This window comes from Scyliorhinus torazame, chromosome 13 (genome assembly GCF_047496885.1).
Source record: "Scyliorhinus torazame isolate Kashiwa2021f chromosome 13, sScyTor2.1, whole genome shotgun sequence".
In the NCBI taxonomy this organism is placed as follows: Eukaryota; Metazoa; Chordata; class Chondrichthyes; order Carcharhiniformes; family Scyliorhinidae; genus Scyliorhinus; species Scyliorhinus torazame.
Window position 1 is genome coordinate 151111960 of NC_092719.1, and position 135283 is coordinate 151247242.

A 135283-nucleotide genomic window follows, 5' to 3' on the forward strand; every position below is an offset into this window, starting at 1 on the left:
CCTCTGCGTCTTCTATGAGAGGGTAAATTTCCGGGCTTACCCTTGAGTGCAGGACCTGTAGATTCTGGTCTTCTGTGATCCGGCCGGGGGCCGTTCGGAGGTAGCCTTCAAAACAAGCCTGCCAGTGTTTAAAAACTGCTGCTGAGTTCACTGCGTGGGGGCTGATCCGCAGGCATTCCGGGGCGATTCTGAGCTCCATAGTCCTTTAAGCACGCTTAATAAATTGTTGCGCACAATGACTTACGAGAGAGACGAATAGAGATGAAGTCGATGAGGCTTTATTAAGCATGACTTGTTCCCCGCAGTTCAGGAACAGACTGGAGTGGCGGGGAGAAGCCCGGGTTCTTATACTCCGCCTTCAGGGCGGAGCTAGGGGTCAACAGCCAACCAGGACCCGGGATCTGTCAGCCAATAGCATCACGGCTTCACAGTCCCACATGACCCCTAATGCATACTACCACACTCCCATCAGCGAGTTCAACATGGTGACCACAGAGGCCCCCATGTCCCGCCTCTCCGGGAGGCCCAGAATCCGCAGATTCTTCCGCCTCGACCGATTCTCCATCTCCTCGAACCGCTCCTGCCATTTCTTGTGGAGCGCCTCGTGCACCTCCACCTTTACCGCCAAGCCTAAGATCTCGTACTCATTGTCAGAGATCTTTTGTCGAGCCTCAAGGATCGCCACTCCCTGGGCCGTCTGTGTCTCCAGCAGCTTATCAATAGACGCCTTCATCGGCTCTAGCAGGTCCGTTTTAATCTCCCTGAAGCAGCGCTGGATACCCTCTTGCTGCTCCTCTGCCCACTGCATCCACGCTGCCTGGTCTCCGCCCGCCGCCATTTTGTCCTTCTTCCCTCGCACCTTCTTCGGATCCACCACCACCTTTTTTGTCGCCCCGCTCCTAGTTGAAGCCATATACTGACGGGGAGCTGTTGTAGACTCCTTCCCACACCGGGAAACGTCGAAAAAGTGCCGTTGGGGGCCCTGAAAAGAGTCCAAAAGTCCATTTTTGTGGGAGCCGCCGTATGTGCGACTTAGCTCTGCATAGCCGCAACCGGAAGTCCCTGCTATACTTACTTGGTGGACGCACCCCTACCCTGCGGGGTTTCCCTTTGTTAGGGGGCCATCCAAAATGTCTGCAGTCACCTTTCTCACCATGAGGCTGGGCCCCATGCACTCCGGAGTTTCCCTTTGTCCAGGGAGTACCCAACATGGCCGCCAACTGTGTGTATGCCATGTAGGTGCGTCCCCGCACTCCGAGGTTTCCTTTTGCCCAGGGACCTTCCAAAATGGCTGCAGTGCCATTTTGTTTCCTCAACCTGTTCCTCACGCGCCCAAGCCCGTACGAAGCCCAACTAATTTTTCCTGCTCTGTTCCTTTTGTGTTCTTTCCTCCCCGCCCCACTTTCCTGCGTCACCCTTAGCCCATCCCCCCCTCTGCTTTCCTCTTCCCCGTCCCTGTGTCCCATCCTGACCAGGTGTTCCCTCCCTGCCGGGAGGTGCACCACATTCCCCCATGCTGTCTGTCTTCCCATGCTAGCTATTTCTACGAGTGTGCTCGGCCCCTCCCAGGGCTGGTCTAGCCCCTTCCTTACATTTGGGCGATGTAATCTGTCAGGTCTTTGCCCTCAATGCCTTCCGGCAGGCCCACGATCCGAATCGGGACCGATTTTCTTGGTCCCCGACTTTCCACCTTATGTTCCACTGGACCACCACCAACTTTTTCACTTCGCCTCCCGGGCGACAATTTTGTTGCTCTGGTCTGTCAGGATCCTGGTCGAGGATCCTCTTTGGAGTTGTCACTTTCTTCCCTAGCTCAGCGATTGCCTTTTGCATGGTGGACATCGCCTCTGCCACCACCACCTTGACCGCCATATGGTTTTTATTGCTGATCGCCTCCCTCATGGCGGTCAGCTCCTTCATAAGGGAACTCTTCCATCCATGTCCAGGTGGTGGTGGTGTGATGGTGGGGGGGTGGGGAGGCTGATGCTCGGGTTGTTAGCTACCCTCTCTCCTGGGTGGCTGGGGCCCGTTCGTCTTGGGGGTCCTCCGTCTTGTCCGCCTGCTGCTTGTGGCCCTTTCTGCTGCTTTTGCCATCTCTTTGGCCCCTTGAGCTTCCGTTTGCTGGCATCTTTTCTTGGTTGCCCTCCTTTTGCTGTTGAGGGATTTTTTTCTTTGAAATTTGGGCAAAATTCGATTAAAAGTGCTTTTTGTTGTCCTGGTTTGGAGGAGATTCACCTGATGTGTCCACTTAGCACATCACCGTCACCGGATGTCCGGTTTCATGTTTTTAAAAGCATAAGTGAACCACGCCATCGGGAACTCAGCCCATCGGAGGTGGAAAATCGCGGAGCCCCTGGAGAACATTGGCTCAGGCCCACTAATGATATGCAAATGATGTTTACTGCACGTGTGTTCCGGACTGCATTGACACCGCTGTTGAGGCACCGGAGAATGTGATTTGGCGTCAAATCGGAACCCGCTGTGATTTTGGCATCGGAATCTATTTTCCGCCCAATCACATTTCCCGATTTCGGCGTCAGCCAACAGAGAATCTCACCCATGAAATTTGGGAGAAACAACATGCAGAGATGATATCATCTGCCACCTGTCCACTCCACCAACTTGCCGATGTCCTTTTGAACTGTCTTCCTCACAGTTTACAATGCTTCCAGGTTTTGTATGATTTGTAAACTTTAAAATTGTCCCCTGCACACCAAGATCTAGATTATATATATATATATGGAAAAGCAGGTGTCCCTGGGGAATTCCATTTCAAACCTTTCTACAATCCACAAAATAACCATTACTCACTGTTTCCTACTACTCAACCAATTTTCCACATTTCTACTGTCCCTTTTATTCCTTGAGCTGTAATGTTTCTCGCAAATCTGTGATGTGGCACTGCATTGAATATCTTTTGGAAGTCTATGTACACCACATCAACAGCATTATCCTAATCAACCCTCTCTGTTGTCTGTTCAAAAATACCGCGAGATAGTTAAACACTATTTTCCCTTAAGAAATTCATGCAGGCTCTTCCTAATCCACATGCTTCCAAGTAATTATTAATTCTATCCCGTATAGTTGTTTCTGGAAGCTTCCCCACCACCAAAGTTAAACTGACTGTTTTGTAATTGCTGGGCTTATCCTTACTATCTTTTTTGAATGCAATTAATGTACCCAATTCTCCAGTCCTCTGGTATCTCCCCTGAGTCTAAAGATTAGATAATGTCCCTACAATTTCCACTCTTGCTTCCTTCAATATTCTTGGATGCATCTCATCCAGTGCGTCTTCTTATCAGTTTTGAGCCCTTCTAGTGAGTTTCCTCCTCAGTCACCATGGCCTGGGTAGCATCTGCTTCCTTGATAAACACGGATGATTCATTCAACAATGCAGCAGCTGTGTGCAAGTCCCTTTTTTTGGTCACTAGTCTGGTCTTATTCTTGCTTTTACCGACCCCCCCCCCCCCCTTGCACCTTTTAAAAAAACTATTTCTGGCTCTTTGAAGATCGCAGGTCAAGTTGATAATTCAGGCAGTAAAAGTGCATCCGACATTTAGCCTCATAAATCGGGCATTGAAAAAAATACAAATCACTGCATGGTAACTCCCCTTTTGTGCACAATTCTGGACACCAGCAAACTGTAGGAAAGGTGCCAATGGAAAGGGCAGCACGGTAGCATTGTGGATAGCACAATTGCTTCACAGCTCCAGGGTCCCTAGTTCGATTCCCGGCTTGGGTCACTGTCTGTGCGGAGTCTGCACATCCTCCCCGTGTGGGCGTGGGTTTCCTCCGGTTTCCTCCCACAGTCCAAAGATGTGCAGGTTAGGTGGATTGGCCATGATAAATTGCCCTTAGTGTCCAAAATTGCCCTTAGTGTTGGGTGGGGTTACTGGGTTATGGGGATATGGTGGAGGTGTTGACCTTGGGTAGGGTGCTCTTTCCAAGAGCCGGTGCAGACTCGATGGGCCGAATGGCCTCCTTCGATACTGTAAATTCTATGATAATTCTATGAGAGGAGGTTTACCAGGAACTTTATTTGCGTGGAGAATTTGGAGAAATTATTATTGTTTTCCTTAAAAGCTGGGATGGAGCAAGTAGAGAAATCAATTTAATCTGGTTGGTAACCAGAGAGATTCAAATAATTGATATACAGGGGAAGAGATTTTTAAAACAGAAATCTCACACATAATTGTTACTAAGTGAAAGGGTGATTGAATGAAAGCCCGCAGGATATTTCGAAAGGTCATGCAATTGAAAGTTTTTTTGAGTCCTGGAGAAAAATATAAGTGAGGGACGAAATGTTATATGGCTCGTTCAAAGAGACGATGCCGCGGGACAGCCCCGCATATGCTACAGAGTTCTCTTGATTGCAAAAATGACAATTAATAGTACAGTCCGCTTCACATTTAAAAAATACGGAGAAAATCTATTCAATAATATGGCAACGAAAAGACCATTATCTTAAAATAAAATGATAAACGGCGATGCCCGCGGTACACCCTTTAGCACAAACAGCGTGTATTTTCTACGATCTCTGGTAATTAGTTCTTGAAGTTTGAGGATGAAAGTGTAAAAAAAAAAACATTTATGATGTATTATTTTTTGGGCCAGGTAAGGCCCCTCTTCTGGTTTCAGTGGTGTCCGGGGAAACTTTGTGATGTTGCACTTGTGATGGCGCCGCGCTCGGCTGGCTTGGTCCTGGAACGCCGGCCCAGGTATCGAACGCTGCCAATGGATACATTGTAACCCAGGCTGCTTCCGAGAGTTTCACCCGCAGCCCACCATTTACCCCAGAGCTGGGATGAGCAAGTACAACAGCTTTATTCTGGAAAAGACCTCGACACGGGGCTTCTCTCCCTTCCTTTCCCCTAACCCCCCTCTCTAGTGAAACCGAAAGGTTAGAACGAGGAGAGAGTTGGCCACCTTCAAAACGCAGAGTTGTTTGTGGTGGGGTTGCTTATAATTGATGGCCAAATCCAGGATTAGTACGACATGCCCCTTTCGTTGTCTGCAGCCAGGCCTTTTGGCTAAGATCAAGCCCGAGATGGGGTGCAATGCCTTTTGTGAGGTTATCGGCTTCGGTAGCAAAAATAGGAAGGCGGATTATGATTTGAATGGGTGTACATTGAGAGAGGTGGATACTCAGCGAGACCTTGGTGTTCTTGTGCATCAGTTGCTGAAAGTAAGTGTACAGCAGGCAGTAAAGAAGGCAAATTGTATTTTATAGGGCATTGGTGTATTGTGCAGTTTTGGTGTTCTTATCTGAGGAATGATGTTCTTGCTATGGAGGGAATACAGCAAAGGTTTACTGGGCTGATTCTTGGGATTCCTGGGATTGCCATATGAGGAGAAACTAAGTTTGTTATGATTATATTCAGGAGTTTAGAAGAGTGAGAAGAGATCTCATAGAACCTTATCAAATTTTAACAGGATTTCAGAAGGTAGATTCAGAAAGAATGTTCCTGATGGTGGAAGAGTCCAGAACAAGGGGTCATAGTTTGAAGATAAGGGGTAAACCTTTTAGGACTGAGGTGAGGAGAAATATCTTCACTCGGAGAGTGGTGACTCTGTGGAATTCACTACCACAAAAGTAGTTGAGGTCAAAACGTTGTGATTTTTCAAGAAGGAATTAGATACAGTTCTTGGGGCTAAAGCGATCAAGGGATATGGGGGGGCGGAAGGTGGGATCAGGGTATTGAACTTGATGATCAGCCATGATAATGAATGGTGAAGCAGGCTTGAAGGGCAGAATGGCCTCCTGCTTCTATTTTCAATGTTTCTTTGTCAGCTTGCATCTTGTATGTCTCTTGTGAAGACCATGAATTGGATTCAGTTTGAATTGGTTTTTGGAGCAAGCAATAAGATGGATTAAGGGTTTTCCCTGTCCATTCTGCGCATTGGCTTTGTAACTTTAAGGATGGGATGTTTTAAAAATCTGAAATAAATGCTCATTAATAGGAGCCTTTATTTACAGTTTTATGTACGGCCCATCAGGTCCTGTGATGTACCCCTGAACAGTGTAGAAATGTAAAAGTTCTTTTGACTGAGTGGTTAGCTGAATAATGCAGAATAGGAAGACCCTCGAAGCTCTAATACTTGTCCACGCTGAACCGGCTGATGCCTCTGCATCTATAAGTTTGGGAAATATAAGTTGGGGATACTTCCACGGTAGCATTGTGGATAGCTCAATTGCTTCACAGCTCAAGGGTCCCAGGTTCGATTCCGGCTTGGGTCACTGTCTGTGTGGAGTCTGCACATCCTCACCGTGTGCGTGGGTTTCCTCTGGGTGCTCCGGTTTCCTCCCACAGTCCAAAGATATGCAGATTAGGTGGATTGGCCATGATAAATTGCCCTGAGTGTCCAAAATTGCCCTTAGTGTTGGGTGGGGTTACTGGGTTATGGGGATAGAGTGGAGGTGTTGACCTTGGGTAGGGTGCTCTTTCCAAGAGCTGGTGCAGACTTGATGGGCCGAATGGCCTCCTGTACTGCAAATTCTATGATAATCACTATCCACCAGTATCACGGGAGTAAATATGTGACAAATCTTAAGAAATAGTAGCAGGGTAGGCCACCTCTCTAATTAGGTCATGGCTGATCTGATTGTGGCCTCTTTCCTGCCTGTCCCCCATAATCCTTGAGTACTTGCTATTAAAAATCAGTCTAACTCAGCCTTGAATATATTCGATGACCCACTGGGACATGGTGGCACAGTGGTTAGCACTGCTCCTCACAGTGGCAGGGACCCGGGTTCGATTCCAGCATTGGGTCACTGTATGGAGTTCTCACCTTCTCCCCGTCTCTGCGTGGGTTTTCTCCCGGTGCTCCGGTTTCCTCCCACAGTCCAGAGATGTACGGGTTAGGTGGATTGTCCATGATCAAAGCGCAAGGTTACGGGGATAGGGCGGGCGAGCAGGCCTTGGTAGAGTGCTGTTTTGGAGGGTAAATGAATGGCCTCCTTCTGTACTGTGGAAATTCTGTGCATTCTAAAGTTACTTCCAAATACTAACTACCCTCTGAGAGAAGAAATTTCTTCTCAGCTCTGTCTTAATTGGGAGACCACATATTTTAAAACAATGTCCTCTAGTTTACTATTCCCCACGAGGGAGAGCATTGTCTACCCTGTCAAGCTCCCTGAGAATCTTACATGTTTCAATAAGATCACTTGTCATTCTTTTAAAATCTAAAGAGTATTGGCCCAACCTGCTCTACCTTTCATGGTATGACAACTGCTTCATCCCAGGAATCAGCCCAATGAACCTTCTCCGAACTTCCACTGTGAATATATCCTTCCTCAAGTAATGAAAGTGAAACTGTGCAGAGTATTTTGGGTATGGTCACATCAATGCCCTGTACAGTTGTAGCAAGACTTCCCTACTTATATACTCTATCCCCCTTGCAATAAAGGCCAACATTCCTTTGCCTTCCTAGTTACTTGCTGTACTTCATGCTAACCTTTTGTGGTTCATGTACAAGGGCACCCAGATCCCTGTGCATCGCAACATTCTGCAGTCTCTCCATTTAAATAATATCCCATCAAAGTGGACAATCTCACATTTAAATTGATCTGTCAATGTTTTGCCCAATCACTTAACCTATTAATAGCCCTTTACAAATTCTGTGTCCTCCGCACAACTTGCTTTTCTATCGATCTTTGTACCACCACCAGATTTGTCTACAATACACTTGATCCCTTCATCCAAGTCATTAATATAGATTTTAAATAATTAAGGCTCCAGTACTGATCGCTGTGGCATTCCACTGGTTACAGTTTGCCAATCTGCAAACGATCTACTTAACCGGAGTACATTTCATGTTTTTTTTTCCAAAAGATATACTTTATTCATAAAATCTCTAATAAACATGACAGAACATTTCGAATTGCTGTGACTGTACATTTCCATCAAAGTTACATATTCACTTGACTTTCTTGCATTCAATTGGGATGACATTCCACACATTTCCCTGTTTACAATTCTTTCGTAAGTATTTACATCGTCATGTTTCTTTCAATACTTTTGTACATTGGAGTGTTAATGCCCCAAACCGAGGGGTTTTTCACTGTTACCATCCCCTCGGTGTACATTTGCTGGTAAGACCTTACACAGTGGCCTTTCCCCATTGTGCCTTGGCGGCAGCTGCCCCAAGCTTGAGTGCGTCCCTCAGCACGTAGACCTGGACCTTGGAATGTGCCAGTCTGCAACACTTGGTTGAGGACAATTCTTTGCACTGGAAGATCAGCAAGCTTTGGGCAGACCAAAGAGCGTCTTTCATCGAGTTGATGACCTTCCAGCAGCAGTTGATGTTTGTCTCGGTGTGTGTCCCTGGAAACAGTCCGTAGAGCACAGAGTCCTGTGTCACAGAGTTGCTCGGGATGAACCTTGACAAATACCACTGCATCTCTCCAGACCTTCTTTGCAAAGGCACATTCCACAAGGAGGTGGGCAACCGTCTCATCTGCCTTGCAGCCACTCCGAGGGCAGCGTGCGACGGTGCTGAGACTTCGGGTGTACATGAAGGATCTGAGGGGAAGGGCCCTTCTCACCACCAGCCAAGCTAGGTCTTAGTGCTTGTTTGACAGTTCTGGTGATGAGGTGTTCTGCCAGATGACTCTGACGGTCTGCTCAGGGAACCATCCAACATCCTCCACAGTCTCCTTTTCCCTGAGGGCCTCGAGGACATTATGTGCTGATCACTGCTTCATTGCCTTGTGGTCAAAGATGTTTTTCTGAAAAAAAAAATTCCACGAGGACAGCTGATACAGCACGGTCCAACTACTTGGAGTGTTCCGCGGCAATGAGGCCAGGCCCATCCTTCGTAACATCGGGGACAGGTAGAACCTCAGTATGTAGTGACACTTGGTGTTTGCATACCGGGGGTCCACGCACAGCTTGATGCAGCTGTACACAAAGGTGGCCATCAGGATGAGGGAGACGTTGGGTACGTTTCTCCCTCCCTTATCCAGAGATTTGTACATGGTGCCCCTTCGGACACGGTCCATCTTGGATCTCCAGATGAATTTGAAGATGGCACGGGGGACTGCTGCGGCGTAGGGTCGGGTAATGGGCCAGACCTGCACTACGTGCAGTAACACCGAGAGTACCTCACACCTGATGACCAGGGTCTTTGCCTGCAATGGAGAGTAAGCGTTGCTCCCACATGCCCAGTTTCTGTCTTACCTTGGCTATGCGCTCCTCCCAGTTTTTGGTGCACGCCCCAGCCGCTCCGAACCATATCCCCAGCACCTTCAGGTAATGTGACCTGACGGTGAAGGGGACAAAGGACCGGTCGGCCCAGTTACCAAAGACCATGGCCTCGCTCTTGCTGCGGTTTACCTTGGCTCCCGAGGCCAGTTCAAACTGGTCGCAGGCGTTCAAGAGCCTGCGTACCGACACGGGATCTGAGCAGAAGACGGCGACGTCGTCCATGTATAGGGAGGCCTTAACTTGCACGCCTCCGCTGCCTGGGATCGTCACTCCTCTTATACCCGGATCCTTCCTGATGGACTCGGCAAAAGGTTCTATGCAGCACACAAACAGGGCAGAGGAGAGGCGGCAGCCCTGCTAACCCCAGATTTGATCTGGAACTTTTCTGATTCCCACCCATTGATTGAGACTGCGCTATAGATGTTTGTGTAGAGCAGTTTGATCCAATTGCGAATTCCCTCCCCAAACCCCATTTTGGAGAGCACATCCATCATGTAGGTGTGCGATATTCTGTCAAAAGCCTTCTCCTGGTCAAGGCTGATGAGGCAGGTGTCCACCCTCCTGTCCTGCACGTAGGCGATTGTATGCCTGAGTAGCGCGAGGCTATCAGAGATCTTCCTGCCGGGTACAGCACAGGTCTGGTCAGGGTGGATCACCGACTCCAGAGCAGACTTTTTTTTTTTTAAACAATTTTTATTAAAGGTTTTCATAAAATATCAATAACAAAATGAGAAAGAAAAAAGAACCCAACAGGGTTAAGTACAAAACACAATCTAAAAAAGTAACCCCCCAAACCCCTCCCCCCCCCCGTACCTAAATAATAAATTAACATTAAGACAACAGGTGTATACACCCCCTCAGACCCTTCCAGTGTAAATAACAGAAACAAAACTAAAGTAAACCCCCTCCACCCCCCGAGCTGCTGCTGCCATTGACCAATGTCTATCGTTCTGCCAGAAAGTCTAAGAACGGTTGCCACCCCTAAAGAACCCTTGTACCGACCCTCTCAAGGCGAATTTCACCCTCTCCAATTTAATGAACCCTGCCATATCGCTGATCCAGGATTCCATGCTTGGGGGCCTCGTATCTTTCCACTGAAGGAGAATCCTTCGCCAGGCTACCAGGGACGCAAAGGCCAGAATTCCGGCCTCTTTCGCCTCCTGCACCCCCGGCTCCTCTGCCACCCCAAATATTGCGAGCCCCCAGCTCGGTTTGACCCTGGATCCTACCACCCTCGACACCGTCCCAGCTACGCCCTTCCAAAATTCCTCCAGCGCTGGGCATGCCCAGAACATATGGGTGTGATTTGCTGGGCTCCCTGAGCACCTAACGCACCTGTCCTCACCCCCAAAGAACCTGCTCATCCTTGTCCCGGTCATGTGTGCCCTGTGCAGCACCTTAAATTGTATGAGGCTGAGCCTCGCGCATGAGGAGGAAGAGTTCACCCTCCCTAGGGCATCTGCCCACGTCCCCTCTTCGATCTCCTCTCCCAACTCCTCCTCCCACTTACCTTTCAACTCCACCACCGAGGCCTCCTCCTCCTCCTGCATCACCTGGTAAGTTTCCGAGATCTTCCCCACTCCCACCCACCCCCCCGAGAGCACCCTGTCCTGTACTGTGTGTGGCAGTAGCCGCGGGAATTCCACCACCTGCCGTCTGGCAAACGCCCTTACCTATAAGTACCTGAAGGTGTTCCCCGGGGGGAGCCCGTACTTCTCCTCCAGCTCACCCAAGCTCACGAACTTCCCGTCCACAAACAGGTCCCCCAACTTTCGTATACCTGCCCTGTGCCACCCCGAAAACACTCCACCTGTTCTTCCTGGGGCGAACCGGTGGTTCCCCCGTAATGGGGTCCACGCCGAGGCCCTAACTTCCCCCCTATGCCGCCTCCACTGCCCCCAAACTTTGAGGGCCGCCACCACCACCGGGCTCGTGGTATACCTCCTTGGAGGGAGCAGCAGCGGCGCCGTTGCTAGCGCCCCCAGACTCGTACCCACACAGGACGCCGTCTCCAGCCTCTTCCATTCCGCCCCCTCCCCCTCCATCACCCACTTGCGCACCATTGTCTCATTGGCGGCCCAGTAGTACCCACAGAGGTTGGGCAGCGCCAGCACCCCCCTATCTCTACTCCGCTCCAGGAACACCCTTCTCACCCTCTGGGTCCCTCGCGCCCACACAAACCCCATTATACTCCTGTTAACCCGCCTGAAAAAAGCCTTCGGGATAAACACGGGGAGGCACTGGAACAGGAACACAAACCTTGGGAGCACCGTCATTTTGATTGACTGCACCCTACCCGCCAGGGACAGCGGCAACGCGTCCCACCTCTTGAACTCCTCCTCCATTTGCTCCACCAGCCTTGTAAAGTTAAGCCAATGCAGGGCCCCCCAGCTCCTGGCCACCTGGACCCCCACTCCAGAGCAGACTTGGCCCGATTGGCGATGACCTTGGCTAGAATTTTATAATCCACATTCAACAGTGAAATGGGTCACCAATTTCGAATTTCTTCCCTTTCCCCCTTCTGCTTGTAGATGAGGGTGATGATACCTTTCCTCATGGATTCTGACATGCTGCCGTCCAGAAGCATACTCTCGTACACTTCCAGCAGGTCTGGGCCCATCCAGTCCCACAGAGTCGAATACAACTCAACCGGTAAGCCGTCGCTTCCGGGAGTTTTACTCGTCTCAAAGGACTTGACGGCCTTTGTCAGCTCATCCAGAGTTAGTGGTTTGTCCAGCTTTTCCAGCTCGCTGTCGCCTATGACCTCCGTGATAGTCGACAGGAAGGTCTGGGAAACAGTGCTATCTGTTGGCTTCAGGTCATACAGTCCGGCATAAAAGGATTGGCTGATCCTCAGGATGTCAGACTGCGATGACTTTTCAGAGCCATCTTCTTCCTTCAGGCTGCTGATCACAGAGGTCTCTCTGTGCAACCTTTAGAATAAGAAGAGCGAGCACGTTTCATCCTGCTCCACGGAGCGGACTCTGGAACGGAAGATAACCTTGGAGGCCTCCGAGGTATAGAGCGAGGCTTGCTGGCTCTTCACCTCTTGGAGATCCTCCTTGACATCAACCCCCATCGACTGCAGCTGGAGCAAATTCTGCATACATTTCTGGAGCCTGGACATGGCCCCTCGTCTCTCTCTTTGAACACCTTTGAGGATGAAAAACCTTTTGATATTCCCGTTGATTGCTTCCCACCAGAGATATAGAGACTTAAAGAGGGGTTTCACGGTTCTCCAACCTTTGTCATCACTTTTAAGTTCCTCGAGGTTCTCTGGAGTCAACAGTTTCACATTCAGCCTCCATGTCCCCCTGCCCGCCTCCTGGTTTTCCTGCAGGTGGCAGTCGGCCAGTAGGAGGCAGTGGTCAGAGAAGAACACCGGCTTAACGTTGGTGGACCTGACCGTGAAAGCACGGGACACAAAGAAGAAGTCTATCCTGGAGCAGACGGACCCGTCTGGCCGTGACCATGTATATCTACGCTGCGCTCCATCTGCAGGGTTGCTGAAGACGTCGAGCAGCTTGGCGTCTTTTACCGTTTCCATCAGGAGTCTGGACGTAGCGTCTAGTTTGCTGTCGGCTCTGCCGGATCGTCCAGCCGCATCGATGATGCAGTTGAAGTCACCGACCAGAATGACCGGCTTAGAGGTGGCCAACAGCAGTGGGAGTTGCTGAAGGACTGCCAGCCGCTCACTCTTTATGGCCGGGGCGTACACGTTAATAAATCTGAGAGGGGCGTTTTTGTATTTGACATCTGCTATGAGGAGGCGCCTGCCCACCACCTCCTTAACATCGGAGATGGTGAAGTTGCCTCCCCGCAGCAGAATACCCAGGCCGGAGGAACGACAGTCGTTTCCTCCTGACCAGATGGATGGCCCGTGGGACCACCAGCTCGACCAGCGCCTGTAGTTGCTGAGGTGCGGAATTCCACACTCCTGCAGGAACAGTAGGTCGGCTTTCACGTTTGCCAAGTAGCTGAGTGTGGCTACACTCCGCAAAGTGTCTTTAATGCTTCGCACATTAATCAATGCAATTTTAAACCCCATTTTAAAAAGATTTACCAGTCTCAGAGTCCAGAGTCTATACAGTTGGTTGTTCCAGCTGTTGAATGTTCCCCAGCATACCGGTGGTGCTCACAAACTGTTGCACAATTGCAAGGCTGAGAAAGCGGCCCTGATCCGTACTGGGCCCGTGAACTCGACTTGGATGCACTGTGGGGGGGGGGGGTAGTCTCCGTTGTTGCAGTCAGTGGGTGTTGGGGTTGCAGGCCGGTTTTCACCTGGGTTGTTGCTGCTCCTTAATTTCTCGAGCTGGTCTGTGACCTTGTTTTTAATGTCCTGTGCCTGGGGGCGTTGGTCACATTGCTATTCCCATCGACCAGAGGTTGATGATCTCGGCGTGTATCGTTGTCTTTGCTGTCTGTGGTCTGGGGGATCTGTACATCCCATTCCACATTGGTGCTTGGCCTCTTAATTTGAGGCTGATCATTAGCTTGTTCTTCTCCATCAGAGGAGGTGTCGGCGCTAAGGCCGCTGGCTGGAAGCTGCCGCTTTTTGCCATTCACCATCATGGATTTCTTTGGTTTATTTTTCGTTTGTCCCTGTTCACCGTTTCCCAGCCCCCTTCATTATTCGTTCCATCCTCTTACATTGAGTCTTTCTCGTCACATGAAATTGGGGTTGTGTTGTCAGGGTGTGCTGGGGCCTCCACTTTTTGTTGAGGGGCCTTCTGTTGAGTTCCAGCATTCTGTACTGTGGTGTCTTTGTCGATGGAGGGTGCATGAACCTCCTCTGTGGTCGCCTTTTTGACTCCGCCGCTGATGATTTGTGCGTATATTGCCCGGCGTTTTGGGCAGACCCTGTAAAGATGACCGGCCTCCCCAAACAGGTTGCAGCATTTGTCTTCCTTGCAGTCCTTTGTCATGTGACCCTCCTGCCTGCAGTTTTTGCAGAAGGCGACATTGCAGTTGGCGGCAACATGCCCCGTTTGGCCACAGGTGCGACACACTCGTGGCTGCCCCGCATAATAGAGGTAGCCGCGACTTCCTCCAATGGCGAAACTGAAGGGAGGATGCAGGATGGTTCCGTTGCCATCCGTTCTCAGGGTCAATTTGACTTGGTGCTCACTTGTCCAGATGCCAAAGGTGTCCTTCAGTTGCACGCTGTTACTTTTTAGCTCGACGTACCTGGCGAGGAACGGGAGCACATCAGACACTGGGATGTGGGGGTTGTACATGTGCAGTGTAACAACCTGGTTTCGCTGCGATGGTAGCGTGAACAGAGGCTCCGCAGTCAGGATAGACAGGGGGCTCTGGTTGCCTTTTTCTTTAAACACGTTCAAAAGTTTGATGCGAGCTGCAACACTCTTGAAGGTGACGTCAAAATATCGAATGTTGGGGAAGTCTTGCAAGCAGAACACATCTGTTGCTTGAAACCCGCAGCACTCGAGTAGCATCCGCTTCACGAAGAAATTCCGATCCACAGGCGTGTCTCCTTCCGACTTCTTCACTGTAACTCAAGACAGTGTTTCGCACTCCCTGGCCTGGTGCTCGGGATGCAGCTGTAGCCATAGCTCAAACGTTGAGTCTAAACTGTGTCGGCGTTAGCCCTAAACCAGAGGCTTAGACCAGCATGAAGATCCACCAACAGCAGCAGAGCTCAAAACGTTTCCTCTTCGATGTCTTCAATCCCTCCGTGTTCTTCAATCCATGATCGACATTGAAATCCTCAGCTTCCCTTGATCAAGTGCACTCAAGACACTTGATCTTCGCCAAAAGGGGCTGTTTAGCACAGGGCTAAATCGCTGGCTTTGAAAGCAGACCAAGGCAGGCCAGCAGCACGGTTCAATTCCCGTAACAGCCTCCCCGAACAGGCGCCGGAATGTGGCGACTAGGGGCTTTTCACAGCAACTTCATTGAAGTCTATTTGTGACAATAAGCGATTTTCATTTCATTTTTCATTTCATTTCATTTCATTTTCAAAAGGTCGAGAAGGATTACATTTCATGTTAGCCAACCCTCTACTGACGCTAATATATTGTTTCCAACACCATGAGCTGCTATCTGGTGATGTAACCTTTTATGTGGCACTTTATCAAATGCATTGGGAAATCCAGATACGGTACATCTGCACGTTCTCCTTTATACATTCCACATTATCCATTCTCAAAGAATTCTTTTAAATTTGCCAAACATGATTATTGTGTTACGTCCACTGGTATAACACTGCCTGCAACTGGATGCAGCTTAGATCTGAAAGATACTCCAGACCTTGAAGTTAGTTCAATCAGGTTTGTTGAACTAATAGCACAGTTAGCACGTTCTCTGTGTGTTCGACTCTCTGCTAACTTAAGTGTGGTTACTCTGTCTGACTGAACCAGACTAGCTCTTAGCCACGTGGTAGAGGTGTGAGATTGTAACAACACCCTTGACTGACTCTCTAGATGTTCATCAGTGGAACGAGGCGGAGTGTGAGTGCCTCGTGTCTTTTATAGTCAGATCCCACCCCTGAGTGTCCTGCCTGCTTATTGGTCATGTCCTGTTCTCTGTGTCCATTAGCTGCGTGTCTGTGCCTGCCTGTATATCATTATGTGTGTGTCTGCATATCATGACATCTCCCCTTTTTTAAAATATTTGGGTGACATATGTGAACATATTTACAAGAACAGGCCAATTTTAACATATATGCATGTCGTGGGTGTGAACATATGTACATGTGAAAACAGCTGTCCAATGCGAGAACACAGAACAGAACTAATGTTCATAAGTCCAGTCTCTGTGGCTTGCGTCTGATCCTGGTCGACCGCCGGAGTGGTGGTGGTGGGGACGACAGCGCCTTGATGGGCGGGATTGAAGCCTGACTGGTGGCCTCGTGATTCGAGGTATCAGGAGGTGGCAAAACAACAGAAGGAAATGGAGAAGAATGTCGTTGGGGCAGGCAACTTTGCGCAGTGCCCGTTTGTTTCGTCGCACAACAGCCAGCCGCACAACATACGAGCGGGGGGCAGCCTGTCGAACAATGACAGCTGGAGCTGACCAGACTCCCATCAGGAATCTTGACCCGAACAATGTCTGATGGGGATAACACGGGCAAATCGGTGGCATACTTTTGCTGGTCTCTGAGTTGCTGCACCTTCTGCAGCACCGGGAGGTAATCCAGGTTGGGCACGTGTATGGCTGGAAGTGTCGTTCGCAGATCCCTGTTCATCAGGAGTTGAGCCGGCGACATGCCAGTAGACAGTGGGGTCGCCCTGTACGCAAGCAGCGCAAGGTGAATGTCAGACGCAGAATCCGCGGCCTTGCAGATGAGCTGCATCACTATGTGCACCCCTTTCTCAACCTTACCGTTTGACTACGGATAGTGCGGGCTGGAAGTGACGTGTTTGAACTGATACGACTGGGCAAACAGAGACCATTCATGGCTGCTGAAGCACGGGCCATTGTCACTCATGACAGTGAGTGGGATACCATGCCTGGAGAACGTCTCCTTACAGGCCTTGATGATGGTCCGAGATGTGAGGTCTGAGAACTTCACGACTTCAGGGTAATTGGAAAAATAATCAATCATTAACACGTAATCACGACCATTTGCATGAAAGAGGTCGATGCCAACCTTGGGACCACGGAGAGGTTTCGATTTCATGCTGCTGAAGTGTCTCCTTACTCTGTGCTGGCTGGAAGTGTTGACAGATCGCACAGTTAAGGACCATGTTCGCGATGTCCTGGCTAATCCCGGGCCAGTTGACAGCCTGCCTGGCTCTGCGTCTGCACATTTCCACACCCAGGTGGCCCTCATGGATTTAACGGAGCACCAAGCCCTGGAGACTGTGTGGAATTACAACCCGGTCCAGTTTGAGGAGGATACCATCAACCACCGTCAGGTCGTCCTTTACATTGAAAAATTGAGGGCACTGCCCTTTTTGTCACCCATTGGCTCGGTGTTGCATAACACGCTGCAAGAGGGGTACTTTGGCTGTCTCCTCACAGATACGAATCACCTTCTCATCAGATGCCGGGAGGGTGCTAGCACACCGCTGCACCTGTGACTCCAACTGTGACTCAATTTGCCGGGTGACGTTCAGTGGTTCACGAGGCACGGTGATGGAGCGGGACAGTGTATCGGCAATGATGAGCTCCTTGCCAGGCATGTAGACCAGGTCAAAGTCGTACTTTCTGAGTTTGAGGAGGATGCGCTGCAACCGAGGCGTCATGTCATTTAAGGTCCTTGTGGATAATGTGGACCAAGGGCCTGTGATCCGTCTCGACTGTGAATATCGGTAGGCCGTAGATATAGTCATGAAACTTGAGAATGCCAGTGAGGAGGCCGAGGCATTCCTTCTCTATTTGTACATACCTTTGCTCGGTGGGCGTCATTGCCCTTGATGCGTAGGCAACCGGTGGCCAGGATGAGATGTCATTGTGTTGCAGCAGGACCACACCGATGCCATCCTGGCTCGCATCTGTCGAGATTTTTGTTTCCCTGCCTGGGTCGAAAAATGCCAATACAGGTGCAGTGATGAGCTTGGCTTTCAGCTCCAACCACTCTGCCTGATGGGCCACCTTCCACTCGAAGGCAGTGGACTTCTTCACTAGGTTTAGTAGGGCCGTGGTGTGTGAGGCCATGTTTGGGATAAACTTGCCCAGAAAATTGACCATGCCCAGGAAGCGCAATATGGCCTTGTCTTCCGGGACCTTCATGGCTGCGATGGCCTTGATCTTGTCTGTGTCGGGGCACACGCCCTGCTGAGTGATCTGCTCTCCTAGGAACTGAGTGTTGACATGCCAAAGCAACATTTGGCCTTGTTCAGCTTCAGGCCATTGGCGTGGACACGGCGGAATACCTGCTGGCGACGGGAAACATGCTCCTCAGGGGTCGTGGAACATATGATGACGTCGTCCACGTACACACAAACCCCTTCCATGCCCTCCATCATCTGCTCCATGATGCGATGAAATATCTCCGATGCCAAACGGCATACGGTTATAGCAGTACCTGCCAAACGGTGTGTTGAAGGTGCAGAGCTGGATTCATCCAGCTGGATTTGCCAGAATCCATGTGACGCACCTAACTTCGTCAGGTCAGGTCATGGTCAGGTCTCCAGAGGTTTTTTTAAACACACACCAGCGAGATGACCCAGTCAGTCGGTTCGGTTACCCTGGAAATGATCCCCTGCTGCTGCAGCTCCTTGAGCTGTTCCTTCAGGCGCTCCTTCAGCGGAGTCGGGACCCGGCTTGGTGCATGGACCACTGGCTTGGCATCAGGTCGCAGTAGGATCTTGTATCGATATGGCAAAGTGCCCATCCCGTCAAACACATCTGGATACTGAGCGAGGATGTCGTCAATGCCAGCTTGAAGATCCACATTGGAGAATGTTGTTGAATAAACCCGCTGCACCAGGTTTAGCTTTTTGCAGGCATGCGTGCCCAGTAGGGATGTCCTGTCCGGCTTGACAATTCCAAACCTTAGCTGTGCATGGGTGCTCCAGTTGGAGACGTGTAGATGGCAGGACTCCAGTGCCGTGATGGCATTACCCTGAAAGTCCAGGAGCTGGCAGGTTGCTGGAAGGACCTTGGGGGGGCTTCTTGATGCGTTTGAAGTCTGCCTGTGAGAGGAGGTTAGCAGAAGCACCTGTGTCCAACTTGAACTGGATGGAGCAGCAGTTGACCTGCATCACCGCACGCCATTCGTCCTCCGAATCCACAGCGAGGATGGACTGAATGCGAGATGAGTTAGGTGTGGCATGTTCACGTGTGGTAATGATGCCCATTCGCTAGGCGGACTCCAGGCACTCGTTCTCTGGATCCGTTGTACTGCCAGGATCAGAATCCTGCAATCGTCGTTGCACATTCTGGATGCGCCGTCGTTGGAATTGGGAGCGCTGGCCTCTGACTAGTGGTGCAGAGCTGCACAAGGCTGCATAGTGTCCAGGCTTCCCGCAGTTTAAACATCGCCTGCCTCTTGCAGGGGCAGTGTCCATTTAAGTGGGTGTTGCCGCAGTTCGGGCACGTCATGACATCGGCGTTGTGACGCGGTGTATGTCGTCGCACATGCGCAATGCAGTCGGCAGACGTCTGCACCTGCGCAGTGTGGGTGTCGGCCGCTTCGTTATCCCGTTCGCATCGCGCATGCGTGGGGCTCCGGGAAAAGCGCACGAGATGGCCGCTGTCTTCAATGTTGAGGTCTTCATCCGGGAGATGCCCTGCTCACTCTCTGTCTCATGGGAGGCAAGTTTCTCATTTTCAGCCGATTTGTATTGGGAATACCAATTTTTTTTTTGGGTGCTCATGCACTGTACATGTTTCAATCGCGACTGGCAGGGTCATATGCTTGAGTTTTAAGAGCTGCTCTCTCAGAGGATCAGAGTGCACTCCAAACACAATTTTGTCTCTGATCATGGAGTCAGCAATATCAACAAAGTTGCAGGACAGCGCTAGCAGGCGGAGGTTAGTTAAGAAGGCGTTGAAAGATTCATCTTTACCTTGAAGACGTTGTTTGAATATGTAGCGCTCGAAGATTTCATTGGTGTCCACTTCACAGTGACTATCAAACTTGTCCAGGATGGTCTGAAACTGTGTCTTTTCCTGGCCTTCGGTGAAGTTAAACGAGTTGAAGAGTTGGGTGGCTTGATCACCCGCTGTTGAGAGGAGAAGCGCGATCTTTCTTGCATCAGACGCACCCTCGAGGTCTGAGGCTGCGATGTACAGCAGAATCTTTTGCTTGAATGACCGCCAGTTGGCACTGAGATTGCCGGAGGTCCACAGCTGGTGAGAAGCCTGAATCTTCTCCATGGTGCCGGGATACATTTGCTGATCTTCACGGAAATTAGTAGTCTCCTGGAATCATGTCGTGTCTAACACTGGCTGCAACTGGTTGCAGCTTAGATCAAAAAGATATTCCAGACCTAGAAGTTAGTTCAATCAGGTTTATTGAACTAATAGTACAGTTAGCACAGTTCTCTGTGAGTTCGGCTCTCTGCTAACTTAAGTGTGGTTACTCTGTCTGACTGAACCAGACTAGCTCTTAGCCACGTGGTGGAGGTGTGAGATTGTAACTACACCCTTGACTGACTCTCTAGATGTTCATCAGTGGAAAGAGGTAGAGTGTGAGTGCCTCGTGTCTTTTATAGTCAGATCCCACCCCTGAGTGTCCTGCCTGCTTATTGGTCATGTCCTGTTCTCTGTGTCCATTAGCTGCTTCTCTGTGCCTGCCTGTATATCATTATGCGTGTGTCTGCATATCATGACGATGATCAGGTAGTCAACATGGTTTTATTATGATTTTCTATATGTCCTCCTATTACTTCCTTAATAATGGATTCCAGCATCTTGGCAATGACAGATGTTAGGCTATCTGGTTTACAGTTCCTGCTTTCTGTCTTCCTCTTTTCTTGAATAGAAGTGTTACATTTGCAGTTTTCTGATCAGCTTGGACCTTCCCAGAATCTGGAACATTTTGGAAGATTTCAACCAGATTCAGGCCACTATATCTGTATCCACTTCTTTTAAAACCATAGAGTGCAGGCCACCAGGCCAGCGATTTGTCAGCTTTCATTCCCATTAATTTTCCTCGTTTTTCTCCTGTGATAGTAATTGTTTGAAGTTTGAAGACAGGCTGCAGGGTTGCTGGGAGAGGGGAGTGCATATTTAAAAGAGACCAGTTCCTGGAGCAGGCCACAGGCTGCAGGGTTGCTGGGAGAGGTGAGTGCATATTTAAAAGAGACTTCAGTTCCTGGAGCAGGCCACAGGCTGCAGGGTTGCTGGGAGATGTGAGTGCATATTTAAAAGAGACTTCAGTTCCTGGAGCAGGCCACAGGCTGCAGGGTTTCTGGGAGAGGTGAGTGCATATTTAAATGAGACTTCAGTTCCTGGAGCAGGCCACAGGCTGCAGGGTTGCTGGGAGAGGTGAGTGCATATTTAAAAGAGCTTAGTTTACAGGTCGAGTGGCAGTTGGAGACTTCAGTTCCTGGAGCGGGCCTATTGGCTCATTGGAAATCAGGCAGGGTACAAAAGGTGTGGCAGGAGTGCCTTTAGTCACAGAGTGCTGATTGGAACAGAGTGCATCTGAGTTTAGGTGAGTGACTGAGTTTGGGTGAGTGGCGGGAGAGGGCTGTGTTTTTGTTGGTGTTCGGGTTTATCCTTGAGGTTCTATAAAAACATTTTTTTTAAAAATTATTTAAATTAATTAACTAGTTGAATATGGCTGGACAGGTGATGTGCTGTTGCTGTATGATGATGGAACTGGTGGATCCCATTGAGACCGTCAGTGACCACATCTGCAGCAAGTGTTGGCTGCTCGAGGAACTTCGGCTCAGAATTGATGAGCTGGAGACCGAGCTGCACACACTGCGGCACATCAGGGAGGGGGAAAATTACCTGGACGCTTTGTTTCAGGAGGCAGTCACACCCGGTAGAATAAGTAATGTTAATTTGGTCAGTAGTCAGGGACAGAGTGGTGTGACTGCAAGGGAGGCAGGTAGGGGGATCCCGAGTTTAGGAGTTGAGGAGCCTCAGCCCTTGACCTTGTCCAACAGGTATGAGGTACTTGCTCCCTGTGTGGATGAGGAAGAGGGTTGTAAGGAGGATGCGTTGACTGACCACTGCACCGTGGTACAGGAAGCCATTCAAGAGGGGGGAGCAAAAGACAAGTGGTAGTTGTAGGGGATTCTATAATTAGGGGGATTGATGGCATCCTTTGTAAGCCAGATAGTGAGTCCCGCATGGTATGTTGCCTGCCCGGTGCCAGGGTGAGGGACATCTCTGATCGGCTTGAAAGGATTTTGGAGAGGGAGGGGGAGGATCCAGTTGTTGTGGTCCACGTTGGGACTAACAACATAGGTAAGACTAGGAAAGAGGACCTGTTTGGGGATTATCAAACACTAGGGACTAAATTAAAGAACAGGTCCTCCAGGGTTAAATCCTCTGGATTACTACCCGAGCCACGTGCCAATTGGCATAGGGTTGAGAAAATTAGGGAAGTTAACACGTGGCTAAAGGAGTGGTGCGGGAAAGAGGGATTCCATTTCATGGGGCATTGGCATCAGTACTGGGCAGGAGGGACCTGTACCGTTGGGACGGTCTTCACCTGAACCATTCTGGGACCAGTGTTCTAGCGAATAGGATAAATAGGTTGGCCACAAGGACTTTAAACTAGCAAGTTGGGGGGAAGGGAAGGGTAAAGCTATGGACAGCATAATGGTTAATGGAGAGCAAGGCAGCAGGTTACGTGACAGGTTATTATGTAGAGATATGGGTTCAAAGACAAGGAAAATTAGGAGAAAGGGTAAGAGGAAAAATAATTTGCGAAAAGTTACTGATCAAGGTGTTAGGATTCATAACAAAGACATAAAAAACAGCATAAGTGTACTTTACCTGAATGCTCGTAGTATACGGAATAAGGTGAATGAGTTTATGGCGCAAATCATCGTGAATGACTATGATTTAGTGACCATTACTGAAACATGGTTAAAAGATGGTCACGACTGGGAGTTAAATATCCAAGGGTATCAGACTATACGAAAGGATAGAATGGGCGGTAAGGGCGGTGGTGTAGCTTTGTTGTTTAAGGATGGCATCCGGGCAATAGTAAGGGATGATATTGGTGCTATGGAGGACAAGGTTGAATCAGTTTGGGTGGAAATCAGGAATAGTAAGGCGAAAAGGTCACTGATAGGAGTAGTCTGTAGGCCACCAAATAGTAACAGGATGGTAGGGCAGGCAATAAGCAAAGAAATAACGGATGCATGTAGAAATGGTACAGCGGTTATCATGGGAGATTTTAATCTGCATGTCGATTGGTTTAACCAGGTTGGTAAAGGCAGCCTTGAGGAGGAGTTTATAGAATGTGCCCGGGATAATTTCCTGGAACAGTATGTAATGGAATCTACAAGGGAACAAGCGGTCCTAGATCTGGTCCTGTGTAATGAGGCAGGATTGATTAATGATCTCATAGTTCGGGATCCTCTTGGAAGGAGCGACCACAATATGGTGGAATTTAAAATACAGTTGGAGGATGACAAGGTAAAATCAAACACTAGTGTATTTTGCTTAAACAAAGGCGATTACAATGGGATGAGAGAAGAACTAGCTAAGGTAGACTGGGAGCAAAGACTTCATGGTGAAGCAGTTGAGGAACAGTGGAGAACCTTCCGAGCGATCTTTCACAGTGTTCAGGTAAGGTTCATACCGACAAAATAGAAAACGGTAGAAAGGGGAAAAATCGACCGTGGATATCTAAGGAGGTGAGGGAGAGTCTCAAATTGAAGGAAAAAACATACAAAGTGGCAAAAATTAGTGGGAGACTAGAGGACTGGGAAGTCTTTAGGGGACAACAGAAAGCTACTAAAAGAGCTATAAAGAAGAGTAAGGTAGACTATGAAAGTAAACTTGCTCAGAACATAAAAGCAGATAGTAAAAGCTTCTACAAATATATAAGACAAAAAAGAGCGCTAAGGTAAATATTGGTCCTTTGGAAGATGAGAAGGGAGATTTAATAATAGGAGACGGGGAAATGGCTGAGGAGCTGAACAGGTTTTTTGGGTCGGTCTTCACAGTGGAAGACACAAATAACATGCAAGTGACTGATGGAAATAAAGATATGATAGGTGAGGACCTTGAGATGATTGTAATCACTAAGGAGGCAGTATTGGGCAAGCTAATGGGGCTAAAGGTAGACAAGTCTGCTGGCCCTGATGGGATGCATCCCAGAGTGTTAAAAGAGATGGCTAGGGAAATTGTAAACACACTAGTGATAATTTATCAAAATTCACTAGACTCTGGGGTGGTCCCAGAGGATTGGAAAGTAGCAAACGTGACACCACTGTTTAAAAAAAAAAAAAGGTCGGCAGAAAGCGGGTAATTATAGGCCGGTAAGCTTAACTTCGGTTGTCTGGAAAATGCTGGAATCTATCATTAAGGAGGCAATAGCGGGGCACCTGGAGGGAAATTGTCCCATTGGGCAGACGCAGCATGGGTTCATAAAGGGTAGGTCGTGTCTGACTAATCTGATAGAATTTTTTCAGGACGTTACCAGTGCAGTAAATAACGGGGAGCCAATGGATGTGGTATATCTGGATTTCCAGAAAGCTTTTGACAAGGTGCCACACAAAAGGTTGCTGCATAAACTAAAGATGCATGGCATTGAGGGTAAAGTGGTAGCATGGGTAGAGGATTGGTTAACTAACAGAAAGCAGAGAGTGGGGATAAATGGGTGTTTATCTGGTTGGCAACCTGTAACTAGTGGGGTCCCTCAAGGATCAGTGTTGGGCCCGCAGTTGTTCACAATTTACATAGATGATTTGGAGTTGGGGACCAAGTGCAATGTGTCAAAGTTTGCAGACGACACTAAGATGAGTGGTAAAGCAAAAAGTGCAGAGGATACCGGAAGTCTGCAGAAGGATTTGGATAGGTTAGGTGAATGGGCAAGGGTCTGGCAGATGGAATTCAATGTTGCCAAGTGTGAGGCTATACATTTTGGGCGGAATAACAGCAGAATGGATTATTATTTAAACGGTAAGATGTTAAAACATGCTGCTGTGCAGAGGGACCTGGGTGTGTTGGTGCACGAGTCGCAAAATGTTGGTGTGCAGGTGCAACAGGTGATTAAGAAGGCTAATCGAGTTTTGTCTTTCATTGCTAGAGGGATGGAGTTCAAGACTAGGGAGGTTATGCTGCAATTGTATAAGGTGTTGGTGAGGCCACATCTGGAGTATTGTGTTCAGTTTTGGTCTCCTTACCTGAGAAAGGACATATTGGCACTGGAGGGAGTGCAGAGGAGATTCACTAAGTTGATCCCAGTGTTGAGGGGATTAGATTATGACGAGAGGTTGAGTAGACTGGGACTGTACTCATTGGAGTTTAGAAGGATGCGGGGGGATCTTATTGAAACATATAAAATTATGAAGGGAATAGATAGGATAGATGCGAGCAGGTTGTTTCCACTGGTCGGGGAAAGCAGAACTAGGGGGCATAGCCTCAAAATAAGGGGAAGTAGATTTAGGACCGAGTTTAGGAGGAACTTCTTCACCCAAAGGGTTGTGAATCTCTGGAATTCCTTGTCCAGCGAAGCAATTGAAGTTCCTTCTTTAAACGTTTTTAAGAAAAAGATAGATACCTTTCTAAAGAATAAAGGGATTCGGGGATATGGTGTACGGGCCGGAGAGTGGAGCTGAGTCCACAAAGATCAGCCATGATCTCGTTGAATGGCGGAGCAGGCTCGAGGGGCCAGATGGCCTACTCCTGTTCCTAGTTCTTATGCTCTTAGGTTCCTTCCTCCCTTTGGCCTCTCGATTTTCTATTATTGGGATGCTATGAAGACAGGTGCAAGATACTTGTTCAAAGTCTCTGCCATTGCCTTGCTTCCCATTACTAATTCCCAAGCCTCATCCTGGAAAAGACCAACACTTACTTTTGCTACTTTTTTCCTTTTTATATGCATGTAAAAATGTTAATATCAGTTCTTGCCATTCTTTCATCGTTAACTGAGCAAATGGACTATAACTTTAACCTCTTATTTGTTCTGAGCTCCAACACTATAATACGTGCATTTTCCTTTTCCTATTTCCCAGTTGCGTTATAATCAAGAATTGCACATGAGGTACAGTGACCAGTACTCATTACACTGTCTCCTGACTTTAATTCTTTCCTAGAATTGAAAAGTGGAACAACTTGTTCAGCATTTCCTTACTCCTACAGTCTTTAGATATTAAAAACCCAAACTTGGCATGCCTCAGCTTCTCATTTTCTATTTTCACGCTTGATGCTGCCCTGCTCTATGGGTGTTCACCCGTTATCGTGATTTCTTAAGTGGTGTGTTTTGCAGTTTTTCTTTTCTTTTTATCAAAACCTATGATTCAGATAATAAACCCTGAAAGAAAAGCTTGAGTAGTTTATAACTCGTCTGAAACCCAAAATTAATTTTCTGGTTTGTAAGCTCTCCATGCTATTGCGGTTTTATTAACTTGTGAGTTTATTTCTTTTCATTTCAGTGCACTACATGTTGTGATGAAGGGGTAATGATTCTAATGCAGTTGTTAGAAATTTATTGAGATCTTATTCGGGTCATCTTCAGGAAGTTGTATGAAGTTAATTATTATGTCTGTAACATAATTAGGAGATTCAGATTGCATTGTAACCTGCAAAAGAAAGTCTTTCTGAGGCGAGTCAAAAATCAATGCAACAATATTGTTGGTCTGTTCCCATGTTGACTATAAAAGCAGTGTTGCCTATCGGTTGTACAATCTGTTCTTAAAATTCAATTTCACATATTTTGCACGTATGAAAGTAGTCATTATTAACAAAACTAAATTTGAAGGTTAAATTTGGTGGGATGCTGGAAGTACTGAAGTTAATCTGAAATATTGATGTCAGAATTTGATAGTTCAAGATAAAGCAGGATTTTTATTTCACTAGGGAAGCCAATCAGAGAGACATGAAGCATTTTAATGAAGTGAAATATTCCGAAGTTAAGCACTGGATACTAATTTTGCTCAGGAAGTGAAGTGAAATAACTATTTTTCTTTTAGCTTATCGAAATCGGAAAGTGAAACTGAAGAGGGACCTGAATGGATCAAAAAGAAGGAAGTAAATTTCATAATTAAAAATGAATTTGGATACTCGGGCAGGTAAGAGGTGAAAACTTTATCTTATCAGATGGAAGCTTAAATGCAGACCTGAGAATTCAAAAGGAAAAAAATGTGTTTTATTTTTAAAATTATGATTTGATGTTTGTTAATGGCAAAGGAATTTACAAAAATAAGGTTAGGCTCTGAAATGTTCAGAAAAAGTCACCATTATCATTAGGCTGGATTCTCCGCTGGTAGTGGAGTTTCCAATACAGCAGAGAATCCAGCGTTGGGGAAAAATGGGATCGGCGCCCCATTTCCAATGCTCCCGTCCCCTTTTGGCACAGGATTGTGATTTGTGCCCCACGCCAGCCGGGCACCATACCAGGCCGGGCACCATATTCTCCGGGCCCTTGTGATTCTCTGGACCGGGAATCACGTGGGCGAGAATTGGTGCTGGCGCTGACAAGTAGTACCTGGCGCGGTGGACCAAGGGAGTTGCCTCCAGAGTTCATCGGAAGCCAACCTCAGCCCCCCCCTACAATGCAAGACCTGCCACGCACCCCCACCAGAGACCCCCGAATTAAAGAGACTCCCACCAGAGAGCCCTTAATAAAGAGAGCCCCTAAATAAAGAGATCCCCCAGAGACCCCCTAAATAAAGAAATGCCCAAGACTCCCTAAATAAGGAGACACCCCGGAATAAAGAGACACCCCCTAAATAAAGAGACCAATCCCAGAGACCCCCCAGAAGAGAGACCCCCAACTGGAAGCTAGAGTGCAGAACAAACCGAGACAGTGGAAAAAAAATCACTGTTTTAAATCTGATCTGGTCAACACACTCTTGGCTTAAGCACAGGACGCAGCATCTGTCAACCCCTGGAAAGAGAAAACCAGTCATCTAGGTTTAAACCCCCTCAGACCTTTGATCTGCAAGCCATTCATTCATTTCTCTTTGATATTGATCTTACTAGTCTGTGATTTCCAGCTTTCACATAACCCCAGCTGTCAGCATCTCCTTTCACTGTTGAGTAACTTTGCTCCTTTCATAGTTGAGTAACTTTGAAGTGGTCAGCTGTGAAACTAACCTTAATGTTTATAGATGTCAGTCTTTGATTGACAGCTCCTTGACCACTTCAAGCAGAGTTAAGTGCTTTGTGTTAGTTTCACAATTGACCACTTCAAAGTCACTCAACTGTGAAGGGAGATGAATTGGGTACCCCTATAGGGGGGGGGTCCGGGCGTGATCCAGAATATCTGGGGGGGGGGGGAGCCATGGGACCTCATATCTAGCCGCCCACCCTAAATGGCGGTCTGATAATGGGATTCCCTTGGGAATCCCTCGAAATCGTTGCCATGCAAAAATTTCTGTTTAAAAAGTCCCTGCAAATGTTCAAAGATGTCCAGTTATTATATGATTTTGCACAGCATTATGCGAACTGCATCTGCACAGAACTCGCTTCATAGTATTCGCCTCAAGGAATTTGCCGGCATGATAGCACAGTGGTTAGCACTGTTGCTTCACAGCGGCAGGGTCCCAGGTTCGATTCCCGGCTTGGGTCACTGTGCGGAGACTGTACGTTGTCCACGTGTCTGCGTGGGTTTCCTCCGGTTGCTTCGGTTTCCTCCCACACGTCCTGAAAGACGTGCTTTTGGGTGAATTGGACATTCTGAATTCTCCCTCAGTGCACCCAAATAGCCACCTGAGTGTGGCGACTGGGGAATTTTCACAGTAACTTCACTGCAGTGTTAATGTAAGCCTACTGTGACAATAAAGATTATTATTCCTCTCCCAGTGGGAGAGCAGCTCAGGTGCAATTCAGCTCTGGCGGGCGAACATAGTCTCCCAAATGGAGAATCCTGTCCATTATCTTTGTTAGATACCTTCAAGGCAAATTAGGCAAGTGCCTTGAAGAAAACTCATTGTTGGATACAAATGCAAGAAACAAAGACGAGATGGATTTTTCATCTTGTAATTTATGTGCTTCTATCCATGGTTGCCTGATCTTGGCCCAGTGTCTTGGAGGGTCTTAAGAGCATCACCTGCAAAGAGCAAGAAACTAATAGCTTACTAACTGAGCCAAGCAAAATGACAATGCGTGAAGAGCCTGATTGTCTGAAACAGTATATTCTTTCCTGCAGCAGTATCAATGAACAAGCTTGGAGATGTATTTGCTAATAATTGAACAATACATTTCGGACAGATGTAGTCTCCAGGATTGTTCTCGAATTTAAATCTTGTATAAGTCATGCTGATTTTAAATTGATTATTATGTCTCGTTGATTAAGCATAAATTTGAATGAGCCGGATGTTTTGTAATCCCTTTTTATTATTTCCATGTCTTATTTTAAGGATACGATTACATTGTAATCTAAAACAGGTGACTCAGTTTGTTACCAGGGAAGGAAATTATATCAATGAGTCATAGATGCAGTAAGTTGCAGTGTTACTGTTTAGATATAGACATCTTGTGAAGTTCAAAAGCATGTTTCCAGTAAAACACATTTTTTACATCAAAGTTGAGTAAACCTGTACTGTTTAAAGTTTGGATTGCTTGAGGTATTCAGGACACTTGCTAATTTATATAGGAACATTTGGATTGTCTGCTGAAAAGCCATAATGAAAATCTGCTCAAAGTTTAAATTTTTCTTTTGTAGGTCTGCCATCTGTTCACTTATGATGTTATTGCTGCTTCAGTTTGCAATGCAGCCTGCTGGAGTTTCTGGACTGGAAGACAGTGATCAAACTGATGCAGATGCTGTCAAAGTACTGCCTTTACATAATAACATCAGATTGCCTGATGAGCACATTCCTTATTTTCTATACAACAACATGCACATAGCTGCTAGTTGCAAGAAAGATCCTGTCTGTCCATTTAAGGTAAGTTTTATTATATGCACAAAAGCAAATTTCTTGAACTTTGTGAAAAGGAATAAGTTGGTATATTTTATAAATATCTAAAATGTTCTGTTAAGCAACAATACATCTGTGGTACAGATAGATATAGTGTGGGTTACTATTCATAAACATTCACAAATTGGCTGACCCAGTCACACCCGGTGCCAAGACCAGTTTTTCAAACATTTATGTTTAAAAACTCCCTGCAAATGTTCAAAGATGTCCAATTATTATATGATTTTGCACAGCATTATGCTAATTGCATCTGCACAAAATTCGCTTCATAGTATCTGCTTCACAGAATTCGCCGGCACGGTAGCACAGTGGTTAGCACTGCTGCTTCACAGCGGCAGGGTCCCAGGTTCGATTCCTGACTTGGGCCACTGTCTGTGCGGAGTCTGCACATTCTCCCTGTGTCTGCGTGGGTCACTCCGGGTGCTCTGGTTTCCTCCCACAAGTCGCAAAAGATGTGCTATTAGGTAATTTGGACGTTCTGAAATTCTCCCTCCGCATATCGGAACAGGCAGCAGAATGTGGCGACTAGGAGTTTTTCCACAGTCAACTTCACTGCAGTGTTAATGTTTATTATTATGTTTAAAGATTATTATTATTATTAGTCTGATCCAGCCCTTGTTCCAGGGACCAGTAGTATTGTAGACCCATGAAAATATGGGTCTCTGATGCTGCCGTCAAAATGCTGATTATCGTTGTGTAAATGCAAGAACTCATGGTTCCATTTGTTGTTTGAGCCTCTGGAGCTCAGCGTGGCTGGAGAGACTGGTTCTTAACTGAGTATAAACAGCGGGAGCGTGGCACATGCAGGTTGCACTTTCAAAGCTAGCGCTGTTAAAAAGCAGAAAATAAAAATGTTTGCTAATCCTGTTCGTTGAGCTCCTGCCCGAACTGCAAAGGGCAGCATCTACTGCTGAAAAGGAAACATATTTTATTGGTATACAACAATAGAAATGATATTTTTGTTAATGAACAAATATAGAAAATACTGAAATCTGATAACTGACACAAATCCAATGAGCTCAGAATCCCCTCATGGACAGAGAATGCCACTTTGAAAACCCAAGATCTAGGCTCCAATTTGAAGAATGGCTTTATGGGTGAAGGACCAGAGAGCTTCTGAATCTCGTGAAAAATTATTCCCCACATTGGCATGATCAGCGCTTTCAGAAGATAAGTCCAATCATAGACACTACTAATTTACTTAATAAGGCAAAGTTTTGCAAAATATTTCCTTGACTCTGAAGTCAAGGCAGAAAACTCAATAGATTAGCCCGCAGATAATATATTTTGTAGCCTTGTTTAGCTGGAACTGTTAGTTATGGAGGAAGGTGGAGTTGACCATTAAGAAATAGTTTGGTCCTCAAAAAACGAATCCTCTGCTCATCAGTAGCTTATAAAATAGAAAATTACAATCTGTCCTTCCCTTTAATCCAAGGAATACCTTTTCAAATTAATATATCAAACATTAAAGCAGTTCATGCGTGACAGAAATTAAATTTCAGAAGTAAAAACTTTAACATATTTGCCCACACAGCAAACCTTGTCTGAATTCATAATCCTTTTAATCAGTGACTGGAATATTAAGGATTAACCTTTTGATATTTCGAGCAGCTGGAAATCACTGCATTGCTGAATGATAAAAGCTTGTTTAAATAGCCACTTCTTAGAGGTGAACTTATGCATTTACTACTCAATAGAGATACCTACTCAATAAAGATATCATGACTGAGTTTGATTGTGCTTTTACCTAGATTCACTATAAGTGTCATTGTATTGTCATCAGGAATAGAAGCCTTGGCTGAACAAAAGGACATTTAGGCCAATTGTATTGCCCATTTTGCTGTTTGAACAGAGATCCTACAAACACAAAATGGTGATCAAATCTAGGATCGGTTGTCTGCATAATGTTCATTACTGTAACCAGTTGAACCATTGGGGATCCCTGCAATATAACTCTCACTAGAATTTGACTTGCTGTTCAGAATACTATCGTGAAATATAATTGAATTTGTACTCCTGAAACAAAACATTGGCTCCTGGAACTTGGAAGAACAGAATTTGAAAATACCTCATTAGTAAAATGGAATATTCCCTGAAATAATATTAAATTTGATAATGACAAATAAAAATAGTTGAATAAAACTTGTTGTTTCAATGAAAGTCGCCATAGTCCCAGAGGACCACAGGCTGCTCTCCCCTTTGAGAGTGAGAGACCTGACTGGTGGTGCTTTAACCCGAGGGTCACCACACCTTAGGTGAGAGACAAGGCTGAGAAAGTGGGGCCTTCATAGTAACCTCAAACAGTACAGAAATTGAACCTACGTTGTTGGTGTCGCTCTGCATCATGAACCAGCCATCCAACCAATTTATAATAATCTTTATTAGTGTCACAAGTAGGCTTACATGACACTGCAATGAAGTTAATGTGAAAATCCCCTCATTGCCACACTCCGCACAGACAGTCTGCACGTTCTCCCCGTATCTGCGTGGGTTTCCTCCGGTGCTTCGGTTTCCTCCTGTTAGATGAATTGGACATTCTGAATTCTCCCTCCGCATACCTGAACAGATTTTAATAGTATTCCTGACAATGAACACATTCAAATTTGCATCAACTATTGCCGTCTCTTTATCCGATATTGCACTTTGATAATTCTCAAATGAACCTTGTATAAGAATTCTGAGATTTAAAAAAGTACCCAATTCTTTTTTTATTCCAATTAAGGGGCAATTTAGGATGGCCAGTCCACCTACCCTGCACATCTTTGGGGTGGGGGCGAGAGCCACACAAACACGGGGAGAATGTGCAAACTCCACACGCACAGTGACCCGTGGCCAGGATCGAAACCAGATCCTCGGCGTTGTGAGGCAGCAGTGCTAACCACTGCGCCACCGTGCCGCCCTTAGAATTCTGAGATATGGCGTGGATATTTGATCATGCTTGAAGGAACTCTGGGGGATGTTTCAGGACTTTTTGCTGCAAGTGGCCAAAGCAGAATGTTTTCTATTTCTAATGACCAAATTGGAATAGAATTTGACATTGGAATGCTTGGATTGCACTGAATATTTTAAAAGTAAAGCGTAATATCAATTTATAATAGCGCCTGCAAGATACTGAAGGGGTCACAGTTTTATGTTCAATGTACAAATGGATCTTCCACACACCATGGCATTCTTTTTAAAATAAGGGGCGAAATTCTCCGGTATCGGCGCGATGTCCGCCGACTGGCGCCCAAAACGGCGCAAATCAGTCGGGCATTGCGCCGCCCCAAAGGTGCGGAATGCTCCGCATCTTTGGGGGCCGAGCCCCAACCTTAAGGGGCTAGGCCCACGCCGGACGAATTTCCGTCCCGCCAGCTGGCGGAAAAGGCCTTTGGTGCCCCGCCAGCTGGCGCGGAAATGACATCTCCGGGCGGCGCATGCGCGGGAGCGTTAGCGGCCGCTGACGGCATTCCCGCGCATGCGCAGTGGAGGGAGTCTCTTCCGCCTCCGCCATGGTGGAGACCGTGGCGAAGGCGGAAGGAAAAGAGTGCCCCCACGGCACAGGCCCGCCCGCGGATCGGTGGGCCCCAATCGTGGGCCAGGCCACCGTGGGGGCACCCCCTGGGGCCAGATCGCCCCGCACCCCCCCAGGACCCCGGAGCCCGCCCGCGCCGCCTTGTCCCGCCGGTAAGGTAGGTGGTTTATTCTACGCCGGCGGGACAGGCATTTTAGCGGCGGGACTTCGGCCCATCCGGGCCGGAGAATCGCGGTGGGGGGCCCGCCAACTGGTGCGGCGTGATTCCCGCCCCCGCCAAAAATCCGGTGCTGGAGAATTCGGCAACCGGCGGGGGCGGGATTCACGCCAGCCCCCGGCGATTCTCTGACCCGGCGGGGGGGTCGGAGAATTTCGCCCAAGATTCTTTGGAATCAGAAAATGCAATGTTTGTTGAACGTTTTATTCAGGGCTTTGTAATTTGTACATTGAAAACAGTTGTTCAGTCCTAAAGCACATGCTTTTTAAAAACAAAATTATAAGCGCAGGACTTTTTTGGGGGCAAACTGTCTGGAGTAAAGCAGATGGGCAACCCGCATTCATGTCTCCAGAAATGTTGCATGGACCAGTCATTATTTGTTCTGTGAAAATAGCTGGGGTTAATTATCCATCTGATTATCTCGCCAAGTTGAGAAATAGTTAGGCTGTGCTTAAGTGTTTTCGCAACAGCTATATGGGTCACTTAATGAGTTTGGAATTGTGACGTCAACCTATGTTCCACTACAGTAGTGACTTAACAGTCATTTATATCACGACTGGACAATAAATCATATGAATTACTTCAACTTTAGTGCTATTCAGCAGTAATTAAAATTCGAAGTAAAGAAGAAATTTTGATGAGGAATAATAGTAATAATTTAACATAAAATCATCTTTTCCTGTTCATTATGTTGCTGCTTTGACCATTTTGCATTTTTCATATTGTGACGAATTGATGGACAGTACTTCGGATGAAATGATGGATAAGATATTGTTAACCAGAGAAAGTTGAGTTAATTGTACATTTGCATTTGTGGTAGAAACACTTGAGAAAGCTGCAATCCTGCTGGGGATACGAAAACAAATGCAAGCCAGAATACAGATTCAGCTACCCTATGTGCACTGATGCTACTTCAGGCTGGTAAGACCCATTGCAAAGGAAGGGATACATCTCACTTTTGGTCGGAAAATTTTGTATTTTGTGTTATTTTGTCTGTGCAGTTAAATGTGGAATACAATTTTCCCTATCACTGCTGCAGGAGGTTCTCAAAAATATACTTTAATTTTCCAGCAGCGTCCTGGCCTTATTTTTAAGACCCTGGACTGGAAAATGTTCAGTGTAATCATTTGCAATAATCTTTCGTCATGCTTTTCACTAAAGGATTACCAGCCACTAATAAAAAGAATAATAGTTTGCACTAAATGGAGTATTGAAAGTCAGTATGTTTCAAGAAGCTATAAATTGTAGCTTTTTGAAAAATAAACACTCTCTGTCATAAATACAGAATTGGAACCTCAGATTTTTGCCTGAAGATATGGTAATTGTTTCATAAACATTTAATTGTGATTAATTTCTTAGAAAATCTGCTGTTTTCCGTGCCAGTACCTACGAAGATATACCACAAATGTATCCATGTGAAACAATGATTGTAATTGAAGTGATTTTCATGTTAAAGGAGCTTCAATTGCATTGCATAACAAAACCCCAAGTCTTTTTAAAAAAAATATATTTTTTTTTATTCTACATTTTCACATTTTCCTTCAAAGATTTACACCCCACCCACAAACAGTAAACGGTAACAAATACAAAATCAATCCCCTTAACAATACCAATGATCCCATCCTCCCACCACCCCAAACAACGGCCCACCTGTCAATATATGCATCCAATAAACCAAACCCTCCCACGGTGGAAACAAAGGAGAAAAAGAAAAAGGAGTCCGGGACCGCCCATGGTCACCATGGACCTATAGAGTCCAATCCCCCCTCTCCCCCTACACTCACCGCCATCCAGCCTCTGAAAGAGTACCGTACATGATACCCAAGAGTTGTACCCCCCCCCCCCTTCCAAGTCTCCAGCGCCTCCCGTCCACTGCCTCTTGTAAAACACCTCCTCCCAACCTCGGTTCCTTCCCCCCCAACTTTCCACCCCGGCTAGACCACTTGGACCCTGTTCTGCCAGGCTCCGATGGCCGCAGCCCCTCCCCCCCACCTCACTCCCGTTCACTGGCCGGCTTAAACCGGCCAGCGTGGAGGCCCCCGCCCGGGTCCCTTTCCCCCTTGACCAGCCCTAGGAAAGCCCAGAGATCCCCTTTTAGCACACACACCCCGCATATCCACCTACACCCCAAAGAGCCCTCATTTCAAGTGAAAGTCCCATCCCTTCCCTTGTCCAAATATATACACCATTGGCTCCTTTAGTCCCTACACCCGCACGCAGTGAAACAAAAAAGAAGAAAATACAGTCATGAGGTTACATCAGCACATGGCCATTTCTCAATTTGTCAGTTCTGCCACAGTCCTTCTGCCTTCGCAAACTCCTCTGCTGCTTCCGCCGTTCCAAAAAACAAATACCTGAGCTTATAAGTCACCCTCAGCTTCGCTGGATATACAATGCCGCACTGCACCTTGCTAATGTACAGTGCCCTCTTCACCCGGTTGAAGGCAGCCCGCCTCCTCGCCAGCTCCACCGTAAAGTCCTGGTATACACGTATACCAGCTCCAGCCCACTGCACCACCCGCTTCTGCTTGGCCCAGCTCAGGACCTTCTCCTTCACACTGTACCTACGGAAGCACAGAGTCACTGCCCTTGGCGGCTCACTCGCCTTTGGTACAGGCCTCCACGACCGATGAGCCCGATCCAGTTCATATTGGGAGGGATCCTCCCCCTCCCCCAATAATTTTGCCAGCATCGCGGCAAAATACTCAGTCGGCTTCAGTCCTTCAACTCCTTCGGGCAGCCCCACAATCCTCAAATTCTGTCGCCTGGATCTGTTTTCCAGGTCTTCCATTTTTCCTCGCAGATCCTTGTTAATGTACATCACCTTCCGCATCTCCTTCCCCATCGAGGCAAGTTGATCACCGTGCTGCAATAACGTCTCCTCCCCTTTCTTCAGCGCCTCCCCTTGCTCTCGCACCTCCGCCACTGCGCTCGCCACCGCCGTCATCACCGGGGAAATCGCCTCCTCCACCAGCGCACTCAAAACCTCCCTCATCTCCTTCCTCAACGTCTCCATGCATTTTGCAAACTGCCTTTCGAATTCCGCAGCCATCACCGTAGTTATTTCTTCAGCCGTAAGCAATGCGGTCTCCCCTGGTGCTCCAGCCTCCATTTTCTTTACTGACCCCGCGGTGACCTTTCCACTCCCTGACGGACTTTCAGCCGCTTTTTTCACGGCCGTTTGTTTGCTGGTCTGCGACATTCCCCTCCTCTGTGCTGTCTCCTGACTTTTACTGCCTTCGCTGGCCCTAGGACAGGGAGTTAACCCCCGACAATGCCATTCCCGAACGGGAGCCTCTTTTTTAATCTCCAAAGCATTGATGTAAATGTTGTGGCATAATTGTTGACTTTAATTTTCAGCACCAACATGGCTCCAACCTGCCTGCTTGTGGTTTAAGCAGGAGACCAATTAGCTGTGAATTGGTGGGTCAGTTGTTGAAGCCTTTTAAAGATGCTGCATGTCTCCATTTTCTAGCACGATTTTCATTTTTTACTCGTATCAGTCAGGTTTCCCAGGCTGGCAGGTAAAATGAGGTAAGGATCCAAACGCCATGCGCCTTTGCCGCGGGGCTTGAGGAATAGAAGGCACAACAAGCTATCCTATTAAACTCATCACCTCCAGGATCACCTCCTGAATGTTCCCATCTCTCCTCCCCTGTCATATTATCTTCCCCAATCACTCCATGATTTGTCAGCTTTGCCCCGCGAGAGGGCAGCACGGTGGTGCAGTGGGTTAGCCCTGCTGCCTCACGGCGCCGAGGACCCAGGTTCGATCCCGGCTCTGGGTCACTGTCCGTGTGGCGTTTGCACATTCTCCCCGTGTTTGCGTGTGTTTCACCCCCACAACCTAAAGATGTGCAGGCTAGGCCATGCTAAATTGCCCCTTAATTGGAAAAAAATTAATTGGGTACTCTAAATTTTAAAAAACAGGTTTGCCGCGCGATCATCAAACCGGGCCCCCTTCCAAATAACAGTCTACCGACCACAATACATGATCTACGTATTCCTCTGTGATCAACCACCTGCATCCAACAATCTCCATCCACCTTCTGTGATTACCGAATCCTTCCTCAATCATGTTCCATCTATCACACTCCCTATGATCTCTTCCATGCCGCACCACAAAGTCTACTTGCTCCTTTGCCGCAGCTTTGCACATTTGCCATCCAAGCCAGTCAGTCACGCTAGGTTTCAGGTGGGATGGGAGGGAGGGGAGAGGGACAAAAATCTCCTGAAGTTAAAATTATGCAACTTCAGGTAAACTCACAATTTTTTTTTATTTTAATCTTTTTATTGGTATTTCAAAATTATGTGCATTGCTGTTTGTTTTCATTTACTCTATAGTACAGAAACGTTTGTCCTTTTCTTCCCTTAAATTTTTCTATATACAGTCTGTCGCCATCTGCCTCGGCGTGTCGTCCTCCCTGCCCCCCGCCCAAAATTGTCCCTCCATCTTCAACCTCATAATTTCTGACTGTAAAACTGCGTTGTGTGTAAGGCCTTCTAAATTCCTCTGAACACTGCAACTGCAAAATTGCAGATATTGCACCCTGTTCAAAAAAAGGGTGCAAGGATAATGGCAGCAACTACAGGTTAGTCAGTTTAACCTCGGTGATGTGGTAGAAATGATAATCTGGGGGAAAAATAAATAGCCACCTGTATAAAAGTGGATTAATTAGGAAAAGCCAACATGGATATGTTAAAGGTAGGTCATATTCATCTTATTTGATAGAGTTTTTCTGTGAATTATGTGATGAATATAAGAAATGGTCATGTTTTATAGTTTGTATTTGGGCAGTAATATTATTAAAACCTAGGTTGAAATATTTACAAACAGTGAGGTGGAATCACTGTTGCCTGCCACAGGTAATGGAGTTCCTGATGCAGTGGAGAATTGCGTGTGCTGCAAAAATCCGATGGTCCGGTCCCAGTGAGCGACATTCCCCGCACCGGTGAAAAATGCTATTGGGTCATTTGAACCCATTTGCATCCGATTAACGGGCTGGACACCCGATTCTCCTCATCTCCGTAATGCTCTAAACTTCTTGGCCAGGATACACGCGGGCATGGATTGTTGCAAGTATTTTTATGTGTGGCCCTGACGTGGTGGATCTCGCGGTGGGTCAGGGGGTAAGTATGTAATGTAGGCGACCCTAAAGTTCATTGGGGGCCCCCTCAACTCAAATCCTGCCCACCCACCATCAGAGACCCTCCCCATATCAGACACTCCTCATATCTGACATGGGGGGGTCTCTAATATGAGAGGGATCTCTCTGATATTGGGGTATCTGTTGGGGCGTTCTGATGTGGGAGGTCTGATGGGGGGGTCTGGGTGTGGTGGTGTGAGCAGGACTTGTGTTCTGGGGGGGGATGAGGCGGTATCCTCATGTATGCATGCTGAGGAGGTGGGGGCGGGGGCGAACCAGCAATTCCTGTGGTGGTTGGAGGGCAGAGAATGCCTACTTGTCAGCTGGGGGGGATAGGATGTGCGTTGTGGTAGGAGGGGGAAGGGGGCCAGCTGCCAGACCTCGGTATCGGACAGTCCGCTCAAAATGGCAGCCTGATAGCGGGATTTGGAATGGAATCCCGGGACCTCCCCACCATGCATAATACTTACATGGCAAGGGAGAGTGAATCACTGCTGGGCATCGTTCCTAATGGCAGCGCAGACGAGCAAATCTACTTCGACGGGAGAACATTGTCTCCCAAATTTAGAATCATGCCCAGTATGTCTGCTGGAGCTTTGATTAAAAGTGAGTTAATCGGTGATTTTTGCAGGTGATGTGTTTTGCTAATGGATATTAAAAGCCATTTTACCTGTTTGCAGGTAGGAGGGGGCTGTTAATGCTGTAACAGTTTGAGTCTGGCTAAGCAAATCAAGGCACACAGTATAACAAGTGACAAAAGAATGCTGTTGGCTTTGAGTGCAGCTGGTGAAGCCAATGGGGTGGGGGAGGTGGCAGGTCTGTCTGGGTAAAGAAGTTGGTTCCAGAGCTCTAACCTGAACAGAAGGTTTTCAGCTTGGTCCCAAAAAATGGTTACTCTCTCCAAGGAGTCTGCAAATAAAATCTTGTTGTTAATGATACATACGTGGTATTTGAAATATGTGGGTTGCTTAATTGGAATGTAGAGGCAGGTTTTAGGAAGCAAGTCAACATGTTGCAATTGTTAACTATAAAGCTATTTCTTTGTTGCTAATGTGCTTAATTCTGTGTTCAAATTAAGTTTGTTTTAACAGAAAGCTGCCTGCTGGTGAGTGTTGCCACTCCTGTGGTGCAGTAACATTTCCTCACTGTTTTACCAAATGCAAATAGTTGGGTTCTATTCCAGATCTTAACCAATAGTGGGATCTGGTCCGGACCCATCACTAGTAACAGAGATGGTTGATGAGGGTAATGTGTTTGATCATAGATGTGGTGCATGTGAACTTTTAAAGTGCCACATAATGTGCTTGTCAGCAAAGTTGAAGCCCATGAAATAAAAGGGGTAAGGGCAGCATGGATACAAAGTTGACTTGAGTGATGGGAAACAGTGAGTAATGGGGAACAACTGTTTTTAGGACTGGAGGAAGGTATACAGTGGGCTTCCCCCAGGGATTGCTGTTAGGCCCATTGTTTTTCTAAATCTATATTAATGTCCTGGACCTGGGTGTGTGGGGCTCCATTTCAACATTTGAAAGTGACAAAGTATTGTGAACTGTGAGCAGGATAATGATAGACTTCAAGAGGACATATACAAGCGGGTGAAATGGACGGACATGTGATAGATGAAATTTGATGCAATTTAATGCAGAAAAATGTGAAGTGATTTTGGCAGGAAGAATGAGCAAAGACAACGTGAAAAGACTATGTAAGGAGAGGATAAAATTCTGAAGGTGATGCAATAGCAGAGGGACCTAGGGATATATGTGCATAAATCATTGTAGGTGAAAGGACAGGTTGCGAAAGTGGAGAATAACGTTTTGGGATCGTGAACTTTATAAATAGAGGCATGGAGTGCAAAAGTAAGAAAGTTATGATGTATCTTAATTGAACACTCGTTGAGCCTCAACTAGAGTTTTGTGTCCAATTCTGGGCACATCTTAGGAAAGATGTGAAGGGATTGTTGAAAGTGCAGAAAGGATTTACAAGAATGGTTCTGGTGATGAGAGATTTTAGCTGTGAAAATATATTGGCAAGGCTGGAGTTGTTCTCTTCAGAGATGGTTGAGAGGCAATTCATAGAATCATAGAATTTACAGTGCAGAAGGAGGCCATTTGGCCCATCGAGTCAGCACCGGCTCTTGGAAAGAGCACCCCACCCAAGCCCATACCCCCACCCTATCCCCATAACCCAGTAACCCCACCCAACACCCAATTCGAATGAATTGTTCAAAATCATGAGGGGATGGACATCGGAGATAGGGGAAATTGTTCCCATTGGCAGAAGGGGTGAGAACCAGAGGACATGGATTTAAGGTGATTGGCCTAAGAAGTAAATGTGGCATGAGGAAAACTTCTTATATGCCTTGAATATCATAATCTGGAATGTGCTGTCTGAGGGTATGGTGAAGGTAGATTCATTTGTGGTTTTCAAAAAGGAATTGGATAATTATGTAAAGAGAAGTAAAGCAGAGCTGCAGTGGAGAGGGACTGGCTGAGTAGCTTTTACAGAGAGCTGTGTTATGACACCCTGGGCTAGTGCGTGGTCAATTCCAGCCCCACCTGACCTGGAGTTGCAACACAATTGAAGTAACCAACAATTCTTAGAAAAATACCCTAAGTTTTTCGTCCTTGGCTGCCCATTAATTACAGTCACCAGGTTTGTAAATATAAACACACTTACATTATTTATTTAAAATAAATTTAGAGTACCCAATTCTCTCTTTTTTACCAATTAAGGGGTAATTAACATGAACAATCCACCTAGCCTGCACATCTTTGGGTTGTGGCGGTGAGACCCACGCAGACATGGGGAAAATGTGCAAACTCCACACGGACAGTGACCGGGGTGGGGATCGAACCCGGGTCCTCAGCGCCATGAGGCAGCAGTACTAACCATTGCGCCATGGTGCTGCCCTACTTTTTTTATTTATAACAAGAATAGGGCGGCACGGTAGCACAGTGGTTTGCACTGATACCTCACAGTGCCAGGGACCCGGGTTCGATTCCGATCTCGGGTGACTGTCTCTGTGGAGTTTTCACATTCTCTCCATGTCTGGGTGGTTTCCTCCTGGTGCTCCGGTTTCCTCTCACAGTCCAAAGATGTGCAGGTTAGGTGGACTGGTCATGCTAAATTACCCCTAAGTGTCCAAAGATTAGGAGAGGTTACAGGGATAGGGCAGGGATTGGATCTGTGTAGGATGGTCTTTCAAACGGTTGGTGCAGACTCGATGGACTGAATGGCCTCCTTCTGCACTACGGATTCTATGAAATATGCAGCAAATACAGCTGGTTAACTACACAAACACACACAAAACACAACTACAGAGAGGAGAGAGGTGAAAATAATAAGTAAAAGGAAAAAGAATCTTTGTTTCAGATGGTTGTCTTTAAGCGGACCTTCCTTCAAAGTAAACTTTTAGATCCAGGTCTCTGATTGCAGCCTGTAATTATTTTATTATAAATCCATTCATTCAAGTTATCTGTAGGTTCAGAAATACATAACTCACAGCCTTTCTGGAGAGAGGCAAGAGAGATCCTTGTCCCTGTGTGTCCAGGATTCAAAGTCTGTTTTCCTTAGGTCTCTGTAAATCATCCCATTCAGGCAGGATCCAATCATCACCTGTTACTGGGCAGAATACAGCCTTTTGGCCAATTCATTGACCACCAGCTAATCAATCAAACTGAATCCCCACCATCTCTCAGGTGCTGAAAAGTATGGAATTTGCTGTCCATAGTAGCACCATATATTATGTTGCAACTTCTTGAATTCCTCCTGCTTGACTTTAAAAAACACATCCATTAAGCATTCATGGATCAAAAATGATAACAGCAAAATTAGGAAAGGGGAAATAAGGGAATCAGTAGGAAGGACCTTTACAGCTGACATGGACCCAACATGCCTAATAGTCTCTTCTTGTGCTGTAACCATTCTATAACTCCTCCCCTCTGCTCCAAAATTTTGGAGTCATAATTCCTACAACCATGTGAGTGTGCTTTTTGGTGTCAGAGTGGTCCACACTTGATGCAAGAGACAAAGTCATCAGGTCAACTTGGCAAACATATTATTGGACCACCCGTGTGTAATGCAAGCAAGTGATACATTTATATTTACCCTTCAGGAGACTCATTGAGACGAGGAGTTGATCAATTGAGGTTGTCACCAGACAAAGAACTCAAATTCTTGAAATTGTTTCTTTGTCACTCATATTGTCTCAGTTGATCATAGAATTTACAGTGCAGAAGGAGGCCATTCGGCCCATCGAGCCTGCACAGGCCCATGAAAAGATCACCCTATCTAAGCCCACACCTCCACCCTATCCCCCTACCCCAGTAACCCCACCTAAACGTTTTGGACACTAATGGCAATTTAGCATGGCCAATCCACCTAACCTGCACCTCTTTGTACTGTGGGAGGAAACCGGAGCACCCGGAGAAACCCACGCATATACGGGGAGAACGTGCAGACTCCATACAGACCCAAGCCGGGAATCGAACCTGAGACCCTGGAGCTGTGAAGCAACAGTGCTAACCAATGTGCTACCCTGCCACATAGTGATGTCACATGACTTGTCATGATAGCATGGGAAGAAAGGGCCCCAATTTGTATTTGTGCTTTGTAAGGTAATGTTCCTTATCTTGTTCAGATGAGCTCATCCTTCTTCCTTAGTAATTTTCCATTCTTCCTGGGCCTTAATTATGTTAAATTATTGTAATCATGCTTAGTTAGCTTAATTAGATTTCATTATGCTCAACGCTTGTGCCAAGCCATTTACCCTGTAAGGGTGCTCTATCCTGCAATTCTCAATGTGCAAAATGCACCATGATGTTTTATGAAATACTCTATTTTAACTCCTTGAGTGTTTTTGTGTCCTTTTACGTCAGTGTGGCAAACATGATCTATCCATTCATCTTAAAATTCTCTATTTTGAAACTCATTCTTTTAGAGGGAAATACACCGCCTGGAGTACAGATCAAACAGTCAACACATCAGTCAGTATAGAATGGCACAGCCTCTTTATCTCCATTTACACTGTTCCTTGATTGATTATCTTCCTATTCAGCTAAAGAGTAACCTCAAGATTTGGGGAACTTACTGCTTGACTGGTAAATGGATGAATGGTTCACAAAGTGGACTCCCAAGGTTTCATTCTATGTTTTGTCACAGGGCCAACACAATAGAAGCAGCACAGGATATTTTCTGGAAGCAAGCTGACTTTGGATATGTAAAAGAAATGCTCCGTGAATTGCAAACACTGTGTGAACCAGCCAAACCAGTAAGTTTTGAAAACTACTTTTTATTTGCTTATTTTACAGTTAAACTCAGGATTTTTTATTCACTGCTGTTTTCCAAACTTTAACTAATTATATTCCTATGGGGTTTTATTTCAGGGCGATTCATCTTTAATGTGCTCAAAATATACTCGCTATTGCAGAGCTACAAATCTTTACATTGATTTGAGAAACCCAAGAAGAAGCACAGATAGGTCTCTGATTTCAAATGAATTATTTGTGGTAAATAGCAGATGTTTTGGATGAGACTTAATTCACTAGGATATCAATGTGGTAAAATAAATGAATGCTGGACATGGAAATACTATAAAATAATAAATATTCTTCCTAAAAGAGCTGGGTAATCTCTTAGACAACAGTTCTACTGTAGCTATAATGAGCAGTCAGTAGATCTGAGTTATCTCCCATCCCAATGAGTTGAAGGAGGTTTGTAGTTTCACAGATCTATCTATCACCATCTTTATGATAAGAAGTCTTATAACACCAGGTTAAAGTCCAACAGGTTTGTTTCAAATCACTAGCTTTCGGAGCACTGCTTTCACCTGAGGAAGGAGCTGTGCTCCGAAAGCTAGTGATTTGAAACAAACCCGTTGGACTTTAACTTGGTGTTGTAAGACTCCTTCCTGTGCTCACCCCAGTCCAATGCCGGCATCTCCACATCATGGCTACCAACTTTATGATGTCTGCTGTGTGAGTGTCCACTCTTATAGGCAGGACACTGAATTACCATATTTAACCAAGGTTTCGACAGTACAATGGAAGCCTTGTTTAAATTAAACTGCTGGCATCTGGGTTTCCCAGGAAATTGGCCTTTTACAACACTCCTTGTAGGCTAGCAGAAGCAGGAGTGCTACCCCCCTCCCCCCCACAATCCCGCAAGGAAGCCTTTGCCCTCCCTCTGCCAATAACAGCCTGACACGCTGCTGCTGCTAGTTTACCCGTCTGGCAGTTGACCACACTATCAATCTGGTCTGCTGATGGGCAGGAAATAGAATTTTACAAAGGACGTTGAGATCCTGCTGTCAGCTTTGGCTGTATCCTCAGCTCCATGGTCTCGCTGGGTTTCTCGAACACTTTTTTAGATCCCACTAAAGGTATATTTATTTTTAGTCAGATCTCAAATTGTAAGTGCCCCTTCAGAACATAATATTATTTTGGAATACCAATTTTGGAGCTTTCATACAGAGTCACTCTAAAGGGATACTAAAAGTTCAATTCTTGGTGTTCTACATTGAATCTGTAGCAAAGGTAGGATAATAATGTAGAGGCCTGAAAATTAATAATCTTTAGAAACTGTAAAGAAAAAGTGTGGATCTTGCCTCAACAGATACAAGGAAGATTTCATTCAGGATGGTGAAATTGGAGGCCACTGTAAATTGGACAAAAAGGCACTGTTGGCTGAAGGAGAACATAAGAGTCCTCTCCAGTCCTGGTAAGTTTAAGTACTTTCTCAGTATTATGGTATTTAGACACTTCTTGTGAATGAATGATATTTCATGTTTCAGAATGTTTGAAAAAGATGCAACTTGTTTTTTGTCATCCTTTGTTTACCACAAAGGATTTAAGTTAGGGCGATGTCGGGCAGCACGGTGGCGCAAGTGGTTAGCACGTTTGCCTCACGGCACCGAGGTCCCAGGTTTGATCCCGGCTCTGGGTCACTGAGCCTGTGGAGATTGCACATTCTCTGCGTGTTTGCGTGGGTTTCGCCCCCACAACCCAAAAGATGTGCAGGGTAGGTGGATTGGCCACCCTAAATTGCCCCTTAATTGGAAAAAATGAATTGGATACTCTAAATTTATTTTTAAAAAGTTAGGGAGATGTCCATCTGTCCTCTGCACATAGTTGTTAGTCACACAAGTAACTGTAACAGTTTAACTTAGTTTTAAATGAAGTTGGATATTGAAACATACAAGGTTTGATACTCAACTGTCCATCCCTGGGGAATATCACTAATTACATCTTTGCAACTTTCTTTGCAAATTTTCTTGCATCTTTTCTTGGGTGGATTTCCTGTTTTTTTTTTTACTGAGTCGCTTTATTCACATTGATATTTCAAATGTAAAACTTATGGCAGCACTCAGCTACATGAACTCTCAGTGCATCCTCAAATGGGACGTTCTCTGATTGACCTGTCTCAAGTGTGTTGTTCATGTTATTGTCTTGATTGGTGTTGCCCAAGACATGGCTCAGTCTATGACTACCATGGCTGAGAGCTTTGACATCACGTCCTAATCAATGAGGGACGTGGTCCAGGCGCAGGTGGACATTACGAGGCACTGCAGATCATGGCCCAGTCGCTGAGGGATGTGTCCCTAGACGCAGATGGACATTGCCGAGGCACCACAGCATGTGGCCCAGTCACAAGAGAAGCATCACTGAGGGCATCAACACCATGGTGTAGACAATGGGGAGCCAGATAACATAAATGCCTCTGGAACTCACACCAGTTATCCCTGCATCCCATTGCAACTCTTCAGGGCCCTACAGGCACCATCATGGGAGTGCTGGAGGCCAACCTGATGTGTGCCAATTCTTCCAAGTCCCCTCCCACCCGACACAGGCACATCACAAGGGCAGCGGGCAGAACCGGGTAGCATGGCGATGCCAGTGACACCGATAATTCGGCTTGGACCCTCCGGCTCCAGGCCCCCCAGAGTGATGACGCACAGGTGGCAACATGGGCCTCGTCATGGTGGGTCTCTGCCTTGGTCTCTGTAAAGTAACACCGAAGTTATAAAAATTATTACTTTAAAATGTGCGATGAATTGTTGAATATTTGTGTTAAATCAAGGTGAGAAATCTCAGTGCTGAGGAATGGAATTGTCTTCCATTTCAGGCATCTCATATTTTCATCAAGTACTTCCAGCGGAGGGCAGCACGGTGGTACAGTGGTTATCACTGCTGCCTCACGGCGCCGAGGTCCCAGGTTCGATCCCGGCTCTGGGTCACTGTGTGTGGAGTTTGCACATTCTCCCAATGTTTGCGTGGGTTTTGCCCCCATAACCCAAAGATGTGCAGGGCAGGTTGATTGGTCACACTAAATTACCGCTTAATTGGAAAAAATGAATTGGTTACTCTAAATTGTTTTTTTTTTAAAAAAAGTACTTCCAGCCAAACTGCGGCGTGGGAGAAGTACAGAATTAAGCTACCGCAACACTGCCATTTTTGCACCACTAAACATCTTTTTTTTCTCACAGGATTATAGACATGACATCCTGGGCATTTCAAAATCTTGGCTAGTCTGCTTTAGATGTTTTGGGGTCATAAATTCTCCCTGTGCTCTCAAGATTTAAAAAATCTGGTTGTGTAACTTTGCACATGCTGTTGAGAATTTGATTCACAAACAGATGGAACTGAATTTTCAGCAATCTGCCTCAGGCCAGCAGCCCCAATATGAACAAGACTATAAGTTCTCTTTATTGATTCTGTCCCAACAACGAGGCATATTTCCAATTTCACCAGAGCTTCTTCTCCTGGTCCATTGTGAAACGCATCACTGAATTGGCCACCCTTATGCTCTTCTGAAATCTAAGGAGTTACCTTTTGTTATTTTTTGAGTATAATTGAATTAGCAACATGTTTGAAATCATGATTGAAGTAAATTAGTTGAAAGTATTGTGTTCAACAGTGACGTACGGAACTTGGTGCACGCAGAAAATAATTCCTTACATGTATTCTCACCAGAATACAAATCAAAATGGGGGGAGTTGAGATTTTTTTAATATAGCAAGTTGTTATGATCTAAAATGCAGCGCTTGAGGGCTGCCAACACAGAGAAGGTGTTGGGGTGCTGTGGAGACCTGGGGTAATATAGAGTCTGGGTCATGTAGAGGGTCCAGTTTGGGGGGGCTGGCGGACGACATCTTTGCCTTTTGATCAGGCAAAGCACTCTTCAAATCCGGTGGTTTTCTCCACTTTAAAACTATGGAGGCACCTCCAGGAGCATTTGAAGCTGGGGTCAGCATCAAAGTGGGTCCCTATTTGTATGAACCGCTTGTCCGAACCGGCGAAGTTGGATGCCACATTTGGGGGGTGGAAGGAGAGGGGGCTGGAGAGAGTGAGGGATTTATTTTTGGAGGGGCTGTTTGCCAGCCTGGAGGAGCTGAATGAGAAGGTCGGGCTCTTGAGTTTGGACGCGTTTTAGTAACTCCAGGTTCAGAATTTGTTCGACAGACGTTTCCGACATTTCCGTTGGGGCCGCCATTTACCTCATTGGTTAGGATTCTTTCTTGTTCGGGGTTGGAAGAGGGTTGTACGGCCGGCATCTATGGATGGATTTTGGGGGACGAATCGGTCTTGGTACAGGGGGTGAAGGCTAAATGGGAGGAGTTGGGGCACATGCTGGACGAGGCTGAAATGATAAAAGTTTAGTAAAAGTAAAATGCAGTACTTGAATGGTTGGTGCAAGCAACTCCAATAGTAACTTTCAAAAGGGTATTCGAGAGGGTCACGTGATGAGAGTGTGGGAGCACTTGCATTTTCGCGAACTCCGACTTTGCTCCTCTTTTAACCTGTTTTTTTATCCACGTATGCATTTCTTTTCTGGTTTAGCACACTGGGCTAAATCGCTGGCTTTTAAAGCAGACCAAGGCAGGCCATCAGCACGGTTCAATTCCCATACCAGCCTCCCCAAACAGGCGCCGGAATGTGGCGACTAGGGGCTTTTCACAGTAACTTCATTGAAGCCTACTTGTGACAATAAGCGATTTTCATTTCATTTCATTTATGTTTTTTTCTTGGTTGACATCATTTTTGCTATATCGCGAGTTTTGTTGGTCAGTGTTTCGGCACTATTGAGTCGAGACAAAATGTTTAAATCCTCGTTGATTCGTGGTAGTTGTAAGGAGATGGGGTAGGGCCTTGTCTTCATTTAAATAAATAAATTTAGAGTACCCAATTCTTATTTTTCCAATTAAGGGGCTATTTAGCATGGCCAATCCACCTACCCTGTGCATCTTATTGGATTGTGGGGGTGAGACCCACGCAGACAGGTGGAGAATAGGCAAACGCCACACGTACAATGACCCGAGGCTGGGATCGAACCCGGGTCCTTGACACCGTGAGGCAGCAGCGCCAACCACTGCGCCACCATGCCCTCGCCCCCCCCCCCCCCCCCCCCCCGATTGCTCACCGTTTTTGATCCTGCTTTATCCTTGATTTCTACTTTCTGTGTGTGCCGATGGAGAGGTCTTTATCCTCATTACTAACTCACATCTCAGTTGTTTACCTCGACTTTGCTCCTTGATAATCATGTGTTGCCTTGATATTGTCAATATATTTGTTTGCAAGGAAGTGAATAATTTAGGTGTGCTACCCCGCACCATTAGTTATCTTTTTTGATAGTTTATATAATGTTATGCTGAATGTTGAGTTCAGGATTTGTGCACAATTTCTTTATCCTAATGTATGCTTGGTGGGGAGATGAACAGAGCTGGGGTGAGGATGAGAGGTAGAGGGAAAGAGTCGTTAGGATTAGTTCTGTCCTCACTGTGTTCGAGGAAGGTCCCCCCAGTGTGCGTTAGTCTCTTATTTTTGTTTAGCGCCTTTCCTTTTCCAGGCCGAGGCAGACGGTGCGTTTTCCTGTTGAGGACTGGAACATTTGTGACTCTCCTTTTGAGGTGAGTCAATCATGTCTCCTGATGTGCATCTCCTTCTTTGACTGCTGAGTGTGATGGTAACCTTTGAGGTTTAGTTCTCCTGAGTTGTTATTTGGTGGAGGTCAGCTCCGCGATAAGTATTGTGTTGCCCATCGGATGGATGTATTCTTTATTTTTCTATGGGAGACCCTTGGTTGAGATTTGTAGTTTGGTGGTGCCCAGTCCTCCCCTTGTCATCTTGTAATTATATCATTGTCTGGCCTGGGGCTGGAGAAGAGTTTAATTTGCGCTGTGAGGGTTAGTCAATTTCCCCTTTCGTTCTGGGGTTCTCGAGATTTTTTTTTTCCTTCTGCCATTTTGTTTTGTGGCTATGGGTATGATGTAGGCTGGTGGTGTTGCCCATATCCTATTATGGTGCAGACGAGTCCTGTATACGTGAAGGGAATAAGTTGAGCATTTGGCCGCTGATTTATCTGGTCTTCTTTATTCCATTCTTGCAGTGGATGCTGTTGTGTGCTGCACCGTACATTGATACCGATGGCTGTCTTTTTTGTTTGTTTGGTTTGATGCAATTTCTGTAAAAATGTAAAGCTCCAATAAAAAACTCTTTAAAAAAAGGAATTGGAGATATAGTTTAAAGAAAAATCTGGACTTCCGGCATCGCCGCACATTTCGGCGGCTCCCACTAGAACGGACTTTTGGGCTCTCCAGAGGAGCCCCAATGGAAATTTTTCGACCACTTCCCGTGTGGGAAGGTGAGAGTAAGGTCCCCCTTCCATAGTGTATGGAGGGGACCAGATGTGGAGCGGGGAAAAAAGCGGCTTTGGAGCAGCGAAAGAAACGAGGGAGAAAAAACAAGATGGCGGATGGCGGAGATCGAGCAGCATGGGGGCCGGAGCAGCAGGAGTTTCTCAGGCGCTGCGTGGAGGAGCTTAAGAAAGAGGAGCTTGAGAAAGAGGTGCTGGCGCCACTGCTGACGGCAATCGAGGGGCTGAAGGAGACCCAGAAAGCCCAAGAGGTAGAGATCCAAGAGGTGCGGGAAAAAACCACCGAGAACGAGGACGGGATCTTGGGCCTGGCGGTGAAGATGGAGGCGCACGAGGCGCTGCACAACAGGTGGGCCGAAAGATTCGAGGACCTGGAGAACAGGTCGAGGAGGAAGAATCTTCGGATTCTGGGTCTCCCTGAAGGGGTGGAGGGGGCCGATGCCGGGGCGTATGTGAGCACGATGCTCCATTCGTTGATGGGTGCGGAGGCCTCTCCGAGCCCCCTGGAGCTAGATGGGGCTCACCGGGTCCTGCGAGGAGACCCAAGGCCAACGAGCCGCCAACGGCGATAGTGGTGAGGTTTCATCGTTTCATGGACAAAGAGTGTGTCCTGAGATGAGCCAAGAAGGAGTGGAGCAGTAGATGGGAGAATGCGGTGATCCGAATCTACCAGGACTGGAGCGTGGAGGTGGCAAAGAAGAGAGCTGGTTTTAATCGGGCCAAGGCGGTGCTGCATAGGAAGAGGGTGAGATTCGGAATGCTGCAGCCAGCGTGACTGTGGGTCACATTTCATGATCGACACCACTACTTTGAAACGCCAGAAGCGGCTTGGACCTTTATCCAACGGAAAAATTGGACTCAAACTGAGGGTTTGTGGTTGTTGGGGGGATGTCGATTGTATACAGGGTTTTAACTATGCGTAAGGAATGTTCCACGGGTGGGGCGATGGATGGGGATGGGGGAAGAGATTTGATGGGGAGACTGTGGGGAATGTGGGTGCCGGTGCTGGAGGGAGAGGAGGCCCGGGGATGGGGGAATTGGGATAAGGCCGCAACAGGAGCTGCGCCACAGGGGGCGGGGCTGGCTCAGGAAAGCGCGGGCCTTTTCCCGCGTTAGGGAAGGGCGGAAGGGGGGGATGGAGGAACACAAGGAGGAGGGTTTTTTTTCACACCGGGAAGGGGGGGGGGGGCAACGGGAAGGCGGGGGAAGGCGGGGTCAGCAGGTGTCAGCTGACTTACGGAAGTGTTATGGGGGGAGCAAAAGAACTAGATTTGGATCTAGCGGGGGGAGAGGGGTTGCTGCTGCATTGGCCGAGGGGGAACTGAAAACGGAAGAGGTGGTCAGGGTGGGGGTTCCCCGTCTGGGGGACTGGAGGGTGCGGGAGGCGCGGGCACGGGACTGGCCTAAATCAGGAGATGGCTAGTCGGCAGGGGGGGTGGGTGGGAAGCCCCCCAATCCGGCTGATAACATAGAATGTGAGGGGCCTGAATGGGCCGGTTAAGAGAGCCCGAGTGTTCGCGCACTTAAAGGGACTGAAGGCTGACATGGTCATGCTTCAGGAGACACATTTGAAGGTGGCAGACCAGGTCAGGTTAAGAAAGGGATGGGTAGGACAGGTATTCCATTCGGGGCTGAATGCGAAGAATAGAGGGGTGGCAATACTGGTGGGGAAGCGGGTGTCGTTTGAGGCCAAGAACATAGTAGTGGACAATGGAGGTCGATACGTGATGGTGAGCGGTTGGTTGCAGGGGACGTGGGTGGTATTGGAAATGTATACGCCCTGAACTGGGACGATGCTGGATTTATGAAGCGTATGTTGGGGCGCATTCCAGACCTGGAGGTAGGAAGCTTGATAATGGGGGGGGGGGGGGGGATTTTAACACGGTGTTGGACCCAGCATTAGATCGTTCCAGATCTCGGACCGGAAAGAGGCCGGCTGCGGCCAAGGTGCTTAGTGGGTGTATGGACCAGATGGGGGGAGTGGATCCGTGGAGATTTGCCAGGCCTCTGACCAGAGAATTTTCTTTTTTCTCCCACGTACACAAAGCCTACTCTCGGATAGATTTTTTTGTTCTGAGCAGGGTGCTGATCCCGAAAGTGGAGGGAACGGAGTATTCGGCCATAGCCATCTCAGACCACGCCCCGCACTGGGTGGAACTTGAGTTGGGAGAGGAGAGGGACCAACGCCCGCTGTGGCGTTTGGATGTGGGATTACTGGCAGATGAGGAGGTGTGCGGGATGGTGCGGGGGTGCATTGAAAGGTATTTGGAGGCCAACGACAACGGGGAGGTGCAGGTGGGGGTAGTATGAGAGGCGCTGAAGGCGGTGGTCAGGGGAGAGTTAATCTCCATCAGGGCTCACAGGGAGAAGAGAGAGGGCAGGGAAAGGGAGAGGTTAGTGGGGGAGATTTTAAGGGTGAACAGGAGATATGCAGAGGCCCCTGAAGAGGGACTACTCTGGGAGAGGCAAAGTCTCCAGACGGAGTTCGACCTGTTGACCACAGGGAAGGCAGAGGCACAGTGGAGGAAAGCACAGGGAGCGACGTATGAGTATGGGGAGAAGGCGAGCCGGATGCCGGCACATCAGCTCCGTAAGAGGATGGCAGCAAGGGAGATAGGTGGAGTCAAGGATGGAAGGGGAACTACGGTGCGGAGTGTGGTGAAAGTAAATGAGGCATTTAAGGCCTTCTATGAGGAGCTGTACAGATCCCAGCCCCCAGCGGGGGAAGAGGGGATGCGACGATTTTTGGACCAACTGAGGTTCCCGAGGGTGGAGGAGCATGAGGTGGCTGGTTTGGGGGCGCCAATTGGGTTGGACGAGCTGATTAAAGGACTGGGGAGCATGCAGGCGGGGAAGGCCCCGGGACCAGATGGGTTCCCGGTTGAGTTCTGTAGGAAGTACGTAGACCTGTTAGCCCAGTTGCTGGTGAGGAATTTCAATGAGGCAAGGGAGGGGAGGACCCTGCCCCCGACAATGTCTGAGGCGATGATCTCTTTGATCCTGAAGCGGGATAAGGACCCACTGCAATGTGGGTCTTATAGGCCGATTCCGCTCCTTAACATGGATGCTAAGTTGCCATCAAAAGTGCTGGCTACGAGGATCGAGGACTGTGTCCCAGGGGTGATTCCCGAGGACCAGACGGGATTTTAAAGGGTAGGCAGCTAAACACCAATGTGCGGAGGCTCCTAAACGTGATAATGATGCCATCGGTGGAGGGAGAGGCGGAGATAGTGGCAGCTATGGACGCGGAGAAGGCCTTTGACCGAGTAGAGTGGGAGTATCTCTGGGAAGTGTTGCGGAGATTTGGGTTTGGGGAGGGTTTATCAGTTGGGTTAAGCTCCTATATAGAGCCCCGCTGGCGAGTGTGGTTACGAATCGGCGGAGGTCGGAGTATTTTCGGCTGTATCGAGGGACTGTTGTTTGCATTAGCAATTGAACCTTTGGCCATGGCATTAAGGGAGTCCAGAAAATGGAGGGGGGTGGTCCGAGGGGGAGAGGAGCATCGAGTGTCGTTGTATGCAGACGACCTGTTGCTGTATGTGGCGGATCCAGTGGAGGGGATGGTGGAGGTCATGCAGACCCTAAGGGAGTTTGTGGACTTCTCGGGCTATAAGCTCAATGTAGGGAAAAGTGAGCTCTTTGTGGTACATCCAGGGGACCAGGGAAAGGGGGATAGACGACCTACTGTTGAGGAGGGCGGAAAGGAGCTTTCGGTACATGGGGATCCAAGTAGCTAGGAGTTGGGGGGCCCTGCATAAACTTAATTTGATGCGGCTGGTGGAGCAGATGGAGGAGGACTTCAAACGATGGGACATGTTGCCACTCTCGCTAGCGGGCAGAGTACAGTCGATTAAAATGATGGTCCTCCCGAGGTTTCTTTGTGTTCCAGTGCCTTCCAATTATGGTCACCAAGGCCTTTTTTAAGAGGGTAGGCAGGAGCATCATGGGTTTTGTGTGGGCAAACAAGACCCCGAGGGTAAGGAGGGGGTTTCTGGAGCGTAGTAGAGACAGAGGAGGGCTGGCGTTGCTGAATCTGGGTGGCTACTATTGGGCAGCCAACGTGGCAATGATCCGTAAGTGGGTGATGGAGGGAGAGGGGGCGTCATGGAAGAGGTTGGAGATGGCGTCCTGCAAAGGAACGAGCCTGGGGGCGCTGGTGACGGCACCGCTGCCGCTCTCGCCGACAAGGTACACCACGAGTCCGGTGGTGGCGGCAACGCTAAAGATCTGGGGGCAGTGGAGACGACACAAGGGTGCAATGGGAGCCTCGGTGTGGTCCCCGATCAGAGATAACCATTGGTTTGTCCCAGGAAGGATGCACGGGGGCTTTCAGAGCTGGCATCGGGCAGGGATTAGAAGAATGGGGGACCTGTTTATCGATGGGACGTTTGCGAGCTTCGGGGCGCTGGAGGAGAAGTTTGGGCTACCCCCGGGAAAAGCTTTCAGGTACATGCAAGTGAGGGCGTTTGTGAGGCGGCAGGTGAGGGAAATCCCGTTGCTCCCGGCACAGGGGATTCAGGACAGGGTGATTTCGGGTGTATGGGCCGGAGAGGGCAAGGTGTCGGCGATATATCAGGAGATGAAAGAAGAGGAGGCTCTGATAGAGGAGCTGAAGGGCAAATGGGAGGAGGAGTTGGGGGAGGAGATTGAAGAGGGTCTGTGGGCTGATGCCCTGAGTAGGGTTAATTCCTCTTCCTCGTGTGCCAGGCTTAGCCTGATACAGTTTAAGGTGATTCACAGAGCGCATATGACAGGGGCGAGGCTGAGTAGGTTCTTTGGGGTGGAGGACAGATGTGGGAGGTGCTCAGGAAGCCCGGCTGTTCACGCCCATATGTTCTGGTCGTGCCCGGCACTGGATGGGTTCTGGAGGGGTGCTGCGAGGGCTATGCCTGAGGTGGTGAAAGTCCAAGTCAAGCCAAGTTGGGGGCTAGCACTATTTGGAGTGGCGGACGAGCCGGGAGTGCAGGAGGCGAAAGAGGCCGGTATCTTGGCCTTTGCGTCCCTGGTAGCCCGGCGGAGGATCTTGCTAATGTGGAAAGATGCGAAGCCCCCCAGTGTGGAAGCCTGGATAAACGACATGGCAGGGTTCATCAAACTGGAGAGGATAAAGTTTGCCTTGAGAGGGTCTGCGCAGGGGTTCTTCAGGCGGTGGCAACCGTTCCTAGACTATCTCGCGGAGCGTTAGATGGAGGTCGGTCAGCAGCAGCAGCAACCCAGAGGAGGGGGGGGGGGGGGCGGGAGGAGGGGACGTTTCTTTCGGGGTGGAGGGGGGGTAGAAGGGTGGGCGGGGAAAGGGTTTTTTCCTAGGGGCATTTGAGAAAGGAAATACATAAACATATGGGAAAGTCGATATGTGCGGGAGGAACCCATTGTACAAAGTTCTGTATTATGTTGAATTGATATGTTTATGTCTTGCTACACGACTTTTCTTTTCTTTTTTTGTTACGGGGGTGGGGGTGGGGGGGGTTGAATGGTTGAAAATTTTTGTTGAAAAATTCTGAATAAACATATTTTAAAAAAAAAGAAAAATCTGGAGTATGGGGAGCAGGGAGTTTCAGAGAGCCAGCACAGCAGGATGGACTAGCAATGGTCTCCTGTGCTGTATGGTTCAATGATTTGTTAATAAATCTACGGGTTACTGATATTTTGAGATATATTCCTTCAAAGTTAAACCTTTAGTACAGTTTATCGGTTTATATGTATCTTTGTGCACTACTCTAGATCAGAGATTGATGGATTTTTTGAACGTTTTCCCACCAAGAGGGGCGGCAGGGTAGCACAGTGGTTAGCACTGTTGATTCACAGCACCAGAGACCTGGGTTTGATTCCCGACTTGGGTCACTGTCTGTGCGGAGTCTGCACGTTCTCCCCGTGTGTGCATGGGTTTCTTCCGGGTGCTCCGGTTTCCTCCCACAGTCCAAAGATGTGCAGGTTAGGTGGATTAGCCATGCTAAATTACCCTTAGTGTCCAAAATGGTTAAGTGGGGTTATTGGGTTACGGGGATAGGGTGGAGGTGTGGGCTTTAGTAGGGTGCTCTTTCCAAGTGCCGCTGCAGACTCGATGGGCCAGATGGCTTCCTTCTGCACTGTAAATTCTATGAAGAGACTTCCAGTTTTGATTGTGCTATCAGAAGACAATGTAGAGAGAAGAAAAGTTATCCTTGGTTGGTTTCTTGCAACTCCCAGTCGCTCCTAGTGGAGACGCAGAGGAGTAGGAATGGAAAAATAAGTTCCACAGTAAAACTTTCCTTCACAAACTGTCAATCCTAACCGAAATAATAGGTATCAGTTTGAAATTCAGTGCGACAGCCTATAGTATTTAAAAATGTAGACAAATGATATGAACGGCAAAGTGGGATTCTCATATTCCTTGATTAAAATAATGTTTACAAGCTAGTTTTGTATTTTCGTTCAATTGCCTTCATTATAATGATAGAATAAAATTTGTCAACACTGGGAAATAAACCATCGATTTATAGCATGGTACATTTCAACATATACAGTGAATACAAAAGATGCAGTGGTTGCATCTTTTGTATTAACTAGGAAACTCTTTCACATTTTAAACTGATGCAAATTGAACCATGATTAAATTACAAAATAGTTGCTATCCTTAGGCTGCACTGATTCAGTATTTTTGTACCATTTATGATCTATTCTTTGCACAGGTTTGCAGAACTACAATCATATTCTCAGCTGAACTTTCAACCGATAGAAGATGGAAATTGTGACCTTATTATTGAAAAGCCAACCTACTTCATGAAGCTAGATGCAGGTTATGTCAAATACATTTTCCATTAAATGTTTCTTGCATAATGTTGCGCCTTTGTATCTAAAGTAAGCTGCCATTTTATTCATCTTGCCTATTGATCAAATGATCTGCTTTTAAAAAACTTAATTTTATGTTTTTGTTTTAAATCGTGTCAATTAAAAGTAAATGTGAAAATATTCTGAAGATGACCGTATATGCTGTGGGATCTTTGTGCTATTGCTCCTTCTTGCCAGCTGCAAAGGGAAATGAGTACAAACAGCTTTTATTTGTGTATAAAAGCAAAATACTGCAGGTTCTGGAAACCTGAAATAAAAACAGTGTGTGCTGGAAAAACATAGTGGGTCTGGCAGCATTTGTGGAGAGAGAAACAGGGTTAATGTTTTGAGTTGAATCTGACTCCTTCGGAAGTGAATGGAGGTAGAAATGTGATGGCTTTTATGCTGTTGAAAGGGGGTCGAAGGAGGTAGAAAAAAAGGGAATGTCTGGATGAGGTTAGAGGGTGGAACGGATTAAATGACAAAGATGTCATAGAACAAAAGGCAAAGAGAATGGTAATCGTTGTCATAAAGAAACAAAGCATTGGTCCAGAGTGAATGTTAATGGCAGGATAAAGAACAGTTCTTTCTGAAAGCAAAAACAAGATACAGAATGAAGGTGTGAGTTCATGGTTTTAAATTGTTGAACGCAATGTTGAGTTTGGAAGCCTGTAAAGTATCTAATTGGAATATGAGGTGATGTTTCTCAAGCATGTGGTGAGCCTCACTGGAACGACGCAGTTGGCCAAAGACAGAAATGTGAGTGTGGATTAAAATGGCAAGAAACTGGAAAGATTTTTTAAAAATTCATTTTACGGGATGTGGGTGTCGCTGGTTAGGCCAGCATTTATTGCCCATCCCTAGTTGCCCTTCAGAATGTGATGGTAAGTGGCCTTCTTGAGCGGCTGCAGTCCCTGAGGTGTAGGTACACCCACAGTGCTGTTGGAGAACTTGGGAAATTGGGTCCAGAAATGGGATCGAAGATGTAGCAGGCAATTTAGGGGTTAAACAGACTGAGGGAATAACTGCTAGCACGGAGTCAGAGGGATATGCCCACACCTGGCCTTTGCCGCATTCAGACTTAAGCTCATCGGCGGGAATACACAGGATTCCAATGTTCAGCAAGGGTGATTTACTTGTGATCCATTGTTCTTCGGGACACCCTGTCTGACCAGCCATTAGCTCATTACAGAATCTGATGGCCCTTTTATCTGTTAATGGGAGGTTAGCTGCATACCAAAACAAATCTCTGTTTTTTTGTATAAATGGGAGTGCAAAATCAAATAGCCAAGATAGCGCTGATGGGTTCAAGTCTGAACATCCCAAGAGAGAACATATGTTTGAGGGGTTGGGTGGTGCTCAGAGAGGGAGAGAGAGGGAATCCTGTTTTGAACAAAGGAGGAGAAGGATTTGTAAAGCTACTGAGGGAGGTCATGAAAAAACTGCCCGAGAGACAGGCTTTCGAAAAGGCTTCTAAAGGAACTTGACTAAAAGCAAAAAAAATGCTTCATAAATACAAATATCATCTTTACCTGCCTTTGTAAGTGGAATGAGAGCTGTATGTTCATTTAAAGTGATGTTTAATGGGAACTCATTTGTTATGATTAAGAAAATACCTGTAATCTGTTATTGTTACGGTTGAAGTTGAAAACTTTAAATATTGTTTTTATTTTGTTTAAATAAAATTAAAAAATAATAACCACACCCTATTCCTTATGATATCACTCCTGGAATGAATCGATCTTTCCGCATCACCATAAAAACTTTAAAATGTTTTGGTTCCAGTCCAGTCTCTTAGCCACTGTTGAGAGCTGACCAGGCATCCGTAACAATAATCATTAACAGACCTATGAATTCCTAATCACAGCCTTGCAGCTCAGTTCTGTGTTTACAAAGCTTACATGTTCATAGCCTTTGTTTTAAACATTTCAGAAATAATGATGAGTTCAGGTTTTGCCAATCAAAGGAGATAAGGGCTGAAATTCCCTGGCCATTCACGGCGGTGTGATTCTCCGGCCCCACTGGCAGCGTACCCCGCCCACTTTTCCCCATTGGCGTGGAGCGACTTCTCATTGACAGCAACGAAAACAGAAAATCCCGCTGCCTCCCGCCATTAAGAAACACGCGGCTTGGAGGCCAGATAATCCCGCACAAGATGTTGGTGAATAATGTATGTGCTCTACCAAGAGACCAACAGTTTGATGGTATCATAGTAAATTACCCCAACTGAACATTCACCAGCTACATGAGGCAAACAAATTTTGCCTCATTTATTAATGAAGCATATTCTTTATTTTCAGGTGTCAATATGTACCACCATTTCTGTGACTTTGTTAATCTCTATATTTCCCAACATATCAACAACTCTTTTGATACTGATTTGAACATAGTAATGTGGGATACGGTGAGTACACTATTGATTTTCTACAGATTGTGGAGCCCTAATAATGGGACCTTTATTTGTCATCCTCTAATTTTTGTGGGCAAATTAGAGAAACTAATGGAGAAAATTAATGAGGATCATTTTTCCTTCAAGAAAGCTTTGATTTCTACACAGTACGTGTGACATCCCAGTTAGGTTTACATTTCTTTATTGGTCTACAGTTGTTGGCCTACCTGCATTTTGTATTTTGCTATATTTGTTTTAGAATGAATCATATCTAACTAGTTTGGGAAGTGATGAATTACTTTTGATGCAGCGTACCTGACTTTTGACTTAACATTCTTTCCAAAGATTCTGAATGTTATTAGATTTGGCTTTGCAATCTGTGTCAACAGGCAGGAAGGTGTTTCCTGCAACTGATTGCTACTACTTTACATAAAAATTCATTTAAAAGCTTCAAAAAGAAAATTCTTCATAAGGCTGAAGATGTGGTAAAGTCAAGAGAAATTGTGAATCAATTCAGTGGGGCAGTGAACGAATTAGTAGCCAAGGTTCCCTACCTGGTAAGTTCGAGATCCAACAAGGGATACTGGTGGGGAACATAGAAGGATGGCAAAGTAGCGACTGATCCCTGAGTTAGTCATCTTGTTGTGACCAGTTAAAAAGCAGCAGATATCTGCATTTTCATTTGCCTGTAATTGAGGCAGCAAAACATAAAGGACAGGAAAAGAAAACTCCAATTTGGAATGTTTATCCTCATGTTTAAATCCCTTATTGGCTCCGACCCTCCTTGCGTCTGTAAGTCCTCCAGCTCTACTGCATTCATAAGAGTATTCTTTCCACTCTGGCGTCTTGTGCTTCCTCCACTTTTCCCCATCAGTGGTGGCCTTCAACTGTCCAGGCTCACACTCTGGGATTCCCACCTGCTACCATTCCACCTCCCACTTTCCATTCTTTAGTCAGCCCTTCTAATATCTGCTTCCTTTTCCCAGTGTCCATTCTTGTCCTTTACGTTTCTGTGCAATGTGTTGGGATATTTTCTTCAATAAAAGCACTATATAAATTCAACCTCTTGTTTGACAAGACAGCTTGATCTAACAGATGCAAAAGTGCAAAAGGTGTTAGATGATGTATTTGACTGTAGGAATACTACACCTGGATCTCAAGTGCTGTTTCCCGTTTTGATTTTATTATAGGAAAGGACGTAGAATTATTGGATGAGAATGCAGAGGAGGTCAGTGAGGTAGAATATTCCTGAACCTTTGAGGGCTGCAAAATGAGGAGAGGTAATCTAACCGGGGAATGGGCACCTAGCAGAGATCCTCAAGATTTTATGGATATGGAGAGTCTGAATCCAAGAGTTCTCTGAACCATAAAATTGAAAAATTAGCTACATGGTCCAAAGTCAAGGTTATCAAAGGATAATAGGAAATTTAAGCAACAATTCGTAATAGAGCAATGATAGATTTGTGAAACAAATTAATACTAAGGGTGATAGAACAAACTTGCATGGTAGGTTTTATGAAAGAAGTAGATGAATTCCTGTTCGGAAATATCATACGTGGCTATTAGATCCAGAATTATGGTGAGGAACCTGATGGGAGGTTTGGAAGAACATGCTTAATGGACCATCATTTCATAAAATATTCTTGTGCATTATAAATTGAAGCAGTAGTGTGTTTGGTAGAATCTGCCGGTGCCTTTACTGAAGAGGAATTGAAGGAGCAAGTAGAGTTAGGGAATAAGTTTACTACTGTTACCACTGAACTTTTTCTCCATTGCTCTCAAAGCTCCTTGTTTGAATCCCTTCAGTAAATTTCTTTCTGACAACTCTCTAAAACCAGGTCCTCACCCTGCCATGGCACAGGAACAGCCCTAACCAAAGTCATAAATGTTATACTTCCTCTCTGTGGTCCTGGTGCACTATCACTGTTTGTGTTTCTCAGTTTTTCTGCAACCTTTGAGGTCGACTAAAGTCCTCTATCAATGCCTGTCTTCCATTGTCTAACTCAGTGGGACTGCACTTGTTTCCACTCTCGTCTAGGTGTCCAGAACATCTTCAGCAGTGGATTTTTAATCTATCCTGTCATTGCTACTTCTACTGTCCCTTAGGATCCAACCTGGTCCCCTTCTCATCTACATGCTACCATGATACCATCATCACAAAGGCAGGTATGCAGGTGCGTCACCCCATCTTGTGTCGACTCCATTGCTTTTGTGTTGCCATACTGCTCGTCTGGCAACCAGTCTTGAATGCAATGCGATTGAACATTGGGACGACCATTTTAAAAAAATAATTTAGAGTACCCAATTCATTTTTCCAATTAAGGGGAAATTTAGCGTGGCCAATCCACCTAGCCTGCCCATCTTTTGGGTAGTGAGGGCGATACCCACGCAAACACGGAGAATGTGCAAACTCCACACGGACAGTGACCCAGAGCCGAGATCAAACCTGGGACTTCAGCACGTGAGGCTGCAGTGCGACTCACTGCGCCACTGTGCTGCCTGTGAAGACAATCATGTTTGACCCCTGCCACAAACTCCATGGGCATGCCATCAACTCCGATCTCTTCCCTGGCCCATATTTCAGGTTGAATCAGACTGGCCAGATTTTGTACTTCCTATTGAACTCTGAGTGAGCTCCCGACCCCTAAACTCTCCATCACAAAGGTTTCTTACTTTCACCCTAGTGATGGTGCCTGCATCAGCACACATGTCTTCAGCAATTCCAACCTCAACATGCTGCCCTGCTGGTCTGCCAACCTCCATAAATTTCAGTTCATCCAAATTTCTGTTTCTCATTTACTTTCCTGCTCACCTGTCATCCCCATGCTGGTTGATTTACATTAGCTTGTAGTCCTCCAAAATCTCAAAAGTTAAAATGATCATCCTCTTATTTGAATCATGGGCTTGCCTACTCCTCTCTCTCATGTAATGCCCTCTTGCTCCTGACCTGAGAGTTCTGTGTGTTCCTCCAATATTTGCTTCTGGTGCATCGTCATTCCTTTCCCTCTTATCATTGGTCTTTAACTGTCTGGGCCCTGTGTTCTGGAATTCCCTCCTGAAATTCTCTGTTTCTCTAAATTCTTATACCCCTTTGTGACTCTGACCATACCATTCTCTTTCTTCACCTTTCCTTTGTTATTCAGCTCCTTTTTATTACCCTTTCATAGGTTGAAACCTATCTGTTTCAATGTAGCCAGGCCCAGAAAATAATTCTCTCCACCCCCAAGCATGACTAAAGGACCTTTGATTGAATCATTTTTCTGATCTGCATTTTGTCCCATACCATCTCTAGGCGAAGGGTCAATGTTCATAAATATGCTTGATGACGCTCAACCTTCCCTGTCTGTCGCTTGAGACACCTTGACCTTTTTCTCCATTCAGACATTCTGTCTGACTTGAGGGGAATCAAATGTTCTCCAACTGGACATTAAGAGGACCAATACCATTATTTCTGAATCCTACCATAAACATGTTCTCTTATCTTCCATAATGAAGTCCTAAAGCAGCTATTATGCCCGCTATTATTTTTTAAATATCTGTTCAGTTTTACGTTGTCAGAGTCCTAATTTGAAAAAATTATATATGAAGGAACAAAAGGCAAAATCGATTGGACATAATCTGATTATACAGTCTAATTTAAATTATTTTGGAATGTGGAGCAAGAAGTTAATGTTCAATTATTTTACACACTGTAAACTTAATTGCATTCATGATAAGAGCCCTACATCTCTGCAGTTTATTTATGACACATTTATTACTGGTAATCTGAATCTAAATGTGAATTATTTATTACTGCATCTGAACTCTAGTAACCTTTAAGATTGCCACCCAAAGCAATTAAAAGTAAATTTGCTGCTTTATAGTAGCTATCTTGTGCAGTAGGGATGGTGATCATAATTTTCCCTGCTGTCCAAGTTACTGCATTTTCTCAAAATTTATTTTAATAAAGTAAAAATTGGATTAATGAACATATTCTGATGTAATCAATATCAACACTACATATAGTACTTGCTAAGCTATGTTCAGAAGTCCAATTTGAAGAGGATTAAGTTATTTGCCAGAAGCAAATGTTTTGCTGTGGTTGCCATTATGTAGGCAACGTAGGTCCAAGTGCATTGGGCAGTGAAGAGCCATTATTGGTAGAAGTTAAGAGAAAGAAATGGCATGTGTGTTCTTTCCAATCTTTTGTACATTCATTGATGAGCATTGTAATGGATGGAAAATCATGGGCAGGGTGTCAATAGATGCTCCTGGTGAGTGAGGCTCCCAGACAGAAACATGCAATCAAAATTGGTCTATGATGGTATCAGAAACAAATCCAGTAATTGTGCCAGCTGCTTTCATGATCAAATAGCTGGTGGGACATAGGTTAATTAACTAAACAGAAAACCAGTAACTGTGCAAAGAGTGTTCATGGCCCAGGTTTTCTGGTCTCCGAATAGTCAGAGGCCGGATGTATGGCCCAAAATGCACATCGGGATCCTGTGGATGCCCAGGCGTGCTGATCTCCGTGGGAATTGCCTGGGAAGTTCAAACTTCCAATAGGCAATTCCCTTGCTCCCTGGGACACTCCTCAAAAGTCTCAGACACCGAGTTGGAGTTAAAGACTTTGGACATTTTAGATTTACTTACCTGAAATCTACCCAGGAAATGATAGTCAGAAAAACTCTAACTTCTAGCTAGCTATAGAACTGGCTGACCAATCACTCACTCTGAGCCCCCCCTAACCTGACCGAACTACACACCTTCCAGTGTATCCATCTGGCCCCCCTTTCCATCTTCTCGCCCTATTCACCTGCCGACCTCAGCCATCTTTGCCATATCCACTTCAACTTAACCCAACCTAACACCCTATCTATTTATTCAGTCACTCATTCACCCACTCATCCATTCACACCAGACGGCAGATGGTTGCACTTTTTGTCTATCCCCTTGCCAGCCCATAGAGAGAAGGATAAATAAAGGCTATGTCACAGAAAAGTGAATGACAGCATATTTTGATGGTGCATGTATGAGCTTCATAAATTTACGACCTGGACAATATATTTATTGCCAGTATGAGTTGTGAGCAACAAGATATTGGAGCCAAGTGCAGCAAAATGTTATAATGCAATTGATTTGTAACTTGATTATGAGAAAGAATTAAGGTGTTTTGTTCTTCTGTACTTTTTGAATTATTTTGTATAAATTGTTAAAAAGTAAATGTGAACAGTCTGAAATGAGAAGTATGCAGTTGTGATTAGATGTGTCCATACAGTTAAATTATATTTCCAAAATCACATCACACCACAGTACAATTTAATGTAATGATTTGTTTCTGTCAAAAGCAATTTTCATTATATGTTGTGCATTTTGCTGTTACTATTCTGAATTCCACTGACAGAAGATAGGAAAATAAGAGATTTCTTTAATATTTCAGTATTTTGGGCACAGGGGCTACTCCTGCTCTCTATATTTTCCCATGTGAAGTGTTTCTTCATTTTCCTTGCATGCAACTAAGATAATTTGGATGATGACTGTATGGATTATGTTAGTGATGATAGATTTTGCCCCAGGATAAATACAGCAGGTGTAAGAGAGAGACAAAGGTGAATTAGTGCAGTACTTGAGAGCAGACTAGAGTGGTCTTTCCATTCTCGATCACAAATATTGTGGTTGTAGGATTGTCATCAACGTTAGACTCTGACCCATTTGATGACAATCATTGCCCTTCTTACATTTTATTTTCAGATTGGTTCCATTATTTCAGCAGACATGTGAAAGTTTGAAACTTGAGAACAGGTAGGAAGTGATGAACTCAGTAGATAGCGTTTCATAATTGCGTACATATACTCCTTCTGAGAGCAATAACCTGCTCACTGATTGATTGATTTTATTGTCACATGTGCCGAAATAGAGTGAAAAGTATTTTTCTGTGGCCAAGGGAACGTACACAGTACGTACATAGTAGACAAAAAGAATAATCAACATAGTACATTGACAAATAGTGCATCGACAAATAGTGATTGGTTACAGTGCAGGGCAAGGGCCAAACAAAACAATTACATGAGCAAGTGCAGCATAGGGTATCGTGAATAGTGTCTGACAGAGAACAGATCAGTCCGAGGGAGAGTCGTTGAGGAGTCTAGTAGCTATGGGGAAGAAGCTGTTCCTATGCCTGGGTGTGCCAGTCTTCAGACTTCTGTATCTTCTGCCTGATGGAAGGGTCTGGAAGAGGGCAAAGCCTTGGTGTTAGGGGTCTCTGACAATGCTGTCTGCCTTCCTGAGGCAGTGGGAGGTGTAGACAGAATCAAAGGGAGGGTGGCAGACTTTTGTGAAGCGTTTAGCTGAGTTCACCACACTCTGCAGTTTCTTGCGATCTTGGGCTGAGCAGTTGCCATACCAAGCTATGATGCAGCCAGATAGGATGCTCTCTATGACATCTGTCGAGGTTTGTGAGAGTTGATGCAGACATGCCGAATTTCTTCAGCTTCCATAGGAAGCAGGAACTTTGTTGGGCTTTCTTTTTTTTTAAAAAATAATTTTTATTAAAGGTTTTCATAAAATATCAATAACAAAATGAGAAAGAAAAAAGAACCCAACAGGGTTAAGTACAAAACACAATCTAAAAAAGCAACCCCCCAAACCCCCCCCCCCCCCGCCCCCGTACATCAATAATAAATTAACATTAACAGCCCGACTTAACACAACAGGTGCATACACCCCCTCAGACCCTCCAGTGTAAATAACATAAACAAAAATAAAGTAAACCCCCCCCCCACCCGAGCTGCTGCTGCCATTGACCAATGTCTATCGTTCTGCCAGAAATTCTAAGAACGGTTGCCACCGCCTAAAGAACCCTTGTACCGACCCTCTCAAGGCGAATTTCACCCTCTCCAATTTAATGAACCCTGCCATATCGCTGATCCAGGATTCCACGCTTGGGGGCCTCGTATCTTTCCACTGAAGGAGAATCTTTCGCCGGGCTACCAGGGACGCAAAGGCTAGAATTCCGGCCTCTTTCGCCTCCTGCACTCCCGGCTCCTCTGCCACCCCAAATATTGCGAGCCCCCAGCCCGGTCTGACCCTGGATCCTACCACCCTCGACACCGTCCTCGCTACGCCCTTCCAAAATTCCTCCAGTGCTGGGCATGCCCAGAACATATGGGTGTGATTTGCTGGGCTCCCTGAGCACCTAACACACCTGTCCTCACCCCCAAAGAACCGGCTCATCCTTGTCCCGGTCATGTGTGCCCTGTGCAGCTCCTTAAACTGTATGAGGCTGAGCCTCGCGCACGAATGAAAGAATTCACCCTCCCTAGGGCATCTGCCCACGTCCCCTCCTCGATCTCCTCCCCCAACTCCTCCTCCCACTTACCTTTCAACTCCACCACCTAGGCCTCCTCCTCCTCCTGCATCACCTGGTAAGTTTCCGAGATCTTCCCCACTCCCACCCATCCCCCCGAGAGCACCCTGTCCTGTACTGTGTGTGGCAGTAGCAGCGGGAATTCCATCACCTGCCGTCTGGCAAACGCCCTTACCTGTAAGTACCTGAAGGTGTTTCCCGGGGGGAGCCCGTACTTCTCCGCCATCTCACCCAAGCTCGCGAACTTCCCGTCCACAAACAGGTCCCCCAACTTTCATACCCCTGCCCTGTGCCACCCCGAAAACCCTCCACCTGTTCTTCCTGGGGCAAACCGGTGGTTCCCCAGTAATGGGGTTGACGCCGAGGCCCAAACTCCCCCCCTATGCCGCCCCCACTGCCCCCAAATTTTGAGGGCCGCCACCACCACCGGGCTCGTGGTATACCTCCTTGGAGGGAGCGGCAGCGGCGCCGTTGCCAGCGCCCCCAGACTTGTACCCACACAGGACACCGTCTCCAGCCTCTTCCATGCAGCCCCCTCCCCTTCCATCACCCACTTGCGCACCATTGTCGCATTGGCGGCCCAGTAGAACCCACAGAGGTTGGGCAGCGCCAGCCCCCCCCCCCCCCATCTCTACTCTGCTCCAGGAACACCCTTCTCACCCTTGGAGTCCCTCGCGTGCACACAAACCCCATTATACTCCTGTTAACCCGCCTGAAAAAAGCCTTCTGGATAAATACGGGGAGGCACTGGAACAGGAACAAAAACCTTTGGAGCACCGTCATTTTGATTGACTGCACCCTACCCGCCAAGGACAGCGGCAACGCGTCCCACCTCTTGAACTCCTCCTCCATTTGCTCCACCAGCTTTGTAAAGTTAAGCCTATGCAGGGCCCCACAGCTCCTGGCCACCTGGACCCCCAAATATCTGAAGCTCCTCTCCGCCCTTTTTATTGGGAGCTCGCCAATCCCCCTCTCCTGGTCCCCTAGCTGAACTACGAACAGCTCGCTCTTCCCCATATTGAGCTTGTACCCCGAAAAGTCCCTGAATTCCCTAAGGATCCTCATTACCTCTGGCATTCCTCCCACCGGGTCGGCCACATACAGCAGCAGGTCGTCCGCATAAACCGACACCCTATGCTCCTCCCCACCCCGCACCAACCCCCACCAGTTCCTCGACTCTCTCAGTGCCATAGCCAGGAGTTCAATCGCCAGTGCGAAGAGCAGGGGGGACAGAGGACACCCCTGTCTCGTCCCTCGGTGCAACCGAAAGTACTCGGACCTCGTCCTATTTGTGGCCACACTCGCCATCGGGACCTCATACAACAGCCTAACCCACCTGACAAACCCCTCCCCAAACCCGAACCTCTTCAGCACCTCCCACAGGTACCCCCACTCTACCCTATCGAAGGCTTTCTCAGCGTCCATCACCACCACTATCTCCGCCTCCCCCTCCCTCGCCGGCATCATGATAACGTTCAAAAGCCTCCGCACATTCGCGTTCAACTGTCTCCCCTTCACAAACCCCGTCTGGTCTTCATGGATGATCTGCGGCACACAATCCTCAATCCTCGTGGCTAAGACCTTCGCCAGCACCTTGGCATCTACATTTAGCAAGGAAATCGGTCTGTTAGACCCACATTGCAGGGGGATCCTTGTCCCGCTTCAGGATCAAGGAGATCAGTGCCCGGGACATCGTCGGGGTTAAAGCCCCCCCCCCTCACTTGCCTCATTAAAGGTCCTAACTAACAGCGGGCCCAACAGGTCCATATATTTTTTTATAGACTCGACCGGGAACCCGTCCGGCCCCGGTGCCTTCCCCGCCTGCATGCTTCGTATCCCTCTGATCAGCTCCGCCAGCCCAATTGGGGCCCCCAGTCCCACCACCAGTCCCTCTTCCACCTTTGGAAACCTCAATTGGTCCAGGAAACAGCCCATCCCTCCCTCCTCCCGTGAGGGCTCGGATCGGTACAATTCCTCGTAGAAGTCCCTGAAGACCCCATTGATGCCAACCCCACTCCGCACCACGCTCCCTCCCCTGTCCTTAACTCCCTCGATCTCCCTAGCTGCGTCCCGCTTCCGAAGCTGATGCGCCAGCATCCGGCTTGCCTTTTCCCCATACTCGTAGACCGCTTCCTGGGCCTTCCTCCACTGCACCTCCGCCTTCCTGGTGGTCACCAGGTTGAATTCGGCCTGGAGGCTGCGCCTCTTCCTCAACAATCCTTCCTCAGGCTCTTCCGCATACCTCCTGTCTACCCTCACCATCTCCCCCACCAGCCTCTCCCTCTCCCCCCGCTCCTTGTGGGCCCTAATGGAGATCAGCTCTCCCCTCACCACCGCCTTCAGTGCCTCCCATACCATCCCCACTCGGACCTCCCCGTTGTCGTTGGTCTCCAAGTACCTCTCTATACTTCCTCGGACCCGCTCGCTCACCTCCTCGTCTGCCAACAGCCCCACCTCCAAGCGCCACAGCGGGCGCTGGTCCCTCTCTTCCCCCATTTCCAAGTCCACCCAATGCGGGGCGTGGTCCGAAATGGCTATTGCCGAATACTCGGTATCCTCTACTCTCGCTATCAGCGCCCTACTCATGCTAAAAAAGTCGATCCGGGAATAAGCCTTATGAACATGCGAGAAGAATGAAAATTCCCTAGCCCCCGGCCTTGCAAATCTCCAAGGGTCCACCCCTCCCATCTGGTCCATAAACCCCCTCAGCACCTTAGCCGCCGCCGGCTTCCTACCCGTCCTAGACCTGGAGCGATCCAGTGCCGGATCCAACACCGTGTTAAAGTCCCCCCCCCCCGATTATCAGGCCTCCCACTTCCAAGTCCGGGATCCGACCCAACATATGCAGCATAAAACACGCATCGTCCCAGTTCGGGGCATACACATTGACCAGCACCACCCTCTCCCCTTGCAGCTTACCATTACGTACCTGCCACCATTGTCTGTCACAATGCTCGACGCCTCGAACGACACCCTCTTTCCCACCAGGATCGCCACCCCCTGATTTTTGGCATCCAGCCCCGAATGAAACACCTGACCTACCCACCCCTTCCTCAATCTTACCTGGTCTGCCACCTTCAGGTGTGTCTCCTGGAGCATGACCACATCCGCCTTCAGGTGCGCGAACACCCGGGCCCACTTGACCGGCCGGTTCAGTCCGCTTACATTCGAGGTTATCAGCCGGATCAGGGGGCTACCCTTCCCCCTCCCCCGCCGACTAGCCATAACCCCTCCTTGGCCAGCCACGCGCCCGCAGCCCACGCCCGGCCCGTTCCCCACGGCGGCAGACCCCCATCACAACCCCCTATACTCGCTCCAGCTCCCCCTTGACCATAGCAGCTGCAACCCAGTCTCCTCCCCCCCCCCCCCCCCCCCCAAGCTAGGACCCCTCCTAGCTGCTTTACTCCCCCCATTGCACTCCTGCATGTCAGCTGACTCCTGCTGACCCCGGCTACTCCCGCCTCTCCTTCGACTCCTCCCATTGTGGGACATACCCTCCTCCTCCATTACCCATCCACAGGCTCTCCGCCTCCCCCTTCCAAAGCGGGAAACAACCCTCGCTTCCCCGCCCTGGCCCGGCCCCTTCCAGCCTTCAACACGGGAAAAAGCTCGCGCTTTCCACCTGCTCGGCCCCGCCACCTCTGACGTCGCTCCTTTTACAGGCCCAGTCCCCTCACCCCCGACTCGGGCCTCCCCCTCCCCCGCGGGGCCCCATCCCCCCTCCCGGCCATCCACCCCTATCGGCCATCCACCCCTACTCCATTTACTTACCCCCCTCCAAGAGCCCACCCGACAGACCCAACCAAAACAGTGCCCAACCCACCCTAACCGAACCAAAAAGAAATAAGAGCAAAGAACCCCCCCTCAAAATGTAACACCCCAACAGCAGTCCCCGAACACCCATCCCGACCCTCAGTTTGTGTCCAGCTTCTCGGCCTGGACAAAGGCCCACGCCTCGTCCGGAGACTCAAAATAATGGTGCCGGTCCTTGTAGGTGACCCACAGTCGCACCGGCTGCAGCATGCCAAACTTCACCCCCTTCCTGTGCAGCACCGCCTTCGCCCGATTGTACCCGGCCCTCTTCTTCGCCACCTCCGCACTCCAGTCCTGGTATATTCGAACCTCCGCATTCTCCCACCTGCTGCTCCTCTCTTTCTTGGCCCACCTGAGCACGCGCTCCGGATCAGCGAACCGATGAAACCGCACCAGCACCGCCCGCGGCGGCTCGTTAGCCTTGAGCCTCCTCGCCAGCACTCTATGGGCCCCTTCCAGCTCCAGGGGCCCCTGGAAGGACCCTGCTCCCATTAGCGAGTTTAGCATGGTGACCACATAGGCCCCCACGTCCGACCCCTCCAGCCCCTCCGGGAGGCCCACTCACGGGAACACAAGATCACCCAGGAACTTTCTGAATGGTTGAACTTGAAGCCCTTGGGAAGCTGGCATTCTTAAATGGTGGCACCATCCACAAAATTATTTTTCTTAAGTGGGGCTACCAGAACAAAAAACTTTGATGCTTTGTGTGTGTGGGGAGAGGGAAATATAATTTTCTGTTAGATGTTCCAGATGGTAAAATGACATGTATCCTGAGGCTTCATTCGATTGCAGAATTAAGTTTCGGCAAGCACAGAAATGAAGTAGCAAAGTCTGCTTCAATTTTAGCATAAAAAAACAAATGTACATGAAAGGTCGCACACAGAGTTATATCAGTAACAGCTCTACCAGGCTCAAGCTTTCACATACTCAATTTCCATTTTATAGCAACTTATTGTCTAAAAGACAGTACACATGAGCAAAACACATGCCACTGGCCGACAGATGGTTTTATTGTGATTTTGCTCCCAAATCAAACTTCCCAGCAGTTAGACAACATGCTCACTGACATTTAGTTCTGCCAGGGCCACTCAGCTCCTGATCTCATACAGCCTTGGTCCGAATATGGACAAAAGAGCTGAACTAGAGGTGAGGTGGGAGTGACTGCCCTTGGCATCAAGCACCGAGTCTGGCATTAAGGAGCCCCAGCAAAACTGGAGTCAATGGAAATCGGGAAAAACTCTCCATTGGTTGGAGTCGTACCTAGCACATAGGAAGATGGTTGTGGTTGTTGGAAGGCAATCACCTCAGTCCTGGGACATTACTGCAGGAGTTTCTTCGGGTAGTGTCCTCAGCCCAACCATCTTCAGCTGTTTCATCAATGGCCTTTCCTCCATTATAAGATTAGAAGTGGGGGTGTTCGCAGATGATTGTGCAATGTTTAGTACCATTCATGACTCCTCAGATACTGAAGCAGTTTGTGTCCATTAGCAACAAAGGTTGGATAATATTCAGGCTTGGGCTGAGGAAGTGGCAAATAACTTTCAGGCCACTTATGTGCCAGGCAATGACGATCTCCATTGCTGAAACTCCACTATCAACATCCTGGGGTTACCATTGACCAAAAGCTGAACTGGACCAGTGATATAAATACTGTGACCACAAGAGCAGATCAGAGGGTGGGAATTCTGCAGAGAGTAAGTAACTCACCCCCTCACTTCCCATGGCCTGTCAGGAGTGTATTCAAATAGTCTCCACTTGCCTGGGTGAATGCAGCTTCAATGACATCCAAGAAGCTTGATTGACACCATCTTAAACATTCACTCCTTCCACCACTGACGCACAAAGGCAGCTATAGTATATCACTGTAGGATACAATGCAGCAACTCAGCTCCCGTGAAAAGCAAATTACTGCGGATGCTGGAATCTGAAACGAAAGAGAAAATGCTGGAAAATCTCAGCAGGTCTGGCAGCATCTGTAGGGAGAGAAGAGAGCTAACGTTTTGAGTCCGATGACTCTGTCAAAGCTAACAGACAGAGAAAGTGGGAAATATTTATACTGTAGAGTGAGAATGAAAGATGAGTCAGAGCCACAGAAACCCAGGGAAACCGGGTGCTAATGGCCACAGAAACCAAAGGGAAAGAGTGCTAATGGCAGTCCCCAGAGAGGACAAAAGATGTGAACGGTCAAACAGCAGGGAAACTAACATCAGAGGATGAACTGTACATGTGGGGGGAGGGGAGGGGGAACCAAAGAGGAGAAAGGTGAAGGAAAGGTGGATAAGATTGGGGGGGATTTAAATATATATTAAGAAAGAAAGAAATGGTAAAAGTCAGTTAAAATGAAATGGGATTAAAACAAAACGGGTCGAGGTGGGGTAGAGCTGATCATCTGAAGTTGTTGAATTCGATGTTCAGGCCGGAAGGCTGCAGCGTGCCTAACAGATGAGATGTTGTTCCTCCAGTTTGCGTTGAGCTTCACTGGAACATTGCAGCAGGCCAAGAACATCTTGGTGATTGATCCACATTTTTGGAACAGCTTGGTTGGCTGTCAGCTGAATGCCCTGTTAAAACTGGATGTAGGCGGGGTTGGAGTCAGGTTTCTCCCACCCACCCTCAATGCATTAAACCCCCCCCCCTCCCCCAAAGTTACAGGTTGATAATTAACAATCTTACACACACAGGCTGAAAAGATAACTTATGTTCAAGAGAGGCACTACGTAAATGAAAACCTTGCATTTACATAGTGCCCTTCCATTGGCTTTAAAGCACTTGGATACATCCTGTGAGAATCTACATTTGTTTTGTTTTTTACATTTTTATTGCCATTTTCAAAATGATATACATTGCCGTTCATTTTCATTTATTGTACAGTCATAAAGGTTTCTTCTTAGGTTTCTCTATTTACAGTCTGTCGCCGTTTGGCTCAGCATACAATCCTCCCTACCCCGCCTCCAGCTCCCCTCTCCCTGACCACCCCTCCCCCCCCATCCCTTCCCCCCTTCTTCACTGCTGTCCCCCATTCTTTCTTGCTGAGTTTGCTATCTCACCTTGCTTTCCACTTTCTGTTTTGTCCTGGCTATTTCTGCCTGGCTACCGGCTATTTATTTATTTATGTGTTGGCCACAAACAGGTCTCGGAATAGTCGGGTGATTGGCTCCCACATTCTGTGGAAGCCCTCTTCCGATCCACAGTGAATTTGATTTTCTCCATTTGGAGAAATTCCAATACGTTGGACAGCCAGTCTGCAGCTTTAGGTGGTGCTGCTGATCGCCAACTGAGCAGGATTCTACGGTGCGCAATCAGGGAGTCAAAGGCGTCCGCTCTCCATGAAGAGATCTGGCTGGTCTGATACCCCAAAGACCGCCACTTTCGGGCATTGCTCCGCCCTCATCCCCACCACTTTGGATATTGCCTCGAAGAAGGCTGTCCAGTACCCAGCAAGTCTGGGGCAAGACCAGAAGATGTGGGTGTGGTAGGTCGGGCCTCCTTGGCACCGTTCAAATCTATCCTCCACCTCCGGGAAGAATCTGCTCATTCGGGTTCTGGTCAAGTGGGCTCTATGTACCACTTTTAGCTGTGTTATGTTGAGCTTCACGCATGTGGAGGTAGAGTCGACCCTGTGCAGTGCTTTGCTCCAGAATCCCCACCCTATTTCAAACCCCAAGTCTTCCTCCCATTTCCTCCTTGTCTTGTCCAGTTCGGTGTCGGCCCTCTCTAGCAGTCGTTCGTACATGTCACTACAGTTGCCTCTGCCTAGGATGTCTGCGTCCAGCAGGTCTTCTAATCGTGTCTGTCGTGGTGGTCGCGGGTATGTCCTTGTCTCCTTCCGTAGGAAGTATTTAAGCTGCCGGTATCTGAGTTTGTTGCCTTTCGTTAGTTGGAAACTCTGTCAGTTCTTCCAGTGTTGTGACCCTACCGTCAGTGTATAGGTCTCTGACTGTCAATGCCCCCTGTCCAGTCTCCACCTTTTGAAAGTAAAGTCGGTGAGTGCTGATGTGAACCTGTGGTTATTGCAGATGGGGATTTTGTCAGATGTTTCGGTCAGTCCGAATTGCTGCAGTAGTTGGTTCCATGTCTGGAGGGTGGCTATCACCACTGGGCTGTTGGAGTGTTTCTTGGGCAGGGATGGGAGTGCTGCCATGCCGAGGGCCCGGAGAGAGGTCCCCTTGAAGGAGGCCTCCTCCGCGTGCACCCACTCGGTTTCTGGCTCCTTTGTCCATCCCATCTCTCCGCTGAAGCTGCCCAGTGGTAGAATTGTAGGTTTGGAAGGGCAAGCCCTCCCCTGGATTTTGTTTTCTGTAGGACCTTCTTTGTGATCCTAGCATTCTTTCCGCCCCCCCCCCCCTCATACAAGCACCATGATTAATTTGTCCAGTGAGTTTAAAAAGGCCTTGGGGATATAGCATCTTAGTAGGAAGGATCTTAGTAGGAAGAGATATCTGGGCAGTACGTTCATTTTGATCATCTGCCTTATCCCTGCCAGGGAGAGTGGGAGTGTGTTCCACCTCTGCAGGAGAATCTACATTTGCAACACACATTTTTTTGAGAGAATACAAAATTATGTCTTTACAACATTCACCACTAAAGGTAGTCGATCTCAAATAATGTATATGTACTTCATTGTAAAAATTCCATCTTTGGGAAAGTAGCCATTAATCACAGCCTGTCTGTGATATAATATTTCTGTGTTTTGCAAAACACATTGTATAATAATATTCAATGTTGAATCCACTCTTATGGGTTTGCTTATCTTTTCTCTGACATCTGTTTTTTGGTGATGCTGATATCCTGTACTTCAAAATAAATTGAGCAGCGGTTTCACTTCTTTCATGTCATCAGTAACCTGAATGTTTCATTAAAATGATAATTTTCAGGCTTGTCTGATTCTTCAGAGTGTGTTAAATGTTCTGAAAAACAATTCCACATTTGTTACAGTTAATTTTATTTTGTCTACTACTGCTATCTCAGTTTAGTGTCTCTCTCTGTCAGTACGATTCTTAACTCTTTTAAAAGCTGCATTTCAGATTATTTCAAAATTGCTTATTTATGGTCAAACTTTTGAGCAATGAAATGAAACTGCACCACTTACAAAAAGATTGCTGATTCTTGATCACAAGTGTCTCAAATAGTAGGAAGTCTCTTTATTCCTGTCACAAAGTGATGTGCTTTGCTTCCGTTATTAGTCACATGATGTTGAGAAAATGACTGGATTGTACAAGTTAGGCCATATCATTTTTTACTTTGGAAAGATTTTCTCGAACACACTTTCGATGCAGGTTGCTTATCTGTCTCTGTATTCTGCACTTGAAAAATAAATTGAATGCTGATTTTCTTTCTTTGATGTAGTCTGGGGCCTTATCACATTATTAAAATGTGTTAGAACCAGTCTCTGTAAGTTGATTTGGAAAGCTGTGTATTTTGAAATGCCTTTCCACTTTCATTCGTATTGGTGACTTTTATATGTCCCTTTCTATTGGCTTCTACATGACTTATCTAAACAGATTTTATTCTCAGTCTTGAAGCTAAATTTTGAATGACTTCAAAATAACTAAATTACAAATAACTGTTTTGACAACCTCATGGATTCAGTTGCAGTTACTAGTACTGCCGGTAGTATTGGCACTTACCAGGGCAGCAGGGTGGCACAGTGGTTAGCACTGGTGCTTCACAGCGTCGAGGACCCGGGTTTGATCCCGGCTCTGGGTCACTGTTCGTGTGGTGTTTGCACATTCTTCCCGGGTCTACGTGGGTCCCATCACCACAACCCAAAGATGTGCAGGGTAGGTGGCTTGGCCACGCTAAATTGTCCCTTAATTGAAAAAAAAAAGAATTGGGTACTTTAAATTTATAGAAAAAAAAAGTATTGTCACTTACAGATGTTTGGATGTATATGTATTTCTGATACCGGGGTAACATGTTTGCATTTTTATATGTTGGCATTTTTAATCTCCTTTTTGATCCAGCCTTTGTTCTGTCTTGCAGAGTTCCTATGGATATGGCGATTTATTTAGTGATACCTGGAAAGCATTTGCTGATCACAATATTATACATTTAAAGACATTTGACTTTAAAAGGGTATTGAACATATTTGATATTTGGTATCTATAATTTGTACATAAGAAGTGTTCTGCTTATGCAACATTGTCTCATTCTTTTTGTATGTGAAAATTTAGGTATGCTTCAAGGAAGTAGTCTTTTCATTACTCCCACGTATGCGCTATGGATTGTTTTACAATACCCCTTTGGTAAGTGTGTTTCATGTGTCGGAAAAACTATTTATTTGTGTAAGAAAAACTATTTATTTGAGTATCAAAACAATGCTTATTTAACATATTTCCTTTCTAATGAAATGACTGCACAAATCTTACCGCTGAGTTTTTACCCCCTTTTTGAATGCTCTCATGCTTTGCAGGACACAAACTCACTTGAATTCTGTAAGGATGATTTTCACTTATGTTCAGTGTTATAAAATGTTTTGTGAGAAGAATGCACTTCTTTTAAGTGGGTATAAACAAACACAATGGAGAGGACCAACATTCCAGTCAGTGTTCACCTAAACACCATTGTGGATCAGATGCTGTACACAGACTATAACAGGCCTAATAATATGTTTATTCTGAAAAGATGTTAGCATTAAAATTGGAGTTTTTTGTTTGTGATGTCAGAATGAACAACCAAACTTGCAACAGTTTTCAAAAAGATCAAAAGGCCAAACTGTTTGATTGTGAAGTCCATAGAATCCCTAGTGCAGAGAAAGGCCATTTGGCCTATCAAGTCTGCACCAACCACCGAAAGAGCATTCTACCTCGGCCCACTCCCCCGCCCATAACCCTGTGCATTGATCATGGCCAATCCACCTAACCTGCACATGTTTGGATACTAAGGGGTGATTTAGTGTCGCCAATCCACCAAACCTGCACATCTTTGGACTGTGGGAGGAAACTGGAGCACCCGGAGGAAACCCTCGCAGACATGGGGAGAATGCTAAAACTCCACACAGGCAGTCACCCAAGACCGGAATTGAACCCGGGTCCCTGGCGCTGTGAGGCAGTGGTGCTAAGCACTGTGCTGCCCATGTCTGGGATTGGGATTTTGTTATTGTTCTGTTCTGTTACTGAGACCATTTTGTATGTAAGTTAACTGGGAAGTTTGTTTTCTTGACTATGAATCCAGGTAGCAAATATCTTTCATATTTTTGTATTTAGGCTAGTTACCCTGATTTTATATATTGGAGAGGAAAGGGTACATACTAAGAAACAGAGTGTGCTCTTTATAATAACGATTGGCATTTGTCTTTTTATTGTGGTAACATATACTATTTTAACAAGTGATAGGGCCTAGACCATCTGGAATTATTTCAGCAGGTTTCTAGCATGAAATCTGATGAGTAAAATATAAAACCAAAATATTGAGGATGCCGGAAATTTGAAAAGAAACAGAAAACAATGGAAATGCTCAGTAGGTTTTGCAACATTTGTGGGGCGAGGAACAGAGTTAACCTTTCAAGGTTGATGACCTGTTATCAGAACTGAAATATGTGTTGAGAACATTTTCTATGTCTTTATTTAACATTTATCAATTAAGCGATTGGCCACATATAACACTGTACTAATGCTTTATTTGTTTGTATATAACAGGTGCCTGACTGCTTTAGTGCAGGAATGTTCAGAGCATTTTCGCAGCATGTCCTTTTTAGATTAAATATTGCACAAGAAAGTCCACAGGTAAGTGTCCCATTGTAAAGTGCTCCATAATCCCATCTATTTGGCAACTTCCACCAGCAACCTTGGAATAGGCATAAACTACTCACTGCAATGTAATAATTCTCAACTTTGTGACAGATGCCCATTTAGCAAGTATGACCCATTCTGCTATGATCAGATCAATGGCTGCCCTTGCAGACTTATTTATTATGCTTCAGTTGAAATCCAGTCTTTAAAACTATGCTTCCACATCCTAAAACCTCCAGCTTCATTGTCTGTATGTCTCCAGAGACTGATCTCAGCTAGGATGCTGGTGAGAGTGATCAGCCTCTCTCCCCTTTGGCTAAGAATGATCTTGGCTATGATGTCCCCTCCATAGTAAAGTAACTTGATGATATTCTGATCCATTGAGGAACAAGGTGGATTGTTAATGTGCTCTCAATACCTCACACTGACTGCAGAGCACTTGAGAGTGGCGATTGAAATATCCCCAGATGTTTGCGACATACACATAAGTAGGCTGATGTGCATCGTAATGGCTCAATAAACAAGATCTATACAGGGCTAATACCACTTTCTTCTTCTCGAGCAGCTTCAAAATTAGTTAAGGATTAAGCTCTAACTCAGCAATTCAAATATGAAGGCCTGTCTATTACTTAGGATGCCATGCACATCTGCAGGAAAATTGTTTCTTCAAATAATCTGTCACAGCTCCTGAGTACATGGAAATATCAGTAACTTTGAATTTAGCCATCCTATGCAAGGTAAACTCTCTGTTTTGTCAGCTATAACATGGCCTATCCATCTCAGTGAAAATAGAAATACTCTTTTGGAATGATTAAATAGATTTGAATTGTTCTTGGATAATTTTGATTGTGGAATGCCAAATGATAACTTAGCAGATAAGTTTTAATATTTGTAAATCTTGCTATATGCTTAATAAATCTATTTTTCTTTTATAAAGTTTGGGAGAATTCGTGTTACACTTCTGGTTCGCAGTACTCAATATCGCAGAATTTTAAATCAGGATGAGGTGGGTACTAAAGGAAAGCAATTATTTTTTGTTATCTAAGATAGCAGTGAGTATTGAATTTTGCTACAGTTATCTGTTAATAATTGGTCATACAGATTCGAAGATAGAAAATATAACCCCACTATTTAAAAAAGGAGGGGGAGGGAAAATGAGGAACTGCAGACCTGTTAGCCTGACATCAGCAACAGGAGATTCAGCTGCTAGACTCTATTATAAAGGATGTGATAACTGGACACTTAGAAAATAATGGTAGGTTTGGGCAGAGTCAACATGGATTTATGAATGTGAAATCAGGTTTGACAAACCTGCCAGAGTTTTTTGAGGCTGTAACTAGCAAAATAGATAATAATTACTTATTGTCACAAGTAGGCTTCAATGAAGTTACTGTGAAAGGCCCCTAGTTGCCACATTCCGGCGCGTGTTCGGGGAGGCCGGTACGGGAATTGAACCCGCACTGTTGGCATTGTTCTGCATTACAAGCCAGCTGTTTAGCCCACTGTGCTAAACCAGCCCCTGGTTTAGATAAGGGGGAGCCAGTGAATGAGCTGTATTTGGATTTTCAGAAGATCTCTGATAAGGCAGTGAGTAAAATTAGAGCACATGGGATGGGAGAGAATATACTGTCAGGGGTTGTATGAAATAGTGGGATCCAGAGAACAGGATTTATTACCGTCATTCTTACTCTGCCACCACTCTGCCTCGTCGAGAAGACATTGGGACTCAAAGGGTAATGTAGTTGTCGCCATTCGGAGAATTGTCTGAAGAAAGAGTAGGAATAAACAGGCAGTGACTAATGGGCTACCACAGGTTTCAGTGCATGAACATCAGCTATTCACAATCTGAATCAATGATTTGGATGTGGGGACCAAATGTAATATTTCCAAATTTGCTGATGGCACAAAACTAGGTGGGAATGTGAGCTGTGAGGAAGCTGCAAAGAGAATTCAAGGGGAATTTTACAAGCTCAGTGAGGGGGCAAGCAGATGGGATATGGAATATAATGAGGAAAAAATTTGAAATTATCCATTTTGTTTATGGGGAGAGATTGGGAAGTGTTGATGTCCAAAGGGGCCTGGGTGTCCTTGTTCATAAGCCACTGAAAGCAAACATCCAGGTGCAGCAAGCAATTCAGAAGGAAAATAGTATGTTGACCTCTTTTGTAGGAGGATTTGATCCCAATAGTAAATATTGCTGGAAACTGTGCGATGTCAAGAGAGCAAAAATGTAGGCTTGACAGTAATGTTGTTCACAGTTAAATAATCTGCAGAACCCCCTGGGGGCTGTGCTTACCTGTGCACCCCCAGCAGGTTCTGTTTGGCAGTTCCTAGTTTTTAAAAAAACTTGTTGTAAACCCCACTGATGTGACGCCACTCCACCGGGGGGGGTGGGGGGGAGAGAATGGAATTCCCTACGTGGGGGATGATACAGTTGAGAGGCCCGTTAAGTATATGTTAATGTATTATGTGGTTTCCGCCATGCAATGACGGGATCCCATTCCATCACTGGTAGGGACGAGAATAATTGAGCACGTTAAAGCTGTTTTGGGTCTCCCAAAAACGAGGGATGGAAAATCCCCGCCCCACCCCGCCGATTATATTAAAAAATCTTGCATCTGTGTGCATTTCCTGTCAACCGTCCCATTATCAACTCCAGTATCCACATTAATAATGGAAGTTGCCCATGTGTACTCCCGCCATTTGTCAATGGGATTTCTCTTTGAAGCCACCTCACGCCGCTGGGAAACCCGTGGGTGGGGGTGTACTGCTGGCAAGAAAAGAGAATCCCAATGACCGGAGAATTCCAGCCCTTATGTAAAACTTGGATTTCCTGTGTGACCTGTATCTGGATTCTATTTCCTGTCACACTTTGTTGGTGACATCTCTGCCATAAAACTGCATATCCTCTGCCTCACCATGAGTAATATTATGGGAGATGTGCTTCAAATATAATGATAGCTGTGTTTAATTTTTTGATGACAGTACGCTTTATTAAATATTCTAATGCCCATGAACTATAAAAGCTTTTAGTTAACTAGTTTTTGAGTTGTATTAAAAGCTCAATAAAATTAAACTGCTGAATGCATTGCAAATATTTTAATTTTGTCCTCAGCTGGTGAAGGCACTGAAGACAGTAACTGTATTTGATGTCAGAGTAGTGGATTACAAGTAAGTGTTAAACATCACAGAAGTGGAGGTTGGGACTGGGGTATAAGTACTAACATTTCTTTATTTTAAAAAATAAATTTAGAGTTCACAATTCTTTTTTTCCAATTAAGGGGCAATTTAGCATGGGCAATCCACCTACCCTGCACAAGTTTGGGCTGTGAGGGTGAGACCCACGCAGACACGGGGAGAATGTGCAAACTCCACACGGACAGTGACCCGGGGCCGGGATCGAACCCGGGTCCTCGGCGCTGTGAGGCAGCAGTGCTAACCACTGCGCTACCATGCCACCCTCTAACATTTCTTTCTCATTGGTAACATCGGTAAGGGGAGAATGTTTTTCCTTATAACTAGCAATGCATTAAAATTACATTTTCAGCATTTGCACTTTTCAAGGTCAAGCTTTCCTGCAACTCTGTTAACACAGCATTACCTGCAAAGAAAACAGTTACATCATATCAAAAAGTGGTAATTTCAGACAAGTGTTATTTATATGTTGTGTGAAGATTTTGGAGGGAGAATTACTTAGTGCCCAGTAAGTGCCTGAAGATAGGGATTAACATTTTTCTCTTTTTAACGTATTCATAGGAATACACAGCTTTATTATTGTGGTTTATGGAAGCTTGGATCATTAGAAAAAATCAACTAAATGGCCAGTCAGGAAAGAGCTCGTACAGATGCTGCTGAACTGAACCAGTACAGATAGCTTGCTAGGCCTGAGAGAGCATAGATGGCGATAGTAGATCTACAAAGTATGAGTACACAGAAAAATGCCCTTTGCAGAGTGGAGGGCTAAATCCATCAATGCCCTGATTGAAGCAAACCTGGGAAGCCATGACACAGGAGGTCAGTGCAAAAAATCTGATGTTTGATGGTCACCAATACTAAGACCAGCTTATTTTAAAATTTCAACTTTATTTAACTAACTGTGCTTAAATGCATTGAACTCATTTTTGGATCATCTAATTCTGAGGTCTGGGCCCCACGCCAAAATCACGTTTGGCACAGGGGCGGAGAATCGAAGTTCCCTATGGAATCGGGCCCAGCGCGGCTCCGGCGATTCTCCTTGCTCTGAATAACCGCGCATCAGCGAACTACGGCGTGTGGCTGGGGGACCATTGCCAGAGGCTCGCCCAGCGATACTCCGCACCCAACCGGCCAGGTTCCCGACGGTGTGGAACTAATATGGTATGGCTGGTTGGGATGCTCGCGTGGCGGCTGTGGACTCAGTCCGCGGCAGCCCTGGTTTGGGGGGGGGGAGGGGATCGAACACTGTGGGAGAAGACCTTATGGGCGGCTGGGGCAACGATCGGGCTGGACGGATCATCCGGCGCTCGGCCGATCAGGGGGGCCTGGCTTGTTTGTGTTGGTCCGAGTCCGCCATGGTGCTCGGCACGGACACTGGAGGCCGCCACTGTGCACATGCGTGGACTCGGGACCGGAGGTGCAGGGGCCCGTATCCACAGCCAAAGCTGCGTGAAGCACTCCGGGTCCCTGCTAGCCCCGTGAAGGTAAGTGAATCGGGGTGTTTTTCCCCCCAGGAATCTCAGGAGTGCAACGCCTGCGTTTTTATGCCGGCGTGGGGACACAGCCCCATTTTTGGAGAATCCAGCCCCTGAACTATAGTTTTTCTTAATTCTTTCTTGAGATCTAGATGTTGCTGGTAAGCCGGCATTTTTTGTCCATCCTTCATTGCCCTTGAACAGTGTGCCCCTTTCAAAAGGCAGTACAAAATCAACCACATTGCTGCAGGTCTGCAGTCACATGTAGGTCAGACCAGGCAATGATGGCAGATTTCCTTCCCTAAAAGACAGAAATGAACATGATGGTTTTTTTTACAACAAGCGATCATAGCTTCATGGTCACAATTACTAAGACTAGATTTTAATTTCAGATTTATTTAGTAGGGGAACAACTGAATGCATTAATTAATTGAATTCAAATTCCACCACTGCTATGTCCCCAGGGTATTAGCCTGGGCCCCTGGATTACTGGTCCAGTGACATTGCAGCTGCGCCACCATCTCCTCAATAGTCTAGTAACATATAAACTACGCTCCCATACCCAATGACATTGCAGGATCAGAAATACACCATATAGCATATCAATTCCTTTAATGCTGATTCCCATGGACATCATACAGCATATCAATTCCTTTAATGCTGATTCCCATCTGTCCATGGAAAAAGGCTGACTACCTTTATCAGAAGACAAAAAGTGCAGAATGGAGTGACTCAGCAGGCCATCATCCAGAAAACGATATCTCTAGTTGGAGGTGAGTATAAGAAATAGAAACTGGTGGAGCCTATTCAGCCTTTCAAGCTAATCATGGCTGATCTATCTACATATCTCTTGATTCCTTTAGTATCCAAAAAGTCTGTTTTCTGTGACTGGGATGATACTCAATGATTGAGTATCCACAACTCTCTGGTCGAGAATTCCAAAGGTTCACAACCTTTGAGTGAAGAAGTTTCTCATCTCAGTTCTGGCTTACCATCTTTTCTGAGACAAGTGATCCCTAGTTCTAGACTCCCAGCCAGGAGAAACATCTTCCCTGCATCTACCTTGTCAAGCGCCTTAAAGAATATTATTTGTTTGTTTCCAATCACCACTTTAGCGGGGCTGGTTTAGCACACTGGGCTAAATCGCTGGCTTTTAAAGCAGACCAAGGCAGGCCAGCAGCACGGTCCAATTCCCGTACCAGCCTCCCCGAACAGGCGCCGGAATGTGGCGACTAGGGGCTTTTCACAGTAACTTCATTGAAGCCTACTTGTGACAATAAGCGATTTTCATTTTCATTTCAATTTCATTTCATTTCATTTATTCTTTGAATCTCTCTCCTCATGGGATGAACCCTTCATTTCCGGAATCAGTCTAGTCAACCTTAATTGAACTCCCTGTAAGGCAGCGATGGGCAACCTAGGCTAGTGAGTGGACTACGTTAATGTCCCTCCTTCATCTCGGTGGGGCACAAGATTGAAATTGGACATGCATGTTCACTCACGATGACCCTGTGAATAAAATTAAGTACACTTAATATATGACAAGTATTTCATAAGTTATAGAAAATGCTTAACCCTGTATATGTTATTGGTACTAACATCAATTTCAGTTGGCAAAAACAAAAGAAAACTTTTGATGCAGAGTGAGCATATGGTTCTCACATTTAAAGTTGTGTGCAATCAGCCCTTGCCCTTGCTTTAAGTGGGTATCACTTCAGTCATACTGAAAAGAACTACGCAGACGGATATTAGCAGAAAGTGGCAACGCTACATGTGGGCAACAGTCAACAAAATGTCTTGTGGGCTGCATCAGAACCCAGATGGTCTGCATGTGGCCCCAGGGCTGCAGGTTGCCCACCACTTCTCTCAAGCCAAATATATCCTTCCTTGGGTAAGGAGACAAAAGCTGTACTTCAGGTGTGTAGTAAGACTTCTTTATTCTTATAGGCTAATTCTTTGTAATAAAGGCTAACATATCATTCACTTTCTTACTTGCTTGCTGTACCTGCAGGTTACCTTCTTAGAACCATAGAATTCCTATAGTGCAGAAGGAAGCAATTCGGCCCATCGAGTCTGCACGAACTTTGAGAGAGTGCCCTATCCCCGTAACCCATAACCCCTCCTAACCTGCACATCGTTGGACATCTTCTGTGATTCATGTACAAGGGCATCCATATTCCTCTGAATCTCGATATTTCTCAGTTTCTCGCTGTATGAAAAAAACTCTGATTTTCTAATTTTCCCATCGAAGTTGTCAACCTTCACATTTATCCACATTATATTCCATCTACCACAGTGTTGCTCACTCATTTAATCTATCTAAATCCTGCCTTTATGTCCTCACAGCTTACTTTCTGACCTAGTTTGGTTCTGTCAGCAAACCTGGATGCATTGTATTCATTTAAACCATGGATATAGATTTAAAATATTAAAAAAAATAAATTTAGAGTCCGTAATTATTTTATTGTCCAATAAAGGGGCAATTTCACGTGGCCAATCCACCTCACCTGCACATCTTTGGGTTCTGGGGGTGAAACCCAAGCAGACACAGGGAGAATGTGCAAACTCCACACGGACAGTGACCCAGGGCTGGGATTCAAACCCGTGTCCTCAGTGCCGTAGTCCCAGTGCTAACCACTGCGCCACATGCTGCCCTCAGATTTTAAATAGTTGATGCCTAATCAATTGATCCTTACAGTACTTTACTAGTTAAAACCTGCCACCCCCAAAATGATCTGCTTTATTCCTACTACTTTCAGTCAAACCTCATTCCAAGCTGATATTTTGCCCCCAAACATATGAGCCTTAATTTTGTGTGTTAACCTCTAGTGTTGCACCATACCGAATTTTTTTTTTTTTTTTGCATATCCAAATCCACTACATTAACTGGTTTCTTTTATCCGCCTCTACTAGTTTCACCCTCAAAATACATTGATTTGTTTTACCTTAATGTTTTATACACCTGTGTTGATTTTCCTCACATCATATTGCAATTTTTGAAGTACCCTGTTTTCATGGCCCTAATAATAGTTTCTAACATTTTATTTACTGATGTCAGGTTTACTAACCCATAGTTCCCTGTTTTCTTTCTCCTTTCTTGAATCGTGGGGCTAGGTTTGCTACCTTCCACCCATGGAGACTGTTCTAGAATCAAGATAATGCCAGAAGATCAAAATCAATGCATCCACTATCTCTATTGCCACCTCTTTTAAAACCAGGGGTGTAGGCCATCAAGTCCAGGGCACTAGTCAGATTTTAGTCCCATTAATTACTCCAGTTCCAATTCCGATTCTCTTCCCACACCTAGTGATGCACTAAGGCAGACTTTTATCCGTTTCCAAAGCTAATAATTCCCGACACATGTCGCTAGTCTGTTGCCAGGGACTTACAGCTTGCGAGGCCCCACTCCACATCAAGCATGCTGGCCAGGAGTCTCTCCTGCTCTTACCGCCAGCCACTGGCGTGTTGGAAGGACTCAAACACTCAACCTGTTTGACCACGGTATGAATGGACCTTTCTTGGCCATCAAGTCCAGGGACTCATTCCCAGAGCTTCTGGCTCTGGTAGGGATCCGATAGGGACGCTGCCACTGTGTCACAAGGCCAATTCCTCTGGTATTATTTATTTAAAAAAAATAAATTTAAGAGTACCCAATTCATTTTTTTTTCTAATTAAGGGGCAATTTAGCGCGACCAATCCACCTACGCTGCAGATCTTTGGGTTGTGGGAGTGAAACCCACGCAGACACGGGACTCCAGCACTATTTCTTTACTAATGCTGATGATCTCAAGTTTCTATTTGTTTACTAAATCCTTGGCTTCCCATTACTTCAGAAATTTGTTTTTATATCTTTCTACTGCCAGGACAGAATTTGTATGACTTCTCTGTTACTTCCAAATCCCTTTTACAGTTTTTTCTGTCTCTGCCTCTGAGGCTCTTCCTTTTTAAATATCTATGGAAGCTTGTTCAATCTCTTTTTACGTCTTTAGTCATATCCTATTTCCTCTTTTCTTTATCAATTTATTTGTCACCCTTTGTTGAATTTTAATATTCCCCAATACTCTTTTTGGCAACAGTGTAAGACCCCTCTTTGAATATAATACTAGCCTTGGTTGGACGACTTTTCCTGTGGGTCTCTACTCCATAAATGAAAAAATAACCCTAGCAAATTATGAATTACCTTAAAGCTATTTGAAATTGTCTATCTGCCATCATGTCTTTTAATCTGCTTTTCCAGCTAGCTTAGCCAACTCACTCCTCATGCATACGTAGTGTGCTTTGTTTAGATTTAAGACCCTAGTTTCAAATTTAACTAAATCACTCTCAAATCCAATGTGAAATTCATTGTATTGCAGTCACTCTTCCCGGAGGAATCTTTACCACAAAGTTGTTAATTAAGCTAGTCTGATTACACAGAGCTAGATCCAAGCTGGCCCGTTCCCTTGTTGGTTCCTTGTCTACTGAATAAGAAAATTATCTTGAATACATTCCACCAACACGTCCTCCACACATTTCTGCACACTTGGTTTGCCCAGCCGCTATGAGGATAAAGGGTCCCGATGATTACTGTATTACCCTTATTAGATGCGCCTGATTTAGTCTCTGCCTGACACTGCAACTACTGTTGAGGAGCCTGTAAACTACTCTCATTTGTGCTTTCTGCCCCTTGCTGTTTGTTAGCTCAACTCAATCTGATTCTTCATCTTGATTTTCTGAGCTAAGATCTTTTTCTTCTCCTGTCTTTAACTCATCCCTTATTATCAGGGTTACCCCCTCCTTCTTCGTTTCCATTTTGCCTATTTCTCTAAAGGCCAGATATCCAGGAAAATGTAATTCCCAATAATGGTCATTCTTCAACCACACTTCCTTAATAGCTATTAGATTAAACCCTCTGATTTCTGTCTGTCCTCTTAATTAATCTATTTTGGTGTGAGTGTTTTGTACCTTCAAATATTGTGCCTTTAGCTTTCATTATTTTCTATGTTCCCTGATGTTGCCTTCGTCGTTAAATCCCCGTTATCTTTGCTAAACCCTCTGTCCTTGAGTGTTGATTTTTACCCAAATTGTTACTCTGCTCTATCACTTGGTTTAAGTGGAGTCCATCTCAATGGAACTGTTCCCACTTTCCCCAGTACTTATGCTTGTGTCCCATGAATTGAAACCCCTGCCTTCCACAGCACTTTTCAGCCACGTATTTAATCTTTTAATGTGTTTATTCCTATGCCAGTTTGCACATAGCTCAAGTAACCAAGAATTGATTGTCAGTGTTGCTCTGCATTGTAATTTCAACCCTAACCGCCTCATGCCCCCTCAGCAGAAAGGCATTTAGTTCTACCTATGTCATTGATTTCAACGCGTACCATGCCAACTGGGTGATTCTCTTCCCACTCCCAAGTCTTCTCCTGCCATGCGATGGTGCCCTTAACCCTGGCACAGGACTGGCAACACAATCTTTTGGAACTCCTGGTCACAACTGCAAACGATATATAACCCCTATCAATATTGTCCCCGATTGCTACATTTTGTTCATTCACCCACCTTTGACGTTGTGCACCATGGACCCTGCAGACTGCCCATACCAATCAGACACCAAACGTACCAATTCGATAAGGGTACCTAGGCTCCTCCAACACTGCATCTGGGGCCCACTTATCTGCCTGACTGCAGTCACACCACCTAACACCCTGACCACGTAACCTAGGTGGTATGACTGTCTCATGGATCATAGTGTGCAGATAACTCTTACCCCTCTCTGATGCCCCTCATGTAAAAAAATTATTTGCTCAAGGAACGGTAGCACAGTGGTTAGTACTGTCGCTTCACAGCTCCAGGGACCCGGGTTCAATTCCCGGCCTCCTTCTGCATTGTAACTTCTATGATTCTATGAGTGTCACTGGCAAGTGCAGAATTTGTTGCCCACCCCAAATTACCGTGGGAAGGTGGTGGAATTGGGAAGGTGGTGGTGAGCTGCTTTCTTCAATTGTTGAAGTCCATGTGGTGTAGGAATATGTAGTGCTGTTAGGGAGGGAGTTTTAGGATTTTGACACAGTGGCACCGAAGGGACGCCAATATATTTCCAAGTCAGGATTGGGGTATGGCTTGCAGGGAAACTTGCAGGTGGCGATGCTTCCATGCCACCATTGTCCTTGTAGGTGGTAGCGGTCACACATTTGTAGGTGCTGTCAAAGGAAGCTTGCCCAGTTGCTGCAGTGTATATTGTAGAAAGTAGACACTGCTGCCACTGTGCACCGGTGGTGGAGGAAGTGAATATTTACAGAGGATTTACAGCATTGAATCAGGTCATTTGGTCCAGAGTCTATGCCAATGTTTATGCTCCACTCAAGCCTCCTTCCATCTTTTTAAATCTAAATCTACCCTCTTAATGAATCTATACTATTCATTCAGCTGCTCCCTGTGATGCAGTGTTCTACATTATCACCATTCTTTGGTAAAGAAGTTCCTTCTGAATTACCAATTGAATTTCTTGGTAACTATCGTATATTGATGGTCTCTAGTTATGATCTGCACAAAAGGAAATATTCTCTCTGCAACTGCTCTATCCAAACTTTTCAGAATTCTAAAGACTTTGAACAAGTCACCATTCAGCTGCCTTTTTTTAAGAGAAAAGAAATTGGTTCTGTCAATCCTTTTTCTGATATCTATACCTATGCATTTCTGGGACCATCCTTGTGAATCTTCTCTGCACCCTACCCAATGCCTCAAAATCCTTTTTATAATATGGTGATTAGAACAGCTCCGACCATACTCTTTAAGTGTGGTCCAATATGGGTAAGATGGTGGATGGGGTGCTGATCAAGCAGCCTGCTTTGTCTTGTTGTTGAGCTTCTTGAGTGTTGGTGGAGCTGCACTCATCTGTCAAATGAAGAGTATTTCATCGCACTCCTGACTTGTGCCTTGTAGATGTTGGGCATGCTCTAGGGAGTCAGAATTCCTAGCCAGTCCATCTGACCACTTATTGCAGAAGTGGTTGTCTGGAATCTCGATGCACTTCATAAATTTATACAAGTTGAATTGCTGCACATCATCGTCACTGTTTTATTTATTTTATTATTTAATCAACTGAGCTTTGTTTTAGTTTTTAAACTACTCATTGATAACATAGAACATACAATGCAATAGGAGGCCATTCGGCCCATCGAGTCTGCACCGACCCACATAAGCCCTCCCTTCCACCCTATCCCCCTAACCCAATAACTCCTAACCTTTTTGGACACTAAGGGCAATTTAGTGTGGCCAATCCACCGAACCTGCACGTCTTTGGACTGTGGGAGGAAACCAGAGCACCCGAGGAAATCCACGCATACACAGGGAGAATGTGCAAACTTTGCACAGCCAGTGACCCAGCAGGGAATCGAACCTGGGACCCTGGTGCTGTGAGGCCACAGTGCTAACCAGTGCTACCGTGCTGCCCAGTTTGTTAAATTTGTGAAATTAAATATTTTACTTCCACCTGTGTCCCACCTCATGCTGTGATGTCATAGTGATTTTATGCACAAGCCGTTCACACAATTTTGTCTTTCTCGCTGCTGTTCTCGACCTCGTCTTTCTCACTGCTGCGCTCTGTTCTCGAGCTCACTGCTGCACTCCGTTCTCGATCTTGCTGCTGCACTCTGTTCTCGGTCTCGCTGCTGCGCTCTGTTCTCGATCTCGCTGTTGCGCTCTGTTCTCGATCTCGCTGTTGTGCTCTGTTCTCGATTTCGCTGTTGCGTTCTGTTATCGATCTCGCTGCTGCGTTCTGTTATCGATCTCGCTGCTGCGTTCTGTTATCGATCTCGCTGCTGCGTTCTGCTATCGATCTCGCTACTGTGTTCTGTTATCGATCTCGCTGCTGCGTTCTGTTATCGATCTCGCTGCTGCGTTCTATTATCGATCTCGCTGCTGCGTTCTGTTATCGATCTCGCTGCTGCGCAGTTCTTGATCTCACTGCTGCGTTCTGTTATCGATCTCGCTGCTGCGTTCTGTTATCGATCTCGCTGCTGCGTTCTGCTATCGATCTTGCTGCTGCGTTCTATTATCGATCTCGCTGCTGCGTTCTGTTATCGATCTCGCTGCTGCGCAGTTCTTGATCTCACTGCTGCGTTCTGTTATCGATCTCGCTGCTGCGCTCTGTTATCGATCTCGCTGCTGCGCTCTGTTCTTGATCTCACTGCTGCGTTCTGTTATCGATCTCGCGTTCTGGTATCGATCTCGCTGCTGCGCTCTGTTCTTGATCTCACTGCTGCGTTCTGTTATCGATCTCGCAGCTGCGCTCTGTTCTCAATCTCGCTGCGGCGTTGTTATCAGTCTCGCTGCTGCGTTCTGTTATCGATCTCATCTTTCTCACTGCTGCATTCTATTCTCGATCTCGCTGCTGCGCTCAGTTCTCGATTTCGTTTTTTCGCTGCTGCACTCTATTCTTAATCTCGTCTTTCTCGCTGCTGTGCTGTGTTCTCGATCAGAGCACAGACAGAATGACATCAAAAACAATTTAAGTTTATCAGTTGGGCTTGCAGTATGGCTCACTTATGCATGGGAGAAGTTGCACACTGGGCCCTGTCCTTTGCAGGCAGAAGGTGCATACCCGCATACATTGCGCTTTTTTCAACTGAACAAAAGCTTGGGGACAGCCATTCCCATGCTTCATTCCCCATGGCAATGCCTTGAGCAATCTGAGTCGACTTGCCTGGTTTGAGTTTGAGCAAAAGCCTGGCAGTTAACTGTCCTCTGCTTCATTCTCCATGGCAGTCTTTGCCAATCAGAGTCCACTTGCCAACCAATCCACATTCTCTTCTCATGCAGTATAACTTGTTGTTCCCTTTCCTGATGGTTTATCTTGCGAGCTGCCCTGAAAATGTTTGATGCCGTATCTCTTTTTTCAGAAATACGCAAGTTCTCTACAGCCAAATGACTATTTTCTGCTGTAATATTTCCCTGCTATAATATTTATCTAGAGAACAATGTAAGCTTACATCCAAAAAGTATCGTGTTGTATCGTTCAATATTATCAAAACTATAAAGTTTGGATCATTAAATGGGTCAGTGTTCTAAAGTTGCCTTGAATTTTTAAGAACTAATCTTCAAAATAGTTTGTTTTCAGTTTTGAAAAATCAATTTGTTCAATTAAAAAATGAAGCATGAAATTGACAAATGCAGCAGTAAATTGTCTGGAGTATATTGTGATATAGCTGTATTTTATTTAATTGCATTGTACTTTATGATTTTCATTCTTCAGAAAATCCCTGAAATGTTATCCATACAGGAATCATGATTAGCTTTTCTTTAGTGTAACTTCACTTTGCAAGTGCAATTTCACACCAAATATAGTAACTTATTCATCATTCCATTTGCCTTAATCTTCTCAACAAGCATGCACCCTGAAGAATCTGGATGTATCTTGAAATTATTGAACATACACTGATTTAACTACTTGTTTCACACAAACCCAAATAAAATCAGAAGAGTAAATTGCTTTGAAGCTAAATATTATACCCTGATATAAAATGATGTGCTGAATAAAATCCATATCTATTTTGCTTGAAATTAACTTTGAAAAGTCTTTCAAATTGGCTAGCAACTGCTAGTATCTGATGACAACAAATAAATGCTACCACTTAGTTCGTGCTTTAAGTACTGACATTAGACATTGTATTATCTTGAGCCAAAATAATTTCTAAATCTATTTTCTTTCATTGTCCGACTATATTGAGAAAATGTGAAAAATTGTGACAGGAGAAAAGGGCAATGTTTTTTTAGTTCTCACTGTTAATTATATTATATTTTATTTTATTATATAATGTAATCTTTACATTGCCATCTTTAATTTCTCTCAGAGACATTAGATTTTTCGAGCAACTGAAAATAACGTACAATTCGGATATTTTTATCTCTATACATGGAGCTGGGCTGACTCACCTGCTTTTTCTACCTGACTGGGCTGTCGTTTTTGAATTGTATGTATTTAATTTTTTTTAACATTTAATAAATATTTATGCTGAAGTCAATTATTCATGTGCTAATATGTTTTTTCTGAAAGTGCACTACTTACTTAACTGGCAATACCAACCTCTTGTTTACATATATGTTTAAAAATTGTTTGCACAACAGTAAATCAGGTGAACTGAAAGATTTCATGTTTCGGTTTGCCCAATCTAGTATACCTGTCAGATGTTAGCTGCATCTGCTACTTCATGTTTTAGTTTAAAAAAAACACCCTTCCTGAAAAAAGATTCCCTGCTTGACTACTCTTCAGATGCAAAACAGACTATAACTTCCAGGTTTCCCAATGTCTCATTTAGGGGGTGCCCCAATAATGCGCTGGGAATCCCTCTAGGAAGTTCCAATTTAAGGGTTTACCTGGCAATTGCCCAGAAGGGCTAACTGCCTCTAGACAATTGCGCTGGGCTGGGAACCATCCGACAAAGCAATTTATAAAAAAAAAAATTTTTTTAAATTCTCCTTTTTCACATTTTCTCCCAAATTTACACCCACCAACAATAAACAATAATTGACAACAAATATGTCAATCCCCATATCAATAACAACGATCCCATCGTCCCACCAAACCCCAAACATTAGCCCGCATGTTTACATAAACAAATGACAAAAAGGAATCAGGAATCACCCATAGTCACCCTTACTACACACAACCCCCTCCCCCCAACCCTCCCACCCATCCCCTCAACTAATGTTCGATGTTATCCAGTTCTTGAAAGTGCATAATGAATAATGCCCATGAATTGCAGAACCCCTCCGTCCTTCCCCTCAGTTCAAACTTAACCTTCTCAAGAGTCAAGAATTCCAACAGGTCCCCCCGCCACGCCAGGGCACAGGGTGGAGAGGCTGCTTTCCATCCCAACAGGATCCACCTTTGGGCGATCAACGAGGCGGAGGCTACGATATCTGCCCCCACACCCGTTTCCAACCTTGGCTGGTCCGACACCGACAAAGCAATTTAATTTGCTAACTTCGGATGGTTCTGCCAGTTTTACCCTGATAGTTACTGTGAAAGAGATAGAAAAAAATCCTTCTAACTCCAGAAGTTATGCACCAATGTATAGCACAAAGTAAACCAAGAAATGGATGGAGGGTTTGAGTACATTTTAAGTTAAATAACTGATCGATTATTTATCATTTTCTGCTGACTTTGCTGTTTCTTTTAAAAAACTTTTAAAAATATCCTTTGATTACAGTCAACATGAGAAAATTAAAGGTAGAGAAGATGCTCAATCAAGACTGTTCTCAGAAAAAAGGAGAGCAAAAAAGGTTTTGCAGCCATTACTTCACAAAGAAACAGCAAATGCAGCAGAAAATGATAAATAACTGACCAGTCTATTGCAACTTTCTAACTTAAAATGTACTCAAACTCTCCATCCATTTTTTGGTTTATCATAGAATTTTTTTTTTTGCAGTGTTGAAGGAGGCCATTCAGCCCATCGAGTCTGCACCGGCTCTTGGAAAGAGCACCCTACCCAAGGTCAACATCTCCACCCTATCCCCATAACCCAGTAACCCCACCAAACACTAAGGGCAATTTTGGACACTAAGGGCAATTTATCATGGCCAATCCACTTAACCTGCACATCTTTGGACTGTGGGAGGAAACCGGAGCACCCGGAGGAAACCCACGCACACACGGGGAGGATGTGTAGACTCCACACAGACAGTGACCCAAGCCAGAATCGAACCTGTGACCCTGGAGCTGTGAAGCAATTTGTGCTATCCACAATGCTACCATGCTGCCTTTACTTTGTGCTATACATTGGCGCATAACCTCCACAGAGTGGCAAATTCCGTCAGATTGCCACTTTTGCCATACTTACCGGCGCTGTAATTCCTGACCTTGTGTCTCGCCTAACCGTACTCACTCAGGCTGGTTGAGGCAGGAGCAGCAATGTGCCCTTGGCACGATCATCGTGGAATAACTGGTCACTTCCCCTCTTTTCAAGGCAATAGCTGTCATGGGGGGAGGTTTAAAGGGACAATTTACAGGAGGTAAGTTTTGAAGCTTAGGGAATGGGGGGCGCTGTCGGGTTGGAATGGGGAGGTTCGGGTGTGGGGGTGGTGTGTGCCCCTTGGGCGTTTTTTTTGTGGGGTTGTCTGGTGTGAGGCTGGGTCTGGGCTTTTTAAACTCTGGACATCAGTTCGAATAGGGATAACCATTTGCAATCAAACCATGTAGAACAGACCATGGTAGATGTTTCTCTTGATCACTGCAGACAAAGCACAAGAACAGGCATTATTGTAAATGTGTAGTACTTTGGAAGTGCATCAGTTTATATTATTTAGTGAACTTTTTACTTGAGTCAGAAGGTTGTGGGTTCAAGTTGCATTCCAGCACTTGAACACAAAATCTGGGCTGATATTTTATGTAGTGCTGAAGGAGTGCTGAAAGACTGCTGCATTGATGGAGGTGCCATCTTAGGGAGGGACATTAAACCGTCTGCATACTTTGGTGGCACAAGTGTATGGAAAAACTCTTATAGAACTAGAGAACAGTTAGGAGTTCACCTGGTGCCCTGGCTAACATTCCTCGCTCAACCATCACCAAAAACAGGCTAAATCATCAACTCTCTCACTATTTGTTGAGTATAACTGCATGCAAATGCCTGTTCCATTTTTTTTTGAACTATAGAATTCCTACAATGCCATTTGACCCATTGATACTGCATTGCCCCTCTGAAAGAGCATCCTTCCTAAGCGCACTCCCCTGCCCTATCCCCATAACCTAACCTGTACATCCCTGGACACTAAGGGGCAATTTAGCATGGCCAATCCACCTAATTTGTTGACATAAAAGTGAAAACACATCAGAATGAATGAACTGGCTATGAAACACTTTGGTACATTTTGAGATTGCTCAGGTGTTCTATTAATGTACGTTCTTATTTTTTTCAGGTTTAACTGTGAAGATGAGCGCTGCTATTTGGACTTGGCTCGACTTCGAGGAATTAATTATATGACTTGGGAAAAAAGTGACAAAGTCATATCTCAGGATAAGGTTTGTTCTAATTTTATAATCACGTGTGGTCTACAACCGGGTCTTCAAATCGTAGCCAATAAATTAACTTGAAGGAAACAATATGATATTAAGCTGATTTAATTTTATAGCTTCACAAAAGTCAAAGAATTTTTTTAAATAACTAAATTTATCAGCTAAAATAAATCCAAGCGGCAAAAGAACATTTTTTTCTATATGTACAAATTAAGATTTATTTTTCATACTGTTGTAATAAATCAATGACCGTTTAAAAGATCAATGTCTTTAACAGTATTAAAAAATGTTCTCAAATGTAGTGAGCTGATCGTTTTTTTTCACCTACCCAGTATTGAGGTGCATCATTACCAACTTGACTGAGGCTAACTTAACATAGAATAGAGTTTGGATTTGCCTTTTTTATATGGCACACTAGGCAATGCATTTTGCTAACTGGCCCACGTATGATGTTGAGAGAAAGCAGCATCTTATGATACTTTAAATCATATGATTTTGATTTCCAGTGAAGATATCTGAACTGAAGTGAAATTCACACTGTCATGACATAGTAAGTCCATGCCCTCTTTATAGAGCAATCCAGTCAGTCCAATTCCCCCACTCTATCCCCATAGTCCTGCAAGATTATTTCCCTCAAGCCCCAATCCAAATCTCTACTCCCACCACTGTCATAGGTAGCGGATTCCTGGTCATTATCACTCGCTATAAGAAAAATGTTCTTCCCTCACATACCCACTCCATCTCTTGCTTAAAACCTTAAATCTCCCCTACCATCAGCTAATGGAAACAGCTCTTCTTTGTCGACCCTATCCAAACTATCATAATCGTCTGCATGATTTAAAATCTTTCCTCAATCTCCTTTGCTCCATCAATTTAACTAAGAAAAGAAAGAGGAAGGAATGGAGGGGATAGTCTGTAGATTATTAACATTCCTTTTGTAATGTTATAAAGTACTTGGAAAAGCCACGCACCATTTAAAGTACATAGGAAAAATTAAATAATTGAGAGGCAATTATATAACTAACTGCAAGGTTTGAGTTTTGTTTAATCATAATCTCATTCTTAATTGATTAGTCGTCACTTTGTATCATTGTTCCTGTTAAATTGTGCACTTGATTGGAGCAACCTACCTAGACGCTAATAGAAAGTGAGGTAAGACTGTGACTCGGTGGTGGTTGTGATTTGTTGAGCTATGCTAGCACCAACCATGACCTGTTTATGAAGTGCTCCATTGCCATTGTTCCCAATAGTAAACAGAATGATACAAACATTCTGACAATGTGTTTAAGGGGCAGAAGATAACTGCATAAGTAGATACTCTCTGAGTAAGATTCAGCTTTTAAAATCCTGTCCCCGAAACTCCTTTTTGGAGTCCAATATTTCATCTGTCTCCTTTTCCAAAAAGACAGCATGCACTTATCCAGGTACAAAAACAGCTGGTCCCTCATGTTTGCCCCATACAAAGTTATAGCTAAAGTTTTATGACGAGACAGTCACCCTTACCCCATTCCCTGCAAAGTAATCTCCTGGGAGAGGCAAAACATCAATTCAGGTTTAATAAGGAAAAAATGTAATCTGTATAATTCTACTGCATCCTTCTCAGGTGATTGAAACCATTCTGGGATATTGCATGGACCAAATGTTATCTATACAGATGGTTTACCTTCTATATGGGGGGATCTCTGCCTCGATTAAGAACTGACCCAGCTCTGTGTTGAAGACTTGCAGAGTCAGCACCCGCCACACTAGCTGGCAATGTATTTCAGAGGTTCAATATTCTTTGGAAAAGGAAGAACTGCTGAATATCCAGTCTTACTCTTGCAGTTTAAACTCATGTTCCTGGTCGTTCTCAATCAGTTAAACTGGAATATCAAACGATCACATGGGGAAAATCTGCTAAAGAGATATTTTTGAAGTGTTATTCCATCAGACAAAAAGTGGTTATAAATTATTGCTACAATTAGCAATAATTTATTGAAACTATTTATTTTGTCATTGTCTGATACCTACGGTGAAGAACAGTGCCACACTAATTGTCACACTACTTTAATTTCCCCCCCATCTCTGGAATTTGATAGAACATCTTGATTTAATAATTCATCACCTTTCTTTCCAATTTTATTCATGTAGGGCCATCATCCAACCCTTGGAGAACATCCTAAGTTTACCAACTACTCTTTTGATGTAACTGAATTTATGCGTCTTGTGTTGTCTGCTGCACAGAGAGTAACACAGCACCCAAGATGGCCTTTTACACAATATCATGATGAACTATGACAACATGTACCCATTTAAGCTGAATTTATATATCTGTTTAAATATTGCTGTTGAGTTTTAAAACGCTAATGATCACCTTTTTATCACTCCTGTAAGGACAAATGAGATTGTCTTTTTGAATGTTACATGTACCATATTAAATGCACCATTCTTGAAATAGGTTTTCAGATTTTTATTTGTTCTTGGGTTGCGAGCACCACTAGCAAGGTAAACAGCTATTGCCCAAACCTAATAGCTCTTGACAAGGTGATGGTGAGTCACCTTCTTGAGCCATTGTAGTCCATGAGGTGAAGGTACACCCAGAGTGCTGTTAGAGAGGGGGTTCCAGCATTTTGACCAGTGCCAATGAAGGAATGGTGATTTATTTCCAAGTCAGGATGTTGTGTGACTTGGATGGGAACTTGCAGGTGGTGGCATTCCCATGTTTCTGCTGCTCTTGGCCTTCTCAGTGGTGGAGAGCTGCAAGGTTATGTCAAAGAGGGCTTGATGAATTGTTGCAGTCCATCTTACAGATGGGACACATTGCCACCAATATGTGCTAGTGGTGGAGGGAGTGATTATTTAAGGAATTAGATGGGTTGCTGATCAGGTGGGATGCTTTGTTTTGAATGGTATTGAGCTTCTTGAATATTGTTAGAGATACACTCATCCACGCAAGCTGAGAATATTTAATTGGGCACTCCTGCCTTGTGCCTTGTAGCTGGACAGTGTTCAGGTGCTGCAGAATTATCAGCCTGTGGCCTGCTCTTGTAGCATTTATGTGGCTTGGTCAATTAAGTTTCTGGGAGCCCCCAGGATATAAATGATTTGGAGGAAAATGTAACTGGTCTGATTAGTAAGTTTGCAGACGACACAAAGGTTGGTGGAATTGCGGATAGCGATGAGGACTGTCAGAGGATACAGCAGGAGTTAGATTGTTTGGAGACTTGGGCAGAGAGATGGCAGAAGGAGTTTAATCCGGACAAATGTGAGGTAATGCATTGTGGAAGGTCTAATGCAGGTAGGGAATATACAGTGAATGGTAGAACCCTCGAGTATTGAAAGTCAGAGAGATCTAGGAGTACAGGTTCACAGGTCACTGAAAGGGGCAACACAGGTGGAGAAGGTAGTCAAGAAGGCATACGGCATGCTTGCCTTCATTGGCCGGGGCATTGAGTATAAGAATTGGCAAGTCATGTTGCAGCTGTATAGAACCTTAGTTAGGCCACACTTGGAGTATAGTGTTCAATTCTGGTCGCCACACTACCAGAAGGATATGGAGGCTTTAGAGAGGGTGCAGAAGAGATTTACCAGAATGTTGCCTGGTATGGAGGGCATTAGCTATGAGGAGCGGTTGAATAAACTCAGTTTGTTCTCACTGGAACGAAGGAGGTTGAGGGGTGACCTGATAGAGGTCTACAAAATTATGAGGGGCATAGACAGAGTGGATAGTCAGAGGCTTTTCCCCAGGGTAGAGGGGTCAATTACTAGGGGGCATAGGTTTAAGGTGAGAGGGGCAAAGTTTAGAGTAGATGTACGAGGCAAGTTTTTTTACACAGAGGGTAGTGGGTGCCAGGAACTCGCTGCCGGAGGAGGTGGTGGAAGCAGGGACAATAGTGATATTTCAGGGACATCTTGACAAATACATGAATAGGATGGGAATTGAGGGATACGGACCCAGGAAGTGTAGAAGATTGTAGTTTAGTCGGGCAGCATGGTCGGCACGGGCTTGGCGGGCCGAAGGGCCTGTTCCTGTGCTGTACATTTCTTTGTTCTTTGTTTGTTCTTGATATTGACAGCAGGGTAATTCAGGAATGGTTAGATTATCTCTTGTTGGAGATGGTCATTGCCTGGCACTTGTGTGCCATGAATGTTATTTGCCACTTAACAGCCAAGGCTTGAATGTTGTTCAGGTCGTGTTGCATATGGACACGGACTGCTTCATTATCTGAGGAGTTGTGAATGGTATTGAGCACTGTGTAATCATCAGCAAACGTCCCCACTTCTGACATCATGTTGGAGGGAATGACATTGAAGCAGCTGAAGAAGCTAGGGCCTGGAACAGTACTCTGAGCAACTCCTGCAGTGATGTCCTGGGGCTGAGCAACAACCGTCTTTCTTTGTGCTACGTATGACTCCAACCAGTTTTCTTTCTGATTCCCACTGATTTCAATTGTTCTTGGGCTCCTTGATCGTGTATTTGATCAAATGTGTACTTAATGTCAAAGGCAGCCACTGTATCCTCACCACTTGAGTTCAGCTCTTTGGCCCATGTTTGCACCAAGGCTGAAATATGTCAAGAGCTGACTGGTCCTGGCAGAACCTAAATTGAACATCGGTCAGTAGGTTATTTCTGAGTAAGTGTTACTTGATAGAAGCGTCTATGACACTGGCTATCACTTTGCTGATTGTAGACTGCTGGTGGTTATTGGGCAGATTGGATTTGTCCTGTTTTTTGTGGTCAGACCATACTTGGGCAATTTTCCACATTGTCAGAAAGATGCCTGCATTGTAGCTGTGCTGCAATAGCTTGACTAGGACCACAACTGGTTCTGGAGCAGAAGCCTTCAGCACTATAACTTGGATGTTGTCAGGACACATAACCTTGGCCCGTTTGTGTATCCATAGCTTTTAGCCATTTCTTGAAATCATATGGAGTGAATTGAATTGGCTGAATACTGGCATCTATGATGGTGAGAATCTCAGAAGGAGGCTCAGATGGATCATCGGCTCTCGTCTTTAGCACTAGCACTAGCACAAAGGCTCTCGTCTTTGGCACTGACTGCTGGACTCTGCTATCATTGGAAAAAATTGAGGATCGATGTGTTTGTGGAGCCCCTCCTCTGGTTTGTGTTTAATTGTCCACTGCCATTCATGACTGGATGTGACAAGACTCCAGTGCTTTGATCTGATCTTTGGGTTGTGGGGTTGCTTATCTTTATCTACAGAATGCTGCTTCTGCTGTTTAGTATACAAAGAGTCCTGTGTTGTAGCTTTACCAGTTTAGCACCTATATTTCTGCTTATAGCATGCTCGTCTATACTCCTCAATGAGCCAAAGTTTATCCCCTGACTTGATAGTAATGGTAGAGTGAGGAATACGCTAAGCCCTAGGCTTAAATTGTGGTTGAAAGCAATTCTGCTGCTGTTAATGTCCTACAGCATCACATGGATGCTCAGTTTTGTGTTGCCAAGTTTGTTCTGATTCTATCCATTCAGCACATTGGTAGTGCCAATACAACACAATGGATGGTGTCCTCATTGTGAAGATCGGATTTCACCTCCACAAGGATTGTCACTCTTATCAATACTGAAATGGACAGATGCATCTGTGACCGATAGATTGGAGAGGACAAAGTGAAGTAAATTTTTTCCTCAAATTGGTTCTCTCACAACCTGCTGCAGGCAACAAGATTTGGCAGATGTGTCCTTAAGGATTGACTGGTTTGGTCAGTAGGGCGTTACACAGCCACTTTTGGTGATGGACGTGGGAGTTCTCTATCCAGAGTAAATTCTGTGCACTTGCTACCCTCAGCAAATGTAATCAGGGCAAATCAGATGTTTAAAAGTAACGAAGTTATCCCCCCCCGTGTCTGCGTGGGTTTCACCCCCACAACCCAAAAGTCAGGTTAGGTGGATTGGCCACGCTAAATTGCCCCTTAATTGGATAAAAATAATAATTGGGTACTCTAAATTTATTTTAAAAAAGTAGGGAAGTTCTCTAAATTGATTCAAATTAGACACTCATTATTAGAATACAAGTGTCAAACTGTTGTATTTATAGCAACAATGCATTTATCTATTGACTTTAATACCGTAATCAGACAACAATGGATGTTGAGTAAAATAAGGAGATATTAGGAGAAATATTTAGAAGTGGTTTTTAAGGAGGGTCAAAGGAAGAGAGGGAGGCGGAGAGATGGAAGGGTTTAAAGAGGGAATTCCAGAGAGTGGGGAAAATGATAAAAGGCATAGCTGTAATTGATTGGGCAAAGTGGGGTGGTGTGTGGGTGGGTGAGCAGATTACAAAGATTGAGTTAATTAAGGCTCTGAAGGGATTTCAATATGAGTTTGAGAATTTTAAATTGGAGGTGTTGAGAAACAGCTAGCCTACGAAGGTTAGGAACAACAGGACTAATAATTGAACAGGACTTTATGCAGAATAAGATATAGGCAATAGAAGATTGGGTGAGTTAATATTTACAGAATATGGAGGATGGCCAGGAGAATGTTGGAATCGCTGAGTCTGGAAGTGATGAAGGCAAGGAGTAGAATTGCAGCAACAAATTGGTTGAGGCAGAATTGAAGGTGGACGATGATATGGAGGTGCAAATGAGCGGTCTCTGATGGAGAGGATATTGAAGGGTGGTCACTGTGTATCACTGGGAGAGAGAATAAATTGGTGACAAAGCTACAGGAGTGGGATTCTCCCCTACCCGGCGGGGTGGGGGGTCCCGGCGGGATGGACTGGCATGAACCACTCCGGCGTCGGGCCGCCCCAAAGGTGCGGAGGAACCGCACCTTTAGGGGCCAAGCCCTCACCTTTAGGGTCTAGGCCCGTGCCGGAGTGGTTGGCACGCCGCCGGACGGCGGGAAAGGCCTTTGGCGCCACACCAGCCGTCATCCCCGCGCATGTGCGGGGGGGGTCACCTCCGTGTCGCTCATCGCAGAGGCAGATGGCCGAGGCGGAGGGTAAAGAGCGCCCCAATGGCACAGGCCCGCCCGCGGATCAGTGGGCCCCGATTGCGGGCCAGGCCACCGTGGGGGCACCCCCGGAGCCAGATCGCACCCCCCCCCCCAAAAGACCCCGGAGCCAGCTTGCGCCGCCTGGTCCCGCCGGTAAGGGAGGTGGTTTAATTCATGCCGGAGGGACCGGCACTACAGCAGCGGGACTTCGGCTCATCGTGGGCTGGAGAATTGCCGGGGGGGGGGGCCCGCCAACCGGCGCGGCGCGATTCTCGCCCCCACCGAATCTCCGGTGCTGGAGAATTCGGCAGCCGGCGGGGGCGGGATTCACGCCACCCCCCGGCGATTCTCCGACCCGGCGGGGGGTCGGAGAATCCCACCCACTGTGTTTGTGGTGGGGGCTGAAAATGATTGCTTCTGTTTTCCCAATGTTTGATTTAGCTCATTCCAATATTGGATGTTGGGCAGGCAATTTAACAGCTTGGAGGTCGTGGGCAGGTCAAGAGAGGTGGTAGAGAGCTGGAGTTCAGTGTCATCAGTGCACATTTAGAAGCTGAAAACATATTTCTTGGAAGAAGTTTCCAAGAGGAAACATGCAGGTGAGAAAGCAGAGGAGCTAAGGATAGATCTTTTGAGGAAATCCAGAGGTGGCTGTGCCTAGATTAGAGGAAAGCCATTGCTAAATAGGCAAAAATGGATGTAAGTAATGGATGCTCTGCTCAGCTTGACATTAGCGGGGAGATGGTGTGGTCAACTATATCCATGGCTGTAGAGAGGTCAAGGAAATGTATCACAGTTACAGTAACGGAGAATGTGGTTTATGAGTTGGGTTGTTTGGTATTGTAATGGGGTGTGGACCAGTTTGGAAATATTCCAATATGGAGTTGCTGGAAAGATGAGCAGGAATTTAGGAGAAGGAGGTGAGTCTCAGGGATCAGATGAAATTAAGACATGAGAGGAAATAGAACAAGACATGGAAAGAGACCCTGCAGAGGGTGAACGTATCCTCATCGTGTGCAAGGTTAAGCCTCATCCAGTTTAAGGTGGTGCATTGGGCCCATATGAGGGTTGCGAGGATGAGTCGGTTCTTTGCAGGGGTGGAGGATAGGGTGTGGGTGGTGTGCGGGGAGGCCCATGAATCATGTCCCCATGTTTTGCGCTTGTCCAAAACTGTGGGGGTTCTGGCAGGTGTTCTCGGATGTTATGACCTAAATTTTGGGTGTGGGGGTGGCCCCGAATCTGGAGGTGGTGATATTCAGTGTGTCGGAAGATCCGGGAGTCCAGGTGGGGGGAGAGGCTGATGTATTGGCCTTTACCTCCCTGATAGCACGGAGACGGTTCTTGTTGTGTTGGTGGGACTCAGAGCCGCCGAAGGGTGAGTGACCTGGCAGAATTCCTGCGTTTGGAGAAGGTCAAGTTCGCTTTGCGGGGTTCACCCGGAGGTGGAAATGGTTCATTGATTTCTTCAATGGGGTGGGGGACAGGAGGAGGGTGATAAGGGGAAAACATTAGGAAAGCGGGGTGTGTCGAGAGATCGGTATTGGGGGAGAGTGGTGGCTTGTGTTTTCTGTTTATGTTGGTGTTTTGGTCTTCGGATATCTTTATGTACATATGTAAAAAGCCTTGCATAATTTTTTTTTTAAATGAGAGGAAGTAGGAGATGAGGAAATAGGAGAGAAACAAGCAAAATATGTGAGATCCTGGTGAGAGCCGGGTGGGTAGCTTAGAAGAGGTTTGTCATGGTGGGCAAGGGGATGGGGTGGCAGGGGAAGTGAGGTGGGGATATCTGCAGAGGTAGCAGAGTGGATGGTCTGAATTTTGGGGACAAAGATGTAGCATGCACCCATTGCACTTGTTGAGGGTGAAGGGGGAGAAAAGAAATGAGAGGTAGAGAAAGGCTTCCCTGATGGTCTTAGGATGGCGGATGTTCTTGGTGGAGGTGGACACTTAATGTGGTCCAGGCAAATCTGATGATATACAGGGCAGCACGATGGCGTAGTGATTAGCACTGCAGCCTCATGGCGCCGAGGTCCCAGGTTCCATCCTGACTCTGGGTCGCCACTGTCAATGTGGAGTTTGCACATTCTCCCCGTGTCTGCGTGGGTTTCGGCCCCACTACCCAAAGATGTGCAGGGTAGGTGGATTGGCCATGCTAAATTGCCCCTTCATTGGAAAAAATTAATTGGGTACTCTAAATTTAAAAAAAAGTCTGATCATATATGGCAAAATCAGTTGTGCACAAGATACACTCAAACTATAGCCTAAATTTGAGCATTGGCTAATTCATGGTGAATATTTTATTCAGCTCTAAGGTTTTGAATATTTATCCAAAACTCAACATATTCAGGGAGATGCTTAACTGAGCATGAAAATGCAATATAACAATTATTTTGAGTAACAAAGGTCAATTTTTAAACTATTTACATTTTGCAGCTCCACTATTTTGGCTTGAAATAGTGAATTTGCAGGAAACTTGTTTACTGATAAGAATGCAGAGTTGCATTTGATGGTAAAAAGTGAAATGATTATTGAGGGAAGAGTTGTGGACTTCTTAAAGGTTTCTCCAATGTTTTCTCATGTACACCACATGACATAGCTGCAGTTGGGTACATACTGTAAACTGGAACAGTAAATTTAATGATATAACAGTGCACTGGGCTAACATTGGACCTTTCTTTATGAACCTAAGAATGTTCAAACAAGTGGTGATTTCCAATGGGAAAGAAATGTAAGGAAAACACAAGGTTCCAGTTGAAAATCTAACCTGGTACTTTTACTTCCAATGGGCTTTTCAAACTACTGCAGTCAATGTGCTACATCAAGAGCCTGAAGAATTGAGTTGATTCTCATCATGCTGCTTCAGACTTCAGTGCGCCATCATGCTTTCAGACTTCAGTGCGCCATACTTAAATCTCTATAACATGCCATGTGATACCTTCAGTACCAGTTTGCCTCCTCTATGATGCGTATGATGCAAGTGAAAATTGCATTATGATTCATCAATGTGTTTGTATTTAGGGTATGCAGAGTAGCATACGATTCCAGCCATGCTAAAGCATTGTTATCAACAGCATACAAAGTACATAGGTCCCAAGTACAACAATAATAACTTGCATTTATATGCCATCTTTAATACACTAAAACATCCCAAGCTGCTTCACTAGAACATTGCCAAACAAAATTTTACACCAAGCTACATAAGGAGATGCAAGGTCTGATGACCGAAAGATTGAACAAAAGAGTTAAGGATTATGCCTCATATTTTCTCTTGAACAGTTCCCAATCCCGTTTCAAGTTAGTTCATTATTCTGTTGATTTAAAAAAATGTTTTGTCAATATTTGTTTTGTAATTTGTGTTAATGAGCATGTATGAAGTGGTTACTGATCCTCAATAATCAAATAATGGAATTGTGACTTTATAAATAAATACTTAAATATATCAGGCTCCTGCAACATTTGGTAATTCAGTTTGTCCTTGTGATGTTACCAGACAAAAAAGCCTCAAACCTTTTCACAATTCAAGTGGCAAAATCTCTGTCTATACCTGAGACTTTTCAATCCACAGAATGTTTTTGTATTTCTGTGAACAGGGGTACTCCCTTTCTTTTTTTTCATTAATTCCATGGGTCTCGCTGACAAGGCCAACATTTATTGCCCATAGCTAATTTCCCTTGAGAAGTTGATAGTGAGCCATCTTCTTGAACTGCCAAATTTCATATGGTGTAGATACACAACAGTGCTATTAGGGAGGGATAGCCAGGACTTTGATACAGTGACAGTGAAGAAATAGCGACACACTCGAGGTCAGGATGATTTGTGACTTGGAGGGGAACTTGCAGGTTCCCCTCCATGTGGTGTTCTCATGCATCTGCAAACATTGCTGTTCAGGATGTTACAGGTCACCGGTTTGGAATGTGCTACCAAAGGCAAGTTGTTGCAGTGCTCCTTGTAGATGGTACACATTGTTGCAACTGTGCACTTGATGGTGGAAGGAATTAATGTTTAAGGTAGGGGATGGGATGGTGATCAAGTGGGATGCTTTGTCCTCAATGGTATATAGAGCCTCTTGAGTGCTGTTGAAGCGCTGTTGGATCTGAACTCATCCAGCCAAGTGGAGTGTATTCCATCATACTTCTCACTTATGCCTTATGGATAGTGGGCAGGATTTAGGGAATCCCAAAATAAATTGGGCATCATAGAATTCCCAGTCTTCAAACAGCCTTTGTAGCTGCAGTAATTATATGGCTGGTCCCATTAGATTTCTAGTCAATGGTAACCCCCAGGAGGTTGATATTGAAATGATCGGTGATGATAATGCTGTTGAATATCAAAGGGAGCTCTCTGTGTTAGGAAATAGGGATATTTAACGAATTCAAATTTATTACTGTGTGTTCGGAATGATGTATAAGTTATCTAAGCTTAATTTCTGTTCCTATATTGTGTGTGCTAAGAATGGGTTAAAACTTCAGTTTAGCTTCATACCAAAGACGGGTTCCTCCAAGTCTATGGGTTTTAGTTTCACTTCAAATCTTGCCTGCATTGTAATGAAGGCTTTACGACATAAGACCAATTACAGGGGGATAAGAAAAACTAAGCTAAGCAACCAAGAGGCTCACGTTGAAAATCAGAATCACTTGAGTTCGCTTTGGAACCAGGTAACCCAGAGGTAAGAAGTATTTCACAGTCAGTACAGGAAGGACAAAATAGAGGGACAGAAAGCAAGTTCCAGAAACCAAAGCAGAAAGTCCCAGAAACCAGGGAATGAAAAAGAGGGAAAGTCCCAGCAAGACTAAAATCAAATGGCGAAGGGACAATGTATTGTTCATTGAAGTTAAAGTAATGGACAGAAAGAAGCTCCCAGTTAAAGACAGGGCTGTAAGGTGCAGATCTGGAGATGTTGGTTGACGAGAAGCCAGACATCCGTGGTGATCCTAAGATTGGTGACACCTTAATACAGCCTATGAAGCAGTGGTATTCTATTGGTGTGGCTGGTTACTGGAGAGATTGAGGAAGCTTGAATGCAGGTGGTGATCCACAACAGATGAATATTGAAAGGAGAGGTTGAAATCCTGTTTGTGGATCCTTGGTGAAGGCATCAGAGAGAAAGTGTGTGTTCTTTGAGAGTGGGGTTTACAAGCCTTGTGTGAGGAAGCCAGAGTTCCAGTGAGATCAGTTGGCTCACAATGTAACAGGTATCTAGGGGAGATATGATGAGAAATCCACAGAAGTTGTATTGGATGGTATCTGTTACTTGGTTTCAGAGTGTGATGTGCCTGACCACGGTTTGCCTATTGGTTACATGGACTGTGCACTTACTGAGGACATTAGAGCATATGATAGACTCTGTAACTTGCGTTATCCTTATAAATGTAAAGTTATAGCTGGGGAAAAGGAGTATTGCATGATAGTTAATCTTTTCTTGTCTAATAAATGTTTTATTATTTTGTTAAATGTCAATTGGCAGTCCTGTGACTGTTCATCCATGTATATAAACCAAAAATAAAAGTTAGAATGTATTAAGTTGGATTCAGTCCTGGGATCTGACGTGTCCATAAGCAAAATTAGTTGGAATTATAGCACTTGTAGACAAGGGTCACCTGAGGAAGGATCTGCTCTCCGAAAGCTAGTGATTCAAAACCTGTTGGACTTTAACCTGGTGTTGTAAGACCTCTTATTGTTGTAGATGGTCATTGCCTGGCACTTATGTGGCATGACTGTTATTTGCCACATACAGCCCCAGTCTGACTGTTGTCCAGGTCGTGCTGATATGAAAATGGACTGATTCAGTATCACGAGTTATGAATGGGATTGGACTTCATGCAATCATTAGCAAACATCTCCATGTCTGACTTTATGATATAGGAAGAGTCAGATGAAGCAGCTAAAAATGAAGTAACCTCAAAATTAAAATCATGCTAATAACTTTTTTGTACTATGAGGCAGTTGAGAAATAAATAAATGGAAGCTGGGTGAACCAGAATATCGAGGGAATCACAAACGTGAGGAAATTCCACCTATTTCTTGTTTAAAGGTGGGAAAGTGGGTGCAGTATGAGTGGCCAATAGTGGATGGCTCATAACAATTATTTTAGTGAGGCTGCATGCCTCATGTTTTTTCTACATTTTAGGTTTTAACCTGGTCAGCCGGGTTCTTCAGGCTTCAAGAAACCTGTGTGGTAAAAAGAGACGAGGACTGCCAGATGCGTGAGGGAAAAGCCTTTCCAGCAATTTGCAGTGTTTCCCTTTGGACCCCAAGTTTACCTGTATACACCTCCCAGAAGATGCCAACAATCGACCATCAGACACTTGAGCAACAACTTCTCACCAACCTGGCCATACCGAAATATCCCAGCTGTCTATGGATCTCCCCCACCCAACACCTGTTCTCCTACCCTGGACCCTGACCTTTCTGATCTTCCTTGTTCCTTTTGATTTCCTGACCCCACATCCGACATTCATGCACTCCACTGGTCCCACTCTCTGCCATACACTCTCACCCCTTTGCTCTCCAATTTCTCCACCCACCAGGCCTTTCTCATCTCCCTTCCTGAAACCCCAGCCTCTGATGTTGCCCCTCACCGCCCTGAACCTCTGCTATCTGATGTCTCTCCCTGTTTCCTCTCTTGCCCCACTATGGCCTTCATCACTGATGGTCCGTCATCCTCTCGATCTGACTGGCAGCAGCCAGGAAATGGAAATAAAAATTATTAATCAATTGCTGCCATTACATTCAGCAGGACCAGAGGGGAACCCATTTACCACTTACCAAATACAAAACAGTCCCCCCTCTCCTGCCTCCCCAGCTTCCTGTAAATATCAGGGTCATTGTCTTTGTACATCTCTGGGGGAAAAATATAATCACGCATATATAACACATTATTGCTGGAAATAAACTGCTTGCGTAGTATGCTTCTCGCTTGGGAGCAAGTAAGAAATGTATTTGGCTACATGGGGCAAGTGTGCTGTTAGGTAGCTCAGTATTATAACATTGATTTGCAGTATATCTTAACACTTTACAGTAAGTTTTGTGCAATGAGTCAATCCACTTTGCCAGCTCTTCGTGTACTTTCAAAAAACAGAATTATGTCCATGTTGTACCATGTAGCATTACCATAATGATTTGTTAACACTGTGACTCATGGGGTCAGCACAAGATACCAGAGTGCTATATCTTCACACATGTGGCTAGTGGGCACGTGAGTAGCAAATTACTTTTACATAAACAATCCCTTTTATAACTGCCTGGAGTAGAAGAATGCACATAAGGGGAAGTACGTTGTGACTGGTACATGTGGCTAGATAATTCCACATCTCTAATATTGGCTGTGCTGCTCAAATAACAATGACCAAACTACCTGCACATGCAGAGCCATGTATTTACCCAGCAGAAGAGAATTCCAGCCATCTTTATCTCCACAAATGGCCCGCGACATGCAGTTAATATCCATCTCGAGTTGGCATCCATGTCCCTTCTCCCATACCTTTTGTAGCATGGCGTAGGACATATAGTTTCACTTGGGGGAAGTACTGAGAAAATTGCATTGAGCAAGCGTGGTGAGTAACGTTTAATTCTAATGCTACGGCAATCGTGTCCAGTTTGAGCTGGTGCAGGATATGAGCACCAATGTTATTTGATGCCAATGGAAAAGTGTGGGAAATGATGTCGCTAGTCCGGGTAATTGGGGCCGTAGGCATTTTTCAGCATGATCCTGTTAATCATTCGTGGAGTGGGGATCCTGTGCGTCCATGAAGGGGGGGGGGGGGGGGGGGCTTTAAGGTAGGTGGCCTGTCGTCGTTTGGAAGGGTCCAGCGGTACACAGGACCGAGTCTTCTTACCGTGACACCAGGGTGTGCGATCCCGGCCTGTTTGCAGAAGTATTTTGCAGGCGTGTGACAGTCACGTTTGAGATTCGTAGTGTTTGCCCGTTGGGCCTCGTTCAGGGACAACTTCATGGCCCCGCGTGGTCGAATAATTAAATATAGGAAGATCCTACAGAGCCAGGCTATTTTGAAACATCCTTGGGGAAACTGGCAGCACTAGCAGAAAGAGTGCACATGCAAGCCGCCGTTAGTTTGTTGCAAATCTGTTACATAGTGCACTATCTTTCCGGGTTGGGTCATATACATCAGGTACTTGGAGTAATGAGGCAGCTTTTCGAAGAGGTGTGGAGGAGAGGATTGGACCCACTGGATACTGTTCGGGTGCTCCCGACTCATAACAGGGCGCAGCATTAATTTGGATATTTTTGGACGGTGCAATGAGCCGTATGGACAAGTGCACAGACTGGGCGCTGCAGGTGCATTATTACCTCGTGCATCGGAGGCTCCATTAGTCACAGTGTCCCATACTGCGAGTGTCAACCGCCCGATGTGCAGATCATCTGGTCTGCTGCAATGCATTAAACCTAGCCCACGACTGAGTGACTGGAAAGAATATCGCAGCAATAACACCCTGCAGCGCAAGGGGCACAAATCACTTTTGGAAAAAAAGTGGGAAACTGGCTGTGAAACGAATCCAGGGGAAGAAGCCGAGGATTGATGTACCACACTGCTGTCGGTAGATGGCGCCGGAAGACTGCACACTGGTGGGTTGTTCATTGTAATGTGACCTCGGATGGTCAGATACCTGACAGCTCACAGCTTGAGAACATGGGGCAAATCATGGGGAAGTAACAACAAATTATTCCCCATTCTATTGCTCCGCGTCTTTGCAGACTGGAATAAACTGCCCATTGTTGCCAAGGCTTCACTAAATTACTAGTAATCATTAGCCTTAGGCATTTTGTGGATAAACAGATTTAAACTTTTTTTTTGGAAACCTTTGATAAGTAGAGAATTACTCGGGGGAGGAATAGAGTTCTGAGGTTATTCAAAGACACGGACTGTGATCACATACATGTTACCGGGACTGGGCTTTTAAAAAAATTAACTGTTAGCATGTAATCGAGTGAGTGTACAGGGATTGTTTACATCTAAACTCCCGGCGATCCAATCCCTCTCTACCGCCCTTACAAAATCCACCCGTCACAGGACCCCTTGCTCACCAAGTTTCCTTTCTGCGGCGGAATTAAACTCACATTCAAGTGCCGCCGACGCACTTTCTGAATTTATCTCCATTCATTAGAAACAGCCCGAAATAAGATCTGAATGTTTGGGGAAATTACAGTGTTTCTGCGGTGGAGGATCCTGGTTACATTGATGTGGAAATGAGGGTTGGGTGCGGCCAATACAAATCCAACAGGAGTGAAGGGGTCTGAGGGCCCAGCAAGAGGTAGCAGAACATCTGCTGCCGCTTAGAAGTATCGAAATGGCAACTATTTGGGAACTGCAGCGAGTGGATTCATGCTTCCGACCTCACTTTGCTGGGAAGCAGCCATAACTAGAGGAACAGGTTTTGGGACATTAATTCGAACACCAAATCAGTAGGTGTACAATTCCTCCGCGGCCGCCTTGACTGTAACTAGGCAACTCACTGTGTAACTTCAGCCCGGTGAAAACGTCTTGATTTTTAAAAAAATGCATTTTATTCAAACTTGTATCAAAGTAGTTAAGGAAAATAAACACCCCGGGAAACATTCTTCCCAACAATCAACTATACAGTTTATACAGATTTTCCTCCTTTTTCACCGCCCCCCCTCCCCCCCACGAACAGCTCCTCAAACACGGTCACAAACGTCCCCCACCTTTTCTCAAACTCCCCTGCTGAGCCCGTTAACTCATACTTTATCTTCTCCAACCGCAGGAAGTCATACAGGTCTCCCAACCATGCTGCTACCCCCGGTGGCGATGGCGACCGCCACTCCAGTAAAATTCGTCGCCGTGCAATCAGAGATGCGAAGGCCAAGACATCGGCCTTCCTCCTCTCCATGAGCTCCGGCTTCTCTGAAACCCCAAATATCACCACCAAAGGATCCAGGTCCACCTCGTCCTCCACTGTCCTGGCTAAGACCGCGAACACTCCCGCCCAGAATCTTCCCAATTTTTCACAACCTCAAAGCATGTGCGCATGATTCGCTGGCCCCCCGCCCACACCTCTCACACTCATCTGCTACCCCCTGAAAGTACTCACTCATTCTCGCCCGAGTCATATGTGATGTGTTTGGCAGGTCGGTTCGGTGTGGACTGCACTTGATGCAGCGATGCGAGAAACAGACCTCTAACACTGTAGAAAATCCAACAGGGTTTTATTGAACAATAGAACTAACATACATATTTAACTGTGGGTCGACACTATACTGAACTGACTGGAGACCTTGTACCAGCCTGACCAGACTTACTAGCTACCGCATGGTGTTTGCACTGTGCTAGCTCGTGGACTCTGACTGTCTCAGTGGCTGGGTCCCGAGAGAGCGGGAAACCTAGTGCCCTCTGGCTTTATAGTGCTGGTGTCCTGTCTGGTGATTGGCTGCACTGTGCTGTGTGCTTACTGGTCATCCTGTGTGTCAATCACTGCCTGTCTGCACTTCATTATATACATGCGTGGATATTATGACAATAAGCACCCTGTGTACCATCTTAAACTGTATCAGGCTCAACCTTGCAGAAGAGGAGGTCCCGTTTACCCTTCGCAGTGCCCCACTCCATACTCCCCAATTGATCTCCATTCCCAACTCAGCTTCCCATTTCTCCTTGATCTTCACCACCCTCTCGCCTCCCTGCTCCCCTAGCCACTTATATATATCCCCAATTCGTCCCTCCCCTTCCACATCCGGAAGCAGCAGTCGCTCCAGCAGGGTGTATCCCGGCAATCTAGGGAACCTCTTCCAGACCTTTTGTGCAAAGTCCCTAACCTGTAGATACCTGAACTCACTACCCGTCGGCAGCTCTACCCTCCCCCTTAGCTCCTCCAGACTGGCGAACCCTTCCTCCAAATACAAATCTGTCACCTTGACCAGCCCCACTTCCCTCCACCTCCTGTATACAGTATCCATCCCCCGCTGGCTCAAACCCATGATCCTCGCATGGCGGCGTTAGCACCGACATCCCTTCCACCCTAAAATGCCTCCTCAGCTGATTCCATATCTTCACCGTGGACTGCACCATTGGGCTCCCTGAATACCTACTCGGAGCCATTGGCAATGCTGCCGTTAACTGTGTCCTGGAGCCGAGGGTGGATAGATTGAGCCCCAAGTCGATGGGTAGGGTACAAATGGCAAGGGAGCTGGGGGGGTTTATGGAGAGGATGGGTATGGCACTTTCAGAACCCAGGGGGAAGGGAGTATTCCTTCTTTTCACTCGTCTATAAGGTGTATTCGAGGATTGATTGCTTTGTAGTGAGTCGGGAGATTTTGGTTGGGGTAGAGGGGCAAAGTATGCGGGGATAGTTATCTCGGACCATGCTCCCCACTGGCTGGATATTCGGTTCAGTACGGGACGAGAGCAGAGGCCGGGGTGAAGGTTTGACTTGGGGTTGTTGGCGGATGGAGGTTTTTGTGATAAGGTGCGGTTGACGATTAGGGATTATGTGGAGTTCCATCAGAATGGGGAGGTATCGCCGGGCATTTTTTGGGAAGCACTGAAGGCAGTGGTCCGGGGAGAAATTATCTCATTTACGGTTCGTGCGAATAAGGAAAGGAGGGTGGAACATGACCGTCTAGTGAGCAAGATAGTGGAGGTGGACAGGGAATATTCGAGGGTGCCCACCGTGGAGGGATTGCCGATGAGGAAAAAGTTGCAGGGGCAATTTGATAGGCTGACAACGGGGAGGGCGGTAGGGCAACTGCGTAGGGCAAGAGGGGTGCAGTACGAGTTTGGGGAGAAGGCGAGCCGCATGCTGGCGCACCAGCTGTGGAGGCAGACTGCATCCAGGGAAATATTGAAGATCCGGACTGGGGCTGGAGATGTGGTGTCAGAGCCAGGGAAGGTAAATGAGGCATTTAGAGAGTATTACCAGGGACTTTATGAGGCAGACCCAGGAGGAGAGGAGTGGGACATGGGGCGGTTTCTGGACGAGCTGGAATTTCCCCACATGGAGGAAGCAAAGAGGCAGGCGTTGGAGGAGCCCCTAGGGCTGAGGGAGGTGCTGGATAGTATCAGGGGTATGAAATCGGGGAAGGCCCTTGGGCCGGATGGGTACCCGGCAGAATTTTATAAGGAATTTGCGGCGGACCTGGCACCACATCTGTTGGGCGCGTTTAATGAAGCACTGGAGAAGGGGGAGTTGCCGGAGACGATGAAGCAGGCAGTAATCACACTAATCCCAAAAAAGGGAAGGATCCGGTGGAATGTGGGTCGTATAGACCCATATCACTATTGAACACAGATGTGAAAGTATTGGCAAGTTGTTGGCGGGGAGGATGGAGGATTGTGTCCCGGGGGTGGTTACAGAAGACCAAACAGGCTTTGTGAAGGGCAGGCAGCTCGCGAGTAATATAAGATGGCTGTTGAATGTGGTGATGAATCCGTCGAGAGCTCTGGTACCAGAGGTGGTGGTGTCCATGGACGCGGAGAAAGCATTTGATCGGGTGGAGTGGCGGTACTTGTTCGAAGTTTTGGGAAGGTTTGGGTTTGGGCCGAGATTTGTGGCATGGGTGCAGTTGCTGTATGTGGCGCCAAGAGCGAGGGTGAGGATGAATGATATGAGCTCACGAAGCTTTGACTTACACAGGGGTACGAGGCAGGGGTGCCCGTTGTTGCCGCTGCTGTTTGCGCTGGCCATAGAGCCATTGGCGATGGCTCTCAGGGGGTCGGCAGAGTGGCAGGGGATAATGAGGGTCAGAGGGAGCATCGGGTGTCGCTCTATACCAATGACCTCTTGCTGTATGTTTTGGATCCATTGGAGAGTATGGGAAGAATTATGGGCCTGTTGGGGAGGTTTGGAGGGTTCTCGGGATACAAGCTGAATGTAGGGAAAAGCGAGGTATTCCCGGTGAATGAGCTGGCATAGCGGGCTTATTTAGGGGGGATGCCATTTACGGTAGCGAGGCATAGGTTTAGGTACTTGGGGATTCAGGTATTGAGGGAATGGATGGGGCTCCATAAGTGGAACTTAACAAAGCTGGTGGAGGAGGCCAGGAAGGATCTTAAGAGGTGGGATACACTGCACTTAACGCTGGCGGGGAGGGTCCAAGTGGTGAAAATGAATATTCTGCCGAGGTTCTTGTTTATCTTTCAGGCTCTCCTGGTCTTTATACCGAAAACGTCATGATTAACGGTGTGAGACCATGAGCACGCCGTGAACTTCTGTGTGCGTATGGTTGGGCGGCACTGTCCTATGGCGCTGAGGACTCGGGTTCGAATCCTGGCCCTGGGTCACTGTGTGGATATTGCAGGTAGCATGGCAGAATAGCGGGCGGCACGGTAGCACAGTGAGTATTTTGCTTCATAGCTCCAGGGTTCCAGGTTCGATTCCCGGCTCGGGCCACTGTCTGTGCGGAGTCTGCACGTTCTCCCCGTGTCTGCGTGGGTTTCCTCCGGGTGCTCCGGTTTCCTCCCACAAGTCCCGAAAGACGTGCTGTTAGGTAATTCTGAATTCTCCCTCTGTGTACCTGAACAGACGCCGGAATGTGTCGACTAGGGGCTTTTCACAGTAACTTCATTGCAGTGTTAATGTAAGCCTACTTGTGACAATAAAGATTATTATATTAAATAATGTAAGCCTAATTGTGACACTAATAAAGATTATTATATTATTATTGAAATAAACAGTGCCAAGTACAATAAACACAATAAATGAAAGCAAGCCATCAAAAAGGAAGGAAATTAGTGATCCAGCACACAGGCCAGAGAGGTTGTGAGAAAAATTAAAAGTAGGAACCCAAGAACAAATCTGGATGGTGGGCTGGTACTTTTTTGGTCTATTTATGTTATTTTATATCTGAAAGTCCTCAGATGTGAATAGACTCCAGTGAATAGCTCTGGCTATCTTATGCAGAATTTTTAAATAGGGAACAGCTTTTTCTCAAAAAGCGTTACAAAACATTTTGTGATCTTCCAGCACCAGCGTGCAACATAAATCAAAAAAGAATCATTATTTTACATGGCAGGGATAAAGTTGTTCTTGCTCATCTCTCCCCTGCAACAAAAGAAACACACCTTTGAACTTCAAACACTCCAAGTATTAAATTACAGAATAAACATAGAAAATGCTGGACAATCTCAGCAGGTTTGACAGCATCTGCGTAGAGTGAAGCGTGCTAACGTTTCGCTTCTGGATGACTCTTTCACAAAGCTTTGACGAAGTGTCATCCAGACTCGAAACATTAGCTCCCTTCTCTCTCCACAGATGCTGTCAGACCTGCTGAGATTGTCCAGTATTTTCTGTTTCTGTTTCTGATTCCAGCATCCACAGTAATTTGCTTTCATTAAATTACAAAATCCCAGTTACCACTTCTCATCTCCAGCAATCCCTTTGTGTCTTCTAACAGATATCACACAATGTGCCGACTATGAGCAGCGACTTAATAAAGCCAATAGCATAATATCACTACAGCAATACTTTGAAAAACAAAATAGGCATGACCAATACACAACCGCCGCCCATGAGGCAGCTATTATTCTGACACAATAACAAACAAGTAACCAATTAAAGTCTTTTGATTCCAAGCAGGAGCAGTACATTATTCTGAAATAACATTTTTCTGCTGACATTTTAGATAAATGTCCTCCTTTTCCATAATGCTGACACCTTATTTGCTGTATTCACAGGAGTAGGCACAACACATACTCCTAGGTGGCAAGCTGTCAAGCCAATAAAACCCCCCCAGAAAATACTGGATAAACTCATCAAACAGGTCTGGCAACATCTGTGGAGAGAGAAACAGAGTTAATGTTTCGAGACAGTAGAAGTGTCATACGGACTCCAAATGCTAACTCTGTTTCTTGCTCCACAGATGCTGCCAGACCTGCTGCGTTTATCCAGCATTTTCTGTTTTTATTTCAGATTTCCAGCATCTGCAGCATTTTGCATTTATTTAAGGTGCCAGGACCCAGGATATGCTGGTGATAACCTAGCCATCGTTCTCCTTGTTGGGTTCTTCTTCCCAATCCAGTGTGACTCCCACATGCATCCATCTCTGTTCTGTAGCATCATACTGCTTACCCCATATCCGATTTTAAAAGATGAAATCCAATAATCCAGTGAATTTATCTAAAGAATAGTCGGGTTGTACAGACTAGAATGGCTCCCAAGTTTGATTACTATACTGAATTGGTGTTGTTTTAGCTCAGTAGCAGCATTGCCACTGAAGTCCGAAGATTCTGTGTTGAAGGTCCCTTTGAGGATGTGAGCACATTATCTCAGTTGACAGTGAAGTAGTGAGCGAGCGCAATCATATTGGAAAAGTTAAACCGATGCCCTGACTGTCTGTTCAGGTGTATGTAACAGATAGCCTCACATTACACAAAGAAGGGCAGGGAGGTTCTTCTGATATTCTGCTTAACAATTATTCCTTAACCAACAGGGTCAAGAACTGGTGAACTGGCCATTCATCTTAGTTGCAGTTTGTGGTATTTTGGGGCAGTCTTATTTGTCTTCTGACGACAGTGAGTGCACTTTGCGACATCCATGGTTTGTGAAACTCACTGTATTCATATATGTTCTTTCTTATTTTTCAGTCAACTGATCTCAACTTGAATGGTGGAAAGGGTAATGAAGTTAATTTCAAAACTCTGGGTTAGAGAGAAACAAACAGGCCAGTGGTTAACTTTTCATCGTTACCCGCCAAATCTTGAACATGGTGAAGACATGGCTGACTGCGATATTCTTCCTGATATCTTGCCATCATTCTCTCTCAAGTCTCAAGCACACAGGGAAGGCATCAGAAGGTGATTTGCGCCTGTGGAGCTGTAATCTGGCAGGAAGTTAATATTTTCAGCGTGCAACTTTTAAAAATGAGCGAGAAAATATTTAAGCTTGTTTTATTAGACCTTTGTAAAGAGCCTTGTAACATTTTTCTATATTAAACATAATGTGAATTTTTGTCAGATGCTTGATGCTTTGATAATGTTCCATATTCTGGACTGTAATCAGCTATTTCCACAGCTGGATGCTATTTTTTTTATTGTGATTGCTTTGATGTGGCCCCAACCAATTTACAAACGTTACTCCTTAAAACCAATCTGTGAAGGATTCATGCAGCAGAATAATTTCATTTGTAGTTCTGAACAAGATTTTAAAAAACTTTTGATGTCAAAGCTTTGCAAATATTCTTGCAGCGTAGCCTTTTAACTAACTTGACTCAAAAGTGTAATTTTACAACAGAAAAGTAATGTAGTTTTATTGGCTGTCCAGAAAACGCACTCTTCCGAACCCTTTGCATATAATCAAACCTTATCTCCAAGGGGCCATTTGTGTAGAGATTTCTACTGTTATGGCATAGTATTCTAAATTCTGCTTAGTCAAATCAATGAGGTTCATTAATGAATATGTGACACAATGAATAATTGCACTTAACATCACTGTTCATGAATATACATTCAATTCAGATAGGTTTTTGAATTCTGATTAACAATTCAGCATTCAACTGAAGGATCCAATGGCTTGCCCACAATTATTCCAGTTATGTTATATATTGGGTCATTTAGTTTAGTTGGTTGGGCAACCGGTTCATGATACGGAGTGATGACAACAGCATGGGTTCATTCCCGTACTGGCTGAGGTTATTCATGAAGACTCCACCTTCTCAACCTTTCCCCTTACCTGAGGTGTGGTGATAATCAGGTTAAATCACCAGCACTCAGCTCCCTCTCAAAGGAGAGAGCAGCCAATTGTCCTCTGGAACTGTGGCGACATTTACATAAAACGGTCCAGACTTTGCAGTGGTAGTGTCAGTTGAACTGACAGCACTTTTCTTTATTTCACTGAAACAGGCAGCAACTTCTGGAGCCTGGACTTTGCAGAATAGCATGGAAATCTAGAAACTGCTGCCAGTGACTCCATGCTTCTACAGATGGTGTACTGATGATGCACCCCCAGACCAAAATCGATGAAAAATTGCACTCTGCTCGTTTCTTCAACCTTGACACACCTTGAAAGACTGATATCTTGTTGCATGAGGTCAAACTGTGTTTATAGCATTATACTAACTTCACAAGTACTGCTAAACATCCTCTCTGGCTCTGATATGTGAATTTCATGTATGTTGAATGTCAAATTTCTCCATAACAATAAAAAGTTCCACATATTATAGGATCCCTACAGTGGAGAAGGAGGACATTTGGCCCATCGAGTCTGCACCGACCTCGAAAAGAGCACCTTACCCTATCCCCGTAACCCTGCACATTCATCATGGCCAATCCACCTAACCTTCACATCTTTGGACTGTGGGAGGAAACCCGAGCACCCAGAGGAAACCCATGCAGACATGTGGAGAATGTGCAAACTCCACACAGTCACCCAAGGCTGGAATCAAACCCGGGTCCCTGGTGCTGTGAAGCAGCAGTGATAACCACTGCGCCAAGCCGCTCATATATTTAAAAAATATTTCTAAAAAGTTTATCTTTCAGCTTTTATCTTAATACAATCATAATAATTTATTTTGATATCTGACAATTTAAATAAAAAGTGGTGGTTAGTAAGTGCTTTTAACTTCCTGGTTTGCTGTGTGTGTGGATACTTCAATATGATTGGCTGCTTATCTGTTTTGCTAACATCATTACTGAGGCACCCCAGACATCTCCTTGTCTGGGCACCAGGTTTAAAATGTGAGAAGGGAAGGGAAAAACCACAGAGAGCTGGCCGGATCTTTGTCAGCATTTTCTTCAAGGTCAGCGGTGATTTCCAGTGTTTAGTTGCTGACCACAACATCCAGACCATTATCTTTATTTTGTATGGGTAATGACATGAGAGATTATTCTGCTTCCCCTTATTATGACCAGGCTTGTACATCTATAACAACCTCACGTAGTTTCTGTTTTGGGCTTGGAAGTGGTGCCAACAAGAAACAGTATCGAGGAGAAGAAAGAGGAAACGGGGAAGGAGGGAAGCATATAAATGCAAAGCCCTGCAGATGCTGGAAATCTGAAATGAAAACAGAAAGTTCTGGATGAACTCTGGGTGTCTGGCAGCATCTGTGGAGAGAGAAACAGGTAATGTTTCAAGTTGGTTTGACCCTTTACAGAACTGAATCAAGCCTGGAGGAGGACCTGCCTCCTTCCTATGGTTTGTCATCAACGTTTAGTCAGTGCGTAGTTCGGAAATTATGTTAGAAACAAGTCTTAAGAATTATTTTTTTATTGTATAAATTTAGAGTGCCCAATTCTTTTTTTCCCAATTAAGGTGCAATTTAACATGGCCAATCCACCTCTCCAGCACATCTTTGGGTTGTGGGCATGGGACCCACGCAGACACGGGGAGAATGTGCAAACTCCACATAGACAGTGACCTGGGGCCGGGATCGAACCCAGGTCCTGCACCGTAGGTAGGCAGCAGTGTTAACCACTGCGCCACCATGCCGCCCTAAGTCTTGAGATTTAAGATCTTGGTCACGGGTTATGGTGATTTCTGATTTGGATAGACAGAGGACATCGCGATGAGGGCAGCCTAACTCGGAAGAACTTCCTAGGGAAATATGGTGATGAATCGAAAATGTCAGTCAAATGACATCAGCCATTCACAATGGAGACAGCGGGCAATGTGCATTTGGTTTGGTTTTAAGGTCAGCACTAATAAAGGGGGCGGTATTCACCCTCAGAGAAAGGAGATATGAACCATTTCACAATCTTTCCAAATGTTCCCTAAAGTTGTGTAAATCAGATCAATGAGAACCAAAGCAGGGAGTGAGCAAACTTCCGTCATTTGAATGTTTTTATTTATCGCTGGCCGAGTAAAAGTGGGAAGACGCCTGCCAGAGGCTCCCAAGATCCATGAGGATTTTGGAGTTAATCTCGCACACCATCAGTTGATCAAAAACTCCTGCTGGAAAGTGTCTACCCAGATGGCAGGGCTGGGAATGCCTTCATGTACCCCTCATGGGACCAGAGTTTACCTACTTCCCACATAATTTACCTTAAAGGTGCTATATAAATGCAAGATGATTGTCTGAGCTCACCTTTGCAAGAGATATATGTCCAAAGATGTGCAGGTAACGCGGATTGGCCAAGATCATTGCGTGAAGTGAAGTGGGCCTATGTAGGGTGCTCTTCCGGAGGAGCAGTGCAGACTTGATGGGCCGAATGGCCTCCTTCTGCACTGTAGGGGTTCTGTGAATTCTATAGTGAATTCACAGACATTTGGATCTCTATCCCAACACGAGCTTCCAGAAAAAAAGATGACATACTGAGGGAGAAGTGGGGAGGAGATTGAAAGGGGGGGGGGGGCGGAGTTTGAGATATTTAAAGAAATTTGAACAGCTTTCAACAGCACGGTAGCATGGTGGTTAGCACAATTGCTTCACAGCTCCAGGGTCCCAGGTTCGATTCCCGGCTTGGGTCACTGTCTGTGCGGAGTCTGCACGTTCTCCCCGTGATTGCGTGGGTTTCCTCCGGGTGCTCCGGTTTCCTCCCACAGCCCAAAGATGTGCAGGTTAGGTGGATTGGTCATGCTAAAATTGCCCTTAGTGTCCAAAATTGCCCTTAGTGTTGGGTCGGGTTGCTGGGTTGTGGGGATAGGGTGGAGGTGTGGGATTGGGTAGGGTGCTCTTTCCAAGAGCCGGTGAAGACTCGATGGGCCGAATGGCCTCCTTCTGCACTGTAAATTCTATGAACAACGATTCTGCTGGTTGGTCAAGCCACAATAGTAGCACCAATGGCCGATTGAAAGGGATGGTTGCTGCTCCTCGTTTCTGTTGCAAAGTGCTTATTAGCCGTGGCATTTCCTGGCCGCTGTCTGCAGGGGCCGACACGGTGCCCATTTAAAGATTCAACCTCTTGGCAGAAAACATAAAACATATCATTACCGCTAAGGAACAAATGTGCGGACCAATCCACACACACATACGTAATTGTATTTTCTGGGAAGCTGCTATCAGATTCTGAAGTTTAGATTTATGATGATTCTTTACAGATCAACCCTGCAGAAAATGGCTTATGAAAACAACAGGCAGAGTGTGTGTGGTTTGCATGATAAATATTTAATTAGCTGTAAGTCTAGTGAGTTACACCAGCAGTGGAGAGCGGAGAGACAGGCTTGCTGCTGTATAAAGCGAAAGGAGTGGTGGACATTAACGCGAGAAAAAGAACAACTCTTGGGTGAAAATAAAACATAGAATCAGGGACGTTCTATTAAAGTGATATTTATGGTCACCTAACACTATTAAGCCTGTGCAGGTCACCCTGTTGCAGCTTTTAATCACGTTCTCTTAAACTTGAATATTGTATAGTTTCGAAATAATGGCAACATATACATTCTTTGCAATGAAAGGAAATCCATATTTTTGAATCGATATTGTACATATTACGTTGTGCAACATTTGAACTTATTGTGGGAACATAAAACACAACCGGGTATATGTTTGTATTATTGGATGCAAACAGCAGAAAGCCGTTCTTAAGATATGGAGCAAATCCCCCAACAAGTACCAACGAGAGAAGTCATCTAATACCTTGGTGTCGTTTATTAAGAATGTATTGACAATTGGACACCAATACTGTACTGGCAGTCACTGATGTTGTATTGTCAAGTCAGTATCAATACGGCACTGTCAATCAGTCACCTGAACTATATTTGCTGGTTATCAATCTGCATTGGTGGTCACTAATTCTGTTTTGTCGGTTATTGATGAAGCATTGGCAATCAGTTATCAATGCTGCACTGGCAATCAGTCACTCATACTGTGTTGTCAGTTACTCAAACTATATTGCCGGTGACTAACACTGAATTGTCAATTCGTCTTTAGTGCTCCATTGTCAATTATTAAACCTATATCATCAATCATTAGTTTTGAACTGTCAATCAGTTTTAACATATCGTCAGCCAGTATTACTATATTGTCAATCACTAATACTGTATTGCCAATTGTCAAATATTATCTCGTATTGAATGGTTAATCAGCTTCCCTATATTGTCAGTTGTAAATAACTCATGACATACAGTATTCTTAATCAGTCATCAGTGTTTATGACTGATCAAGAATAAAATATCAGCCATTCATTCTGTATATGTGCAATTTTATAGCTAGGTAGTTAACTCATAGTTTTCGGTGCATCAGCATTATAGGTGTTCATATATTGATTGGTTTGGTTTTGTAATGTTAGCTAGTTATTAATGTTGTATTAGAGTCAATTGTTGAATTTTGCCAACACATTACCGAAGACACCTTCGTAAGAAGTTAAATGATGTGGTAAAGCAAACTGTAACAGGTTTGTTTTGGCTTTTGATTCAGACTCCGATGCAGAAAGCACACTAAAGCTGTATGGTGCAGTAATGCACGCAACCGAAAACATTGATTGCTTGAGAAGACTGAGTTTTTGGTTAGTGAGGGTTAGTTTTACCTATCCGGCCCACAGGCTCAGTGGCGTTTGCTTTGCTCCAGCAGGAAATCAGAAATCAAGTCAAAAATTAAGAATGGCATTTGAAGTATTAACATGGGGATCTTAAGGTGCGGCAATCGTAACTTGAGCCTTGACTTAACGATAACAGTGTCCACGCGGCAGTGTCGGACGGACTGTGAACACAACCCAGTTGTCTCGTGCGACGTCTCTCTAAATGCTAGAGATGTTTAAAAACCTCCCTTCCATCTTGCAGTTCAGACTGATATTCGCCAATAGATGGAACTCGCCGCCGTCAGTAAGTAGATCAACAGAGCCTCGGTCAAGTTGCCTCTAAGTGCACTTTCTAACACACTGCACTCGCAGTACGTGCAACATTTCTTTTAAACTTGCTGTGCTGCCGCCGAATGTCATGGATAGTTAACCCGGGGTTGGCAATGTCGAACTTCAATCGGGTGTAAGTTATTTAAAATGTCTAAATTCAGTTCATTAAGGCGAGTGGGCAAGGAGCGACCTGCAAAGGGGCTTTGGATTACTGGGTGGGTTCGCATTCACCCCCCATCACCACCGGGCGCCTTCCCAGGCACCAGCATGTGGACGGGCCAGCTTTATACAGCTTCATTCGCTCACACCTACCCCAGCAGGCAGCAGCGTCCGGGGCCGCAGCACACTGGCCCCGGGACAGAAGGTCAGTTCCAAGTGTCCGGGGTTCATTTATCTTTACACAGTGCTTCAAACAACTTAACAGCTTTCAAGTGTTTAAACCAATCATGAATCAAGTTCTAGGTGCCGAACAGTATTACTGTACAGAAAATTAAATTTGAGTTACAAAAAGCAACGGACGACGCCCTGGGTCTGAAATGCAGCCTGAATATCTCTCCGTTTGGTCACAGGGGTGTGTGTGGACGGCCGGACGCTAACATACGGCTCTGGGAGAGACCCCAGAGATTTGAGTCTCTGCTCATCCTTTTGTCTATTTTCTAATGAAATCGAGCGAGTTGAAGAGGCGGAAGCAGATGGACACTGATTAATTTCTTGCCTTATTAAAAGAATGACCCAAACGAAATAAAGAGCAAGTGTCTTGCAGAGGCTCCCGGTGATATCAGCCGGCTGGGGAGGCGCGGCTGCGGGCCCGCGTCATTCGGGCGGCAATGTGAGTGGAGGGTACACTCTGTCAATACGGGGGTGCTGGCGGTAAGGCAGCGAGCCAGCCACACACACTGTCCACACTGTCCTGGGAAGCTGCCGGGCACAGCCAGTCACACACACACTGTCCACACTGCCCTGGGAAGCTGCAGAGCGCCCGCTGCCAGCCAGCCAGCCACACACACACTGTCCACACTGTCCTGGGAAGCTGCAGAGCGCCCGCTGCCAGCCAGCCAGCCACACACACACTGTCCACACTGCCCTGGGAATCTGCAGAGCGCCAGCTACCAGCCAGACAGTCACACACACACTGTCCACACTGCCCTGGGAAGCTGCCGGGCACAGCCAGTCACACACACACTGCCCTGGGAAGCTGCAGAGCGCCAGCTACCAGCCAGCCAGTCACACACACACTGTCCACACTGCCCTGGGAAGCTGCCGGGCACAGCCAGTCACACACACACTGCCCTGGGAAGCTGCAGAGCGCCAGCTACCAGCCAGCCAGCCACACACACACTGTCCACACTGCCCTGGGAAGCTGCAGAGCGCCCGCTGCCAGCCAGCCAGCCACACACACACTGTCCACACTGCCCTGGGAAGCTGCAGAGCGCCCGCTGCCAGCCAGCCAGCCACACACACACTGTCCACACTGCCCTGGGAAGCTGCAGAGCGCCCGCTGCCAGCCAGCCAGCCACACACACACTGTCCACACTGCCCTGGGAAGCTGCAGAGCGCCCGCTGCCAGCCAGCCAGCCACACACACACTGTCCACACTGCCCTGGGGAGCTGCCGGGCGCACAGCCAGCCGAGCGCCCGCTGCACTTGTAAAGTGCTGAAGAGGGAGGAGAGCCGAGGAACAAGGCACGGGAGGGGAATCAGAGAGAAGCACCGTTTACAAAAAAAACATCGCATCAATTCCTGCAACTTTTGCCACTCCCGACTCCAACCCAAGGACCGTGAAAATGGGTATCTTTTAACCGGCCCTCTGGAGGGAGAACTCGATGGATATACGATATTTATAGTTATCCTCTCTGCCTCGCCAAGAAATCAAGAGGATAACCGAAACACGAGCGACCGAGAGAGACCCTGGATGTGGCAGGAGCCATTTGTCAGCATTGCCCAGGGAGGAAGGCTGCTCTCCGGCGGGATAGGGAGGCGTCCAGGAGCCCGCCAGTTGCTGTCCCGCTACTGGGCTTGTAACCTCTGAGGAGCTATGGAGCGGAGAGATGTGCATGTGGTAGTCTGAGAGGAGAGGGAAGACACCCTGAGCGGCCATCCTCGGGGACAGGGAGCACAAAGCAGTGTTGCAATGAGACTCTTCAGGTGAGGTTGGAAGTTGTCGCCTTAAACTTTTCAAGCCGATTACAGATTGAATTTGGAGTTGCTTTGAGTTATTGATCGCCCTTCCGTGTTTGGGAAAGTTGAGGTGAGGCGACCGAAGCAGAGCCAGAGTCACACACCTCTGTGTGTTACAGTGGCACTGGTATATCAGCAGGATGTTGTGAGACATCTTCACTTAGACCATTTCCATTTTAACAACAAATATGTACATTTCACAATCGACTATGGAGTTTACACTGATCATTACTTTCTGGAGAAATTAGTTTCATGAGGTACCTCGTATTGTTAGCGTGGCTCGTTTTAGTGCGTGACTTGCGTTACTGTGCGCGTTAGTCTATGTTAGTGAGTGTGTTCTTGTATGTGTTTGTGCATTAGTGTGTGTTGGTTTGCGTGTCAGTGTTTGTGTGTCAGTTTCTGAGTGTGTATTGCTGTGTGTCAGTATGCGTGTTAATTTGAGTTGATGTGTGATGGAAATTGTGTTCATGTCTGACTGTTAGTGAGTGCACCAGTGTTTGTTAATGTGTGTACCACCATGTGTGTGTGTAATGTGTTAGTGTGTGGATTAACGTGTGCGTGACTGTATTAGAGTGTGCATTATTGTGGGTTGGTGTGTGCCTGTGTTAGTTTGTGGTTTAGTGTGTGACTGTTAGTTTGTGCTAGTGAGCGTGTAGGGTGTGATTGTGCTAGTGTGTGGGTTTGTATGTGACTGTGTCAGTGTGTGTGTGTTAGTGTGTGACTGTGTTCGTGTGTATTAGTGAATGAGTTAGCCTGTGTGTTTGTGTATGTTAGCCTGCGTTAGAGTGTGGGTGTAGCCTGTGTGTTAGTGCGTGAGTTAGCCTGTGTGTTAGTGTGTGTTAGCCTGTGAATTAGTTTGTGTTAATGTGTGAGTACGTCTGTGTGTTCGTGTGTGTGTTAGTGTATGGGTTAGCCTGTGTGTTAGTGTGTGGGTTAGTCTGTGTGTTAGTGTGTGAGTTAGTGTATGAGTTAGTCTGTGTGTTATTGTGGGTTAGTCTGTGAGTTAGCCTGTGTGTTCGTGTGTGAGTTAGTGTGTGGGTGTAGCCTGTGTGTTAGTGCGTGAGTTAGCCTGTGTGTTAGTGTGTGTTAGCCTGTGAATTAGTTTGTGTTAATGTGTGAGTACGTCTGTGTGTTCGTGTGTGTGTTAGTGTATGGGTTAGCCTGTGTGTTAGTGTGTGGGTTAGTCTGTGTGTTAGTGTGTGAGTTAGTGTATGAGTTAGTCTGTGTGTTAGTGTGGGTTAGTCTGTGAGTTAGCCTGTGTGTTCGTGTGTGAGTTAGTGTGTGGGTTAACCTGTGTGTTAGTGTGTGAGTTAGTCTGTGTGTTAATGTGTGTGAGTTAGCCTGTGTGTTAGTTTGTGACTGTGTTAATGTGTAGATGTGCACTTTAATTACTTTACGACTGTATGTGCGCGTGCGAATTTCCTGACCGGCTATTTAACTTGTTGTTCACCTGGATTTATTTTAAGGATATTTTATTAATCTACATTGATAAAAGCACACTAACGACTAACCACAGATCTAGATGTTTTCTGGTGTGATTGGTGTGACAGATGACACACATTCTGGAAAGCGCCAAGCACCCTGCGCTGGGAAAGCTGCGGGTTTCGCGGCTGTGTCTGTGCGAGGAGCTGGAGAAGCGGCGCTTCTCCCAGTGTACCCGCCAACAGCAAAGTCAACGGGGGGCGGCTGGCAGCTCTCGCTCACCTTGCTGCAGGACATAGTTGTGGACCGCGATGCCTTTCACTGCACGTGGCGGTCAGAGCCCCGAGTCTCTTATTTGCTTGTGTAGAATTACAACGGTGAGGAGAGCGAGCTGTTCATTCTGGGGCTGGGGGCGGGGGGCTGGGGCTGAGGACTGTATGGGGGCTGGGGGGCTGAGGCTGGGGGGTTGGGACTGAGGGCGGGGGCTGGGGACTGTATGGGGGCTAGGGACGGGGGACTGGAGCTGGGTCCTGGGGCCCGCGGGCTGAGGCTGGGGCTGAGTCTGGGGGGCTGGTGTTTGGGGGCTGTGGCTGAGGACTGTATTGGGGATAGGGGCGGGGGACTGGAGCTGGGTCCTAGGGCTGGGGCCCGCGGGCTGGGGCTCGGGGCGGGGGTCTGGTGTCTGCGGGTCTGGGGGCTTGGGGTCTGGGGACTGTATGGGGGCTAGGGGCGGGGGACTGGGGCTGAGTCTGGGGGCTGGGAGGCGGGGGTTGGGGCCCGCAGGCTGAGGCTGCGGCTGGGGGACTGGTGTTTGGGGGCTGAGGCTGGGGGCGATGTTGGGGACTGTATGAGGGCTAGGGGCGGGGGACTGGGGGCGCGGGCTGGGGCTGACGCTGGGGGCGATGTTGGGGTCTGTATGGGGGCTGGGGACTGGTGCTGGGTCCTGGGGGCGCGGGCTGGGGGTGGGAGGGGGAATGGGCGCCTCATCACTCACTGGGCGCTGTGGAAGTTTTTATTTTGCCAGGCGGCTTTTACAGGATGGTTTGCTTCGCTGTAATTGGTATTGGCAGGGGCATTACCTCGCTATCAGAGCTGCTTTATACACAGAGATTAGCTGCCACCTTCAAATACTTCATCAAACTGCACTTTCTCATGGATTCGATCAACTGGGGGCTTGTCGCTTGCACCCTTTCTCAGATCATTCAGTTCTCGGCAGATCGGACAGTTTTCATTTAATTTCCCCCCTGGCAATGTGCAGATGTCAGGAACTCGAGGCAACATCCGTCTCTCTTAAGATTCGATCTCCACTTGTAAATATGACCTCGGTTCCTGTAACATCTCGCCGTGCTGTTCAGTATTTCATGGTGGATTACCTGGTGCACCGAAATTCTTTCTGCTTTCCATTCTCCTGTCCAGTTATTCCCATTCCCTGTTTACTCCCCCCACCCCCTATTCCCTCCACACACACACACTCTTTGCATTTTCTGCAGAGCATGTTTGAAAGGGTTTAGCAGGGACCGGACTAACCGCCTGAATCGAGGCTGAGATACTCCAGCAAATGGGGCGGGACACGATTGACCCAGCCTCAGACAGGAATGGAAATGACACTCTTTAAGCCGATTTCATCAAAGCCAAGTCGTTGCTGTTTCCGATTTTAGGGACTCGGATGACGAATTGGTGGCGGAAGTGGCTCATTGTCAAATCTAAGCAAACGGCCCCGGGTTTTGACTGATGCAGGGAGACAGTCTGCACCAGATCTCTGACACCCGAACGTAAATCATGCTTCGTTCTTCGCGAACGGGGTCTTTCAAATGATTCAGCTACGGCCCTCATACATACACATTTCTACACCTCCCAGGGGTGTAACATGTGTCACAGGCACAATTAGGGTTAGAACAAGTGCCTGTCACATCCACAGTATCGGGTGCAGAGGGCCAAACACACACCCATATATCACAGGCAGAGATTGCCAGCGTGCATCCTGTACACCATCCACAGTCCCATTACTCTACTATCACCAGGGGGACACGGATGTATTTTCTGCCTCACAAAGCTTGTCTTCATGCATTACAAGATCTGTATTGCAATCATACACTTCTGCATTACACGATTATGTCAATAGGATCGTAGGCTTGGCTAAACAACAATCCACTCGTATGTATATAAATCATGCCAGCTACTCAACAACTGTACCCACAGGACACACAGTCTCATTGCCCAGAAATACCGATCTTACTCGGAAAAAACACAGGCAGGTAAATGAATCAGGTTCAACACTGTTCGGTCTTAACCAGGGTCCCAGTCTTAAACTTTTCAGTCCACTATCCTGCGAGCTGGCGGGAGCACAGTGTGTGCAGAGGGAGGGGCGGAGAGAGTGGGGGGGGGGGGGGGAAGGGTGGAGAGAGTGAGGGGAGGGGCGGAGAGAGTGTGGGGGGAGGGGCAGAGACAGTGGGGGGGGGAGGGGCAGAGAGAGTGGGGGGAGGGGCAGAGAGAGTGGGGGGAGGGGCAGAGAGAGTGTGGGGGAGGGGCGGGGAGAGAGTGTGGGGGGGGAGGGGCGGAGAGAGTGAGGGGGAGGGGCGGAGAGAGTGAGGGGGAGGGGCGGAGAGAGTGAGGGGGAGGGGTGGAGAGAGTGGGGGAGGAGCGGAGAGAGTGTGGGGGGGGAGGGGCGGAGAGAGTGTGGGGGGGAGGGGCGGAGAGAGTGTGGGGGGGAGGGGCGGAGAGAGTGTGGGGGGGAGGGGCGGAGAGAGTGTGGGGGGGAGGGGGCGGAGAGAGTGTGGGGGGGAGGGGCGGGGGGAGAGAGTGTGGGGGGGAGGGGCGGGGAGAGAGTGTGGGGGGGGGAGGGGCGGGGAGAGAGTGTGGGGGGGAGGGGCGGGGGAGAGAGTGTGGGGGGGAGGGGCGGGGAGAGAGTGTGGGGGGAGGGGCGGGGAGAGAGTGTGGGGGGGAGGGGCGGGGAGAGAGTGTGGGGGGGGAGGGGCGGGGAGAGAGTGTGGGGGGGAGGGGCGGGGAGAGAGTGTGGGGGGGAGGGGGCGGGGAGAGAGTGTGGGGGGGAGGGGCGGGGGAGAGAGTGTGGGGGGGAGGGGCGGGGAGAGAGTGTGGGGGGGAGGGGCGGGGGAGAGAGTGTGGGGGGGGAGGGGGCGGGGAGAGAGTGTGGGGGAGGGGCGGGGAGAGAGTGTGGGGGGGGCGGGGAGAGAGTGTGGGGGAGGGCGGGGAGAGGTGTGGGGGAGGGGCGGGGAGAGAGTGTGGGGGAGGGGCGGGGGAGAGAGTGTGGGGGAGGGGCAGGGAGAGAGTGTGGGGGGGAGGGGCGGAGAGAGAGAGTGGGGGGAGGGGCGGAGAGAGAGAGTGGGGGGAGGGGCGGAGAGAGAGAGTGGGGGGAGGGGCGGAGAGAGTGTGGGGGGAGGGGCGGAGAGAGTGTGGGGGGAGGGGCGGAGAGAGTGTGGGGGGAGGGGCGGAGAGAGTGTGGGGGGGGAGGGGCGGAAAGAGTGTGGGGGGGAGGGGCGGAAAGAGTGTGGGGGGGAGGGGCGGAAAGAGTGTGGGGGGGAGGGGCGGAAAGAGTGTGGGGGGGAGGGGCGGAAAGAGTGTGGGGGGGAGGGGCGGAGAGGTTGGGGGGGAGGGGGCGGAGAGGTTGGGGGGGAGGGGCGGAGAGGGTGGGGGGAGGGGCGGAGAGGGTGGGGGGAGGGGCGGAGAGGGTGGGGGGGGCGGAGAGGGTGGGGGGGCGGAGAGGGTGGGGGGGAGGGGCGGAGAGGGTGGGGGGGAGGGGCGGAGAGGGTGGGGGGGAGGGGCGGAGAGGGTGGGGGGGAGGGGCGGAGAGGGTGGGGGGGAGGGGCGGAGAGGGTGGGGGGGAGGGGCGGAGAGGGTGGGGGGGAGGGGCGGAGAGGGTGGGGGGGGAGGGGCGGAGAGGGTGGGGGGGAGGGGCGGAGAGGGTGGGGGGGAGGGGCGGAGAGGGTGGGGGGGAGGGGCGGAGAGGGTGGGGGGGAGGGGCGGAGAGGGTGGGGGGGAGGGGCGGAGAGGGTGGGGGGGAGGGGCGGAGAGGGTGGGGGGAGGGGCGGAGAGGGTGGGGGGGGAGGGGCGGAGAGGGTGGGGGGGAGGGGCGGAGAGGGTGGGGGGGAGGGGCGGAGAGGGTGGGGGGGAGGGGCGGAGAGGGTGGGGGGGAGGGGCGGAGAGGGTGGGGGGGAGGGGCGGAGAGGGTGGGGGGGAGGGGCGGAGAGGGAGGGGCGGAGAGGGTGGGGGGGAGGGGCGGAGAGGGTGGGGGGAGGGGCGTAGAGAGTGTGGGGGGAGGGGCGGAGAGATGTGGGGGGAGGGGCGAAGAGGGTGTGGGGGGAAGGGCGGAGAGAGTGTGGGGGGAAGGGCGGAGAGAGTGTGGGGGGGAGGGGCGGAGAGAATGTGGAGCGGAGAGAATGTGGGGGGGAGGGGCGGAGAGAATGTGGGGGGGAGGGGCGGAGAGAATGTGGGGGGGGAGGGGCGGAGAGAATGTGGGGGGGAGGGGCGGAGAGAATGTGGGGGGGAGGGGCGGAGAGAATGTGGCGGGGAGGGGCGGAGAGAATGTGGGGGGCAGGGGCGGAGAGAATGTGGGGGGAGGGGCGGATAGAATGTGGGGGTGAGGGGCGGAGAGAGTGTGGGGGGAGGGGGGAGAGAGTGTGGGGGGGGAGGGGGGGGGGAGAGAGTGTGGGGGAGGGGAGAGAGAGTGTGGGGGAGGGGGGAGAGAGTGTGGGGGGAGGGGGAGAGAGTGTGGGGGAAGGGGGGAGAGAGTGTGGGGCGAGGGGGGAGAGAGTGTGGGGGGGAGGGGGGAGAGTGTGTGGGGGCAGGGGGGAGGAGAGTGTGGGGGGAGGGGGGAGAGAGTGTGGGGGGAGGGGGGAGAGAGTGTGGGGGGAGGGGGGAGAGAGTGTGGGGGGAGGGGGGAGAGAGTGTGGGGGGAGGGGGGAGAGAGTGTGGGGGGAGGGGGGGAGAGAGTGTGGGGGGAGGGGGGAGAGAGTGTGAGGGGAGGGGGGGGGAGAGAGTGTGGGAGGAGGGGGGAGAGAGTGTGGGGAGGGGGAGAGAGTGTGGGGCGAGGGGGGAGAGAGTGTGGGGCGAGGGGGGAGAGAGTGTGGGGGGAGGGAGAGAGAGTGTGGAGGGAGGGGGGAGAGAGTGTGGGGGGAGGAGGGGGAGAGAGTGTGGGGGGAGGAGGGGGAGAGAGTGTGGGGGGAGGAGGGGGAGAGAGTGTGGGGGGAGGAGGGGGAGGAGGGGGGAGAGAGTGTGGGGGGAGGGGGAGAGAGTGTGGGGGGAGGGGGAGAGAGTGTGGGGGGAGGGGGGAGAGAGTGTGGGGAGGAGGAGGGGGGAGAGAGTGTGGGGAGGGGGAGAGAGTGTGGGGGGAGGGGCGGAGAGAATGTGGAGCGGAGAGAATGTGGGGGGAGGGGCTGAGAGAATGTGGGGGGGAGGGGCGGAGAGAATGTGGGGGGAGGGGCGGAGAGAATGTGGCGGGGAGGGGCGGAGAGAATGTGGGGGGCAGGGGCGGAGAGAATGTGGGGGGCAGGGGCGGAGAGAATGTGGGGGGAGGGGCGGATAGAATGTGGGGGTGAGGGGCGGAGAGAGTGTGGGGGGAGGGGGGAGAGAGTGTGGGGGAGGGGAGAGAGAGAGTGGGGGAGGGGGGAGAGAGTGTAGGGGGAGGGGGGGAGAGAGTGTTGGGGGAGGGGGGGAGAGAGTGTTGGGGGAGGGGGGAGAGAGTGTGGGGGGGAGGGGAGAGAGAGTGTGGAGGGAGGGGGAGAGAGTGTGGGGGGAGGGGGGAGAGAGTGTGGGAGGAGGGGGGAGAGAGTGTGGGGGGAGGGGGGGAGAGAGTGTGGGGAGGGGGAGGGGGGAGAGAGTGTGGGGGGAGGGGGGAGAGAGTGTGGGGGGAGGGGGGAGAGAGTGTGGGGGGAGGGGGGGGAGAGAGTGTGGGGGGAGGGGGGAGAGAGTGTGGGGGGGGAGGGTGGGGAGAGAGTGTGGGGGGGAGGGGGAGAGAGTGTGGGGGGAGGGGGGAGAGAGTGTGTGGGGGAGGGGAGGAGAGAGTGTGGGGAGGGGGAGAGAGTGTGGGGGAGGGGGGGAGGAGAGAGTGTGGGAGGGGGGAGAGAGTGTGGGGGAGGGGGAGAGAGTGTGAGGGGAGGGGGAGAGAGTGTGGGAGGAGGGGGGAGAGAGTGTGGGGGAGGGGGGGGGAGAGAGTGTGGGGGGAGGGGAGAGAGTGTGGGGGGAGGGGGAGAGAGTGTGGGGGAGGGGGGAGAGGGGAGAGGGGGAGAGAGAGTGGGGGAGGGGAAGAGAGTGTGGGGGAGGGGGGAGAGAGTGTGGGGGAGGGGGAGGGGGAGAGAGTGTGGGGGGAGAGAGTGTGGAGGGAGGGGGGAGAGAGTGTGGGGGAGGGGGAAGAGAGTGTGGGGGAGGGGCGGAGGGAGTGCGGGGGGAGGGGTGGAGAGAGCGGGTGCGGGGGGAGGGACGGAGAGAGCGGGTGCGGGGGGAGGGACGGAGGAGAGAGTGTGGGGAGGGGCAGAGATAGTGTGTGTGTGTGGGGGGGAGAGGCAGAGAGAGTGTGTGCGGGGGAGGGGCGGAGACAGTGTGTGCGGGGGGGAACGGGGCAGAGAGAGTGTGGGGGAGGGATGGAGAGAATGTGGGGGGGAGGGGCGGAGAGAGTGTGGGGGGAGGGGTGGAGAGAGGTGTGGGGGGAGGGGCGGAGAGGAGTGTGGGGGGAGGGGCGGAGAGGGTGTGGGGGGAGGGGCGGAGAGGTTGTGGGGGGAGGGGCGGAGAGGGTGAGGGGGGAGGGGCGGAGAGGGTGGGGGGGAGGGGCGGAGAGGGTGGGGGGGGAGGGGCGGAGAGGGGTGGGGGGGAGGGGCGGAGAGGGTGGGGGGGGAGGGGCCGGAGAGGGTGGGGGGGAGGGGCGAGAGTGAGAGGTGGGGGGGAGGGCGGAGAGGGTGGGGGGGGAGGGGCGGAGAGGGTGGGGGGGGAGGGGCGGAGAGGGTGGGGGGGAGGGGCGGAGAGGGTGGGGGGAGGGGCGAGAGGGTGGGGGAGGGCGGAGAGGGTGGGGGGGAGTGGCGGAGAGGGTGGGGGGGGGGGAGGGGGCGGAGAGGGTGGGGGAGGGGGCGGAGAGGGTGGGGGGGAGGGGCGGAGAGG

General features: G+C 47.0%; 1 protein-coding gene and 2 long non-coding RNA genes across 7 annotated transcripts in view; all 3 read left to right on the forward strand.

The window, feature by feature from the left end:
• The first annotated feature begins 4648 nt into the window (after positions 1-4648).
• On the forward strand, positions 4649-98383 carry eogt (EGF domain-specific O-linked N-acetylglucosamine (GlcNAc) transferase). 4 transcript variants are annotated; one of them, XM_072472291.1, is made up of 17 exons: positions 4649-4718; positions 26726-26824; positions 29422-29644; positions 34229-34329; positions 43716-43824; positions 43940-44034; positions 45168-45272; positions 56873-56979; positions 59312-59415; positions 76541-76633; positions 76732-76803; positions 78196-78282; positions 79226-79294; positions 81404-81459; positions 92789-92908; positions 95853-95955; positions 98080-98383. In XM_072472291.1, the coding sequence occupies exons 1-17, from the start codon at positions 4675-4677 to the stop codon at positions 98224-98226; spliced, it is 1734 nt and encodes a 577-aa protein (XP_072328392.1). In that variant the 5' UTR covers positions 4649-4674; the 3' UTR covers positions 98227-98383. The 4 variants fall into 4 exon arrangements, 3 of the variants coding, with proteins under 3 accessions (XP_072328392.1, XP_072328394.1, XP_072328393.1); XM_072472293.1 differs by lacking the exon at positions 4649-4718 and adding an exon at positions 4745-4812; XM_072472292.1 differs by lacking the exon at positions 4649-4718 and adding an exon at positions 5051-5185.
• A 13556-nt stretch (positions 98384-111939) lies between these two features.
• Positions 111940-120389, forward strand: LOC140387737 (uncharacterized). 2 transcript variants are annotated; one of them, XR_011933988.1, is made up of 3 exons: positions 111941-112311; positions 118445-118654; positions 119699-120389. It is a non-coding gene; the product is annotated as an uncharacterized lncRNA (long non-coding RNA). The 2 variants fall into 2 exon arrangements; XR_011933987.1 differs by lacking the exon at positions 119699-120389 and having other exon boundaries at positions 111940-112311; positions 118445-118809.
• Positions 120390-125457: 5068 nt separating this feature from the next.
• LOC140387738 (uncharacterized) overlaps positions 125458-135283 on the forward strand; it is a 33858-nt gene continuing 24032 nt past the window's right edge. Inside the window, exon 1 of the long non-coding RNA XR_011933989.1 lies at positions 125458-126724. This is a non-coding gene — a long non-coding RNA (uncharacterized lncRNA). The remainder of the gene's footprint in view (positions 126725-135283) is intronic.

Excerpts from the sequence above, each read along its gene's own strand:
- eogt (XM_072472291.1), top strand. The coding sequence starts at position 4,675 with ATGGCGCCGCGCTCGGCTGGCTTGGTCCTGGAACGCCGGCCCAG. Across the intron at positions 34,330-43,715 it reads ACTGATGCTACTTCAGGCTG|GGCCAACACAATAGAAGCAG; the intron begins GTAAGACCCATT and ends GTTTTGTCACAG. Across the intron at positions 92,909-95,852 it reads TGGGCTGTCGTTTTTGAATT|GTTTAACTGTGAAGATGAGC; the intron begins GTATGTATTTAA and ends TATTTTTTTCAG.